At 42.4% G+C, this 144,179-nt stretch overlaps 3 protein-coding genes across 6 annotated transcripts; 2 read left to right on the top strand and 1 right to left on the bottom strand.

The window, feature by feature from the left end:
• Positions 1-18,687: 18,687 nt before the first annotated feature.
• Positions 18,688-23,153, top strand: LOC133968929 (proenkephalin-A-like). Its single transcript, XM_062405186.1, has 3 exons — positions 18,688-18,961; positions 19,340-19,486; positions 22,269-23,153. The coding sequence occupies exons 2-3, from the start codon at positions 19,343-19,345 to the stop codon at positions 22,866-22,868; spliced, it is 744 nt and encodes a 247-aa protein (XP_062261170.1). The 5' UTR covers positions 18,688-18,961; positions 19,340-19,342; the 3' UTR covers positions 22,869-23,153.
• A 58,467-nt stretch (positions 23,154-81,620) lies between these two features.
• Positions 81,621-83,977, bottom strand: LOC133968652 (uncharacterized). Of its 3 annotated transcripts, none has more exons than XM_062404815.1 (6): positions 83,498-83,972; positions 83,348-83,393; positions 83,175-83,266; positions 82,754-82,864; positions 82,179-82,452; positions 81,621-81,976 (listed from the first exon to the last, which is right to left on the bottom strand). In XM_062404815.1, exons 1-6 carry the CDS (start codon positions 83,788-83,790, stop codon positions 81,776-81,778), a joined length of 1,017 nt encoding a protein of 338 aa, XP_062260799.1. In that variant the 5' UTR covers positions 83,791-83,972; the 3' UTR covers positions 81,621-81,775. The 3 variants fall into 3 exon arrangements, with proteins under 3 accessions (XP_062260799.1, XP_062260798.1, XP_062260800.1); XM_062404814.1 differs by having other exon boundaries at positions 83,489-83,971; XM_062404816.1 differs by lacking the exon at positions 82,754-82,864 and having other exon boundaries at positions 83,489-83,977.
• A 1,908-nt stretch (positions 83,978-85,885) lies between these two features.
• LOC133967929 (epidermal retinol dehydrogenase 2-like) lies at positions 85,886-137,341 on the top strand. 2 transcript variants are annotated; one of them, XM_062403636.1, is made up of 7 exons: positions 85,886-86,027; positions 88,303-88,630; positions 90,989-91,120; positions 91,882-91,981; positions 98,367-98,511; positions 110,768-110,893; positions 135,606-137,341. In XM_062403636.1, the coding sequence occupies exons 1-7, from the start codon at positions 85,900-85,902 to the stop codon at positions 135,700-135,702; spliced, it is 1,056 nt and encodes a 351-aa protein (XP_062259620.1). In that variant the 5' UTR covers positions 85,886-85,899; the 3' UTR covers positions 135,703-137,341. The 2 variants fall into 2 exon arrangements, with proteins under 2 accessions (XP_062259620.1, XP_062259621.1); XM_062403637.1 differs by lacking the exon at positions 85,886-86,027 and adding an exon at positions 86,071-86,222.
• The last annotated feature ends 6,838 nt before the right edge of the window (positions 137,342-144,179 follow it).

The following is a 144,179-nucleotide window of genomic DNA, read 5'->3' as shown; positions in this document are numbered from 1 at the left end:
ATATTGGGAGCAAGGGCAATGTCGTCTAGCGCAGCTGTATCATTTGATAATGGATCTCTAAGGTGTTTGGGGCCAAGTATTATAACCTCTGTTTTATCTAAGTATAATAAATGGTTTTGTATTTATATATTGTTTTTCTAGTCTTGTTTACCACTCAAAGCGCTTAACAGTACAGTTTTATATTAACCCATACATTCATACAGTGCATCTATTCGCAGCACTTTGTTATTCTATGGGGGCCATTCAGGGTTTCCATTAGCATAATTTCCTCAAAAAGAAAGCTCCTGCTGATTCACTGTGTATTCTTCACCTGCATCAAAGGGCTCAATCTTGGTGCTGGTAGGTGTTAATGATATCTTCTGTTGCTGTGATGCCTTATTGGATGCATGATTTACACCTTTCCGGGATTTAATTTGAGATGCTAGTACCGCTAAGATTATATATCAGTGGTTTAAAGTGGAAAAAACTGCTACAATGTGTATTTCAATGTCCTCTCTTCGGCCTCTCTCTGGAGCTGCAGACAGAACAGGCTGTTTTCGCCTGCCTCGTGAGCCCCTCCTCTGATTGGCTGACTGAACTTTAAGTGCCACGCGACCAGGCCTTTCACCAGTCTCATTCTGGAGCATTTGACGATCTCTCTGGTAAACACAGCTGAAAGACACATTGTTATGTTTGCAGCTATAGAAGACAAGCCACATATTTACAGTCGGTCACAACAGGAAGTTTCTGAATGGTAAGTTACACCGTCTTCATGTTTGTTCAAGTTCTAGCAGAAAATGACGGATGGTATGCCCCGAGTAACAGTACGGAGTTCCACAAAGGAGCTTCAGTACCAAGCACACCGACACGGCAGAGAGAAATTATTAATTGTAACCACTGGTCTCAAACAGTAACGTTCTTAGGAGGAATGTGCACAGACACATTCTCTTATTTGCATCCCTCCACGCTTCAATGTTTCTTCAGTGTTGTTTGTTGTGGTTAGACTGGTAGCTAACAAGCTGCTAGCTCAGCAACATGTCTGCTTGGTGTCGCGTTCGGTGTAGAGGGGGGGCGTTGGGGAGCAGGGTTGGTGTGTTCGGAGGCTGGACTGGTACCGGCTGGGTGGGGAGAGAGGAGTGCAATCCCAGTATGGCTTTCATACTTTGAGAGAATCTACGGACCCCCTTCAAGTAATTACAGATAGAAAAAGCCCAGAAAATGTATTTTACATAATATGGGCCCTTTAATTTAGGTAAGATAAGATAAGGTTATGATCAGATAAGATAAGATACAACTTTATTGATCCCACATTGATCTTGGCACCTGCTAAAGCAGCAGACAAGTCAGAATGAGGTAGACAAGAGATGTTAAAAATGAAATATATAACATTTTCTAACCTCTTCCTAGTGAAAATTGAGAAAATTTTAGATATTTTTGACCTGTAACTGTGCTTCATAGTTGTTGTGGAAAGAAAATAATCTAGTTTTATTTCACTACGAATGCAACAGTCCGACAAGGAAGAGCTGAAATCCTACAATTTTATCCTGTTGAATCTATTGAAATTGCCTGCATGAGTTACACAAACATACACATGTGACCAAAAGCGCCTGCCCTTATTATCGGCCAATATCTGTAAAATTGTGTTTTTGTGCGGGAAAGAGTTAAATTTTTCAGACTTGTGTCCCTGATCTTGCGTGCGGGTGTGTACCATCAACTGAGAGGGCCTAAATCTCTCTATGCACCATATAGTGTTAAGTGTTAGTGTTAGTTAAGATTAGTAAAAACAAACATGATCAACCATCAGGATCCACAATATGGCAACAGCTACAATCCTGGATCTAAAATCGATAAAGCACAAGGAGCCTGGGGAGGAAGTCAAGTCAGCATAGATGAGAAATGTACGTGATGAAATCAGAGGAGAGGAAATAGAAGCTCCATGTGACATGTTTCCCACAACAATCTAGGCATGTAGCAGCATAACTAAGAGCATGTCCAAGACATATCTGAACCAGCTCTAACTATAAGGTTTATTAAAGAGGAAGGTTTTACGCCTATCATTTAACATTGAGAGGTTGTGTGCCTCTCAAACTCCCAAACTGGCAGATGATACCTCAGGAGAAAACGGCAGGCTATGGTTCCTACTCTTCTTTAGCAGGCTTAGGGATGACAAGTAGGCCTGAGTTATGGGAGCCCAGAGCTGTAGTGAGGTGAGATGTGAGGGCTCTTTAAGGTATGATGGTGCCATATTATTCAGGGCTTTGAAAGTCAGAATCAGAATTCTATATCATTTTCTAAAATGACAGTAAATCAGTGTAGTGATGCTAATAAAGGATACATGTTATCGCTTTCATTTGAAATTTCTCCTCTGTTTGATTTAATTTAATTATGCGGCGGCAAACGCAGTCGATGGGATTTTGCTGTGTGATTTATTTAAAGAAAGCACATAAAAGTGATTGGAGAACTCAGCCTCCTGCCCCAAAATCTGTGATGTAATTTGGGATATATTAACTTAGAAATATTCCTAGATAAGAGAGCCGCTCCGTCCAAAGTCGGAGGCCATCTCTTCTCATAAGACTAGGTTTCCTCAAGAAAGTTTTACAATTGTCTACACCATTTGCTGGTCACCACCGTGAAAGCTTACTGGTAAATGGCCAGGGTAGGTTGGGGTCCAGAGAAAATGCACAGAGCCAATGCACACTATTTCATGTTAACATTAGTGACATCCAACACAATATTTATACTTATATTTATGTGTGCATAAGCCGGCTGCTTTAGTTTGAATTCAATGTCGCCCACTCTGGTCTCTTGCATGCAATAAACTTTGGTTACTGGTGTCACTAACTAGCCTGACGTTGTTATGCTCACAATTCTAGTCAGAATGTGAGTCTGATACCGCTCCATTGGGCTGTGATTATGGGGCATGTTTAAACCGAACCAGAAAAAAAAATGCCTCTTGTCTCAATTGGATAGACCTATAACCAATCAAAGCAACGTAGTATGTGACGTATGTTAAGCAACGCATTATGAGTTATTTACTAATGCGCTGTCGATGTCTTCTAAAACAGACTCAATGCATCTACACATCTCAGCTCTCCAGCGGCAGGCATGTTTGTTGAAAACGAATTCAACCCAATCGCACTTTGATGACGTGGTTGATTACGTTACTGTTGATCATCTGTCCATCATCGTATAAAGCCCGCCCTGACAATCTGATTGGTCCGAACAGTTTCTGTTTCTCCCCAACGGAGCGACCCCAGACCAAACTTCCCGACCTCAAATTTTGTGGGCGGGGCTAAGTTTGTATGGCATCCAGGCTAGTATCTAACCTCACTTTTCTTTAAACTGAGTTGTCAGTGATCAGAGTTTGCTTCTCAAAGGTGTCATTAAATAAAAAACAAAAGGAAAAAAGTGAACAGGTGCTTCCTTAATCATGGGCTTTGACTCAGCACTATGGCCCCTCCACGCAGTCACGCAGTCGCCCTGGGTTCCTGACTGCTGGATAGAAGTCAAGGAACTGCTAGCGGGGGTTTAAGCTAAGTGACTCCCTAGTGGCTAACAGGGCCTGGCTAACCACTGCTAAAAATATCATTATTGTAGAAACTGTTTGCTGGTCAGTAATGAAAAAGGCAAATCCCAACAGCTGGAAACATGTAGCTAAACTGGATGATTTTAAAATAAGAGGGTAAAGTTAACACTCTTTGGCAGAATTTGTGTTCCAACAAGCAGACACATTTTGACTGTTTTTGGCTCACTTCCTGGTAATATAAATAGAGTTTGTGTCTCCTTCTTCCCACTGTGCTTCTTCCCCTAACACCGATCTACCTGGTCCCCGAAGACTGCCTCCTTGGTGGGTGGTTTAGATCCTGAAGGCCAAACAGAAATGAGAAAGTCTGGTTTGCAGATGCTTTCGGTGATTGGCATCACCAACTCTGCCCATGCTCATTGCTGCAGTTGGACACAATTCTATCAGTCCCTTGAATTCATTAAACATTTGGACCAATAGCTGTTCAGTTAGGTTGAAATATGATGCTCATACATTGGACATTGATCACTTGCCGGCGCCATAACCTCTCTAAATAGGTTTTGTTACTGGTGCGCAATTAATGGTGGGATAGGTTGGGCCAGGAGAGATTCACCTGTTGGAGCCTTTATTTTCGGAAATGCAACTACAAATTTGTCAGCTGCATTTTAAGGGGCCTCCATAATCGAACAGCCTTGTCATGCCGCTGTGACACAATCCGCCTTTAAATGCACCCTCCTAAGGATGCAGCCCCTGGATTAAGACAGTGTGTTGCTGGCTTGTTATGATCTTTGGTTCCTGCTCTGACTCCTCCATGCACCTATTTTACATTCAGCATTCATCAAATGAAATAGATGCAGTTTATAAGCTTCACTGCCATTACCATTAATATTGCCTTACCTTGTGGTATTGTTGCTTCAAATGACCTCTTGCCAGTCCCTGTATATTTTTGGATTCCTGTATTTTCACTTGTGCCCTAACCCTGCTTTGTCTTTGCTTTTCTGTAAAACACTTGTTCCGCCCCAGATTGCATACAAATGCTGGTCACTTCAGGAAATGATCTGGCCTTCTTGTGGCCGGAATAAAAAATGGATGGAACCCCACTTGTAAAATACAAAAAGTAGCCTAATTATTTCACATCAAATTGAGACCATTTCTTCAGAATGAAGTGCTCAAGGCAAGGTATAATCTCTGGATTTGAACCTAAATTATCCCATGTGGTTAAAGTAGAATATGGTCCAAGTAGCACAAACAAATGTGGGCCCCCTGGTGCTGGTGGGGACTGATTTTACTTGCAAAAGAATTTGCTTCATGATTGGTTCTTGTCAGCCACGACTCTACTATCAGTGGTAAATGCAAAGATTTGCTAAAACTGTCAGTAACCTTGTCATCAGTCCAGGAAAATAACTCCCTGCTCTTATTTTCCCAATTGTTGTTTCTCCCAAATAGTAGCTCAGCAAATAACCATCATTTTCTTTGCTACATATGTACAAACATGATCAGGTTATCTGAATGGCCACATGTTATTCATTTTCTAGATGTGCCAATGCTGTAAAACTCAGTTTTAAAATGAAACCCTGGTAGGATGGATGTAGCCTCTTCCCATGAACTGTGGATTTGCCCTGTACTCTTGTTCCCCATATTGATTTGGTAGTTTCGGTTTCGGTGGGTTTCATTGCTGCTTCTTTCATCTCTGTCAAACTTTTTTCTTTTATATTAATACTTAAAACATTAATACACTTCCCCATTTATGTACGACAGTCTTTTCTCATGAATTTGTAAATATCGTTATTTTGTTGATGTGCTCTGCTACACGTAACATTCATGGCAGTTCTGTCCAATCTGGGATAGGGATCCCTCACTTAGTCAGTTTTTCCCCCTATTAATATGGTTTCTTTTGATAGTTCTCCTTAGTCTTGTTGAGGGTTAATTACAATGGATGTTCCATCTTGTTAAGCCCTTTGAGGCAAATTGTGATTTGTGAATATAAACTGTGCAAATAAAATTGTTTTGATTATCTATTAGTCATTTACACTTCAGATAGTGCAAACACATTGATCATATCATAAATAAACAATGTCGTGCTCTATACTGGTGGTGGTTGCCAGTTGTGTCCTGGACATTGAGTTCCTTGCTTAGTGAATCCTGGAAATATGTTTAACAGGTCTGTAATGGACCAATGTTTGCCTTTATTATTTTATGTACTTGCAGTATCAGTTTTAAATTCTGCTAACAATCCTGACTTTAACTCAGTGTTTTTATACTTTATCTCTGCTTATTTTATTCCTATCCATTATGCTGTATATTTTTTTGAAGCTTTTAAACTTGTGTTATAGAATATGGGGGTTTAAGTCTATGTGGGAGTGAATGTCGTATGTGCATGCTGAGGTACAGAACAGCTCCTGACCTACATTATGGTCCAGTCTGTCAAACCAAATTGACAAGCCAATCAAATGAAAGATCGAATAAAAGCACTGGTGGATTTTTCAATAGGGCTTACAGATTCACAGCTTTCAGCATTAATCACACAATCATACAAACACAATGGACAACATAGTTGACTTATATTTTCAGCCAGTGGGGCCCTATGACTGTTGTTTGGACAAAATGTCTCCTTTTCTAATACAACTACTTTTTATGGTTATTTTCGAGACAATGTTCTCTCTCCGTATCAGATGGAAGCTTCCAAGGTTATTAAATTGTGTGGACTGCCCAGCATGCCAACCTTTATCACAGTCTCACAGACACCTGGCCCAAGGTGGAGAATAAGAAAATTGGTGAAAAGACAGCATTAAGGATCCAGTAAACTCAAAGGAAGAAATACTGCAGAATACATATCTATATATATATCTAGATATCTATATCTATACCTGCAGTGTTTTATTTTTTTTGAATATTTTATTTTTCCAAATATTTTCACAATGCAAGAGAACATGCAGAGCACACAGAACATACTACATTAAACATAACAGAAAATGACATAAAAAAACAAAAAAAACACATAAATAAAATAAAACTAATTAAATAAATAAAGCAAATAATTCTCCCCCCAAAGATAATTTTTTTATAACAATGATGTTTCCATGTTATGGAGTTGTGATTCATTTTATAAAACGATTGCTATGTTCTGTTTTTTAATCAAGGAGGATCCAAGTGAAGCTACAGGAGTTTCATTAATGTCAATAACTTGGACTGAACACTTTGTTTTGCTTGATGAAAAGCAGGAAGGGCAGCCTGGAGAGAAAGAGAAGCCGGGTTGAGTCCACTACCATCATCCACGTACCACGAGGAAGATGAGGGAGAGAAATGATCCTACCATTAAAGAGGTACTTTTAAGTTACATACCAGAAACACCATTTTATATAATGTGCCAAATATACATTTTTATAAAATCCCCAAAGTACGCTTGCTGACATACAAGTTAATATCACACTAAAAGAATTTTGATCAATCATGCTTCCCTGCTGTGATTGTTAAACAAGCAGTTTTGGTATATATAAGGGAAATGCTAATATTTCTGCATGAAACATATTCAGTCCCTTAAGCAAAATAACAATGATGGCAGGCCGCAACCTCGATGCCTTCGTCTACTTTGCTTACAGACTAGTTTGCGAGTCTCGTGCTGCCGCCCACTGACCAATACATCATCGCTCTTTTCTGAAACTAATGAAGGCAAATTCACACATGTAGACAGAAATAATCAGTATAAATTAAAAAGTGTAAAGATTGCTAACATTATTTTTGATGGGGGTCATCATTATACATAACTGAGGAAAACTTTGCAAATGTATTCCTTAAATTGACTTGCCTTCCTGTGGAAAAAGTTGTTTTCCCAGACGGCAGAAGAAGCGCCATCTTCACAGGTGACTGACCTACGTCTCCTTTTATAATACCTCCGGTGCGTCCCCAGGGTTAGAGGATGATGGTGTGACGTTAATGTATTGTTTTTCATTGCATGTGTCACGTCATGATAAATCAGTCTCCTATGTCTGGTAGGAGACTGGTTATCTTGGCTCAATGTCTGGCCGGTAACCAGCCGTCCTGACAGCTCCGTGAATAAGGAGGAGGAGATGTTTCTTTACTTCGAATGCGGCCACTTCATTTCTCGGATATATAGCAGGAGCAACACTCGCAACCCCTCTAGGTGGTCCGTCACTTCTCCTTATAAACACACTTTTAGCGTATTTTCCCACAATACCCTGGTCCACTACGTCACACACTACAACGTTCCTTAAAGGGGCAGGCCATACCTGCAACACAACAGCTCTTGGTCTCATATACAGATGGCAAGAGAAAGTAGAGACGCAACTCAGCAACTACATCCGAGATCCGATGCACCTTATTATTATCTGAGGAATTTTTACACAGTGTCTGAAAAACATTCTGACAGTAAAGGCAAGGGGTAGTGATGGATAAGGTTTTCTTTAACAAGTCTTTCATTCTCAGTTTCCAGCTTACAACTATGAAATGAACTGAACTATGAACTAGTTCAGAATTTAAATGGTGAAATATGAACGTGAACTATTCATGTTTACTTGTATGAACTGAACTTTGAACTAGTTCATGAGAGGGGTGAACTTGCAGAACACTGTAAATGAGAACCCTGATCAGGTCTTGATAACTAGTGATGATTGTTTATAAGTTCAAGTGAGAGCGGAGTGGAGGAGGACAAAGAAACTCCAGCTCACCAACTGCAGTTTCTGTCTGATCATAACACAGCTGATCACATTGCAGCAGTGACCAGAGAAACTCTGTATTTCACTGTTCTTCTGCAGCAGGGTTGTCCAAACTACGGCCCGCGGGCCATCTGTGTCTTTTTTTTGAAACTATCAATTTAGAAGCACTTAAATGGCATTATATTACAGCACTTTGTAGTTTTGAAATTGTACTTTCTTGATTCTTGTCGTTCTGGGTTTGTACTCTTGAATGCACAAATTGTAAGTCGCTTTGGATAAAAGCGTCAGCTAAATGAAATGTAATGTGATGGACTATGGCCCACTGTATTGCAGCTGTCCCTCACAAAGCCCCCCTCCCCCCCTCTCAACAGTCCTCTCCAGGGCAGGGGGGCATGGTGGTGTGGCGGCGTGAGTGGCCCAGACCTTCGTATTTAAAAATGTATTAAATTATAATCGCTTTGCTACAGCGATGATAAAGCTTAACAAAAAAGAATACATGAATGTGACTGGGGTGGAATGTTTCTAAGTGTCTTCTTAATTTGTTGGGTCCCTTACTGTCAGCTGCCAGAGTTTTCAGACCTAAAATACACACTGGTCTCTCATCATGTCCTCCTTCATTCACTGTGAACCAAAGAGCAAGACAGGCTTCATCATACTTTCTTTTCATCTCGTTTTTTGAACACTGTGTCTTGTTTGTCCGTGACTGGCTGCTTCAAGGGAACGAGCTAGGATCTCATGTGTGTGTCTCTGCGCGAGTGAGTTTTGGCGGAGCCCAGGGGCCTGTGTGTGTGTGCTGTCTGGAGACACACACACACATTTCTGCTCCTGGTATTTCATGCTGGCCTGATACGATGATGATTGACAAATCAACATTTTTTTTTTTTTTTTAATTTAGAGCATGCCTTGCATCCGGCGGGCGAGCTGGACCCCCTGGCGGGCCGTATTTTGACACCCCTGGTCTAGTGTCTTCCTTCCTAGTTATCCAGCATTATATTCATGTATTCTTGCCTGCATGTTCCTTACCTGATAACGACCCCCTTTGGATTTTGGATTCTCTTTTTGCCTGCCCCATTGGATTAATTTGGTGTTCGGACTGATATCAAGGATTTGACCCTCCTGTCTGTGTTTTTGGCTTGGGTTCAGCTCTGTCTCTAGTCGTCACACTTTCGGGGCAGTGCTGTTCAAGTCTGGGTTTTAAATTAACAATGTCTCTGAAATATTCATAAATAGTTATTCTTAGCTTATGATAAACAACAGATATGTGAATGGTCAATACAGAAGTTCATCTGTAGCTTTCATTATTGTTATGATACTGCATCATGTGTGCATCAAGCCAACATTAAATAATGTTTAACGGGTTAATTACAAGGTGGCTTCACATGTGTAATAAGGGTAAACTGTGACCACAACAATTGCACTACAGGGTAACGCAAACTCAATGCTAGAGTTTACATTAACTGCATCAGATTTGGCTCAAGTCCCGCTATGAGAAACAAAAAAATGGGCTTGAGTCTTGCTATTTCACTACTCTTGGTTTAGTCTCTCTAAACTGTAAAAGACAACACAAACACACTGTTAAATTGATTGCTTATATGTCTCCTGCCAATAGTTCAGTACATAACCCAAACTACTACATTTGTACTTCAAGGCAATGTTAAAAATTATGGGGCAAGTAATTGGCAAAAGGAAAGGAAATGAGGCCTCTGGAACTCTATGTGCATGGTTACTGAATTAAATAATGAATAGTGCGAGTGGTGTATATTGCTCAGCTACAGTAGCAAACGTGAGGCGAGTGTGATTATATTGCAAGTGATATTCAGCACCTTCTATAAAATTCTAAATTTGTTCAGTCTGTGTTCTCCAATTTCCAATAAGCAAGTGCATAGGCAAACATTGAAATGCACACACACACACACGCACACACAAACACAAGCACACACACACACACACACACGCACACACACACACACACACACACACACAAAGAGCTAATGACTACCATTGTAAGTTAATCTTTATTGAGGCCCTTGTTCCTGACAAATAAGTGTTGGGAACAAACAATGAGACGCTGCGTTGATGTTAGCAAAACTTATTTTCTTAATTAAAAGCTTGTCTTTGTTATAACTGCAAAACAGCTATCTATGTGTGTGAGATAAACTGTGATGTAGGAGCTGTATAAGAGGAAGCAACACTATTTGAGTGTGTAAATACTGCAGTGTATTAAGTGAAAAGATATTCTATGTCAAGATTTGTAAATGAATAGGGAGAAATGAACACAATACACAGAGATTAGTTTGATGGGAATGTAATCAGTGTGGAATACCATGTGTCTGTGTTAAAGTGACAATGTTACATGAAGATTTGTGACTGGCGGGTAGAAAATTGGATATAGTGGTGGCCAAAATTCTAAGAACACTAGAGTTTTCAGTTGTTGTGGTTGAATTGGCCATTAAAATACCCATTAAACGAATGAAATATCTACAAAGTCATCAATTATGCTCTATAAACCATAGAATAGAGCCATCATAAGGAGATTTAGGTAATTTTCCTTACAAAAAACAAGCTAGGCCTATTTCACTGTCAATGTTTAGACCGCCATGATGCCACCAATTCACACCAGAATCAAAAGGTGAGAGGTAGAAAAAGAAACTTTCTGACAGACAAGTGAGGCATCTCAAAATTCTTCTTAAGTCTTAAGGATCGAAGAAAGACCTCACGAGCACTGGTTGATGAGATCAACACCACAATGACTGATGGTGCAAAAGTGGAAATTGGGAGAAGAAGGACTTGTTGGCAGAATAGCAGAAAAAAACATTTCTTAGAGAGAAAAATCGAGTGAAACGCCTGAAATTTGCAAAAGAACACAAGAAATGGACAAAGGAAGATTGGTATAAAGTGTTCTGGACTGATGAGTCCAATTTGAAATTTTTGCGACAAGCGATGAGTGTATGTTAGACGGAGGGTGGTGGAAAGATATAAAAATGAGTGTCTCTTGCCAACAGTTAAATACAGAGGGGGTAGTATTATGGAGTGGGTTGCCATTTCAGCCTCAGGAACAGGTGACTTAGTGAAAATTGATGGCTCAATGGATAAGAAAGTATACCACAACATTCTGGTTTGGCACGGAGTACCATCTGGGAGTCATCTTATTGGACCTGGATTTATTTTCAAAGAGGACAATGACCATAAACATTCTTCTAACTATTGCCGTAGCTACCTGCGACAGAAGGAATCTGCTGGAACATTGAAAATGATTGACTGGCCCCCTCAAAGTCCGGACCTGAACCCCATGAAGCAAATTTGGGGTGAGTGGGAAATAAACTGGACAGATCTATTGTACATTCAAAGGAAAGCCTTACATTAAATGTGCATGGGATAAAATTAGTGTTGAAGTTCTCAGGAAATATATTGACAATATGCCAAAGAGATGTGCTGCTTTAATTGCTGCAAAAGGTGAACATACCTTATATTAAAGTTAAAAGTGGATAAAAACAGTAGAACTCACTTCATCTGTTATTTGTTTGTGCTCAGAGCAACCATCTGCATGTTTCATGAACATAATGAAATTAAATCATGTTTTGGAGGCAACAAAAATTTCAATTTTGTCAGATCCTAAAGGTGTTGTAATAATTTTGGCCACCACTGGCCATATATGTGTCCATATAATGTTAATATATTATAACAGAAAAAACATACCAAAATTGTAACAATATATGCTTTAGATACAATATGAATAGCAGAATCTAAATGTAATTTCCATAACAAATCAGATGTTAAAACAGCACAGTAAGTCTCTTTTTGTAGATGTACAATGACACAAAAGAATCAAATAACTGCATTTTCCTTCCATGATATACTTAAAATTTACAATTAAATGTTTTATACAAAGGTAGATAATACTTTTTTGGCTTAGCTTGATTATGGAGTTGTGAACTGTTAATCTGAGTTTGTATATTTAACTGTGAAAGCAAATGTATGGAATTGAAATACAATAATGTCAAATATAGTCAACAACAGCAATTAAAAAGAGTGGTGCACTCGGTGAAAAAGCTTTGGTAAAAGTTGCTTATCCAATAAACCTTTGCTGAGGAGCTATATTTTGTACAGAAATGTTAGAAATGTACTTGCCAATAAGATAATGCCATATGATAATTATGGATGAATTAGGCTATACTACAATGATAAGAAACACCAATTCAATAAATTAGGATAAACTACAAATTTTGTGTAAAACCACAGATTTTTCCCAGAATTCCAAGAGATTTAAAAACACTTTTGAATACATCCCAAAACATATTGCTGTAACTTGTTTAATTTGTCTTCATTATCTATAGCAGCTGTCCAGTTTACTTATTTCCTGCAATTAACAGGGACAGCTTGTTTGTTTGAAACCAAATTGAGAGATTGATAATTTTAAGATGTAATTATTTAGTAAAAACATAATTGATCATTATTTCCTTAAAATGTTTGCCTCTGTGTAGTTTAAGTTGAGCAGTACACAGATGTTTCGCTCTGTCTCTTTTTCTAGAGACAGAGCTCTAGAAAATGTTCACCCGCAGATTTTTGAATCATAATTGGTGTTATAAACCATTACTGCATGATGCACTTAAATATGCATTTCAATAAACAAGGGTCATTAGATCTCTTTTTGAGGCCGAAAAGGTTTTTTTCATCAGCAAAAAGCAATGTAATTGCAATGTTAGGTACTGCAACAAGGTTATTTATATAAATAGGAAAGAGTTGAGGTCCTAATATGGATCCTTTATTGTACTCCACAATACATTATATTTCTTCATAATTCCTGAACATGAATGAAAACATTGACTTCTATAAATAACATAGAAACGGAGCATTTTATAATATTACCATAAAATATATACATTTTAGAACGCAGTGAAGCTTGATTGACAGTGTTTATGAAGTTCTAAAAATGTACCTATTGCTAATTCATTATTATCTAAAGCTGTTTATATCCATCTGATATATTCGTTTTGTATATCATAGGAATTGAATGATTTTTGCGGAATCTATGCTAATGATTACAGAGAATATTGTATGTGTTCAAATGTTTCAGTATTCATGCTTGCACCATTTCCCCAAGATTCTTTAGAACACAGGGCATGGAAGACTCTGTTTGCCATATCCACAGCCATATCTGCTGTGGCGCTGCAACATGAGGTTTCTGGTATGTGTACTCTATATCCTTGAATAAGGTACACAACTAAATGCCAAGACACTTTGGTATGAAGGTGTATATCTTCTGATCCTGCAATAACAATCAAAACCCTGTTAAAACTAACCAATGGATTCAGTAAACATGAGTGATTTTACTCCTAAACAGTAAGCGTTAACTCAGTTGAGTTACAGCTGTAACTCCAACTATTTAGAAAAGGGGTGTTGCTCACGTGGTACTCTCGAAGGCAATGTGGCTGCTCTAGGCCGATAACATTGGTGCGTTAATGAGAAGCAAGACAACTGGGCTGCGCATGTGCCACTCAGGTAACAAGTGTTTCCAGGATGTGAGAGTGGAATTGGTGGTAGAGCCTTCAGCTACCACACTCCTGTCCTGTGTAATCATCTTTAAACATTCCATTTTGATTAAGCCAATTGTGTAATATTCGTTATAGAACCCAATAGCACAACTCGCAGACAGGTACGTTTTCATAAAGAAGTGGTCTTTATTACCAGGCAGGGTTTGGTACACAGGGAGTCAGAATCATCAGTCAAAGGTATCCCAAACGTGAGGCAAAAACCAGGTCAAACATTCCAGGCAAACATGGTTGAGAAAACATGATATGAGACAACCTGTTGAGATTGCTGCAACGCTGCGTGCAATAGGAGACAAACTGGAACTGGACAAGGGGAAGACACAGACCTTATATACCGACAGACATCAGCTAAACTAAACACTCGTGAAACACATTAGGCAGGGGAAGCCAATCACTGTTATTATTGTCCAGTCTGTCAGAGCTTAACTATGACGGTTACACAACTGTTCCTTGTGTGTCTCTCTTATTGAGTTTCTTGAGTCGAAAATATAAATTTGTTATTCATGAAACATTTAGATTGTTTTAGTCCCGATCCGTCCCTTCAACACAAAAAGTGTTGCTGTTGAAGTTTTGTTAGTTATTAAACATTTAGTGACAGGATACTGTGGCAAATTATTCTATCTCTCTCACAAACACACTTTCATGTGCTTACTGTCACAATTCATCATTTGGTGTCTCCAGTGAACCTAGCATCCCTACTTTCCTATCTCTGCTCTCTCTCTCTCTCTCTCTCTCTCTCACTCTCTCTCTCTCTGTTTATACCCCCCCCCCCCCCACATCCTGCCATTCACCATCTACCCACCAGAATTTATCATACAATCCTCCCTATCTTAATCACCTGCTCATCTATTTATGATTCGCAATCACCTGGTCATCCCTGTCTACAGCTGCTCAATAATAGAATGTCTGCTTATGTTCCCATGTGTGTCCCAAGGCCACCTCTGTGTAACCTGTCTACCTACTTTCAAAAATCTTAAACAATAGATAGATAGATAGATAGATTACTTTATTCATCCCCGAAGGGAAATTAAGTCGTCATAGCAGCCGGTACATTTGAATACAATAAAATACACTACAATAGATTAAATATAAAATATTACAGTAGAAAGAATAAAAACAGAAACACAAGATAAATAGGTAGATAAGGTGCAGTGGCAGATGATGGTAATAGTACTGGTGATATGATGGTAATGTTATTGTTAGACAGTATATAAAAATAGTACAGTATATATAGTATATAATATATATTTATATATGATAGTAATTATACCAATATAATAGCAGTATATAATAATAATAGCAGCAACAGTATATATAATAATAATAATAGTAAAATAGTAAAATATAATAATAATAACATGTACACATGTATAAATATGTGTATATAGACTTATATATACAAAGAATATACAAAGAGTATGATATAGTGTGCAAAGGCAATATTATTGTATAAAATGATGAATTGAGACAGGTATATTTAGTGCAGTTCTGTGATGGTGGCTCTGACAGAGGTAGATGAGTTGTACAGTCTTATTGCGGTTGGGAGGAATGATTTCCTGTATCAAGCCAAACCTTGTCTAAGCCAAACTTTGTCTAAGCTGTATGTTGTATTTACAGACACATGCAGTGTTGCTCTTGCAGTAGTTACTCCCCCCCCACCACCACTAGGAGTCGAAGGGAGACAGTGACATAAATTGGTGACGAGGATGAGATCTTCAGGACCGAGTCCACCACCTTTCCTTCCTCAGGTTGGTGATTTTTTTTGGGGGGGAAAGAGGAGTACAACTAGCCAAAGCACCACCATCTGACACGCAAAGGGTATGATGGTCTATAAGCAGTATTTATGAGCAACATTTTGCGGGTTTTCCCCTCACTGCACCTAAAGTGTATGCAAAAGGTGACTTACCTGTCCTTTGATGCCTATCAGCAGCAGCGGCTTTTGCAAATCAAGCCGTCAAAGTTCTAACCCTTTTCTACATAGTGAAAGCTGGATCACCTCTACTGGGCCGGGACCTGAAAAAAGCAAGATCAGTGTTATCAATCGGAAAAGCAAGCTAATCGGGGGAGGAGAATGCAAACACACCTGCTCCAAACAAAAAAACATCCATGGTGCTCAACATTGATTCCGCTCAAGCTCACCAACTTGGATGTCTTAAACGGTTCATTCATAAAGAGCAAGTTAACACCACAGTGAAAGCAGTACGCCAAAAGTTGAGACATCTACCTTTAAGTATAATCAGGGAGGTGTCAGCTGAGCTCAAATGCTTACTCCAAGCAGGCATCATAGAACCTGGCACGAACATGCAAGGGTGGCATCAGGCTTTGTGTTGACCTTCGTGAACATAATATAAGTGTGATCAAGGACTGTATCCTCTCCCTCATATGGAGGACTTTTTTGCAGAACTGTCAGGAACTACACACTTCAGCCAGATTGATTTAAGTTTACAACCAACTACCTCTTCCCACTAAGAGTCGCACTGCTTTTATGACTCAAGACGGATTCTTTTGTTTAACATGAGTTCCTTTCGGCCTGGCATTAGCACCATCTGCTTTCAATAAAATGATGCAGACAATCCTGAAAGATTTACCTTTACATTACATTACATTTGCCTGATGCTTTTGTCCAAAGCAACTTACAATTAGTACACTCAACATTCATGAGGGGCCATTTAGGGGTTCAGTATCTTGCCAAGGACACTTCGGCATGCAGATGGGAGAGAGTGGGGTTTGACCCGGCATCCTTCTTGTTGAAGAACCATCACTCTAACCACTAGGCCACACCGCCCCCACCAGTTCTGTACCTTGAGTACAGAACTACTTGGATGACATCATCGTGTATGGAGACTCTAAGGAAATGCAGGATAAACACCTGCAAGTCGTCCTTAAATGCCTTAAAGACACTGGTCTCCAGATCAACTCTGATAAAAGCTAATTTGACCAAACAAACATTATATTCCTGGGTCCTTCCAAATCGCCAATATTCATCACCACAGATGCCTCAGATTACAGGTTGGGTGCTGTCCGGACGCAGTTGCACTCAGACGATGTAGAACACATTTTTGGCTTAACTTCCCGCACCCTATCAGCTGCTGAGAGGAAGGACTCCACAGTATGAAAGAGGGGTTTTCGCCTGTGTTTGGTTTGAAGTTTGACCTGTCTCCTTGTGAACCGATTTCTCTGGTGTGGACATGGCTCATGAGTTTCTGAAGCAAAAATTAAAGTAACTAAAAGAATACAAATATCAGGATAAAATAGCAGTGCCACTACCAATGTTGATGTAATATAAACAAAAATGCGATATCTGAAAATGAATTGCTAAGCTATGTCCTTCCTGTACGCTGTACAGCTCCTTAATGTCTGAAGACAGCTTTTGACTAGGACAACATTAGAAACCTTCTTGCTTAACAGAATACTGAAAAACGGGTGTATGCATTTGTTACCTGTAGAGTTGATTATTGTAATGTTTGCAGGATGTCCAAGTAAGTCTGTGAAAAGGGGTTTCAGGAGGCAGAGGGCCAGTGCCGGTTCTCCCACCAAGTTCACCACGTGCCAGAGGGGGCACCACCAGGCACGTGCAAAGACATTTTGGGGGGCAGGTGCTCAAACAAAAAAAAGGGCACCCATCGCCGAAATTATTTATGAAATTTGAAATAATAATAATAAATAAATAAAAAACACAGTAGGATATTTTCAATTTATATTTTTATATTTGTTAACGCTGCCTAGCGCCGTGCAGCGATCGTTTCGGCGTCGAGTGTATTTTTTCTGCTTGACGCGAGCGTATCGCGACAGGAAACACGGTGAAAAATTATTTTAAACGATATTGACGACATATTTTATATGATATAAATGGTCAAATATGCATCCCATAATTTGTATTCACCTTCTGTTGTCCAGGAGTTTTACCAATTTTTACGACCACGTTGTTAAATGTCCCCCCCTGCCCATCCACTACAGCCACACAAGCAGTCAAAAAGATAAAAAGGGGGGGGGCTACGTATTCTCCACATAGGTTTGAGTGGAGAATACGTAATTTACCCTCGACACCCGACATTTAACGGAGCAAACAGCTGAGAAGTTCTTCAACATGGATTACATTAAATTCATAATTGAAGTGGAGAAGTACAGTGAGTTGTATGATCCTCGCAACATGTTGTATAAAGACAACACCAAAAAGGACACATGTTGGGACGCTGTTGCAGTTAATTTTGGAGCAACAAGTAAGTATATGCTTGAAAAAAAATATTAAATGCCGTTTTTACTGCAGGCTGATAACAGGGGCACTTTTCTCATCCAGGCCAAAAGGGCCAGTGCTAGAGCACTCCTAGGGGTATATTTGTGCACGTGCCTGGGCACCACCATTATGATCATCATCATAATAATCATTCATAATGATGAATTGGTGCTCCTTTGAGAGGCCTCAGAGACCCTTTGAATGAGGAGGCAGGCAATATGCCCAGGCCACAATGGTTGCAGAAAGACTGCACCTCGGTTCTTATGTGTTATAAAAGTTATAAAACACATGAATGATTTCCCCATCTCTGATCATACAGATAATCATGATAACAAACAGATTATGATGGACTATTGTCAGGAAACCAGTGACTGGAGCATATTAGATTTTAATTAAATGAACATTCCATGGATCGCAGTGGCACAGTGCATCAAACTCTGCAAGCTGAGTCATCTGGACCTAGAACATCATGTAGGCTGTCTGTTATACATGTTTGTTAAGGAACACAGACACACGCAGTTCTGCAGTGAGACATTATTCCCATGGAGAAGCTGCATGTTACACTGCCATTTATCATCTACATCAAAGCTTCCCAAGAAGCAGTACAACAGAGCTCTCGGTGACAGACTATACGCGTGTGGGTGCGTGTGTGCGTGCGTGGGTGTGGGCGTGTTTGTGCGTAAAGATAGAGGGGAGGTTGTCACGTCACCTAATCACCCTCCCCCATTTACCCGGTGACGCAAGCCACACAAAATACTTAAACGAGCCCATTGCCACACCAAGCACTTAGAAGTCAGCCCACAAGTAGTTTTTTCCTCTAACCTGTGAAACCCTGCACGAAGCAGTCCCGTGGAACCGCATACAGTAAGTCAGAGACAAGAGAAAAAACTGAACCGTGTCCGCTCTGCCTAGCGCCTGCCATAAACTGAGAAGCGCGCACATATATTGGCCGCACGAGCCAGAACCAGTCACCTACCCTGCCAGGACTCCCGAGGGCGCAGAGGTAAGATAAAACAACCTTTTCATTCTCAAACTGCAACCCCTAATACTACAGTTATTAGCTAACTACTGCTTTCACTTGCATTGTTCACACACAGCAGAACCGGCTTCGTTCATGCTTCAAAATGTATTTACTCACATCTTATATCTTAATTGTCATCATCATTAGCTGCACTAGGAGGCTGGTAGTCGTATTTTATGGAGGTTTAGTAGTTATAGTTATAGCGACAATATTAGTAGACTTGCTAAGCTGACATATCTAGTTATGACCTGTATATTATCTATCAGTCAGTTTCATGTTTAGTTTTGAAATGTTAAGTCTGAATTCTAAAATGTCTGAAGTCTGGCTAACTTTGAACTTGCTGTCTCTCTCTGCTCTCAGTCCATGGCTGCCTCCGCACACAGCAGCTGCATGTGGATGTTAGTCGTGGGAGCGTGCGTCTCACTGGTAGTCGAGGCGGACTGTGGGAAGGAGTGTGCACTGTGTGTGTACCAGCTGCTCGGACAGCAGTCTGCTTTCTCTTCCATGGTAATCTCACTTTATTTGGTTGTAACTACAACGTCCATGTGTGGTAGGGACCCTACAGACTTGACAAACTAATAATTAATTTGAAATCCTGTTGCCCGAGATATCCAATTTTCGCAGCTATGGTAAAGCTGTGCCATTCAGATAAATCCGAGTTAATGTATTATATGTGTCATTTTATCAGCTACAATATATCTAGCTAAGGATACGATATAGGAGCGGCTGTGGCTGAGGGGTAGAGTGGTCGGCAGTTCGATCCCTAGCATCTTAGGCAAGATGCTGAACCCGAATGGTTGCGAATAGATGCACTGTGCTGCGAATAGATGCACTGTATGAATGTGTGGGTGAATGGGTGAATGTAAAACTGTACTGTAAAGCGCTTTGAGTGGTCATCAAGACTAGAAAAGCGCTATATAAATACAAAACCAATTACCATATAATAATGAAAAAAATCCTTTATAAGTCCCACAATGTGGCATTTTGTAATGTGTTACATTCTAGTGGTTTATTTTCCTTTTCTTTCCTGCCATTTTCCATGCCTCTGTTACTATCTGCTTGTCATTATATTCATGTCACTTCTCTCCCAATCTTTTTCTCTTAATTTCCATTCTTTTCTATCTCCTATTCCTGTATTCTTTACCTCCTCTCGTTTCCTCACATCACCATGCCCTCAGTCTTTACATGACAGTCAATGTGTAAATATTCTATTGATTAAAAATCAGACATAATATTTACGTTTCAGTGAATTATAAAAATTTAAATAATTCAGATATTGAAATGTCAGATGTGTTTAGTGTGCATCAAAAATATTTCAATTTAGCTGATTTTAAATAGCTTATTGGTTGTATGCCCTCCTTTTAAAATCTGGGATATCTGTATCTATGCTTTATTCAAATTCATCAAATGATAAAAAATATTTGTTATGCTTTCCTTGTTGGAAGAATTATACTAAATTAACAAATGCTCAACTACAATTATTGTAAATATAATTAAAAAAAAATTATTGAAATTTTATTAATGGAAATTCTATTATTAATCCACTCAATCAATGCACTTTATTCACACAATAAATTACTTATATAAAAGGGAATTTTCTCAATAAAATAATTTCTTGAGGTTTGGTATATATGAAAAACTGTCCATGTTTGGTCTTTCTCCTTATTACGCAATCATTATTGTTTCATACCTCCATTATGGCCACCAGAGATAGCAGCTGGCCATCACCCTCCAATCCCCTGAGGTGCCAATATGTCCTCTATTCAATTTTCCTGTTCATTAATTCTGTCTTCATAAGCAAGTGGCGCTGAAAGCTCAGCAAGATTCCTTTCTCTGTGCCATCAAACAGGAATTTCTGATGGTTGAATTAAGTGAAATCCAATGACACATGAGGTTAGGAGCAGGTGAACCCAGCAGTAAGCAGCCCCCAAGGCCCAGCAGACACGTTTAGTCTGATTATTCCCGTGCCACTGGGCTTATACGGATGCGCATGGTTAAAGGATGACTGGGATAATTGGGTTGTGGGGTGGGGGACATGCAGCTTTTATAGGCGAAGCTGGTATTAGATATGTCAGCGGGCGAGGAGCAGGCTGGCACAAATGGTTTTAAAGGAGAAATTGTGTGTTTTCTAAGTTGTTCAGGGAATAATTTTGGTATTTTCTAAACAAATTGGGCTTTTGTGTTCTCTCAAACCATCTGCGAATAGCTGACTGTAATCTCTCTCTTGTTCACTGTTTTCTGTCTTTAGAAAGACTTTAGTCTTTGTGTGTTGTTCTCTATCTGAACACAATCGTGGCTGCAATTCAAACAAATTCTCACTGTCTTAAATTTCAGGAGTTCATCAGACCCTTTAATATCGCTGAAATTAAAAATCTTTAATGCTATCGGCAATATGATTTGCAGTCAGAAAGGGCTCTCCACCACAATATATTTTTATATGTCTAGAGCCAAGAGTTGTTTCATTTTTCCATGATTTATTTGACAGATCTAAATCTTAATGTATTGCAGCCTAGTGGTTCTTAATTAGAGTCTTAATCAATTAATCAAATTGTATTTGTATTGCACATATTTACAAATCACAATTTGTCTCATAAGGCTTTAACAAAGTCTGACATCATGTGCCATTACACCTCTTTGCCTAGTTAATGCATACTTTTTAAACTTAACTCCCTCAGTTCTAATACATGATGTGGTCACTGATGTTGGTAGCTTTTGTACCATACAAATACTATGGTATTCATTAATCATATCATCAAAAATTGTTGTGTCCATTACATTTGACATGAAATTCATCATTCAGGGCTGCCAATTTCAGCAACATACATGAACACTGAGCTGATTACTTAAATTACCACTTTATTCACAAACTATTGTCAGACAGTGTAGCTCCCCTTACTAGTGATTGAAAAGGTTGTTCTAACTACAGACATGACATAAAGCTATATTTATAAGAATACAATAAATATGCTGCAAAGTGGGGATTGTTGAGTTATTAACCTGTGCTTGTTTAACTTAACATTACATCCTAATTGTGCTAGAAGAGATGTGTTTTCTCAGGTTCAATTTCTTAAACTAAAAGCAAATCATTGTAAGTGATTATGAGGTTTAGAAGTCTATACATTTTAGGAGTTTCAAAACGAAAATTAAAGGATTCTATCCCTGATAAAGCCACTGATTCAGGGATAATGTAAGCTTGAAAGTGCATGTGTAAAATCAGCATCATGCGATTGGTTTACAGTGTATTGATAAGACTGTATGTAAAAGTCATAATTCAGTCAAATTTTTTCAGACATGCTCTCTTGAGTGCAATGGTGGGTTGGACAGCCAGAAGCTCCGCTTGTGCCGGGACCTCCTATTGGAGGAGGAAAACCACATTCCTCTGGATGCCGACCCACATCAACAGCGGGAGCAGGAATCAGCCGGTGCCATGATTGATGACACTGAGGATACAACATCTCCAGAACACCAGCTAGCCAAGAAGTATGGGGGCTTCATGAAACGCTATGGAGGTTTCATGTCTCGCCGGTCCTCTTCGCCAGAGGGGGAACTCGAGGATGCTGGTAACAAGGATGAGGAAGAAAAAATTCGCCTAGAGATCCTTAAATTCCTTAATGCAGCAGTCGAGCACGGGAGTGAGGGGGATGGTCAGGGCGTTGAGGCAAATAAGAGGTATGGAGGCTTCATGCGCCGGGCTGCAGGAGGGGTAGTGCAGAGTGACCTGCTGGAGGCAGTGATAGGCCGTGGGCTAAAGAAGCGCTATGGAGGTTTCATGAGACGTGTGGGCAGGCCAGAGTGGTTGGTGGACAGCAGCAAGAGTGGGGGGGTGTTGAAACGGGCCTGGGAGAACGGCAGTGAGCAACAGAAGAGGTATGGGGGTTTCATGGACTAGGATATCACAGTTGTGGCACTTCAGTCCCTCAATCCCTCCAAGCACTCTTCGTCAACCAATCAACTTGTTGTCTGGACTTGTTGGTGTCTGAATCAACTCCCCACTCTCTCTGCCTACTACATTGCTTAATCTGGCTTTGTATAACAAGTTGCTGCCTGTTTCATTGGATCAGTTGGTCCTGTATTGATAAAAAAGATAAACAAATATTGTTCAGTACACAACATTTTTTTGGTCTGTTTTTGGTTTCATCAATGATATTATTTATTAAAGACTCTGTTGATCGAGGTTTGTTGATTGAGTCTATGTTTTTAAATTTAAAATGTTTGTGTGTGTCTGCAAGTCTCCCACTCTTTAAAACCAAAGGCTCTTCAAACATTAACATATGCAGATATTTGCTGTAAGTACGTATGAATCCATCACCACAGCTTACTGATCTGCCAACATTTTCCTAATAACATTGACCTAAGCCTGCAGTAGTGATGTCTATGCAAACAAAGGTTTAGTTTCCCTCAAAGTAAAAAAAGAAGAGTTCAACCAATAACCGCATCGTATTTGTATAAAGTCAATACAAGTTCATCCAACTGTAGATCTTTATTTTTGACTTGCCATTTTTCACCATAATTCTATCGCTATCATTCCTCCTCTTCACTCTGGCAGGCTGTTTCTTCAATAAAGGACAGTTAATCATTATTATAAGGGCCATAACACTGATAGTGCAGAGTTCATATTGAAATTGGTCCAGTTTTCTTAGCATTATTTATGGCCAAATGAATGGATTTTTGAGGACGTACACATGCTTGAAAACTCAGCATGTTTGCAGAAAATTCAAAAGTGGTGAAAATTCATGTATTCTTGAGTAATAAGGGCAACGACAGTGCAAAGGCCCTATTGAAATTGGTCCAGTTTTCTTAGCATTATTTATGGCCAAATGAATGAATTTTTGAGGACGTACACATGCTTGAAAACTCAGCAAGTTTGCAGAAAATTTAAAAGTGGTGAAAATTCATGTATTCTTGAGTAATAAGGGCACCGACAGTGCAAAGGCACGTCTGCACAGAAATTATGACTTAAAATCACAGCGCCCCCAGCTGGCAACAGGAAATGTCTTGTTTTTTCCCTTTGATGCATTGCTCCTCGTCCATTGACCTCAACCTTGTCAAACTTTGTCAGAAGGGCCTCAAAATATTAATGATGAAGTCATATGGTAATAGTGATTTTTCGTGGAACACCAGTTTAGTGGCGTGGCGTCAATTTTCATCAAGTTGCCATGACACACGGAATTTAAGTAACTTCAGTTTACTGTGTTCAATCTCCCTAGAACTACATTTGTGTAACAACAGCGCCCCAAAGACATTCATATGGTTTGAAGAAATGGGCATGAATAGCTGAATTAGGCCCTTAAAAAAGATCAGCCCCGGCACCATGATTGACCAATATGAAAAAAAATCGGTAGGGACATTTGTTTTTTCATTACAAACACTAATCTCTTTTTAATCATATGCTTGACCAAACAGCAAGTTAGCCATTTTGAATGAAGATGCCATTTTTTACCATTAAAACATTTTTTTCACATGATCATAGTCCCGCCCTGAACAATGAACAGTAGAATGTGTCAATATTGACTCATTGTCACAGCGCCACCTTCTGGCAACAGGAAGTGACATGTTTTATACTTTGTGGCCCTTCTGGTTGCTTTACAATATACAGATCAAATGACCTCAGACAAACTATAAGAACATGGTCAGAATTGTGACATTCCCTCAAACCGTGTAATCTATGAGGTGCGGCAAAGGTTGATCTTTTGCCGTAGGAGAAGAAATTCTCATAAATCCACTGTACATCAGACCATACATTCTGTGACATAATCAGAGCCCAGGCCATATCAGCTCCATATGTCAATATTGAGACAGGGTCAAAGTGCCACCTACTGATTTTCCATGAAACAGGAAGTTATTTTTAACACAACTGTGCATTGTCCAATTGGCACCAACATTTAAACCTATGATCCGAGTCCCGACCTAAACGGATCAATTAATCTGTATGTAGTGATAGTGAAAGTGCAACCTACTGATTTCTTTCATGAAAAGGAAGTTATTTTTTACTCCTCTGGCCATTGTCCAATCGGCCCTAATATTCTGTCACATGATCAGAGTCCCTGCCTGGGCAGATCTATTTGTCTGTATGTCGTGATAGTGATAGCGCCACTTACTAGCAACAGGAAGTAAGCCTTGTTTACAACTTTAATCTATTTACATTATATTTTGACCTTGTGGTCTGCACTTGATGGCCTGGGAACCCTAACTGTAACCTGTAATGCACGAGTGAACGTGGTCTAGCGCCACATTCACACAGCCATTTGGCCCTGTTCCTGACCTTCCTAGTTAATTAATAGTTATTGGAGCTCCTTTAAAAAACGTAAATAAACTGAAGGATGTGGAAGTTGAGCTTGCTTGTTCACAAGTCATTCAGTATAGTGAATGAATAAATCCATGAAGTCAGTGATCGAAATAGTGAAGCCCTCCAACACCAGCCATACTGACGAGAAAGTCAAAACATAAAGGATGTTAAGTAAAACATGAGACTTGACAGGTATGGATCAATTTCCACGTATTGGCAAGTGTTGTGACTGAAATAATGGGGGATGTGTTGTTCATTGACATTAAAAAGGAATATGGCAGTGATGGATATAAATAATTCATAATATAATAAATACTACACACTTTCTAGATGCCATAAAGGGATCAGACATAAATTGGAAACTTTGTATGGACTTCCAGTTGTTGCCTAGTTAACAAGACATTAGTGTTATTGTTACGGCAGCAGCTGATGTCTTGTGCCACAGATTTTAATTAGACTTCATGCATCAAGGAGACCAGAAGGTGGAACAATATAACAACGCTGAAAGAGCAACATGAGCAGTTATTACCCCAAAGTCTGAAGATGTCTCCCACAGCATTCCCATATATCTCTCTCTACTTGCGTCACCCATTCTAACAGCAAATCCATGAAAGTCTAGAACTGCTGTAACTCTGTGTCATAGAGGTGTTAGGTTAAGCCAGTGGTTCACAAAGTGGGGGACTCAATGTCACAGACAAAAAAAATAAAATTATAAAAAAAAAAAAAAAGACTGACCATCTGTCACTGGTTAGTGAAAGCTCCCTCAGTGGTGATATGCTAGGGGCTGGACTGACACAAACAAATCAAATATTGTTTCGTTCCTGATCCACCAATCAAAAGAGGAGTGTTATCATTTGAACGTGAGTTGCTCGTACGCTTCCGAGTATAAAAGTAACTGCAGGCATGGTCAGGGGCCCCAACTACCCCTAACCAGCTTTGAGGGGGCCCAGCTTACAAAAGTTTGAATCAGAATCAGAAGTATTTTATTGCCAAGTAGGTTTACACCTACAAGGAATTTGCTCTGGTTGTTGGTGCATACAATGAACATGAGCATAGAAACATAAAAAATGCAAAAAATACAACATACATAGGAAAAGCAATAAAAAACATAAAACCAGTATATATTTGCTCACTGTTTACCTCTTATTTACTCACTTTTTCCTCCGGACCTGGAAACTTTTTTCATCACCTGCAGACTGTTCTACTCTCCCCGTGAATTCACCTCTTTCATCCTGGCTGGAGTTTACATCCTCCCGCAAGCTGACGTGCACGAGGCTCAACGACAACTCGCGGACCAGATACTGGGAGTGGAGAGGAGAGAGAACACGTATTCCCCTGTTATTGTCCTTGGGGACTTTAATAAGGGGAACTTATCTAACAAACTCCCAAATTGCGCAAGCCGCAAGAGGCCACGCGAGTAGCGTGTTGCGTGTCTTGCGTGCGTGCGTAAAACCCGACTATAAATCGGCCTTAAGGCACTGTGCGGATCAGCTGTCTCCAGTGTTCAAGGACAACTTCAACACCTCACTGGCTGAATGTGTTGTACCCGCCTGCCTCAAAACATCCACCATCATCCCCGCTCCCAAGAAGCAGAGGATTACAGGCCTTAATGACAACAGACCAGTCACCCTGACCTCTGTAGTAATGAAGACCTTCGAGCGCCTCATGCTGACCCACCTCAAGACCATTACCAACCACCTCCTCGACCCAATGCAGTTTGCATACAGAGCCAACAGGTCTGTAGACGATGCAGTCAACATGGGACTCCGCTTCATCCTCCAGCACCTCGACTCCCCCGGCACCTACGCCAGGATCCTGTTTTTTGACTTTAGCTCCGCATTCAACACCATCTCCCCAGCTCTTCTTCAGGACAAGCTGACACAGCTGAGTGTGCCTGAGCCCACCTGCAGGTGGATCACTAACTTCCTAACTGACAGGAAGAAACATGTGAGGCTTGGCAAGCTTGTCTCTGAGACCCGGACCATCAGCACTGGAGCCCCACAAGGTTGCGTGCACTCCCCTCTACTCTTCTCCCTCTACACCAACAACTGCATCTCCAGCCATCCCTCTGTCAACTCCTGAAGTTTGCTGATGATACCAACCTAATTGGATTAATCTCCAATGGGGACGAGGCCGCCTACAGAGAGGAAGTTAACGGCCTGGCTTCCTGGTGCAGCCAGAACCACCTGGAGCTGAACACTTTGAAAACTGTAGAAATGGTAGCAGACTTCAGGAAGAGCCCAGCCCAAACAGCCCCCCTCACCATGTGCGACTCCCCAGTTAAAACAGTGGAGTCATTCAGATTCCTGGGGACGATCATCGCACAGGTCCGGAGGTGGACGGAGAACATCAACTCCACTATCAAGAAGGCCCAGCAGAGGATGTTCTTGCTGCAGCAACTGAAGAAATTCCTCATGCCGCGGAAAGTGATGGTTGAGTTTTATACAGCCATCATTGAGTCCATCCTCACCACATCTATCACCGTCTGGTTCGCTGCCTCCACTACCAAGGACAACGGCAGACTGCAGCGGCTCATTCGGTCAGCTGAGAAGGTCATCGGCTGTGACCTGCCGGCTCTCCTAGACCTGTTCCACTCCAGGACCAGTAGGCGAGTACGCAAGATCATTGCTGATCCTTCCCATCCCGGTCACCACCTATTCCAGAGACTTCCATCTGGAAAAAGGTTCCGGGCCATCAGGACTAAAACCTTGCGCCATCTGAATGCTGCACTAAGATCTAACAGAACAGGTGAAAGACACAAATCCATTATCTGAAGCTATTAGATGGTCAAAGTGACTTTTGCCAAGACTGTCTCCGTGCTGTGATTGACTCTGAACCCACACTAAAAGTCTTCATATATATTATTTTCCTTGAAAACTCGGACAGCTGATTGGCTCCAACTTTTTCAAGGATTTAAGACAGTAAGGGGAGGTTGGATATCGGTATCTAGTTGGCTAAAACCTCCGGGTCCCGGGTGGATTTTTTGAGAAGGGGTTTGATTACAGCTATTTTTAAGGAAATTGGTACATGTTCTGATGATAATGTTAGATCGATTGTGTTCAGTAACGTATTATCAATTTGGGGCAGAATTTCGTCAAGAAATTTGGTAAGAATGGGATCTAAGATACAAGTTGGTGGTTTAGAATATGCAACTATTTTGGTCAGCTGATCAAGGGTGATCAGAGAGAAGCTGTCTAAATAATTGGTATGAATCACAGCCGTTTCTGAGATTGCTGTTGTTGATAGGGTATTAGTGACAATTGAGGGCAGGAGATGGTTGATTTTATTTCTAATAGTTAGAATTTTATCATTAAAGATGCAAAGATATTGCTATTTAGAGATCGAGCAATACTTGGTTCGGTGGAGGTGTGACTCTCTGTCAGCCTGGCTACAGTGCTGAAGAGAAAAGGTTGTTTTTATTTTCTCCTATTTATTTGGAGTAATAGGCAGCTCTTGCTTTGACTTTTTATATGCTTTAACATTTCTCTTCCAGGCTATGAGATTTTCAACACTGTTCGTGGAGTGCCACTTCCTTTCTAGTTTTCTTGACACTTGTTTTAATTCATGTGTCCTGGAATTATACCAAAGAGCTAATTTACTAATGTTTTACATTTTTCTTTTTTAGAGGAGCTACTGAGTCCAATGTTAATTGAGTCTACAGAGCTATCGACGAGATGGTCAACCTCAGGGGAGTTAAGGTTGTAAAATAATTTGTTGGTTATATCGAAGGACAATACGGGTTTAAATTTAATTGGAATTATTTCTTTAATTTTAGCTACAGCACTATCAGGTACACATCTAGAAAAGTTTTGTATTAGTGGCATATATTCTGATAATGAAAAATCGAAGGTTATTAAATTATGGTCTGATAGAATCTGATTAAGTGGAAGTACTATTACATGTTCAATTTTGACACTGTATGATAACACAAGGTCAAGTGTGTGGTTACAACAATGAGTAGGTTGGTGTACACACTGACTGAAACCCAATTGAGTCTAGCACTGAAATAAATGCTACCCTAAGGCTATCATTATTATAGTCAACATAGAATTAAAGTCACCAACAATAATAATTGTATCCGTCTTTAGGAAAACTCAGGGAATTCTGTAAAAAATTCAGAATAAGCCCAGGAGCACGGTAAACTACAGCAAGTATGATTGGCTGTTGGTATTTCTTGGATGGGTGTGGAATACGAAAAGAAGGCTATCAAATGAGTTGTAGCTTAGTTTAGGTTTAGGATTAATTGATAGACTCTGTGAATTTACATGACTGGGGGAAGTATTAATTTGCTGACATTTTCATCGAGATGCAGCCAGGTCTCAGTGAGGGACATTTATTTTTTATAGCGTTTTCTTACTCTAGTTAAGGGTTGAGGGCATAGGATCTTGCACAAAGTTACGCAGATATGAGAAAAATTGCGATTTGTTCAAATGGGCTATAAAAATAAAATTTGATTGATTAATTGATTGATTAAACAATGTTTTAACAATTGCAAGACCACCTATCATAAACATGAATATCCTGGTCATTCCCTCCAGGCTTTCATTGTGCACAATTTTTTCACCTGTTATTTTTTTAACTAAGCGTATTGATTCTATGTGTAAAATAAATATTTTGATAAATAGAGTTCCTTTATTGATCCTAATTTGGGAAATGATGCATCAGGACAGCCTTTCAAGGGCATTTTCACAAAAAGGAAAGAACACAAGTCTAAATTAAATACAATAGACAACACAGAAAAGTGTGCAAAATTGCAGTATGTTTGAAACATGATTAAAATATTTAAATATGACTATAAGCCCCTAATACCCCTTCACCTCAAAAGACATTATAGTGATGTGGATGACAGATAAGGACAATAAATGACCCAAAAAACTAATTAAACAACAATAGATAATTGATACATTTGAGTTATTTTGACAACAGAAGTTGACTTAACTTTGAAGTTCAAATGAAAAATGTAACTCTTAACACATGTGCATGTGCAGTATTATTCAACCCCCAGCTTCAGTACTTTGTGGCGCATCCTCTAGCTTTAATAACTTCTAACAGATGTTTTCGGTAAATGCGGACAATATTCTTACACCTCTCAATCAGAATCTTCGCCCATTTTTAACGTGAAAAAGCCTCTAGCTCAGTGATGTTTGATGGCTTCCGTGCTGCAACTACCTTCTTTAAATCCCATCAAAGATTTTCAATCAGATTTAAATCAGAAGGCCACTCCAGGACATTCCAGGATATTTTTCTCAATCAAGCTTTGCTTGACTTGGAGGTGGGCTTTCGATCATTGTCTTTCTGGAAAGTCCAATGATCACCTAGGTTTAATTTGTCAACAGAAGGCATCATATTCCTACTTAAAATGGCCTGGTATTTATGAGAATCCATGATGCCAGGTACACACAAGATTGCCAGTTCCTGCCACAGAAAAACAGCCCAACATCATCAATGACCCACCATGAGGCTTGACCGTGGGGATGGTATTCTAAAGGTCATACGCCTGGACTTTCGCATGCCAGACATACCGCAGGTCCATATGTCCAAATAGTTCTAGTTTGGTTTCATCAGTCCATAGAACTGTAGCCCAAAAGTCAGTCGTCTTATCCAAATTCCTCCTGGCATATTCTAGTCAACTTGTAATGTTCCTTGTGGTCAAGAGCTAAGTATGTCTTGGAGTCCGGCCATGAAGTCCTTGTTTATTCAGTGCAGGTCTTATAGTTGCCACCGAAGCACTTGCACCAGCCTTCATCAGGTCATCCTGTAGGTGTCTTGCAGTCACACAGGGGTTTCTCTTAGTTGTTCTGACTAAGTTGGCCCTTGATGAAATGTTGGGCCTTCTTCCATGGCCAGGCGATTTGAAGCTGCTCCATAAGTTTTAAACTTCCTTATAATGCTCCAAATGGTGTCTCTTGGAATATACATTTTTTGGGAAATCTTCTTATACCCATGACCGTTCAGGTTTGAAGAAATATTCTCCTCTCTCAGCCTTGTGGAAGTTCCTTTGTCTTTCCCATGGTTGCATCTCATCTTGAATGACTTCAAGGTTGGGGTTTATATATGCATCACAGCTGAAGCAAATGAAGGATCATGATAGAGTTTCCAAAGGCTCAATTATGTTTCAACTCCACTTTAGGCCATAAAAACTGTCAGACAGCTTTAAAACAATATTATATATTTTATGTATCACTCAACTCATAAAGAAGTCATCCAAAGCAGAATCTTGCTCTTTGAAAAAACTGTAATTGATAAATCCTTAAAATCTTTGGGGGGTTGAATATTTCTGATTGCAACTGTATTTGGGCATTTTTGTGGGCGTGCATAAAGGGGTTGTTACAGGGTGGTTAAGTAATGACTGGCTGCCGGGATGGACAGCGATATAAATCAGATTCAATAGGCGTCAGGGAGAGCACAGCCTAAACAACAACAACAAACAAACTATAATACCAAATAACTTACCTATTTCCAAAAGTGTTGGAAAAAAAGGCTTACCTGCCTCCCTAACATAAATAGGAGAAAAGATATGCAAAAACAAATAGGGCTTCTCACCCCTACTGCTACCAGAACTGCTCTTTTCAGAATTGTTTTTCTTGGATTCAAAACAGGAGATAATCAGACAACACAGTGATAACAGAAAAGCACCTATCCGACAGATTACAGTGTAGTAGATACTGTCGTGTTGGGAGCCAGGAGAAATTTGGCGAAGGCAAACCAGAATCGGCAGGAGACTTTTTAAAGTCAGCTCCATCAGCCTCCACTCCGATCACCTGAACTCACTGACACAGAACAGGGTGAACAGCACCACTCATAGGCAGGAAGAGAGAACAACATCATAAATCACACACAATCACACATTATGACCAAGCGTCATAACAGGTGTACAGGTCCTTTTAAAAGGATCTATATTTTTGTCAGTATCATCGTATACCACGTTGCAATATGTGAACAGGCTTCTATTCAAATAGATCTACAGGTCTGAAAAATGCTTTTATTTACTTCCTCTGAATGATATTCTCTACTCCAGATCATGTACCTGGGTGCTGGGAACCAATTAAAGCATCCACTGCACTTGATGTATTCTTGGAGGGAGTGCAAAACTATAGCTTTCCATTAAGGTAAGACCAACAAATAAATGGGGCTCACCGTGGTACTCATTCCTCCATGATTTGTGCCAAAGCCGTCACGTAGAGATGTGTCATTATGTTGTGCTGTCAGGGTACACAAAATTGCAGTTCGAAAATTGCAATTGAGTTCTGGTTTAATGGATGACCAGGGGTCAGAAGCATGGCAGACAATCAGAGACAGCAAACAAATCCGACAGGGAGCAGGCAAAAAGGGGAATCAAGGGTCCAGAGGGCAGGTCAGAGCAGGGGTCAGGCAGAGCAGTGGAAAAAGGACAAACAAGAGATACGCTGGAAAGCTAGGAAAGACACACCAGAGAGGAAATAGACCAGTAAATATACTGGTTGGCTGATGACTAATGGAAAGCAGGTGAGTCTGGTGGTGGGGTAGGTAATGGCATCACTGGGAGGAGGTGATGCAGAGCAGTGGCTGAATTCTGAAACAACATGAGAATTAGTAAATGAAAAACAAGATAACAGAAAATGCCATGAGCTGACTGAAGTTGTGACATTTGCACAACTAAGATATAAGTAACTATAACTCATTCTTTACTGACATTAATCAAATTACTACACTAATTCGTCAGTCCAGTCACACATGAGCACAGATCCTGATGTTGCTACCATCAGGATTGGCAAACTTAAAGGATTTTGAAAGGAAACTCAAAAGTATTTCGTCTTGTGTACAGACTCTTATAACTATCACGGCTTGACTCCGGGATCATTTTCCCAAAGGACACAGAGTAGGTAATCCCCGTTATTGATTCGAACAGAATAGGCCTCTTTGCACTACTTCAAAAAACGTCTTTTCTATAGTATGAAACTCAGGTGGGCACCTCTCTGTCGAGTGCAGCCTGAAGCTGACCCGGACAAAAACCCTTCTTTTTGGGGGCTGTGGGGCTCAACTAGCACACCACACACTTTTTTTGCGGTGTTCCTCAATGACTGCCATAATTTCCATACACAGAAGTACAAACAGCATTTATTTTTGTGCTCAAGTAGTATTTTGTTATTGTGTTGTTGTGGCCTGTAGGATGCTCTGTAGGATGAAGATGTTTATGCATCTACACAGCATTTACCTTGCGATCTGCTCCTCTCCATTGTCCTGGCTCCTTGCAGTTGTCTCAGCCATACACAGTTCATCGTCTACTTGCTCCCTAGGTAATATCATAGGTCAACATGGTCTTCACTTCCACCGCTATGGCAAGATGTCCAGCTCTACATTTCCATTAAATCCAACACCTCTGCTACTCATTCCACTCTGACCAACTGCTTCAATGACATTAAGTCATGGATGGATATAAACTTCCTCAACGTAAACTCTGACAATTCAAATATCATCATCATCGTCCCAAATCCCTCACTAAAACCAGTCATAACTTCTGCCTCACAATAGAGAACTCCACTCTTTCTCTCTCTCCAGACATCCTCAATCTCTGACTCATGTTTAACAGCAATCTCTCCTTTAAACATGTTTACCAATTCACCAGAACTGCCTTTTTGCACTTAAAAATCATAGCCCGTCTCCGCCCATCACTTTCCTCCTCTGCTGCTGTAACTTTGATCCACGCTTCATCACCTCCAGAATCAACTATTGCAACAGTATTCTCTACGGCACATCATCCAAAGTACTAAACAAAACTACAGTACATCAAAAATTCTGCTAGTTGCCTGCTCACTCGCTACCGCTCCTGTGATCGCATCACCCCTGTTCTCCAGACTCTACACTGGCTCCTCATCCCACAACGCATCCAATATAAAGTTCTTCTCCTCACTCATAAAGCCCTCCATAACCAGGCCCCTCCTACTTCACCGACCTGCTCCACAACCATACTCTATCCCGTCAGCTCCACTCCTCTGATGCTAACCTTTTGTCCCATCCACTCAGATCTCGATGAACTAGTTATTTAACTTGAAAATCTTTAATGATATAAATTTGATAATTGTTGAGGGCGAAATTACATCACAACGGTCAATGGTAACCAGAATCATTAACCCATTGAGTGGTTGATTCAAAAACACACCAAAATAGTAGTAGAAAATGTAAATCACAGGCTTATCCAACTTGTGTGAATTTATTCACAGCAACTCATGTGAATCAGTAGTGTGTATCGTCAGGAGGACCCTGGTACCTAATAACAGCCAGGATACTGTTGGCTATGCCATGGAGGTCTGTCTGACCCTCTAAGGATATGACTTCCCAGACTATCACTCATCCACAGCCAAACCGGTAATGCTGGATCAATCAATAAAATTGTATTTGTATAGCCCATATTCACAAACCATAATTTGTCTCATAGGGCTTTAACATGGTGTGATGTCCTCTGCCCTTAACCCTCAACAAGAGTAAGGAAAAACTACTAAAAACCTGTTTAACACGTGTAGTATATTCTGCTACTTTTAACCTTAGTATGAAACAGAATCACATGTTTAAGCATGCCACCGCCATCTTTAGACTCTCAGTAGTTCTTCTATGCATTTCTTGTTAGTTCTCTCCCCTAGGGTATGATCTTTGACCCCTTAATGGATGAGTGTAGAAAATGGGTTTTCTTCTATTAAGCACGAGGCATGTTGTTATGAATCATCCTTACATTTACATGTTATGCGTTTAAACACATGTAGTCATGCACCTCTCAACCATGGGATGTGGGATGTTGCCATGGGCGTAGGCAACTCCTATATATATTGTATGTTTGACGCCTGCAAAGCGGGCTTCACTATTGGCCTGTGAATGTCTCCGGATTTCTAGAGTCCGTCCTGACCTGTGAAGACTTCTGTGTAATAAACTTTAACTATACAAGCAAGTTCTGGGTCTGCGGAGAATTCTTCCTTCAGCATCAACTTCACCATCATCGACCTCTCGGCTGCCCAAGATATACGATACACGGTAAAAAGAACGCGGGAACCCTCAGAGACAGCAACATGTCAGGGATCCATCTACCAGGACTGACAGAAGTGCAATAGATGTCAAGTGTACTATATATCAAGCAGTCCTGCTATAATCATAGGCTATGGTCAGCTGCCAGCAAGATAATGGATGGTTACAGGGAGCATAACGTTCACCACGGTGTCTCCAGACTCACATCTGCCCAGTTTGAACCTGCTCTCCTCTTGGAAGAGAACGGAGCGCCCATGGCGGATCTGCCAATCCTGGTGTTCTCGAGTAATAAATGAGCTGCACAGTGCTGGACTGAGAGCCCGGGTCCCCCTAGAGAACGTTGGACCCTCATGCGCACCCTCATGGAGTCTGTTTCTGACCGTTGGTCAGATACATGCACACCAGTAGCCTGCTTTGGACAATCCTTCACCTATTCCTCCTGCGTACAGTATCCAGTTTCAGCTGTGTCCTCCATTTTGTCTGGGGTCCCTATGACTGTAGTCATGGACCCCTTTGCAACACAATTTTTTTTAAACTTAACTTTAAGCTACACTACACTCCAACGAACAGTTCTCTTGCTTTTACTCCAAATACTTCCTTATTCCAAAAGAAATGTTTACCACGTCCATCGAGGGAGAGACAGACACAGCTTTAGTTATGCATTCATGTGATGCATCCTTGGAACAAGAACCTCCTGGTCGCTCGCCAGTCAGATTTGAAACTTGGTGTTTTGTGATGCACAGTTCAGGAGGACTCAAAATGCAGAAGCCAGATTTAAATAACAAAAAGTGTCCTATAGAAACTCTTAATTGACTCTTAATTGGTAGGAAACACGAGGAACAAGGTGACAGGATGACAAGACAAACTGACTAACAGAGACTTAAATACTCAAAGGAGGCAGGGATGATTAAGCTCAGGTGACAGAATACAGCTACAGCCTTCTTTTATGGTCATGTGCCAGAGCCAGAAGTTTGCCGTATTTTCTTGGCTGCCAGTTCATTAATGTTTATAGTTAGGCTCTGTGCTGTGGAAACCTTCAATGGAGTGAAGGTGTCTATCAGTGAGATGACTCCTGTGTGTGTGTGTGTGTGTGTGTGTGTGTGACTTCATCACAGAGAAAAGCTGCTAATACAGGTATGCAGTGTTGTGCAAGTTCAAGATTCAAGATTTGTATTATCAAATGCACATCAATAACATTAAGCAGTCGATGGCGGTGAAATGCTTGAGTCACAGGCTCTATTCTAGCAATGCTTAATTAATTACAACCTATAAAATAAAATATAAATAGTATAAAATAGAATATCAAAATTTAAAATAGAAAAAAAAGTCTATATATATATAAATATATATATATACAGCTGAAGAGAAAGTAAAACAACAATAATGCAATTATGTGCAAATATGCAAATATGTCACGGTGCTGGTTTTGTGGAATTATTGCAGTTCAGAGGAGTTTAAAAGTCTTAAGGCCTGGGGGATGAAACTGTCTCTGAGCCTGGTGGTGTGGGCCCGGAATGCCGCGGTACCGTCGGCCAGACGGCAGCAGGCAGCAGGCAAGCATTTTTATGGCTGGGGTGAAAGGGGTCTTTAATATCCGGCTGCTCTTCTTCCTGCACCGCTGGGTGTAGAGGTCCTCTATAGATTGTAGCACCATCCTGGTGATGTGCTGGGCGGATTTCACCACGCTCTGTAGAGCCTTACAGCTCAGGGCGGTGCAGCTGCCATACCAGGCGGTGATGCAGCCAGTGAGGATGCTCTCTATTGGGCACCTGTAGAAATTGCAGAGAATCCTGGAGTCCATATGGAACTTCTGCAGCCTGCGGAGGGAAGAAGAGCCGCTGTCTGGCCGTCTTCCTGATGGAGTCTATGTGATGGGCCCAGGTAAGGTCATCAGTGATGTGGACCCCGAGGAACTTGAAGCTCCTGCCTCGCTCCACCGTGGTCCCGTTGATGGAGAGGGGGGCGTGTTCCACTCCTTGTCTCTTCCTGTAGTCCACAATCAGCTCCTTCGTTTTGCTGACGTTGAGATGGAGGTTGTTGTCCTGGCACCAAGATGTCAGGGCTCTGACCTCCTCTCTGTAGGCCTTCTCATCGTCGCCGGTGATTAGGACTATGACAGTGGTGTCATCAATAAACTTTATTTTTCATGAAGTTTAAATGGAGTCTCATAAACTCTCAAGCGAATCAAACAAACACTAAGTTACTTTTTGTGCTGATCCGGTCCTGATAAGTAGTGATGAGTGTTTATTTTACCAATACGTTTATTGAGTTTCTTTTTCACCAAGACAAACAAAAGATATCGACATAACCTGGAAAGCAATTGTAACAAAAACCAAACACCAGCAAAACCACAGACAATAAAAATGTGCAAAAAACAATTATAAAATGAACTAAGGGCTACATTGTAGCACTAACACCCCCAAGCACAGGCGATTTCCAGCCTGTTGCGGTCGGTGAAAACAGAGCGATCGATGACCAGGCACATGCTTGCTGTTGTATGCAATTTGCGCTCTGCGGCAAGGATAAACACTTCACTTCCTGTAGCCAGCAGGTGGCGCTGAATAGTCACCATGTACATTCTGCTCCCGATTCATACAAATACACTTACTTCACATATACTTATCTTATGTAATATTCCCCACTTCTTCACCCTGAAAACTGTTGCATTATTTGAATTTATTTGACTATATTATATATATATTCATATTACTTAATTTAATATTCACTTGACTGTGTTACATGTTATGTTATATGTTATGTTACATAGTATGTTATTTTTTTTTCATTTTGTAAAGTTGCCTACTGCGTAGATGTTTGCCTGCCATGTCATAAGAATTTCACTGCTTCGATGACGCCTACCATTGGTGCATGTGACAATAAACTTTGATTTGATTTGATTTAATTTTAAGTCAGGATTTCTGTGTAGATGTCATCCGGTCGCGAGTCTTGTCTTACATGTCTAGTTTGGACTCGGTTGGACCAAATATGTCTGAGATACAGAAGCTCGTGTTTTGATGGCTTGTTATCAAACTTTGACGCTAGGCGACGGTCACACTGTGTGATGAAATCAAATATAAACAGTCTTTTTTAGGTGATTTTCTCAGAAGTTGAAGTTGGTCTGATGAAAGGCCTAAGACAAGTTCAGAGTAAAATTGTATAAAATGGCTAAAATGGCCACCAAATCCAAAATGGTGGACTTCCTGTTTGTTCTAGCAAATCTTTCCAAAAGACGTATTTCTTTGTAATGTAAAGACACATTTCCCAATTGATTTTTGTAGATGTCGGCCAATCGTAGTGCCGGGGCGCTAGTCAGCTATTTTGCCCCGCCAATTCCTTAAAACCATCTAATGTCTGCAGGGGGGGGGGGGGGCTGTTGCTACACACAAGTAGTTTGAGGGAGATGGACCCATGAACACGGAAGCTACAGCAATTTCGTATGCTATGGCGAGCTGATGAACTTTGATGCCATGTCATTAAAAAAAAGTGAGTAATTGTATGCCTACATTATCAATGTCTTGAGACCCATTTGATACAGTTCGACATGGTTAGTCAAAGTGAATGAGGAGTAAGTAAGTAAGTAAAATTTATTTATAGAGCACATTTAAATACAGCATAACTTACCAAAGTGCTGTACAATGACAATAAAAGGCAAATAATACAATATAACAATTCAAATTAACCATAAGTACTAAAAACCAATACAAAGTGCAATAACATTCAATAACAGGAGGCGAACAGTTAGGGGGAAAGGAAGGCCAGGGAGTAAAAGTGGGTTTTTAGCTTAGATCTGAAGGAAGAAATGGAGGGGGCGGATCTAATGTTCTGAGGGAGCTGGCCCCACAGACATGGAGCGGCGACAGCAAAGGCCCTGTCACCTTTCTGCTTGAGCCATGAGCGTGGCATGTGCAGAAAACCCTTGCTAGAGGATCTGAGGGACCTTTGGACTGACTGGGGCTGTACAAGGTCAGTGATGTAGGCTGGGGCCAGCCCATTGAGTGCCTTAAAAACAAATAATAAAACTTTGAACTGTATCCTAAAAGGAATGGGGAGCCAGTGCAAGGAGGCCAGAATGGGGGTGATGTGCTCACGCCTCTTGGTGCCAGTTAAAAGACGTGCAGCTGCATTTTTAACCAGCTGTAGACGTCTGAGTGAGGATTGGGGGAGGCCGAGGTAGAGGGAATTGCAATAGTCCAGCCGTGATGTAATAAAGGCATGAATTACTATCTCCAGGTCTTTATGAGATAGGAAGGTTTTGAGGCGTGAAATCACTCTAAGTTGGTAGAAACTCGTTTTGACCACATTACTAATCTGTTTGTCAAAACAGAGTTCAGAGTCGAGGATGACACCCAGGTTTCTGGCGTAGGGTGTGACAAATGGAGTGAGGTAACCTAAATTATTTAGAGTAGTGCATCTTGCCTTGGGGGGGCTAAAAATGATGACTTCTGTCTTGTCACCATTTAACTGGAGGAAGTTGTTGGCCATCCAGTTTCTGATATCTTCAAGACAGACCAGGAGAGATTGGATGGAGTCCCTAGATTTTAGTGGCAGGTACAGCTGTGAATCATCTGCATAGAGGTGAAAAGAGATGTTATGCTTTCTTATAATGTCACCCAGTGGGAGCATATACAGGCTGAATAGCATGGGACCCAGTATGGACCCCTGAGGGACCCCATAAGAGACAGGGGCAGATGATGAAGAGAACTGGCCTATAGAGACAGAGAAAGTCCTGTGTTTAAGGTAAGAGCTGTACCAAAGTAATGCAGTCTCCCTGATACCGACCTGCTGGTCCAGGCGGTTGAGGAGGATGTTGTGATCTACAGTGTCGAAAGCAGCACTAAGGTCAAGTAATATCAAGATGGCATTATCACCAGAATCCAGAGTGAGGAGCAGATCATTAGTTACTTTGAGCAGGGCAGTTTCTGTGCAGTGAAGGGATCTAAAACCTGTAAAAGTAAAAGTAATACTTCAAAGTGTAAGACGCTCCAAAAGCATTTCCTGTTGCCACCAGGGGGCGCTGTGATTTTAAGTCACGATTTCTGTATAGATCTCTTCAAGTCGCTCTTGTCTTACATGTCTAGTTTGGACTCGAATGGACTGTAAAGCCCTCAAAAAGCCAATTCATTTAAGCAGAGAAAACTATAAATAATGATAATCATTTCAATAGGGTCTCCCACCGGTTCGGTGCTCAGGCCCTACTAAATAAAGACATCACAAATCATATAGACATTATATAAACAATAGTCCTTTCACCGTGGTCTGATCCCTTCTAAAAAAGGATATATTTGGGACATGTTACCAATGGCGCATTGTAACAAGTCAATGTAGACATCTAAATTCCCCTAAACCACCAGTATTCCTCCACATCATTTTGCTCATCAAAGTCCAAGAATGGTCCCCAAACCTCTTTGAAGTAACATGTTGTGGCCGTCAACCATGCCACGGGGCTCTCACCACAGCAGCCAGAGACAAACCATTCAGGTTTATAACATGCTTTTATTCCCATTTAAAGGGGACATATTATGAAAAAACTACGTGGCACCCCCCCTCTCTTCATCTCATGGGCCCACCACCTGTGGGAAGACCCGTTGGGGTCGGGTGCGCAGCCACATGGGTGGCAGCGAAGGTAGGGGGTCTCGACGGAACAGACCCGGGCGGCAGAAGCTGGCTCTGGGGACGTGGAACGTCACCTCGCTGTGGGGAAAGGAACCGGAGCTTGTGAGGGAGGTGGAGCGCTATCAGTTAGATCTGGTGGGGCTTACCTCCACGCACAGTCTCAGCTCTGGTACCGTACTCCTGGATAAGGGTTGGACTTTATTCTTCTCCGGAGTTGCCAAGGGCGTGAGGCGTCGGGCGGGTGTGGGGATACTCATAAATCCCCGGCTGAGCGCCGCGGTGTTGGAGTTTACCCCGGTAGACGAGAGGGTCGCCTCCCTGCGCCTAAGGGTTGTAGGGGGGAAAACTCTGACTGTTGTTTGTGCGTATGCACCAAACAGCAGTTCAGAGTACTCGGCCTTCTTGGAGACCCTGAATGGAGTCCTGTATGGGGCTCCAGTAGGGGACTCCGTAGTTCTGCTGGGTGACTTCAACGCCCACGTGGGCAACGATGGAGACACCTGGAGAGGCGTGGTGGGGAGGAACGGCCTCCCTGATCTGAACCCGAGCGGTCGTTTGTTATTGGACTTCTGTGCTAGCCATGGATTGTCCATAACAAACACCATGTTCGAACATAAGGGTGCTCATAAGTGTACCTGGTACCAGAGTACCCTAGGCCGAAGATCAATGATCGATTTTGTGATCGTGTCATCTGATCTGAGGCCGCATGTTTTGGACACTCGGGTAAAGAGAGGGGCGGAACTGTCAACCGACCACCATCTGGTTGTGAGTTGGATCAGGGAGTGGGGGAAATTTCCGGATAGACCTGGTAAGCCCAAACGAGTAGTGCGGGTGAACTGGGAACGTCTGGAGGAGGCCCCCGTCCTAGGTATCTTCAACTCACACCTCCGGCGGAGTTTTTCTGGCATTCCTGTGGAGGTTGGGGGCATTGAGCCGGAGTGGGCGGTGTTCAAAGCCTCCATTGCTGAAGCTGCGGCGGCTAGCTGTGGCCTCAGGGTCTTAGGCTCCTCAAGGGGCGGTAACCCTCGGACACCGTGGTGGACACCGGTGGTCAGGGAAGCCGTCCGATTGAAGAAGGAGGCCTTCCGGGATATGATATCCTGGAGGACTCCTGACTCGGTTGCAGGGTACCGACAGGCCCGAAGGGCTGCAGCTGCTGCCGTGTCGGAGGCTAAGCAGCGGGTGTGGGAGAAGTTCGGAGAGGTCATGGAGAAGGACTTTCGGTCGGCACCAAAGTGTTTCTGGAAGACTATCCGGCACCTCAGGAGGGGGAAACGGGGAACCATCCAAGCTGTGTACAGTAAGGATGGGACTCTGTTGACCTCAACTGAGGAGGTTGTCGGACGTTGGAAGGAACACTTTGAGGAACTCCTGAATCCGAATAACACGCCCTCTATGTTGGAGGCAGAGCTCGAGGTTGATGGTGTTTCATCGTCAATTTCCCTGGTGGAGGTCACTGAGGTGGTCAAACATCTCCGCAGTGGCAAGGCCCCAGGGATTGATGAGATCCGGCCAGAAATGCTAAAGGCTCTGGGTGTTGAGGGGCTGTCATGGTTGACACGCCTATTCAACATCGCGTGGGAGTCGGGTACAGTGCCAAAGGAGTGGCAAACTGGGGTGGTGGTTCCCCTGTTCAAAAAGGGGGACCAGAGAGTGTGTGCCAATTACCGGGGCATCACACTTCTCAGCCTCCCTGGTAAAGTCTACTCCAAGGTGCTGGAAAGGAGGGTTCGGCCGATCGTCGAACCTCAGATTGAAGAGGAACAATGCGGTTTTCGCCCCGGACGTGGAACTACAGACCAGCTCTTCACTCTCGCAAGGATCCTGGAGGGGGCCTGGGAGTATGCCCATCCGGTCTACATGTGTTTTGTGGATCTGGAGAAGGCGTATGACCGGGTCCCCCGGGAGAAACTGTGGGAGGTGCTGCGGGAGTATGGGGTAAGGGGGTCTATCCTCAGGGCCATCCAATCCCTGTACTCCCAAAGCGAGAGCTGTGTTCGCGTCCTCGGCAGCCAGTCAGTTTCGTTCTCAGTGGATGCTGGTCTCCGCCAGGGCTGCGCCTTGTCACCAATCCTGTTTGTGATATACATGGACAGGATATCGAGGCGTAGTCGGGGTGGGGAGGGGTTGCAGTTCGGTGGTCTGGGGATCTCGTCACTGCTTTTTGCAGATGACGTGGTCCTCATTGGATCATCGGCCTGTGACCTTCAGCACTCACTGGATCGGCTGGTGGCCGAGTGTGAAGCGGCTGGGATGAGGATCAGCACCTCTAAATCTGAGGCCATGACTCTTAGCAGGAAACCGATGGATTGCTTACTCCGGGTAGGAAATAAGTCCTTAGCCCAAGTGAAGGAGTTCAAGTACCTTGGGGTCTTGTTCGCGAGTGAGGGTACTATGGAGCGTGAGATTGGCCGGAGAATCGGAGCAGCGGGGGCGGTATTGCGTTCGCTTTACCGCACCGTTGTAACGAAAAGAGAGCTGAGCCGCAAGGCAAAGCTCTCGATCTACCGGTCGATCTTCGTTCCTATCCTCACCTATGGTCATGAGGGCTGGGTGATGACCGAAAGGACGAGATCACGGGTACAAGCGGCCGAGATGAGTTTTCTCAGAAGGGTGGCTGGCGTCTCCCTTAGGGATAGGGTGAGAAGCTCAGCCATCCGTGAGGAACTCGGATTAGAGCCGCTGCTCCTTCACTTAGAAAGGAGTCAGCTGAGGTGGTTCGGGCATCTGGTAAGGATGCCCACTGGGCGCCTTCCTTGGGAGGTGTTTCAGGCACGTCCAGTGGGGAGGAGACCTCGGGGAAGACCCAGGACTAGGTGGAGAGATTATATCTCAACACTGGCCTGGGAACGGCTCGGGATCCCCCCGTCAGAGTTGGTCAATGTGGCCCGGGAAAGGGAAGTCTGGGGCCCCCTGCTTGAGCTGCTCCCCCCGCGACCCGACCCCGGATAAGCGGATGAAAATGAGATGAGATGAGATGAGATGAGATATTATGAAAATTTCACTTTTGTAGTGCTTCTACACGTTAATTTTGTTATCTGGCATGTCTACCATCCCAAAAACTCAGGAAAAAAGCAACTCCCGCAATTTGTTGTGGTTCCTCTATGTCAGAAATGATATGCTAGAGTGCGTCAAATGGGATAACGACCGAAAAGTACGTAATTTTCCACGGGAGTCTCGCTACATGGCCTTGGACCACCCCCCACCATCATCTCACAGGCTTGGTCCTCCTAGCGTTAGCTCGCTGCTGCTACCCGTCAGACATCTAAGGGGCCGCATAAACATGCCGATCTTCAAGGCAGTGACCCACGGGACACCTCTAAACATTGACTTAACAGTGTGGAAGGATGCTGCGCCAGCTCCAGCTCCCACTTCTCCCACTGTGGCCCTGTGCCAGCTCCAGCTCCCACTTCTCCCACTGCAGTGCTGCGCTTGGGAGCTGGGGTGCTGGGGCTCTTACAGCCAGGCTTCGGCCCACCTGACTCTGGTTCAAAACTAAATGGTTGCAAGATTGTATCTTCGTCTCCAGTAGCCATATTTCTACAGAGATTATGGATAGCTAAATATCCGGGCTCTTGTATCTCGTGAAGGAGGGAGGAGGGGTGAGGCTGAGAGGGGGGGGGGGGGGTGAGAGGGGGATGGGGCACTAAAAAAAGGTAAATCTGAGGAGGGCTGTTTTAGACAGGGTAAAAAGGGAGCTGTTATAAATGATCCTTGTGGTATTTTGACCAAAATATGTTACAGACATTTCATTAAGAACCAAAGGAACCATATCAACTGTGGTAAAATGGGCATACAATGGGTCCTTCAACACATGTCAACAAACATAAATGGAACTTAACTTAAAGGGGTCCAGAAGTTTCTGCTGGACATCTAAGCTTTGAAACTCAGTGTTTCAGTGCTCTGTGCATCTCTGTGACTGTCTCAGTGTTCTGTTATTCTCTTAGAATTCTCAATCGCTACCTTTTAAACGTGAGGAGCAATCAGCTAACAGCTCTCACCTGTGCTGATTGATTCTCTGTGATGCAGGTGAAGGTGCTCTCCCAGCCTACTCCCCACCACCACCTTCCCACCCACAGAGGTTCTCTGGTGATCAAGCAGGTGGGCTAAGCCGCACGGGCGCCCAGGCAACAGGAACAGGGGCTGCAGGAGTTGGCCTCTCTGCCGCCGAGGGACCAGGTAAAGGGGCTGCAAGGGCTTCAGGCGTTGGCCTCTCCGCCGACGAGGGACCAGGAACAGGGGCTGCAGCCATCGCTTCACCACTGGCGAGGGACCAGGATGTTGTTACTGTTGATGTGAATAAAGATCTTACTGTATCTATGCTTACCCTTAGCGGTCAGTTTTGAATATGACTAAATGGTTAGCTTTGGCCCCAGGAATACATTAAACTGTGGTTGCCAGTGTCACTAACTTCACATTTTGATCATGCTGACAGTCCTGCATTGAAATAGTCTCAAAGATGTACATGTTCATATTTTGCAAGAATAAAAAGTTCAAACAAGTGAACAGTAAAAAAAAGGATGTCTTCCACTTTTCCTGATAGACTTTGTCATCTGGCGTGTGTTGATAAGAGTGTATCTTATAAATCAGTCAGCCAACTCTCAATTCATTACATTTGGAGGTTGAGCTGGAGATTAATTACCATCATTAAAAATGTATATTAATTCCTATCTTGCCATCACCTCTTGGTCAGACAGATGATAATCAGCCACCAACCCCAACATGCCTTTATATTAACTTTTCAATCAAAAATATAATGTTAAAGTTGATTCAAAGTGATTTAATAAAAAGTACCCAGTCAAGAAGTAATTAATCTTGCGATTCAGTCTTTTTTCAGACTCATGCTCAGAGCATCATGAATGAAGTGAGTTCAGTCTATTCTCTGACATATCAGGGCTTACGGTTATCAGCTATCAAAAACATTTCAACCCTGACTCTGCTTTCAGGGTAAAATGTATTCTCAACAAAAAAAAGTAAAACTGTTAACTGCAATCTTGAGATCCTTAGTAATATTCACACCACCTCTAACTCTAACAGCGTGAAGAGGTATGTTCGTAGTTCAGACCCAAAGAAGTGTTTGTAGTTTAAGACAAACAGTCTTGGCATAAAATAATGTATCGATATCTAGTGTTGGATCTAATGTTTGTAATTCTGACTATGCGGAATAATTGCAGATTTTTTTGTTAGGCTCAGAAATAATTATCTTAATCTCATAGTTGTGGTTGAAAAAAAGCAATTGTGTATCTTGACCTGCATTCCAGATAATACAAAGTAGGGATAAGATATGGGCCTATGGTTATTGATTACGTATGTGTCTGGAGGGGGACAGCACTTTTTAAGGCATGCAGGAACAAACCTGACAGAAGAGATGTGTTGACAATTTCTCATATAGAATATGTTTTTGAAGATGTTGCTGTTCATGGACTATTAAGGCAGAAGGTTGTCCAATTCGACCAAGACTTTTTTTCTGTTGTGAGAATTTACAGCCCAGATGTTTTGGGTGTAGTATCAATGATGTTTTTAATTTTAGAATTCAAATGATCCACAAGCTCATTGACTGAGATACAAGAGGGCAGGCGTGGAAGAGAAATCCATAATATATATTAAAATTATGTTTTCATAATTTGCATTGTTTTGTGAGTGAGATAGTGTTCTCCAACCAAATACAGGAATAAACAGAGAGAGCAACAACAGTCACCACAGCTTTAGAAATGTTTTGACCCTTGGCGATGATTAAGTCCCTAATGCAGTGTCAACACAGAGTTTTGTGGTGTATGATCTAACACAGGGGTTATCAAACTTTTGCAAGCCCCCCAAAGCTGGTTAGGGGTAGTTGGGGCCCCCCCGCGCCGCCCGCCACCACCACCGTCCGTTCAAATGGCTGTGTATAGTGCTGTCTTGAGCATTTTCAGGAATTGTCACAATGATCTGACTTTTTTGCATTGGAAAACACTAGTAAAGTGTCCTAATGAAAACATGACATTACTGTTGTTACTTTCGCAAACGTTTTGTTCAATATGGACAAATCTTTTATATGACTCGAGAGTATTGTGTCATCTCAGTGAGCGATTCGTTAATTTTCATGCAGTACCTTCCCTCGCCACATGGCAGGCAGCTGCATAAGCTAGCCAGGCCACTCAGGCTGTGTGACGAGCAATAAGCACAACAGTTCATTCATACATATCGGTCTCTCATTCATTTGTCATGTGACAGGCAGCTCAGGCTGAACAGTACTTATTTTATTTTTTTTACACATCTTTTTATTAGTTTTTTCGATCACATACAGCAATAGATCACACATACAGTGTATAAAAACATTCTTAGAGGTAGAAAATAGCAATAGGATGTCCTACACGATGTATGATAATAACAATGAGCTTAAACTGAGCCAGAATGGCTTGTATGAACCACAATTAACCCTCAACCCTTCCCACCCACTGACAAGAAAAAAGTAAAATAATTGCATAATTAAACCATTACATACTTTACATTACATAAAAAGAAAGAGAAATAAATAAAATAAAAACAAGGAAAAAAAGAAGAAGAAATTAGCTGTTGAGATAATAGATAGTAATAAATAGTACAGAGTTGGGGGGGGGGGCATCTAGTCACTTTCTGGGTGAATAGTAGTTCTGTTTAAGTAATCTAAGAAAGGCTGCCAGGTTTTGTTAAAAGCGTTATCAGAAACCGACAGAGAGAATCTAACCTTCTCAAGTTTGATGTGAATGAGGACCTCCCTAAGCCAGCTATTGTGTCAAGGTGGAGTAACTTGTTTCCATTTAAACAAAATTAGGCGTCTAGCCAATAGAGTAGTAAAGGCCGGTACCTGGCGTTTCGATGCAGGGAGACAAAGTGTCATAAGTGGAAGCAGGCCAAACAGGGCCGTGTAAGGCTCAGGGTTAAGATCCTCTTCAAGCACTGTTGCAAGTGTATCAAAAATTTGGCACCAAAAGCTGGTGAGGTTCGAACAGGACCAAAACATATGTGTGTGATTAGCAGGCGACTGCTTACGTCTATTACAACTGTCACTGGTGCCTGGGTAAATCTTTGCCAATCGGACGTTTGTGTAGTGCACTCTGAAAGAACTTTACATTGTAATAAGCTGTGCCTGGACCATATAGAGGAAGTGTGAACTAGCTTAAGGATTTGGTGCCACTGGTCGTCTGAAACCGGAACTCCTATCTCCTGCTCCCAGGCCTGCTTCAGACGAGCTGTTTGGTCAGGGTTGAGGGAGTCAATGGAATTGTAAATCACAGAGATGGAGCGCTTTTGAGCAGGATCGAGGGCGAGCAAAGAGTCAATCAGAGACCCGGGCGAGTGTGGATAGGCAGTTTGGACAAAGGGCCTGACTTGAAGGAACCGAAAAAAGTGAGAGTGAGGTAATTCAAACCTGGCTGCGAGCTCTGTAAAATCAGTAAATGTATTCTTTGTAAAGGTCTTTGACATATAATAAACCTTTGTTTCGCCAGATAGTAAAGGTAGGATCAGATGAAGAGGGAGGGAATAGATGGTTTTTAACAACCAGGGCCAGAGTTGAGGGTTCGTTCAAGCCATAATGTTTACGAAATTGATTACAAATTTTCAGCGCGTTAGTAACAACAGGATTCTGTGAGACGTTATGGATCTTGAGGGGGAGCCGCGCGGTAAGGAGGGACGGTAAGGTATACTTTGAGGACCGTAGTTCTGTCTAGTGATGGGAAGTTCGGATCTTTTTACCGTATCGGTTCTTTGAATCTCGTTCATTAAGATGAACGAATCTCTTTTTGAGTCATTCGTTCGTTTCAACGGGAGGGGCAAACGATCCAAAGACTCGTACCCGGCAGATGAACGAATCGTTCAACTCCCGACTGTGTTTTCGGATCAATGATTCGGTCATCTGCCCACAGAGTCTTCGGGCGACGTGTCGGCCACACAGAGCGAGCTCATCTCGCCGGTGACCGCGGTGCGGGAGGCGGACGGGGAAATCGCTCCCCGGAAAAGCAAGCCAAGCTCCGGGGCGGCGGGGCTCCAGAGCCCCCCGGTCACCTACATGCACATCTGTGAGACGGAGGTGTTCAGCTGTTCCTGCTGCGGCCTGGCGCCTCCATACTGCTGCACGTCCACCCGGACATGAACGGGAATCTACGGAGCTCCTGATCCCCACGCTGCCAGCACAGCCAGCTTGCCCGCCGCATCCGCGGACACAGAGCTTAAACTGCTGCTGATACACTGACTATAACAACGCCGCATTCCTACACTTATAAAATGCAATTCAATGTGGAAGTAATCCAAGTATTCAGAATACGTTACTCAGATTAGTTAATGTAACGGAATACGTTACAGATACAATTTTTGGGCATGTATTCTGCATTCTGTAACAGAATATGTTTTGAAAGTATCCTTCCCAACACTGGAAAGTTTAGACTTGAGAGTAGTAAGACACCTATATTTAAAAAAAAAAATTCTCAAGATGGTAAATTTGCACACAGGTTTTAAAAAGTGCATGCCTTGTGTTTATACTTACAATGACTTTGATTAAATTACTTAAATGCCCACACTGATTTGTTATTCTTGTTTCTGTAATGAGCAGTTAAATAAAAATGTGGGAAAGAATATTGTACAGTATCTAATATTGTGTTGGTCATATTTAAATCATTCATTACGTTTTTTTTGGGGGAATGAGAGGATAAAATAAAAGAATCGCATATTAAATCTTAATCGCAATATTTGGGGGGAGGGGGGGGGGGGGGGAAATCGCAATTAGATTATTTCCCCAAATCGTTCAGCCCTAATCACATGTCATAATGACTGGTTTTGTTATTTTCACTTTACTTTTACACTTACAGTTTAGTGCAGTGTTATGATTTCCCGTGATAATTAAATGCCAGTGTGACAATAAATGACAATTTAAAACCATACAAACTGTCATGTTTTACTGTATATAATAGAGGAGGTTTTCTTACAAAATATATGATCTGCCACACAAAAGCAGTCAATCATGGCTGCTATTAACACGCGAAAGGGAATGAGGTAACTGTTTCCTCTTCTGAGCCTACTGAGGTCACGTGAAAAGGATCCAAAGACTCGTACCCGGCAGATGAACGAATCGTTCACCTCCCGACCGTGTCTTCAGATCAGTGTTTCGCTCTTCTGCCAACAGAGTCTTCGGATCAGTGATTCGTTCATCTGCCGGATACGAGTCTTTGGATCCTTTTTCACGTGACCTGCATCCACCTATGCAACAGTCCCGATGCTCGGCCACGAGAAAATGAACAAATCTCTCTTTGAGAGGACTCGTTACTCCCGAGTCCTTGTAAGGATTTGTTTATTCGTTAACTCAGCCAGTTAGGGAGAGAGGGAGGGAGGACCAATGAGTAAGATCTAGCTTGCACTTGTCAATGAGAGGGCGACATTTTTTATTAAAAAGGTCCTTGAAAGATGCAGTCACAAATATGCCAAAATCTTGAAACCCCTCTGAAACAACTCTAAATGGGAAAGAGGATGGCGACATCTTCTTAGACAGTTAATATATAGGAAGAAGTTCACTTTTATTAAAATTTAACTTTTAACCAGAGTATCTGCCAAATTGGGTTAAAATGTCTGAGATAGACTTCCGGTCGGAACACCGTCAAGATGGTCGCATAGCGAGAGAGCTCCCGACTGAGCCAGAGCAATTAGAGAAATACCCCCATACAAACCAAATAAATAATTCCGCAAAAAGTGTAGAGAAAGGGGAGAAAAAGTTATATCACCACTTTGAGCAGTAAACATCGTCTGAAGACGGAGGTGAGAAAGACGGGCACAGCAACAATTAGCAGCTAACAGGGGTAAGGTAACCAGCAACGTGGTGCAGTGGAGAAATGGCCAACACGAAGCTGATTCTGCTAGAACTGAGAGAGTTTCGCCAAGAAAACAAAGAACAATTAGGGACAATATAAGAATAAATAGTTAAGGCGAATGCCAGATTGGACGAGGCGGAAGGGCGAATTGGGAAAGCAGAAGAGAGGATCCAAAACACCAAAGAAATCATCCCGGCTATGCTACAGCTGCACACCAAGCTAGAGGACAAGTTGCTGAAATAGGAAAGCCGCGCCAGACGCGAGAACATAATCGGTCTCTGGGACCGCAGCCGCCGGCGGACGCGCCGCCACACTCCATCGTAATCAAGTGTCTAAGCTTTAAAACGAAAGACACATTACTCCGCAAGGCATGGCAGAAGAAGGGATTTACCTGGCAAGAAAACCACATAAACCTGGACCACGACTACCCACCTCTTATACTCAAGAAACAAAGAGAATACGCAGAGATACGCAAAGTGCTGAAGGAAAATAAAGTCCAGTTCCAGACCCTCTTCCCTGCCAGGCTGCGCGTGAGACACGAGGACGGGACCAGAACCTACGATACCATGGAGGAAGCATCAGAGGACCTGCTGAGAAGAGGCTACACCATGACAACCACCACACCTCCGGCGACGCTCATGGAGCAGGTGCAGCGGCTGACCTGGAAGAGAGTGGACCGACGGGCAAGGAAGGCCACAGCCGAGCGGGAGCCGGGATACAAGGAGAAGCTCCGAGCCTTCAGGAAATCATCGACGTCCACCTCCGGGACCTAAAGGACTTAACCCACGGCCTGAGGACGACGGAATAAACTGTGAAATCGGACATGTATTATGTCTGTAATTAGTGGTGGAGATCTACTGTCTAATAGACTGGTTCGTTCGGGGCCAATTTTTTCACCTTTCTTTTTGTCTTCTCCTTTTTCTGACATGCGACTGTTGCAGGTAGGGGCCTCTCCCTCCGAACTGAGGGAGACTTTTCCCTTCGAGCCTCCTCGGGTGGCTCAACAGGGTCAGGTTAACAGACCCCTACATAGGGAGTCACAAGGGCAAATTGTGTACAGTTTGATGTTTATTAATGTGTTAGTTATTCATTCCCTGCCGGTTTACGCAGGGAGGGGGAAGCGCACCAGGTTTTTGTTTGGGATGGAGGAGGAAATCACATAGATGCAAAACAAGTCTTTGAAAATAGCAACATTTAATATAAATGGAGTTCTCAATCCAGTTAAGAGGGGGGAAATCTTTTATCAATTAAAGAAAGATAAAATTCAAATAGCTTTCCTACAGGAGACACACCTCAGCGACTCCGAACATACTAAACTGAATAAATCAGGATTTAAACATGTTTACTTCATTTCACATGAATCGGGGAGGTGGAGAGGAGTGGCGACTCTGATATCCAATAAGGTAAACTATGAACACATATCAGAACACAGGATAAGGAAGGAAGATTTGTTATGGTTATAGGAAGAGTGGAGGGTGTTGTGATAAGTCTCCTTAACGTGTATGTTCCGCTGGGCAGTGACTGGTCCTTCTATAAACAGATGGTTGATTTAATGACGACAAAAAGCCAAGGGATTTTAATAGGTGGTGGAGATTTTAACATCCGATTAAACCCGAAAATTGACTCTTCAAACAGGAAATCCGACACAAAAAACATTACCAGAAGATTACATTTTTGGATGCGTGAAGTGGAGATTGTTGACATGTGGAGAGAGATAAACCTGACGAGCCGAGACTACTCACATTACTCGCACGCTCACAATGTATACTTTATTTTTTTATGCTTAAAGGAGATTTTTTTTTTATTTTTAGGGTGGATAACTGTGAAATAGGACCCAGTACTATTTCAGATCACGGTCCCATCTATATGTCAATCTATCTGAATAATAAGAAGAAATCTACTCTCTGGAGACTGAACTCAAGTATTCTGAACAACCCAATTATTAAAGATTAACTGAAAAGTGAAATTGAATTATATTTAGAAAATAATGATAATGAGGAAGTGACCCCACCCATTCTTTGGGATGCATTAAAAGCAGTGTTGAGGGGCAAAATAATAGCTATCTCCTCATATGAGAAGAAAATTAGGGAGCAAAAACTAAAAAAAATTAAAAAAAGAGGACTTGAAAAGTATACAGAAAGAGCATGCAAAGTCTCTCAAAGATGACAACAAATGTAAGATTATAAAATAAAAAAAAGAAATAGATGAAATAAATACTCAGGAAAATAAAAAAAAAGCTCCTTTTTACAAAGCAGCAATACTATGAGTCAGGTGGGAAATCACTGAAACTTTTATCCTATAGGTTAAGAAAACAACAAGCAGACAGAACAATATATAAAACAAGAAACTCTGTAACGAATGTAATAGAAACTAGCCAGGAGAAAATACAACAATGCTTCTGAGAATACTATAAAAAATTATATTCCCAACCACAGACAAGCAACGACAACCAAATCGATACCTTCTTGTCCCAGGTAAACCTTCCAAAGGTCACTGATGAACAAAATGGAAAATTAACATCTAAAATAACAAAAGAAGAAATTAATTTGGCAATCAGGAGGATGAAAGGGGGGAAGTCTCCAGGGACAGATGGTTTTCCCACAGAATGGTACAAAACAATGCAAGAACAACTAATTCCAAAACTATTAAAAACATTCAACTGGGTTTAGAAAACAAAAACATCCCCCCCTCATGGAGGGAGGCAGTGATTTCGACCATACCTAAAGAGGGGAAGACAAATTGGAATGTGGGAATTACCGTCCTGTAAGTCTTTTAAACAACGACTATAAACTATTCACCTCCATATTGTTGTGCAATAGTAGCAGTAGAATTGACGTTGGCTAATTATTAATAATCATGAAATATGATTATTAAAATAACAATTATTTATTAAAAATAATCAAAATTGATAAAGCTATTAATTAAGAACAGTAACACATTTAATTAGAAATGATACGGTTATCCATTAATATTAGTTAAAATAATTAATGAAAACAATAAAATTGTCAATTAAGAATAATACAAATCTGTAGTCATTGCTTATTGTCGCGGGGCACCACCCTGGTTACAGGGACCAACGACTGATATCTATAAAATATCAGTCTCATAATGATAAATGTCAAATCAATAATCTCAATATTTAATATTAATAATTATTTAATTAACAGTGAAGGCTTCTAAGTTCGAGCACAGGCAATCATAATCCAGCTTCAATCACATACATATGCACAAATAATCACAGACTACAGATACTTTAATTACAAAAGCATTTATTAAAAAGGGGAAATAAAGTTATAATGTTATTCAATGATTCATCATTTTAACAAGCTCCGATATTTCAAAGATAAACACAGCAGCAGCACTTATCACAATTCAGAAAATACATGTAAAACCGGCGGTCTACCTATGTATGTCTGTCTCGGTGTGTGTGTGTGTCTGTGTCAAAGTGTCTCTCTGTGTGCGTGTCTATGTGTGTGCATGTGAAATAAAGTTAGTGTTATTTAATGATTCATCATTTTAACAAACTCCCATATTTCAAAGATAACAACAGCAGCCGCTTATCACAATTTAGAAAACACATGTATTCATCTATGTGTATCTGTGTGTGTGTATCTGTCTGTGTCTATCAACGTGTCTCTGTGTCTGTGTGGGTGTGTGTGTGTGTGTGTGAGAGAGCGAGAGAGAGAAAAAGAAGAGGGCGCGCGATGACGAAATCACGTGGTGACGTCACATCTAAGATGGCGGCCGATCATGATTCGTGGAATCAAGGCCTAAAAACTCTCAAAATGGCGGATTGACTACAAAACAAGATGGCGGAGCTGTTATGAATTTAGAGCCACAATGGGAGGAGAGTGAGAGAGGAGGCGTGGCAATAATGGACTCAAAATGGTGGTTTAACTTGCGTTATTCAAAATGGAGTCTATGTTAATGACACCATGTGGCTGGAGCTCACAATGGTGGTCGTCACGTGAATTACAAAAAGGGATTTTCAGACAAAGAGAATTCTTTGTCTCTGCTTTGGCATTCGGCCGCATGGCTTCCAGATGTGTCCAGCCTCTCTTAATATAGATTTAACTATGTTACATGAACTGTATTCTAAATACAGATCGGATGTGTGAATAGGTCGGTTTAGAAGGAGAGAGAGAGAGAGAGAGAATACAAGGAGAGAGCAAAGCTCTTAAAAGCACCGTCAGAGACAAGTAACATTTACTTTACCACTCAGCACCCAAGTGGCGTTGTGTGCTGAGGTTTGACCGGTAAAGTATCTTTAAAGTTGTTCAAACGGTCACAATGAGCTGGAGACGCTGCTCACGGCGCATAAAAACTATGGCACAAGGCCATAACCTGAAACCGGAAGTGGCGAATCGCCGCTAAAACACTGGAGACTCTGCGGTCTCATACAAAACAAATACATTCAAGTATTAAAACAATACGCTATGTATTATATTAACATCTGCCCAGACAATAAAGCCTCTTACTGTGACCTTCACGGTGTTGCATGCGCGTGTCGCGCGGATATTCCAGAAATCCAGTGAATAATCGTGGCCGCTCAAGCTTGGCGGCGCTGGCTCCTCTGTCGCAGCGGCGTCGGCTGGGCCGAATAGGAACGGATTCTGCTTGCTCCTCAACGGGATGAACGTCGTGCTTCTTCTTCAGGGGACGGCTGTGGAAGCCGTTTGTAGATCGTTGGGAAAAGAAAGTAAAGTCCGTGGGGAAAGTGAAACAGTCTGAGATTGTTCCGCGTGCAATTTCCTGTTTGGTCTTTTCAAGTTAAAACAGCAAAAGTCCTTTTGAAAATAAAACGTCGACTGAGATAAAGGACAATGAAAGGAATGAAAGAAAATAACTCTGGTTGCCCCCTTTAGCAACTAAATCAGCTGGGAGGCCCCGAAGGGGCCTGGTGATGTCTTCAGAGCAGGGTAAAATGGCTGATAAACTAAAAGTTAAGGTTGCCCCCTTTAGCAACTAAATCATCTGGAAAGACCCGGAGGGGTCTGTTGACGTCTTCAGAGCAGGGTAAAAATGGCTGCGATTATTGATGTCTCAGTGGTTTTGTTCTACCTGAGAGGTCCTGCTTCCTCCGGAAGTGGTCACAGGGTTCAGTTGGCTCTCAGCCAATGAGAATTTCAGGATTCCGACCTTAGTGGGCGGGGCTTGGAACTCAGCGGGGGTCCTGAAGGCTCTTCAGGATATTTTCCAACCACCAGGGGGAGATTCTCAGGCCTGCTGGAGAATGTTTTCCCTCCAAAAGTTTTAATCCTTTGTCCTCACCGTTGGCTCCAGGCTGTTTGAGGAAGGTGTGAATTAAGACTGAAAACTGGCCAAACTGGTTTCAGCTTGGCCTAGCAGGGCCCAAGTATTTACAACCCACTGGGGAGTCTACCCCAACAATATTATCTAAACGAATAGAATTGATACTACCTATACTAATACATGAGGACAAGACTGCTTTGTCAGAACAAGACAGACCCAAGATAACATCAAGAAAACACTGCACTTTATGAGACAAGTCACACAACAAAGACTGGAGACATTGATATTAAGTTTGGATGCAGAGAAAGCATTTGACTCAGTGAGGTGGTCTTTTTTATATAAAGTACTTTCAAAATTTGGCTTTCATACAACTATAATTGACACGTTTGCAGCACTATATGGCAGACCAACTGCTAGAGTCAAAATCAATGGAGACTTGTCCAACTCGTTCATTCTGGAAAGAGGAACGAGACAGGGGTGTTGTGCGTCGCCGCTCCTCTTCGCCTTCCTTGTAGAGCCCATAAGTCAACTAATTAGGCAGAGGACTGATATAAAGGGTAACGATGGCAACAAGGGAGCAAAAACTGGCCCTATTTGCAGACGATTTATTGATAAGTATAACACAACCAACTCAGACACTCCCAAAATTGATGAAATTGCTAGAGGAATTTGGTTCAATTTCAGGTTATAAAATTTATATTAATAAAACTCAAGTATTCACATTTCATTATGACCCTCCAGTTTCAATTAAGGCCATGTACAACTGGAATTTGGAGGCGGAGTCCATTCAATATTTGGGTGTCTCATTACCTAGGGACTTCACAAGGTTATATAACATCAACTAGGACCCGATAAATTCAAAGATAAAAACTGATATACAAAGATGGAACGTTATTCCCTTTTTGAGTTTAAGCTCCCGGATAGAATCAATCAGGATGAATATTCTCCCACGGATGCTGTATCTTTTTCAATGTCTACCAGTTAGAATACCATCTAAGCAATTCTTAGAATTAATAGCAAGGTATCTGTGGCAAGGGAAAAAGGCCAGAATTAGATTCAAAACGCTGCAATTAAGAAAAGAAAAGGGTGGGATGGGCCTTCCCTGCCTTCAGGAATACTACTATACAGCCCAATTAAGGCCGCTAGTCTGCCTGTGTTCACCATCATACACTGCAGCATGGAAGGAAATGGAAGGAACATTGGTAAAGGGTATCCCAATAACAGCTCTACTAAATGATAACAAACTCCAAGGAGAACAGGAGATCCCAGAAGACTCTATAACAGGCAGCTTCCTGAAGTCCCGGCAAGAAATAGCCAAAATTTCTCATCTCATCTCATCTCATTTTCATCCGCTTATCCGGGGTCGGGTCGCGGGGGGAGCAGCTCAAGCAGGGGGCCCCAGACTTCCCTTTCCCGGGCCACATTGACCAACTCTGACGGGGGGATCCCGAGGCGTTCCCAGGCCAGTGTTGAGATATAATCTCTCCACCTAGTCCTGGGTCTTCCCCGAGGTCTCCTCCCCACTGGACGTGCCTGAAACACCTCCCAAGGGAGGCGCCCAGTGGGCATCCTTACCAGATGCCCGAACCACCTCAGCTGACTCCTTTCTAAGTAAATGAGCAGCGGCTCTAATCCGAGTTCCTCACGGATGGCTGAGCTTCTCACCCTATCCCTAAGGGAGACGCCAGCCACCCTTCTGAGAAAACTCATCTTGGCCGCTTGTACCCGTGATCTCGTCCTTTCGGTCATCACCCAGCCCTCATGACCATTGGTGAGGATAGGAACGAAGATCGACCGGTAGATCGAGAGCTTTGCCTTGCGGCTCAGCTCTCTTTTCGTTACAACGGTGCGGTAAAGCGAACGCAATACCGCCCCCGCTGCTCCGATTCTCCGGCCAATCTCACGCTCCATAGTACCCTCACTCGCGAACAAGACCCCAAGGTACTTGAACTCCTTCACTTGGGCTAAGGACTCATTTCCTACCCGGAGTAAGCAATCCATCGGTTTCCTGCTAAGAGTCATGGCCTCAGATTTAGCGGTGCTGATCCTCATCCCAGCCGCTTCACACTCGGCCGCCAGCCGATCCAGTGAGTGCTGAAGGTCACAAGCCGATGATCCAATGAGGACCACGTCATCTGCAAAAAGCAGTGACGAGATCCTCAGACCACCGAACTGCAACCCCTCCCCACCACGACTACGCCTCGATATCCTGTCCATGTATATCACAAACAGGATTGGTGACAAGGCGCAGCCCTGGCGGAGACCAGCATCCACTGAGAACGAAACTGACTGGCTGCCGAGGACGCGAACACAGCTCTCGCTTTGGGAGTACAGGGATTGGATGGCCCTGAGGATAGACCCCCTTACCCCATACTCCCGCAGCACCTCCCACAGTTTCTCCCGGGGGACCCGGTCATACGCCTTCTCCAGATCCACAAAACACATGTAGACCGGATGGGCATACTCCCAGGATCCTTGCGGGAGTGAAGAGCTGGTCCGTAGTTCCACGTCCGGGGCGAAAACCGCATTGTTCCTCTTCAATCTGAGGTTCGACGATCGGCCAAACCCTCCTTTCCAGCACCTTGGAGTAGACTTTACCAGGGAGGCTGAGAAGTGTGATGCCCCGGTAATTGGCACACACTCTCTGGTCCCCCTTTTTGAACAGGGGAACCACCACCCCGGTTTGCCACTCCTTTGGCACTGTACCCGACTCCCACGCGATGTTGAATAGGCGTGTCAACCATGACAGCCCCTCAACACCCAGAGCCTTTAGCATTTCTGGCCGGATCTCATCAATCCCTGGGGCCTTGCCACTGCGGAGATGTTTGACCACCTCAGTGACCTCCACCAGGGAAATTGACAATGAAACACCATCAACCTCGAGCTCTGCCTCCAACATAGAGGGCGTGTTATTCGGATTCAGGAGTTCCTCAAAGTGTTCCTTCCAACGTCCGACAACCTCCTCAGTTGAGGTCAACAGAGTCCCATCCTTACTGTACACAGCTTGGATGGTTCCCCGTTTCCCCCTCCTGAGGTGCCGGATAGTCTTCCAGAAACACTTTGGTGCCGACCGAAAGTCCTTCTCCATGGCCTCTCCGAACTTCTCCCACACCCGCTGCTTAGCCTCCGACACGGCAGCAGCTGCAGCCCTTCGGGCCTGTCGGTACCCTGCAACCGAGTCAGGAGTCCTCCAGGATATCATAACCCGGAAGGCCTCCTTCTTCAATCGGACGGCTTCCCTGACCACCGGTGTCCACCACGGTGTCCGAGGGTTACCGCCCCTTGAGGAGCCTAAGACCCTGAGGCCACAGCTAGCCGCCGCAGCTTCAGCAATGGAGGCTTTGAACACCGCCCACGCCGGCTCAATGCCCCCAACCTCCACAGGAATGCCAGAAAAACTCCGCCGGAGGTGTGAGTTGAAGATACCTAGGACGGGGGCCTCCTCCAGGCGTTCCCAGTTCACCCGCACTACTCGTTTGGGCTTACCGGGTCTATCCGGAAATTTCTCCCACTCCCTGATCCAACTCACAACCAGATGGTGGTCGGTTGACAGTTCCGCCCCTCTCTTTACCCGAGTGTCCAAAACATGCGGCCTCAGATCAGATGACACGATCACAAAATCGATTATTGATCTTCGGCCTAGGGTACTCTGGTACCAGGTTCACTTATGAGCACCCCTATGTTCAAACATGGTGTTTGTTATGGATAATCCATGGCTAACACAGAAGTCCAATAACAAACGACCGCTCGGGTTCAGATCAGGGAGGCCGTTCCTCCCCACCACGTCTCTCCAGGTGTCTCCATCGTTGCCCACGTGGGCGTTGAAGTCACCAAGCAGAAGTACGGAGTCATCTACTGGAGCCCCATACAGGACTCCATTCAGGGTCTCCAAGAAGGCCGAGTACTCTGAACTGCTGTTTGGTGCATACGCACAAACAACAGTCAGAGTTTTCCCCCCTACAACCCTTAGGTGCAGGGAGGCGACCCTCTCATCTACCAGGGTAAACTCCAACACCACGGCGCTCAGCCGGGGATTTATGAGTATCCCCACACCCGCCCGGCGCCTCACGCCCTTGGCAACTCCGGAGAAGAATAAAGTCCAACCCTTATCCAGGAGTACGGTACCAGAGCTGAGACTGTGCGTGGAGGTAAGCCCCACCAGATCTAACTGATAGCGCTCCACCTCCCTCACAAGCTCCGGTTCCTTTCCCCACAGCGAGGTGACGTTCCACGTCCCCAGAGCCAGCTTCTGCCGCCCGGGTCTGGTCCGTCGAGAACCCTGGCCAAATTTGCAGATTAAAAAACACATCTAAAATTATGAGGTGGTGTGCCTATGACTCAGACTTTACACCAAATAAAATCGATGGCAGATGTAAGATATGGATAACAAAAGGTTTTACTTCATATTATTCATTTGTCCACAAGGGGGTATTTCAGAGTTTTGAAACCCTACAGAAGGATCACGGTCTGGGGAAAGATGATTTTTTTAGGTACCTGCAAATGAGACATTACTTTAACAAAAATATTGAAGAGGCGTTAGGAAAAGATGAGCCAGGGTGTGGTGTCCTGTCATTTTAGTTTGTTAATTTCAGTCTGTGTGTTTTCTATTTCCTGTTTTATTTTGTAGCCTTGCTCTCACTGTCTTGTTTCAGCTTCTCGGTGTCTCACTTCCTGTCTTTGATTGTGCTCTCCAATCCTCATGTGTTTCACCTGGTGTAATTGCCCCGGCCTTCCTGCTCTGTATTTAAGCCTCTGTTTCCCTTTGTCTGGTGTCGGGTTGTACTCGTTGTTTTCTCCACACGTCGAGAGAGATGGTTTGTTTGTTCCTGCGGTTTCGACCAGCTCCTTCTGCTTCCTCATTCCTTGTTCTCAGTGTGCCTTGGCGCCAGTGTTACTTTTGTTAGTGTTCTTGTTTTGTTTTTGTCTTGTTAAAAACGTTTTTGTATATTAAATCACCTTTTTGTTATAACCTTTGCATCCTGGGTCCATCTCCTCCCTCAAACCGTAACAGAACAACCCGACCAAACCATGGACCCAGCAGAGGTTAATTTATTTTTTGAAAAAGTTTATTATTTTGAGTTTCTGGTGTACGAGCTGGAGGAAGGATCCCCAGACCCTGCGGAGACCCTGAGGGAGATCTTGGTGGTGGAGGCCTGGCTGAAGGATCGGCCGTGGGTGAGCCACACCGTGCCATACCTCCCGGAGGTGCAGGAGAGATTGAGGAAGCTGCGCAGCCATGCTGTCCCATCCGCTAACCCGTTTTATGGAACTCGCCTGGCTTTTGGTGGACCCCGCAGCCTGCAGCAGAGGTCTGCGGTTGGTGGCAGAGGTCGGATCAGTGCCCCTGCATCTTTAAAGCCAGCTCGCAGGCACCACCCTCCAGCCCCAGCCGTAGTCCTTTACGCTGGAAGCGACAGGGTTTTTTGGGGACCCCGCAACCTCAAGGGGTTTCCTCTGGCGGGTTGCGGACGTGAGAGAGGGGGGACCCACAGCAGAAGCCAATCCCTCAAGCAGCATGCCCACAGGGACCAGCCACCTCCAGTCCCGACTGGGTCGCAGTCCCCTGCTCCGCGCCGAAGGCTCGCAGCTGATGTCACTCGTTCTCCGACTTCAGTGGTCCTCACAGCGGCGTCTGCTCCAGCACCTGCTCCGGTCCCAGCTCCATGCCGGAGGCTCCCAGCTGATGTCTCTCGTTCTTCGACGTCACTGGTCCTCACAGCGGCGTCTGCTCCAGCATCGGCTCCAGTCCCTGCTCCCGTGCCTGCTCCGCGCCGGAGGTTCTCGGCTGACGTCCTCTGTTTTTCGGCGTCGGAGATCCTCGCGGTGCCAGCTCCGCACCCAGCTCCAGTGCCTGCTCCGCGCCGGAGGCTCTCGGCTGACGTCCTCTGTGTTTCGGCGTCGGAGATCCTCGCGGTGCCAGCTCTGCACCCAGCTCCGGTCCCTGCTCCAGTGCCTGCTCCGCGCCGGAGGTTCTCGGCTGACGTCCTCTGTTTTTCGGCGTCGGAGATCCTCGCGGTGCCAGCTCCGCACCCAGCTCCAGTGCCTGCTCCGCGCCGGAGGCTCTCGGCTGACGTCCTCTGTGTTTCGGCGTCGGAGATCCTCGCGGTGCCAGCTCTGCACCCAGCTCCGGTCCCAGCTCCTGTGCCTGCTCCACGCCGGAGGCTCTCGGCTGACGTCCTCTGTGTTTCGGCGTCGGAGATCCTCGCGGTGCCAGCTCCGCACCCAGCTCCAGTGCCTGCTCCGCGCCGGAGGCTCTCGGCTGACGTCCTCTGTGTTTCGGCGTCGGAGATCCTCGCGGTGCCAGCTCTGCACCCAGCTCCGGTCCCTGCTCCCGTGCCTGCTCCGCGCCGGAGGCTCTCGGCTGACGTCCTCTGTGTTTCGGCGTCGGAGATCCTCGCGGTGCCAGCTCCGCACCCAGCAACAGTCCCTGCTCCGGTGCCAGCTCCGCACCCAGCTCCAGTCCCTGCTCCGCGGCGAAGGTTCCCGTCTGATGTCTCTCTTTCTCCGATGTCAGGGGTCCTCACAGCGGCGTCTACTCCAGCCCCTGCTACGCTCCGGAGGCTCTCCTCTGACGTCTCTTCTCTTCTGACGTCAGAGGTTCTCACAGCGTCGGCGTTCCCGGTCCCTGCTCCGCGCCGGCGGTCCCAACCTGACGTCCCCTGTGTTTCGGCGTCAGAGGTCTCCGCTGAACCTGCTCCGGTCCCTGCCCAGCGCCGGAGGCTTCCGGCTGGCGTCTCTCCTCTTCAGGCGTTGGAGGTCCTCGCTGCTCCTGTCCCTGTCCCGCGCCGGAGGGTCCCGGCAGACGCCACTCTGGTTCCGGTGTCTGAGGTCCTCACGGTGCCAGCTCCAGTTCCTGCCCCACGCCCGGGGCTGAGGTCGGAGCTCTTGCCCTCTGCCCCTGACTGGTCTTCGGGCCACCTGCTCGAGGAGCTCCCGTGTTGGGCTCCTGACCGCCCTTCCGAGCCTCAGAACTCTGTCATTGAGCGGCCACGGCGCTGCCCTCCCGAGCTTCAGAACTCTGTCCCTGAGCGGCCACGGCGCCGCCCTCCCGAGCTTCATAACTCTCTCCTTGAGCGGCCACGGCGCTGCCCTCCCGAGCTTCAGAACTCTGTCCCTGAGCGGCCACGGCGCCGCCCTCCCGAGCTTCATAACTCTCTCCCTGAGCGGCCACGGCGCTGCCCCCCCGAGCTTCAGAACTCTGTCCCTGAGCGGCCACGGCGCCGCCCTCCCGAGCTTCATAACTCTCTCCCTGAGCGGCCACGGTGCTGCCCTCCCGTGCCTACGAACTCGGCCGTTGATCGGCCACGGCGCCGTCCTCCCGAGCTTCTGTGCTCAGCCACGGAGCCGTTGGCCTGAGACCCTGGGCACCTCCCGGATTCCCTCCTCCGGTTCCCCCCTCCTCCCACCCGTCTCGGTTATGGACCGTCTGGAATCCGGTCCTTGAGGGGGGGGTACTGTGGTGTCCTGTCATTTTAGTTTGTTAATTTCAGTCTGTGTGTTTTCTATTTCCTGTTTTATTTTGTAGCCTTGCTCTCACTGTCTTGTTTCAGCTTCTCGGTGTCTCACTTCCTGTCTTTGATTGTGCTCTCCAATCCTCATGTGTTTCACCTGGTGTAATTGCCCCGGCCTTCCTGCTCTGTATTTAAGCCTCTGTTTCCCTTTGTCTGGTGTCGGGTTGTACTCGTTGTTTTCTCCACACATCGAGAGAGATGGTTTGTTTGTTCCTGCGGTTTCGACCAGCTCCTTCTGCTTCCTCATTCCTTGTTCTCAGTGTGCCTTGGCGCCAGTGTTACTTTTGTTAGTGTTCTTGTTTTGTTTTTGTCTTGTTAAAAACGTTTTTGTATATTAAATCACCTTTTTGTTATAACCTTTGCATCCTGGGTCCATCTCCTCCCTCAAACCGTAACACAGGGTTCATGGAGGTATTTTTAGCATTGACTAAATCTACAACATGCAATAAAATTATCTCCAAATTATACAACGCTATACAATTATCCAAACAAGAGAATACACACTACATAAAGAGGAAAATATGTAAACTACAGTGGCTCTCGACCGGGTCAAATACATGGCGGGAGTTCTGCTGGAAAAATATAACAAGATTTTTTTATCACACCCATACAAAAACGACACCAAGGCAGCGGAGACACATGTTGGAGGCTCTGTGGATCTAATGAAGCAAACCACTTCCATATTTTCTGGGACTGCCAAGCAATGAGGTCTTACTGGGAAGAGATCCATAAAAATATTAACAATGTATTTAATGTGAACATCCCATTAAAATGTGAAACTTTGTTCTTGGGCAATATATTGTTTGAAATGTGGAACATAAAAGACAAACAACTGCTCGCTATACTGTTGGCAGCTAGTAAGAAATGTGTCACAAGGAAATGGTTAAAATTGGACCCTCCCACAATTGATGAATGGATTGAAATTGTGTATGAGATTTATGTTATGGAAAAGATCTCTTTTTCCCTCAAGGTCGAGAAAGACATTTTCTATAAGACCTGGACCAAATGGACTGAGTATGTAAAACCAGTTAGATCTGACTTTATTTAAATATACTTGTGTTTTGTGTGATCCTCTTTTTTTGATGTGATTGTGTTTTATTTTCCTTTGTTATTGTTCCTACATGGAGTAATTTAGGTCCATAAACCAAAACCCCAGAAAGGCAGTATGAACAAAATCACCCAAACTTACAACATCCATCCTTTCTTATGTCCTTGACAGACTAAAGCTGTATTTAATGTATATTATGGAAATGTGCCTTTTTAAATAAAAAGAGAATTAAAAAAAAAAAAAAAATGTCTGAGATAACGGGGATGGATGTGGCTGGGTTAGACATATATAATAACAAATCGTCGGCATAAAGGGACAGCTTGTGATGACATCATTTCTGGTGATGCCCTCAACTCGCCCCTCCCCCCGAAGCTAGATGGCCAATGGCTCGATAGCTATGGCAAATAGGAGGGAGGAGAGGGGGCATCCCTGTCTGGTGCCCCGACAGAGGGCAAAAGGGGGCGACCTCAAACTGTTTGTAAGGATATGGGCAGTTGGAGAGTCATAAAGCAGTCTAATCCATTTAATGAAGTCGGAGCCGAAACCAAATTTAGACAGGACGCAGTAGAGATACTTCCACTCAACCCTGTCAAACGCCTTCTCAGCGTCTAAAGAAATTACCACCTCAGGTGTGACAGGATTGGGGGAGCCGATAATGTTGAGAGGTCTCCTGGTGTTGGACGAAGAGTTCCTTCCGGCCATGAACCCAGTCTAGTCTGTAGAAATAAGGGTAGGTAGGGCTTGCTGCAGACGAGTGGCTAGAACCTTGGCAAGAATCTTTTGGTCCACATTTAAAAGTGAGATGGGCCTATAGTTACTACATTCAAGGGGGTCCTTGTCTTTTTTTAATAAAAGAGCGATGTTGGCTTCTGATAGGGTTGGAGGCAATCTCCCACTAGTAAAGGATTCGTTGTCGTTAATCAAATGTGGGATTATTAGGATTGAATATGTTTTGGAGAATTCTACTACAAACCCATCTGGGCCTGGGGATTTGCCGTTCTGTAGCTGCCCAATCACCTCCTGTACCTCCGCCGCTGCGATCGTAGCACCTAGTTTATCAGCCAGATTGCCAAAAAACAAAAACAAACAAACAAGAAAAAACAAAAAAACAAAAAACAAAACAACCATTCACAACTATACTCACTTATCTCCATAACTTCTCCACTCCCGCTGGATTAAATTTAACCCAGATAATACAGAGGGTCCAACATTAACTGAAAAAGTTCCAGTGCATGTTATAAGGTATAAAACCAATTTACTCACACGTGAACATGAGCGTTTTAGTAAAACGGTCATTCAGAGAAGGAGAGAGAGAGAGAGAGAAAACACAACAACAACAAAAAAAGACTAGAGAGGCTGCATCTTCATATAACCAAAGAGAAAAAGAAACCACACATTTATCCGGACTCACACTGTGATATAACAGACAACTTTGTATTAAATGTTTAACTGATATTACCACTACTGGAAAATGAAAAGTGTAATCAGTGACTAACGGTTGTGACATGGCTAATCAAAACAAACCGAGGTAGACTCCATACTCAGCATCAGGTGGAGATTTACAAATGGTGAAAAAGTCCCAGTGTTCAGAAAGCATCCTAAGACACTAGAAAGAGTTCACAGTCACTGTGTGTTGAGTGTTATCGTGTCGAGACACTCTTACCGGCTGGGCGAGTCATCCCGAGGCCCGTGTCGGCAATGATGTTAGTGTTAGCCGCTAGTGATTAGCCCGTTCAACGATTGCGGAGCCGAGCCGGCGATGCAGCCTCAGGAGGCCTCCTCGGCCGAGGAGAAACGTTTCTTGTGCCATCTTTCTTGGTGATTTGAAGCTTTGCAGGGTAAAGCAGAGCCGGCCGGAGGCCCAGGTTGTACAACTTGGCCATGACTTTGCGGTAGACCGCCCGCTGCTCTAAAACATCGGGGCAGTAATCCTCGTAGATGTGGACCGGCGAGTCGCAGTACTTCAGGTCGTTCCTCCATTTGTGGGCCTCCCGGACTATTAGCTCCTTGGTCTGGTGCCGGTGAAGACACACAATCACAGGTCTGGGCCGGTCTCCCTGTCGCAGCTTAGCAGTTAGTGAGCGGTGGGCCCGGTCCAGCTCGGGTGGGGCTTGCAGCACCTGGTCTCCGAGTATCTCCATCAGGACGTCCGAGAAGAAGGACGTAGGTCGGGTACCTTCAATGGACTCAGGCAGGCCGACGATCCTGATGTTGTTGCGTAGGTTTCGTCCCTCCAGATCGATGTTTTTGTTTTTGAGTTTAGCGCAAGCCTCTAACAAGGTGGAGCATGATGCTTCAAGAGCTTGGATGCGTTCTTCAGTTAAATTGGCGTTGGACTCCAGACTCTCAATTCGTTCACCAAAGTCAGCCACTGTGGCCTGCACCGTGTCAAGTTTAGCCTTGAGAGAGGCAAACGCCGACCTGAGCTCAGCGGACAGCGCCGCCGATATGGACTGGCGGTGCTCCTCCAGCAAGCTAGTCAGAGCAGGCATGCTAAATCTGGTTAGCCATGGCGAACGAGTAGTCTTTCGCGGCCTCTCTCTCTTTAGCCAGCCTGGTTCCGGAGGCCATGAAGTGTGGATGATTTTATTCCCTCTTTACTAGGGATTCGGGTCGGGTTTGGGTTATGAAAAGTTGAGTTTTTATAAGTCAGTGCGGGAGAGTGCGATATGTGCGTCTACTCCATTCCCCTCTCCACCGGAAGTCCAGTACATTTGTTCGTTCGTTCATTCGTCATTCGGATCGTTCATTTGTCCCGTACCCTGAGCTGCCTTTCACTACTTTGTGAAAACTCAATGCACTGTTAATGTTGTGAAGCAAAGAAAAAAAATATGAATGCGGTGTACTTATTTTTTGTGAGAATTTCTTGTACATGATTCTGTGGTTTTGAGTTTCCCCATCCAAAGATAAATACTTTCCCTATGTCCAGCCCAGACAAGTTCAGGGCAAGTCAGGCTGGTCAATTCAGGGAGTGAGCCAGGCCAATGCAGGCAGCCCAAAGACAGGATCACCTGAGAGGGAAACAGCTGTAGAGAGTGAGGAGTGTGTCAGCCCAAAGACAGGTTCACCTGAGAGGGAAACAGCTGTAGAGAATGAGGAGTGTGTCAGCCCAAAGACAGGATCACCTGAGAGGGAAACAGCTGTAGAGAGTGAGTGTGCCAGTCAAATAACTTTTTTTTTCACAACCTGATCAGAAAAATCTCCAGTCATTTTTAAACCATCACCCTCAGCAAAAAAGTAGTAATCCAGTGGTGCAGAAAGTATTCTGTTCTATTCAGAGACGGCACCAGTAGAAAGTGGCTGACGTACTGTCCAGAGCGTCACATGCTGTATTGTTTCATCTGCATGGCATTCGGTAAGAGAACAAATAACAGTCTGTCTATCAGTGGAATGTCCGATTGGAGGCATATACACCAGCGCACAGACGTGCACGAGAGAAGCAGTGCACACAGAAACTGTGCTGAAGCTTACCTCATGAAATCCGCCAGTGCTGATATCAGCGGTGTGTTTGGTGGCAGTCAGATGTCGGCACACAGAGAGCAGGTCAGAAAGAGGCGGCAGGTTTTTGAGCGCATCATTGATGTCATCAAGGTTCTTGGGAAGAGGGGGCTTGCATACAGGAGGTCAGAAAATGAGGCAGCATATACCCTGGAAGACCACACAGTTGATCATGGTAAATTTTTGGAACTCATACTTCTACTGGGGAAGTATGATTTCTGTTTTAAAAGAGCACCTGGACAGCTGCATTGAGAACAGCAAGAAGTTGCATTTGTCTGGTGGCACAAGAGGCAGAGGCTCTATTGTAACTTTACTCTCCAAAACCACCGTCAACTCAGTGATGGATGCAATTCACCATCTGATTCAAGAAAACATCTCCTGTGATATCAAGAAAGCAGGAATGTTTTCAGTTCAACTGGACACCACACAGGACATAACCTTTCAGGATCAATGCTCTATAATTGTGAGGTATGTTAGTGATGTTGTTCATGAGATGCTTGTTGCAGTGCTGAAGTGCAGTTCATCCACTGGACAGGCCTTTGTCGACAGGCTGTCAGAAGTTCTGGACAAAATGGGCCTCAGCAAGACCATGTGCATTGGAAATGCGACTGATGGGGCATCAAACTTGCAAGGCCAATACAAAGGATTCTCCTCACTGCTGTCTGCACAATCTCCAAACCAGGTGCATGTATGGTGCTATGACATGTACTAAATCTGGTGCTTGCAAACAGAACCCAGATTGTTATTGAGAGTGGGTCCCTGTTTGCGCTCCTCAATGGCATTGCAGTATTCATCAAAGAGTCATATCAAAGAATGAATGTGTGGGAAGAGTCAGGCAAAAAAAAAATGAGGCACTGAAGAAGGTGTTTGGCTCTTTGGAAAGCCGGAAGATGGGCTGTATGTTGATGTGCTGTTGACATTATCAGCTATACAGAAACAGGCAACAGTGAAACCATGTGTCCGTGTCATGGCCAGAGGATATGCAGAGTCATTGCTCAAGTATGATCTTGATCTTGGCTCAAATCTTCCTCCGCATATTTCAACATACCTCTCCATTGTCTAAATACCTTCAGACAGTAGGATTGGACATCCTCTCTGCTCACAGAATGGTGGCATCGACACAGGATACGCTGAAAAGCTTGGGAAGAGATTTTAAATCTGTAAAAAAAGCAGCAGACACATTTGTCAACTCGACAAACACAGAAATCCAAGAGAGAGATGACACAGACATTGAAGTGGAGGCCACACTGCCACAAAAGAGGGAAAGGAGGAAGAAAGTGTTGCCTGGAGAGATGGCTCAGGATGGGACCCTGGATGATGCAGAAAAATCCTATGAGGTGAATGTGCATAACCGGATCATGGACACAGCAATTGAAGCCATTCATAGGCGCTTTTTAACTGCTACCAGATACTTCACCATTTCAACATGCTAACAGATGCATACCCTGTCCTAGCCCTTGCTTATAAATACCTGTTTACATTATCCCTCATGCAGGTGGCTTGTGAGCGCACGTTTTCAATCCTGAAGTTTATTAAAAACAGACTCAGGAGCACCCTCTCACCTGACAAATTGGAGGCATTTATGTTGATGGCCACAGAGAAAGACATTCTCATGGCCTTGGACTCTGACTCGGTGATAGACAGACTTGCAGAGAAGAGTGAGCTGCTTAAAAAGCTGCTCCACTGATAAGGTGATAAATATTTAATATTATTGTTATTATCACACATTGTCATTGTTAATCATTTATAATCATTATGGATGTAGTAATTCATTATTTGTCATTTTAATAATTCTTTTCAGAAGTTTTATTGTGCTTATGTGTTGATCCTTAATGGTGTGATCATGTACACTAAATGATCAATTATTCTCCATTACAGGTTGTTGTGATATATTTGAGTCGTTCTCCCTCTGTTTTATATGTGGACATTTGGGACCACTGTTAGAATTTGGTAAGTTTATCATGTATTTTTTAATGTATAAATTCATACCTCATTATTATAAAAATTTTCGAAAGGTTTTAAAAGAAACACACTTCCAAAAAGTTCTCAACTCTAGGTGCAGGACAGAGGAAAACATTTTCTTTATTTTTTCAGACATTGTAATGTATCCATGTCCTTCTCAGGTTGACCACTTGACATGTGAGAGCCTGAGGAGTTGTTCCCCCTCTGTCCATGTGAGAGGACTTGCTCTCTGTCTGCCTCCACCCTCTGCCTTCACTGTACCAAAATTTGTCTGTTGAGTCTCCTCTAGTCTGGTGAGTTTATCATTTTTTATGTTTTATGAAATCTTACTTAATTTGTGATGATTAGAGACATTATAATTTATAATGTATCCATGTTCTTCTCAGGTTGACCACTTGACATGTGAGAGCCTGAGGAGTTGTTTTCCAGACGCAGGTAGAGCTGGCAGGGGCGTCACCCGGGGCCTGCCCTTTTGGGCTGGGCTTCAGCTGCAGATCTAAAGGCTGCTTCCAGGGGCATGGGGCCCTCAGCCTTTGTTTTTCTTTGCTTCTGCACCTTACAACATACATCACACCTTATTTTCACACATCCAAACACTGTTAACACCACTGACGCGTAACATATTTTACACAGCCCACTACGTAGTTAGAGCTATCTTGATTTGGAGTTAAATACATTTAGTTTTGGCTTGAATGGTTTGTGTGTGGCCTCCCTTCTTGTTGCCATCTTTGAGCTAGGTGGTAACAGTAGTATGCATGAGAGAAGAGGCCGCGAGATTTGTGGACCTCTATGTGGTGTCCGCTGATAATTTAGAAGGCTGGTCTGGACAGACAATGCCAGGGCTGAATTTTTGTCCCAGTCCACCCCTGGTGATGGTGAAACCAAACTGCAAATAGCTCTCGACATATTTGAGCAGCTTTGGCTTCTTCGCAACTGGCGCAGCGGTTGCCTGACTTTAACGAATCAGAAACTTGTCCATAGTTGTGTTTGTTTGCTGATACAGTGTGTGTGATGTTAATAAAGTTTTAATTGCAACAATGTGGTCAAACTCTGCAGGGTGTCGTCTTAGTGAGGGTGATATACTCGGAAGCCTATGTGCAACACGCGTTCAAATGATAACACTCCTCTTTTGATTGGTGGATCAGGAACGAAACAACATTTGATTTGTTTGTGTCATTCCAGCCCCTAGCATTTCGCCACTGAGGGAGCTTTCACTTACCAGTGACAGTTCGTCCGTCGTTTAACGGTTAGATCAGAACCACTGATCTAACAGTTAAAAAAATGCTGTGGCAAGTGCATCTGGAAAGTTACGCGAACCAAGGTCTGCTATTACATCTAAATATGCTGCCGAGACTCCTTCAGAGAGGTACAAGAAGAGTAAACAAAAGGTACTGAGCATAATTGCTACATGGTTTATTTTAGAACGAGTTATGATAATTAATCTCTTCAGTGTATGCCATGAGGATTTTTCCGTCATCATCGATACCATCTGATACAAGAGGCCTTTCCAAATAGAACCAGTTCCAGTCATTGCATGGTTGTTTGCTTTGTTATTAATGTTGAACATATCGCTGTCCAAAATCGAGCTAGACATTCAGATGGACACAAATATCTGGAATTAGTAGATGGCCTCATGTAGTAAACATACCTGTTTGGAATGGTCCATTTGCTTGTCTTTTGTAAGTCCTCATGAGCATGAATTTGCTTTATTATTATTCACGTGTTTGGCTCATATATAAATTTGAATGAATTAGTTAACTGGTGTTATTTTTTCATACATACTGCATATTGGCTATTTCAGAGGTCTGATCAGCAATCGACACAATCTCAAGTTCAAAACTCAATTCAAATCTCTGTGACTTAGCTTGATATTAAGTATTGCTGCAATAAAACAAATGTGCTTTACTTTGAAAATAAATTGATACACAAAAGCTGATTCTATGAATGTTGTTGCTATAAGGGAAATTAGCTCCAATAATGTCTGATAGTGTATGGAGGTAGATTTGTGTCTTTATTATGCAATCAAAAAGAATAGGTTTGAGAGCAAAACTTTCCACACTGCAATCAAAAAATAGATTTGAGAGCGAGTTAAATAAATGTGATTAAAAATATATTAATGGGAATCCAAAAGTTTTGTTTGCAAATCCAAAAGTTTTGTTTGCGAATCCAAAAGTTTTGTTTGCGAATCCAAAAGTTTTGTTTGCGAATCCCAAAATTTTGCTTGCGAATCCAAAAGTTTTGCTTGCGAATCCAAAAGCTTTGCTTGCTGTTGAGCTGAATCTCGTGGGCGGGACCTACGCCGAAAGCTGAAGACACGTCTCTATTGGCCAGTCTCGATCGGAGTGACAGCTTGGCAACACCCACAGTTAGTAACGAGAGAGGGAGTTTTGAAGTCCATGATGAGAACGAGCGGGACTCGGGAGCCGAGAGGATAGAAAATCAATGCGCAGGTATGTCTTCCGTCATAGTAATAGCAAGAATGTTATGTTTCAACTGGTGCATGTAGACGGTTTTTGTTTAACGATATGTGGATGTTGTAATGGGTTAAAAAATACATTATTTTATCAGCCTGTAGCTGCTAGCTTAGCTCAATTAGCTAGTCATAGGTACGTTACGTGCCCAGGCTGCCTATTAGCCTGCATGACGTTGTGCATGTAGCTACTAGTTAACAGGACTATTTGTGTTCAACGATCTAACGTTAGCTTATGTTATATTTGTGATGTGCTGTATTATTTGATCAGCCTGTAGCCAGCTTAGTTAGCGTTAGTCACTTTCTCATCTTAGGTGTCGCGCTAGCTGAGCTGTCTGGGTTTCCATCCACATGTTTTTGTGTGCGTTTTCAATGTTAATAATAGCGGCAGACGAAAACATCAGATCTGTGGGGAGCGATGAGGAGACCGTAACCTTCCTCAAATGAATACATGAAACAAACATCAATGTCATATTTCCATCGTGTTTTCTACATTGTTTTTCAACATTTGAGGTTTGATTGGCGCTGCGCCACCTACTGCTTATCTCGATGAACCAACGTTTGGGCCACCAACCGAAATTAACCTTTGGGAATATGGCTTTATGGTTACTTAGCTTTATAAGTATGGGAATGTGTAGTGACACGGTATTATTGGTGTTACTGGTGGTTAAAAATGGCTTAAACACATAGCTAATAATACTTTCTCTGTTTCCCAGAATGGAAAACCAACCGGGCAGATCACAGGCCCAGGTAGGGTATTGGCTCATTTCTTCAAATTTATATTTGTTCATGGTGTTGTCATTGTGGGAAATAAGGGATCAAATATTACTTGTTTTCCAGTATTGTCCTGTAGTATTGTACAGCTTGTGCATTACTGGAATCAATTGTTAATAACATTTATGCTATGCTCTGTATGATCACATTACAATGTTATGCACCTTAACTCCCATTCCAGTATGACCAGTCTTCAGCAACTGAAGCTGCTCAGCATTTCATGTCCTTGCTCACCAGAGCAATTCCTGAAGATCAAAGACAGGGTCCGAGTACGAGTATGGAGAGACCTACTGTTGCGTCTGAGATGGCCAGGTAGTAAAGAAAAAGGGCCAGTTCAGGTGTTACACAATGTTGCTAAACATTTCCATATGCCATTGTGATTCAAGGCACTTGCAAATATGTTTTATTTTCTTCCAAAAATAACCATACACAGAGTTTCTACTTATTCCTATGATTTGCTAATTGAATTAAAGTAAATTAATTAATTAAATTTAATGACCTAATCATCCCTGTTAGCACTAGTGCTATCATATATAGTATGTCACAAAGTGGTATTGTAGTGCTATTGCTTCAGCAATTCAGTGCAATTTTTGTTCAGATTCAGTTCTTAATCTGATTTCCTTTCTGATTTATTTTTAAAGAGCTGAATTGTTTGTCTTTGAAAAATTACCTGGGCTGTTTGCATAGTTGACACATCTATTAGGCCTAGTGACTGATTTTAATTGATTTGTAACATTAAGATTGTTCTAAAAATCATATAGATCCTTCCCTGGATATTTCAAACGCAATGGAAAAAACCGAAGTCACCCCTTCAGAAGACCAGCAAAAGTTGTGACGACGTGGAAGCCACTTGATGTATCATTTTTCTTACTTGATTCAAAAACTGACACATCACCATCCATATCTGCCGAGCTGGAGCTCATGCAAGCAGGGCTGGGAAAGAGTGCGTTGTCTATCACATCTGACTTAACGCATTCAGAGGTGGGATGTCTGATGAACTTAAGTGCACATATTTTGTTCCCAAAGTGTATCAACAGTATTGATTGTGTGACAATAGAGCTATACTGTCTAAATTCAAGCTGTTGACTTTTTTCTTTCCTTTTTTTTATTAGTTATCCAGTTCACTAAGGACAACATATCCGAAGATGAATGATCTTCAAGACAGATGGCTTCTTTTCAAAGCAGCAGGTGCACTTTATTTTCCCAACAGCAAGTTATTCATCCAATAGAGAAAAAATAAATGCACTATGCTTTAGGGTTATGCACCATTTTAATTGTTGTGTTACTTGCTTTAAAAGGCGGAAATGGAAGGAGAAAACTGTCTGCAATCGCATTAGAGGCAGAGGGATACACTGGTTCTGTCATCAAAAGAGCCTCAGGTGGAGGAAAACAGATGTTATATATAGTGGCCCTCCAAGATGAGCTAGATTTAACACCACTACCAGCAGATGCACCGGAATTTGCTCGTATGCCAACAGCAACATGCAAACAATGCAAGACAGTGATGCCATTGCAGGTGTTGGCTCTGCACATTGACCACTGCAACAAGACATCAAGCTCGGAAACTGAGGTAAATTTTTTTCCTATGTCACTTAGGCATGTGAGATCAAAGCTGTAAAAGTCCAGCTTCCAGTTCTAACTTCAGGGTTATCTGTTGTGAACTCCACTCCCAACCTCAGCATATCAGTAAAATGGCTTAAATGTACATGTTTTACTTCTCTGCTCAGGAGGGAGATGTGGTGTTCCTGGAAGAAGCAACTCCTAACCCAGTCCTAGGACCTTGTACAGACGCACCATGGTCCAATGAGCAACATTGCTTTCAGCAGGTACAGCAACTGAGTCAAAAAACAATAAGTATGGCATGGAGGGCAACAGCCAAAAAATGAGTCATAAACATAACGGATACATATCAAGTTCTTTACAAAGTTGTCAGTCTTTGTTGCACTTAAAAATGATCCCGCGATATCTATGCCTTAAAGCTGCGTAGTTGAACTTTTTTTCGTTAAAATACACTTACATTTTGTGTAAGAAGAATGTAAATGAGTTAGGACTTAGTGAGCGGGAAGGGAGTGGGCGGGGAAAGCTTTGTTTTGAATCCACTGCTTATTTTTGAAAATTTGCGCCTCCTTCCGACGCTGACGTAATCTTCCACACTGCAGGTTTAACAATTCTGTTCTCATTTTCAATGTGCCTGCATATAGGCAGGTGAGGTCCAATGTCCAGTATGCACAAGAACATTTCCAGGGTCAGACATAGAACTACATGCAAGCTTCTGCGGTGAAAGGTGATTGTGTGTCAACTTGCATTACGTATCTTTGTTAGGGTTGCTCGAATTCCTAGGCAGTTCCAAGATGGCTCTGTGTTCATTATGGTTATAATGGATTTTTACATAAACATAAAATTATATTTATCTCAGAGGTCAGATGTGAGGTAATAGACAATAATCTAGAACTGTATGTTTAAAGGACAAGTATAAATGTATTCCTTTTGTTTTTATATTAGTATGGGAAAGGATCTTTGCCAGCTTGACACAGACAAGACATGCTCCGATCTGGATCATATATCATGGTAACCAATCTGGTCATGTACCATTTCATTAATTTGTTAAAATACAGTGCATTGTGTAGTTCATTTGAATAATTTGAAAATTTGAAACTTTCCACAGTGAGGAAGATGTTCTTTATTGGGTAAAGGCACAGATAGACTGTAGCAAGACCTTCGAAATCTGTGTGGCCAGAGACAATATGGTTGAAAGAGGTCTTAAACTCTGGAAGCGTCGAAAGAATGGCGGTCCAGTGAACCCTTTGAAAGTCTCCTTCCTGGGAGAACCAGGGGTTGACACTGGAGCACTAAAAAAGGAGTTCCTGTCCAGTGAGTAGCATGCATTCATCATTCATTTAGTAGATATGTAGAGTATGTTGTAGAATAGCTGAAATTAAATTGTTTACCGTTGCTATACCATTGTCAAACAACTGGAACAAAAGCTCTGCTTTTAGGTGTATTTTTGCTGCATCCATCCATTTCCCAAAAATAGAAAAATAACTGCCTGTGTGCTTCTGCAGGACACAATATCAAAGTGGCCAGAGCTTGAGAAAAATTAGGCTAAATTCTTGTCTTTTAGATGTTTGCCCCCAGCTAGTCTAATGCTGTTTTATCATTTGTTTTTGGCTGTAGCAATGGTTGCTGGGATCGAGAAGCGACTATTTGAAGGCGAAAGTGAGAAGGGCAAAGTACCAAAGTATTCCCTCAACGATTTGGACAATGAACTGTTCAAGTATGTTATTCTTATTTCTAGCACTTATAATTACTGATTATTATTATCTGATGGACACTTTGGCAAGAATATTTACATGAGTGAAAATATGTATTGATACTTGGGGTCCTTTACAGTTTGCATAGAGGGGAAGTCAGTGCCTCAATCTGTTTTTCTTTCAAACTTTCATGTACATGGCAAATTGTTAGAAAAACATTCAGGAAAGGGCTTGAAGTGTACCAGCTATTTTAAATATTCTGTCATATTTTAAAGGTTTAATCTCCTTCAGTGTATGTGTGACAATAGATGATAGAGGTAATGCATTAAATGAAGTAAGCACCCGAGATAAGTCTTCTAGCTGGGGTGTTATGTCGAGATCAGTACTTATAATTGCCAATTTCTTTGTTGTCTTTCATCCAGAGTTGCGGGTGAAATACTTTGTGTGAGCATTGCCCAAGGAGGACCAGCACCACGGTTTATGCAGGAGTGGTGTTACCACTACCTCGTCACTGGGAACCTTAAAACCGATGGTGTGCATGACATGGAGTTGTCACCACTTATCAAAACGTTACGTTGGGTAAATCGCATCAAGCCATCTTAATGAGGCCAATATTTTTCCATAATGTTTGCTCTCTTTTGATGTTTATGGTACATAGAATAAGTGCAAAGTAAACTGATCCAAGTTTAAAACTTGGCCAACGATGTTGCAGCTGTGTTAGGCAGTATCTCAATATATCCTCAGGTTTACTAAATTCCAATTCATCAATAAGTTAGTTTCTTGCAATAGCTTATTTCCTGTTGGCATCAAGCGACTTACAGACTTGCCTCGCTAAAAAATGTATCTGATGTAGCTGTAAACCAATAATGGTAAATGTGTGAGAGATGTGTGAATATGTATGACAGTGTAGATGTATAAAATAACAGTTGTGAATACATAACAAATGAAAGCTTAATTATTGTTGCTTCTAAATCATTATTTTAGATTGAAGATGCATCTGACCTGTCCCTCTACATTGAAGAAATCCTGGATTGTGGCTACACTGGTCAAATCAACATTGACCATAAGGAAAGCATATTAAGGTTTGTTTTGCATTTTGATGTCCTAACTAGTAAGGAGTAATATTACATTATTGATGAATTATGTACAGGTCAATAGTATTTTAAGCCATGCAGTAATGTTCATTCATTAAGCAGGAAATTTGAAGCCAATCAAGTTATTGTGCTGCAAAATCTTTGACGGCTTTGAAAGGGTTTTATCATTATATTATACAAACATAAGTGTTATGGCTAATTTTACAGTTGACATCAGAATTTTAAATGGCTGTCATAAAATGTATTATTTTTCTTTTGTAAGGGCTATTGTACTGCATGTGACCACAAAACGCACACCAATGCTGCAACAGATGCGTGAAGGCCTTGAAGTGTACAACCTGATCAAGGTCATGCAGATAAAGCCGAATGAGTGTCGCAATCTCTTTGTCGTAGGGGCTGATGACAAGGTATGTTGTAATTCAGCTCTGGGTATTTTCTTGAATTTTTGCCATTTAATTGCATAACCTTTCCTCAAGTGCTAAATGGTATTTCCATATCATCAATACCCAGTGGCGATTTTAGGGGTTTAAAACGGGTACAAAAAAGTTTTATTTTAAATTTTTGACATTTATTTGAAAACAGTAATATTTACGTCCCAACAGAACAAATGCACCCTCGGTAAAATCGCTACTGTCAGTACCTGTGTATGAGTGATGTTGGATCAGTCTGGATCTGTTGGGTTGTAATTCCCTTTTGTTCTTAGGTGGACTCGCATTATGTTTTATCACACCTGGCCCCAGAAATGAGCCCAGATGGTTCGACTAAACACGTGAAGGAGTCCAAAATCTTGGAATACTTCCAAGATTTCCTACTTGAAATTGAGGGTATTGAAACCTTCCATAAAAGTTCTGATCCCCTAAGAAAGTTTGATATAGCTTAGGAGATCCTACACTGATATGTACGTCATAGATGTATGAAATGGGGATTTTATGCCCGACAGTTATATGATATCCAGATTTGAAAAAGTAATCTTGGCTACTAAGTACAATGGTAAAGGGAATTTTGCGACGTTTTCAAGTGAGTTTTTCAGGCATTCCTGTGGAGGTTGGGGGCATTGAGCCGGAGTGGGCGGTGTTCAAAGCCTCCATTGCTGAAGCTGTGGCGGCTAGCTGTGGCCTCAGGGTCTTAGGCTCCTCAAGGGGCGGTAACCCTCGGACACCGTGGTGGACACCGGTGGTCAGGGAAGCCGTCCGATTGAAGAAGGAGGCCTTCCGGGATATGATATCCTGGAGGACTCCTGACTCGGTTGCAGGGTACCGACAGGCCCGAAGGGCTGCAGCTGCTGCCGTGTCAGAGGCTAAGCAGCGGGTGTGGGAGAAGTTCGGAGAGGCCATGGAGAAGGACTTTCGGTCGGCACCAAAGTGTTTCTGGAAGACTATCCGGCACCTCAGGAGGGGGAAACGGGGAACCATCCAAGCTGTGTACGGTAAGGATGGGACTCTGTTGACCTCAACTGAGGAGGTTGTCGGACGTTGGAAGGAACACTTTGAGGAACTCCTGAATCCGAATAACACGCCCTCTATGTTGGAGGCAGAGCTCGAGGTTGATGGTGTTTCATCGTCAATTTCCCTGGTGGAGGTCACTGAGGTGGTCAAACATCTCCGCAGTGGCAAGGCCCCAGGGATTGATGAGATCCGGCCAGAAATGCTAAAGGCTCTGGGTGTTGAGGGGCTGTCATGGTTGACACGCCTATTCAACATCGCGTGGGAGTCGGGTACAGTGCCAAAGGAGTGGCAAACCGGGGTGGTGGTTCCCCTGTTCAAAAAGGGGGACCAGAGAGTGTGTGCCAATTACCGGGGCATCACACTTCTCAGCCTCCCTGGTAAAGTCTACTCCAAGGTGCTGGAAAGGAGGGTTCGGCCGATCGTCGAACCTCAGATTGAAGAGGAACAATGCGGTTTTCGCCCCGGACGTGGAACTACGGACCAGCTCTTCACTCTCACAAGGATCCTGGAGGGGGCCTGGGAGTATGCCCATCCGGTCTACATGTGTTTTGTGGATCTGGAGAAGGCGTATGACCGGGTCCCCCGGGAGAAACTGTGGGAGGTGCTGCGGGAGTATGGGGTAAGGGGGTCTATCCTCAGGGCCATCCAATCCCTGTACTCCCAAAGCGAGAGCTGTGTTCGCGTCCTCGGCAGCCAGTCAGTTTCGTTCTCAGTGGATGCTGGTCTCCGCCAGGGCTGCTCCTTGTCACCAATCCTGTTTGTGATATACATGGACAGGATATCGAGGCGTAGTCGTGGTGGGGAGGGGTTGCAGTTCGGTGGTCTGAGGATCTCGTCACTGCTTTTTGCAGATGACGTGGTCCTCATTGGATCATCGGCTTGTGACCTTCAGCACTCACTGGATCGGCTGGCGGCCGAGTGTGAAGCGGCTGGGATGAGGATCAGCACCGCTAAATCTGAGGCCATGACTCTTAGCAGGAAACCGATGGATTGCTTACTCCGGGTAGGAAATGAGTCCTTAGCCCAAGTGAAGGAGTTCAAGTACCTTGGGGTCTTGTTCGCGAGTGAGGGTACTATGGAGCGTGAGATTGGCCGGAGAATCGGAGCAGCGGGGGCGGTATTGCGTTCGCTTTACCACACCGTTGTAACGAAAAGAGAGCTGAGCCGCAAGGCAAAGCTCTCGATCTACAGGTCGATCTTCGTTCCTATCCTCACCTATGGTCATGAGGGCTGGGTGATGACCGAAAGGACGAGATCACGGGTACAAGCGGCCAAGATGAGTTTTCTCAGAAGGGTGGCTGGCGTCTCCCTTAGGGATAGGGTGAGAAGCTCAGCCATCCGTGAGGAACTCGGATTAGAGCCGCTGCTCATTTACTTAGAAAGGAGTCAGCTGAGGTGGTTCGGGCATCTGGTAAGGATGCCCACTGGGCGCCTCCCTTGGGAGGTGTTTCAGGCACGTCCAGTGGGGAGGAGACCTCGGGGAAGACCCAGGACTAGGTGGAGAGATTATATCTCAACACTGGCCTGGGAACGCCTCGGGATCCCCCCGTCAGAGTTGGTCAATGTGGCCCGGGAAAGGGAAGTCTGGGGCCCCCTGCTTGAGCTGCTCCCCCCGCGACCCGACCCCGGATAAGCGGATGAAAATGAGAGATGAGTATCTCGACAGTAGCGCAACACATTTTCATGATCTGGATATCAAACAGTCAGCAACAAAGAACTGGTTCCATATATATGACGTGCTCATCAGTGTTGGATTTTGTTGGTGATTTGTGTAGTGAGAGTTTTATGTTATTGCTCTGCACTTACCTTGTTGGTATATTTAAAAGCTTTGAAAGTTTGTCACTTCAGAAGAAGATATTGATTCTAACATCCCCTTTTCTTTCAAAGACACACAACCAGAAAATGAGGTTGAAGGAGAGACACCCTCTGTGCCCATGGTGATGCAATGGATGACTGGGCAGGCACACAGGCATTTGCTTGTCTCAGAGAGACAGAAATTCAAAATAGCCATAGTATTTGACCATAACTGTCTAGAGCACATGCCAGGCCACTCTGTATGTTATCCTGTTGTTAGTGCTTGCACCAACACTGTTACACTTCCAACAGCTCATCTGGGGGATTACGAGTCCTTTAAAACCAACTTGCAAACTGCCATTAAATATGGTGCAAGCTTTGACAGACTGTAGCTAGTAAACGCTACTCTGCTCTAGTCTTCTCTGTTCTACTTAGTTTGTTCATCTAGTCTTTTCCTAGCCATGTCTAATAATTCTCTTGTCAGTTCAGTTCCTGCCACTCCCCCCTTGCCATGACATCACCTCGTGTTTGTGTTAAATCCTGTTCTAAGTAAGCGTGTGTAACAGACTCCAAACCTAATGTTTTAGCGTTTTAAATAATGTCAATGTTAAGTCCAATTGTCATTGCGAAGAGTGTATATTAATGTGGTTCAAAACAATATGGCACACATATTGACAATTTTCTGTTCTAAATGAATAAAAAAAAATATATATATTTGCACTAAACTATTTGAGTTGTATGAATACATATGTGAATTGCTAAATCCCTTAATTTGGCCTTAGAATGCTGTTTTTAATTACAGGCAAGTCAAATTAATATAAACTAAAACACTTTTACTCAAATTGGGCTTTATTTGTGTATAATTCACATAAATGCTGGTTGAGAAAGTAAAAAACTTGCTTCTTGATAATAAGTTAGAACTGCCTTTGTTAGAATCTGAGGTAATTATGGCAGGTTGAAAAGATGCATGTGTGCATGTCAGAATGTTAGAGTCCGAAAGCTGTTCCAAGAGCCTGCAAGTAGATGTCCCGACCAAAGGATGAGGACTCGGTAGTGGGGTTCACTAGGTGCTGTAGTGCAGCAAGTCTTTCAGCTGACAGGGGACATTGGATGTCTGGTACAATAACTCCATGCTCAGTGTTGTCACTTTGCTGTTCCTGAGAGGGTTGCTCCTCAGCTTGCTGGATCTGGAATGACCAATAAAAGCCATCCATACATCAGACATCAGATTACTGGAAAGTAGAATTATCTTCTACACCCATATATCAGATCACAGATCACAAACAGTCTTCATGCCGTGTTTATATTAAGATGCTGTGTTTTGATTTAAGTTTTGCTTCCCGCATCGGACCCTTTTTGCAGGTTAGTCTCGTATGACCTTATACATACCTCTACCAGGTCTGGCTCTGGCACAGGTGCTTGCAGCATCCCGATCATCCATAGCTGATTCGGTGTCAGATTTCCCTCTGTGCTTAAGGGGTGACAATTCCAGCTCTCCGTAAAATGCTGCAAATCTGATCGTAGTCGTGGTATGAAGACATAGCCCACACAGAAGAGGTGGACAGCAATGGACAGGTCAATGAAGCCCTCTTCCTCCAAACTGTGGAGCACGTCGTAGTACTGACACGTTACACTCCAAACATCTCTCCATAGGCGTTCCACTCTAAAAACGAGCGAGGGGATACAGATGAGACAAGACCGTGTAAGGCTTTCACTACACCGAATTAAAACCTGAAAATGTCCACTATTAAAAAGCAGCAACACCCGAAAACTTATTACAATCAACTTCAAAGCATTTCCCATCTCTATTTTTAGATAAATTTAGAACTGCAAAATGACTTTATGGCATAGAAGATTTTGAAAACTGATGGGATTTAATATTAACATTCATACTTTTTACCCGAGGGGTTGGTTATATGCATTCTAATATTTTCTGAAACAGTTGAGCTCTGGTATTCAATTACCTCTGGTTATGGACGCTTTTTCCAGCAATAAAGCTGCCACGGGCTGTTCCTCGCACAGTAAACATGCATCTAGCGATGTCTACATTTTCAACCCCTTGATCGGCTCGTACTCTGAAAGAGAAAGACAAGGTACAAAATAATATATTTTACTGTGTTAGAAACAAGCATAATTTCCACTCATTTTTTTATTACAACAGTCTCTTCTATGCCACTGGAATAACTAAATGAGTGTAGGTAAGCCCCAAAATGTCATTGAATTGAAGCAGAGAAGTGATCAAACATTCATTACCAGTCACCCCAGCTGTTGGGAACATGGATTGGTATTTTGTTTGTTTTTAAATGACTTATTTCACTTCATTTCTAAAATTGTGTGTGTTGACATTTTATTGTCATCTTCTGAACACTAATTTAATGCGATTGCCTTGATGGCCATCCATTTTTCCGAACTCCATCCATGAAGAATCCAAAAGCCGTCTCTGCTCTGTTATTCCCAGCTGTGTCCAGGTAAAAGATCTGTAACGAAGTGGGACACTTGTTTAGTAGTTCACAAGATAAATAGTGAATGAGGGATTGAAAAAAACAAAAAAACATTACCTTCCTTGAAAAGCCATCAATTGCTCCAAAAATCACAATGTTGTACCTAACAAAAAGGTAATAGTTATACAGCACTGATAATACAATTGGGTGACATAAAATCACCAATGATTAGAAATTGTTCAGTAGGAGAAATAACACCTTATTAACTTGTGGTTTGTGTCGATGTGGACAAGAGACAAGGGAGCGGGAACAGAGTATGTCCGTCTTGCAATGCAAGAGAGCTGGACCATCCTGGCAATTATTCCTGCACCATCCACACGCTGCAATGACATCTTTACTCTTCTCCACGAAATCTGATGCCCCATTGCTTGTAGAGATCCTTTCACTATTCTGTAGCCAGCATGGGGCATTCTTGCCTTTATAGACCTAACCTTCTGATCTAGCACATCATCTGATATGTCAGAATAGCATTTTCTGACAGAGAGGTTATGCTCTTGCATCCGTCTATACAGAGTTGACCTTGAAATGCCATGGAGGTCAGTCAAAGAAGTCAGTGGTAACCCAGTACTGAGTAGATTCAGGAGGGTTTGACTTTCTATGTTTAGCCGGGGTCACCCACACTCCCAGTCCATTCAACCACAGCTACATCATCCAATAGTGGAGGGACAATACTCTGTGAGAGATAAGTGCTGACAACTTGGACAGCTGTTGTAGACTGTCTACAACACACTCAGGAAGGTCAATATAGGCTGCCCCACCTTGAACAAACTGCAACTCCAGAGAGCAAACAAAGTGCAGGTATTCAAAGTCAATGGGTTGCCTGTTGATGACAGAAGTAAGTCTATCCCTGACTTTCTGCAGGAGCTGCCATCGCATGGGTTCCTGCAACAAGGTAAAACAAACCTACGATAACATGAAAGTAAGATAACAAAAAGATAGTGGTTTCACACATACAATTTTAACCATGCACTTATTAGTATAAAACTTGATTTTACTGCAAGAAATTTCATCTATCATTTTTATAATCATAACATGCTTATATTAAGGTGCATAACATTGTAATGTGATCATACAGAGCATAGTATAAATGTTATTAACAATTGATTCCGGTAATGCACAAGCTGTACAATACTACAGGACAATACTGGAAAACAAGTAATATTTGATCTCTTATTTCCCACAATGACAACACCATGAACAAATATAAATTTGAAGAAATGAGCCAATACCCTACCTGGGCCTGTGATCTGCCCGGTTGGTTTTCCATTCTGGGAAACAGAGAAAGTATTATTAGCTATGTGTTTAAGCCATTTTCACCACCAGTAACACCAATAATACCGTGTCACTACACATTCCCATACTTATAAAGCTAAGTAACCATAAAGCCATATTCCCAAAGGCTAATTTCGGTTGGTGGCCCAAACGTTGGTTCATCGAGATAAGCAGTAGGTGGCGCAGCGCCAATCAAACCTCAAATGTTGAAAAACAATGTAGAAAACACGATGGAAATATGACATTGATGTTTGTTTCATGTATTCATTTGAGGAAGGTTACGGTCTCCTCATCGCTCCACACAGATCTGATGTTTTTTTCGTCTGCCGCTATTATTAACATTGAAAACGCACACAAAAACATGTGGATGGAAACCCAGACAGCTCAGCTAGCGCGACACCTAAGATGAGAAAGTGACTAACGCTAACTAAGCTGGCTACAGGCTGATCAAATAATACAGCACATCACAAATATAACATAAGCTAACGTTAGATCGTTGAACACAAATAGTCCTGTTAACTAGTAGCTACATGCACAACGTCATGCAGGCTAATAGGCAGCCTGGGCACGTAACGTACCTATGACTAGCTAATTGAGCGAAGCTAGCAGCTACAGGCTGATAAAATAATGTATTTTTTAACCCATTACAACATCCACATATCGTTAAACAAAAGCAATCTACATGCACCAGTTGAAACATAACATTCTTGCTATTACTATGACGGAAGACATACCTGCGCATTGATTTTCGATCCTCTCGGCTCCCGAGTCCCGCTCGTTCTCATCATGGACTTCAAAACTCCCTCTCTCGTTACTAACTGTGGGTGTTGCCAAGCTGTCACACCGATCGAGACTGGCCAATAGAGACGTGTCTTACATCTTTCGGCGTAGGTCCCGCCCACGAGATTCAGCTCAACAGCAAGCAAAGCTTTTGGATTCGCAAGCAAAACTTTTGGATTCGCAAGCAAAACTTTTGGATTCGCAAGCAAAATTTTGGGATTCGCAAACAAAACTTTTGGATTCGCAAACAAAACTTTTGGATTCGCAAACAAAACTTTTGGATTTGCAAACAAAACTTTTGGATTCCCATTAATACATTTTTAATCACATTTATTTAACTTGCAATAAAACATTTTTTGATTGCAGTGTTGATAGTTTTGCTCTCAAATCTATTTTTTGATTGCAGTGTGGAAAGTTTTGCTCTCAAACCTATTCTTTTTGATTGCATAATAAAGACACAAATCTACCTCCATATCCATCCTCCAAGTCCCATAATGCCTGGCTTGACAGAGAGAACTCGCGGATGTGGGAATGGCCGAAATCGTGTCACGTGACACATGTGGCGTCTCCAAAACGCTCTGCCTCTGTTTAGCTTAACATCCTGTTGTTTTGTGTCCCGCAGGCTACATTTAGTGCTGAGTCTCCAACAGGAACGCACTCGCTGTTGCTCTGTTACAACACCACGGTACGTTCTCACACACACACACACACACACACACACGCACACACGTGCGCGCTTACACGCAGTGTTGGCTGTGATAATACATGACTGTGTAAAACACAACGTACTAACAACGATAGTACTCTGAGCGGTTAGATTCGATGACCTGGGAGCAGAGGACAGGCACTCGCAAACTACTAAAATTCAACATCTATCTCGGTAAGATTGAAGCTTTTTTCCACTAACCTGTATATATTACAGCCAAGTCGAAACGAGTGAAGATTCAATATTTAAAGTTTAAAAGTCATGGGGCACACCCACATTTTGGTTTTAAGATGCTTTACAGTTGGTACGTTGAAATACCCTTTGTAAATAAGAACATCCTTTCACGATTACAATGTCATAAATGTTACAATGAAGATGGATAAAAGTAAAAGGTAGCTGAGATAATACCAATATTAAAGATATTAAATCAAGTTATCTGATCAAAATATTTAAGAATGAAGCATCTTTCTCTTAATCTTAACAAAGAATATTCCATTTATTATTCATGTTGTCACTGTCATGTAGGTATATATCACCATTCCCATCTTTAAGAACATATTGTAAATATAACATGATAACATCTGTGGAGCTTCTGTTATTACTCTGTTTAAGATTCCTGATTTCATAGTTATATGCCTTTCATAGACAAATGGTCACCCAAAAGATATAATACATCAGAAAAAAAGAAGAAATTGAAATCTAAACTGTAAAATATTTATAAAAACACAACAAAAATATGACCTATAAGAACACCATGGGAATGTCTAGGAATTGCTAGCATTAAAAAATGTGGTAGATAAGTAAAAGAAGTTAAGCATCTTCCTCTTTGTCCAGGTTTTTACAGCTGCTTAGTGGCCTTATTTTAAATTCTACACTACAGGAGGTTGGCAGATTCAAGATATGTGCTGTCTTGGACCCTTTGTCAACTGATCTGTATGCTTCTTAGTCTTTTGTGAGAAGGACAGAAATCCAAATGGTAGTTAGCTGGGTGAAAGAGAAGAACGATTTACAGGTTGTCACTCTCTATATTACATGTAGGTGTTTGTATCCTATTGGATAATTATTCCTAATGTAAGCATTCCTAGGTGTGCCCTCACATCTTGCCACTGGTGAAATACGCAAATGAGTTAAAGATGGTGAGAGTTGAAGTTGGTTTCTCTCTTTCATGCTCATCTGAGTAAGATATGAAAGTCCCTGACTTTAGACATGTACATGGTTGGCCCTTTATCTATAACCTGACCTTGGGTACTGTTTGGAGGGAGAAGGGAATATCTGTGGAATTTAGACAGCCACTATTGTCCTGTACAGATATAATGCTCCATACAATATACATAATATATTATAGCACATACAGTAACTTGTTAGGATGTTACAAAATTCCTTAAAAGCCCCTGCAAAGGTCTACTTCTAGTTATATGTATAATTTATTCTGTGTACAAACAGAGAATGTCTACATATTAGTGTCCAGGCTTTCTCCAAAGTTTGTTTTTCACATATGAACAACACAGGAGATTCTATGGTCAGACTCATTCATGACAACAAAGAAATCTCCAGAGAACTCAAGGGTGAGGTGTGGCAGGAAGTAACCTTTACATTCTGCTGCAAAGATCACATGTTCTTGTTTACAGCACATCATCACAATCTTCAGCCCTTATCACCAAAGTTTCCTGAATCTCATCCTTATGTGCAAAGTTGACATTTTTATCTGTGTCTTCTATGTGTACGCCACCTATTTTTTTTTTTATAACGTGATATTTTTTTACTTCATCAACGTGCCTACTCATTTGCAGTGAATACACTGGCGGATCTCCTGCTGTTCTCTCACATGGCCTCACTCAGACATTATCCAGAGTTTTTAGAAGGGGGCTGGCAGGAGAAACAACAGATGTGTCAGCACCAACTGGGTGGGACATTTGCGTGCTCACATACATCCCCGAATAATTTTGTAGATTATCTGGAGTTCAGTGAATTTCTGAAAGTACATTCAGTGTTGAGCCTCTTTTACACATAGATCCTGCATGTCAAACCTTTGCTTGTTTATACTGAACTGAACAATGCTGACTTAATGTGCAATACCCTATTGCTGTTTTGGACAGATCCCCACCCCATTTCTGCCTTAACCTCGTTTGATAAATTGGATATAAAATATCCTTGAACGTAACCGCTGGAAAGTCAGCTTTTTTAGAGAAATGTTAAAACCTGCGCTTCAGATCACATATTTATCTCCTCTTTCTTTTTCCCCCCTCCTCCCCAGATCTATTATGAATATATTCCTGGAAACAATCCAGGTCCTCCTGCTGTCATTGTGGTACAATGTGGAATCCTTCATCCATCTCTTTGTGCCCCGGAAGAGAAAGAACATAGCTGGTGAGGTGGTGCTTCTTACGGGGGCAGGTAGCGGGATTGGTCGCCTCATGGCTCAGGAGTTTGCGGCTCTTGGCACTGTGCTGGTTTTGTGGGACATTAACCATGATGGGATGAAGGAAACTGCAAGACTGGCTAAGGAGAGTGGAGCCAGCAGAGTACACTACTACCTGTGTGACTGTAGTGACAGGAACGAAGTTTACAGAGTGGCTGACCAGGTAAGCTTACTTAAAGAACTACCAAACTATTAACCACTGCACTTTTCACCATCCTTGGATGACTTTACTCAGCTAGCTGCATCCGCTCATAACTTTTAGCTGCTGTGGCCAGCTGGCCTAATCAAGCTGGTCATCGAACGCTCTCTCTTCATTGACCACAACAGACTTGAAATCGCCTGTGCTCGGGACCGTTAGTGCTACAACTTAGCCCTAGTCTTCAACTGTTTTACTCTTCTCAATGGTCATATGTTGATTTGTTTTAGGCCACCACCCTTTCTTTTCATATTGGTGAAATCTTAAACCATAGCAGAATTGCATTTAGTACATAGATTGACTGAGCCCCTCCTGACTCCTCTCTCTCTCTCTATCTCCAGCTTTTGCTGACACAGACACACACTCACACATAGACAACTGACACATCTGTCTACTTTGAGAATGCAATTGACGTGAGGTATGTAATTATTTCCATATAGAGCATGGAAGTGAGATGTAATCACAAATGGATACAGAGGATGCAGCCGGGACACATTTTAATGCCTGGTAGGAACAGACAACCCTAGATCTGTCCATTTGTAATCTGATCTCTCAGGATGTTTGTTAATAGGTCTAAACAGGGTCTGTGTCGTTTAGTGGCCAGATAATGTATTTAATGCTAAAATCTTTGGGTTGAATGACATCAATATTGTTGATTACATTAATACAATTTGCTGTAAATTAGACTTTATTTCTAAAAGTGTTTTATCTCTAATCGTGCTCTGTATTAGTATAGAAGCGATCTACACAACAGAACTGGTAGCTCTCTACCACTGTCTGAGAGCGGGGGAGGTGCGTAGAAGCAGCTATTTATGGCTTGCACTGCTATCTCTCTTTCTCTCTCTCACTCTGTGATTGTTTATTTGCCAGAAGTTGATATCAAAGTTTATTTAAAATTATGAAACACAAACAGACTGAGAAACTGATGTTCGTCTGATTAGGGCACCCTGCATTCTGAATTGTTTTGGTTGGGCTGTCATAATGTGTGGGGCAGGGTAAGGGTTAACACTTTAAAACTGCAGCTATACGACTATATAAAGTCATAAAACATAGATTCTCAACTGGAGGGCCCAAAAACTTTTGAAAAAAACACTGGAAACAAGTCCACCACCCAAAAGTGGGTCAGGAATGCAAAAACAAGACCGCCATTAAACAAAAACTTTTCGTAAAGGGCGGAGCTTAACAGGTCATTGCCCACAACTCATAATTTGTTCCAATCATTTTCAAACTAGGGTGATATGTGTGTATCACCTTGGTAGGAATGCTTGGGGAGCTACTACTTACTAAAAGTTGAAGTTCGGAATTGACAAGTGGGCTCAGACTATCAAACATTTGCAATATTTCAGACCACCAAACATTTTTTCTCCGATGAGAGAGCAGCTAGCAAACAGATAGAGCAGCAACTAGCTGCTGAGAGCTAGCTGGATTTGACGGTACTCGATCTGTCAGTCTGGTTGTTGTCACGTCCTCAGTCCTGGAACCCCTCACCCAGACCCAGGTCTGTCCGGGTTCCCTTCCCCGTGGACTGAGGGTCCGTGTGCGGACATGAAGCTGAGAAGCGGAGGCTAGCTAGGGGCTTCTTCCTCCAGCTGTTGGCATCCTCACTGTGCTACGTTCCAGGCAAGTCGGATATTCCGACCTCCTGCCACATTATGAAATCCAATTTTTTCGGCGATGAAAAATAATGTCATCGACGAAATTCTTAGTGATAAATAATCAATCGTCGATTAATTTTGCCCATCCCTAGTATACAGCACATTGTTGGATTATTACGTTTTCTAAACTACCATTGAAAGACAATTTCAAGCTTGTCCTACACATATTTCAGAGAGAAACAGTAGCTCGCAGATGTGATGATGACATGAATCTATTCTGTTCGCTCGACAGGCAGAGAAATTACCAATATGTGTCCAAAACATTGATTGTCATCACAGATTGTACTCCAAAGCACATTACCATGCACACATTGTCATGCTGTTTGTCTGCTAAGATCACTGCTGCCTTGACTGTGGTTATTGCTTGAAACAGTGGTGTGTGGCAATCCCACGTTCTGCTTCTCTATCAGCTGTTACTGATTAATCTAAAAGCATGTCAAACACAGAATGTTTAATAATCAGCCTGAAAGACACAGTAAAAGTGGAACTGTTTGATCTTAAAACAGATGCCAATTCCTGCAGTGTCAGTAACCATCCACAGACTTTATAAAATACAAAGCTGTGACCAGATTGTCTAAGTTTATAGCTTAGATTTTACTCTGCTCTAACAGTTTACTGAGCTAATTCAATTCATCATAACTAACCGAAGCTTTAACTGTGCTCCACGCAGGTAAAGCGAGAAGTGGGTGATGTCAGCATTCTGGTGAATAACGCTGGCATCGTGACAGGAAAGAAGTTCATGGATGCTCCAGATTCCCTGATTGAGAAGACAGTGGAGGTCAACACAATGGCTCACTTCTGGGTCAGTATAACAGTAGGGAGAACTGTTAGCTTGAACATCCCTTTCCCTATTGTCTGCTTAACTTTTTGTATTGAGTTTTTTTTTCAAGAGTTGTGGCATCAAAAGTTTTTTCATGGAGACATTACTCTATTGTTGCTTAAATGTAACATTTTCTCTTCATTGAACATTTCTATCTATTTTTTGGTGAAAGTATTTTGCATGGAGGCTCAAGTGCAGCACTGAAATAAGATGTTGACATCATTATGAAGCCAATCAAATTCATACTACTTTTGTAACCGATATGATTAGACACACAATCTTACCTTTTATATTAACAATCATTCATCACCATATGTTTAAATTATATTATGATGATGTCATGAAATGGAATTATCACCATATAAAAAAGTTTGTTTGTCATTTAATCTTTCTTTAACATCGCCAGATAAAATGTTTTTCAACATTTATTTATTTCTCAGAGATTACCTAATGGATCTAAATTTTTAGGGGATTGATATTTATGAGTGTGTAAACACGGGTGAAGTTCTTAAAAAATATGGATCTATTAAATACAAATTTGGCTTTATATGGGGAGTGGGTCTTGGTGGAGTTATACACTCTCTGATTGCCCAGGTATAGTTAATCGAACCAACCTATTTATGTTCTTTAAGTACATTTAAATGATGCATTTAGAAGGTCAGTTATCCTGAGTTGATGCATAGAATCAAATTCCTGCCTATATTCTGTTTGGTGGTTTATCTGTTGTCTGTTTCTCTGCTCAGACATACAAGGCCTTCCTTCCTGCTATGATTGCCAACAATCACGGACATCTTGTCAGCATTGCCAGTTCTGCTGGGCTCATAGGCATCAACGGATTGGCAGGTGTGTGTTTTTTCTGTTTTCATTCATATGCTTCAATTTTGAGGAGAGTGCCATGAGTTAATCCCCCTCAGTGCAACTGTTTTACATTATTAAAGCCATGATTAGAACCAATAGCGCGTATGTTATTTTAGCAATACTCAGCACCAGAAGAAAATGAGAGGCTGCAGCTGAGGGTTTACCGTACTGCTTTGCTAATGCAAATTATTTATGTGACGTATGATTAGTCCACAAGAGTGGGATGGACGGGCAACTTGTAATATCAGACCTTTCGCCACTGGCAGTTGCTGGCATGCAGGCATACAAATCTGAAAAAGAACTAAAGGAATACACATATCTCTGAATGAAAAATATGTGTCTGGGTATAGAATCTTCCGCCGCATTGTTCAGGTGTGAAACGAAACCTCTGGAGAAAGTGTCGACCCAATTCCCTTGAGTTCCTCTGGTGGTCATGCAAAAGCAGATTGAGCACAATCTAGCACTAGAGGTATTTGTGTATGTGAATAGATGTTTCATTTGCAGTTGTTATGCCTCGTACCTGACTCTTCAAATAAGAAATCGTATTGCACTTGGATTTTTTTTTTTGAATACAAAATAAATAGAAAGTTGATTTATTACTTTCCATAATTATTAGGAAAAAAAATCTGAAATGTCTGAAAAACATTTAGATCCTTTGCTTTTGTCAGGTGCGCCCTGGTACTTTAATTCGCTTTGAAATGTGTCTAAAACATGACTTGAGTCCTTATGTGGTAACTATACTAAACTAATTGGACTTTTAGAAAGATGTAGTGTGTGTATAGGCGGCTGTGGCTGAGGGGTAGAGCGGTCGTCTTCTAACCTGTAGGTCAGCAGTTCGATCCCCAGTCTTCCCCATCTGCATGCTGAAGAGTCCTTGGGCAAGATGCTGAACCCCGAATTGCCCCTCATAGAACAACAAAGTGCTGAAAATAGATGCTCTGGATGAATGTGTGTGTGAATGGGTGAATGTGAAACTTTACTGTAAAGCGCTTGAGTGGTCATCAAGACTAGAAAAGCGCTATATAAATACAAAACCATTTACCATAACCATTTAGGATTAACTACATCTGATACATTTTCACTCCAGTGTTTATTGTAACCCATTGGGCTTTGGCTGTAGAAAAAACACTTCACTTCACATATGTAGAACTTTTTCTGACTCAATGTTGGAAATGATTTAACCTCTGAGCACCACAGAGTAACCAAAGTAAAGGGCAGAAGCCTCAATGAAATATTCACAGTGACCTCATACATACATACCTCATGTGTTTTTCGTGATTCAATCAGAAGCTGACATCCTTACAGGCATGAACTTATTAAGATTGGATCGATCCGATCACGGCAGACCACATTCGGGGGTGGTCTGGGCCACCTGTCATAACAGTTTGAATGCAAATCCGTCCTGGACCACCCATGAATGACTTCCTACTAGGGCTGCTCGATTATGGAAAAAATCATAATCACGATTATTTTGGACAATATTGAAATCACGATTAATCAAACAATTATTATGTGCCCTTATTCTGAACTCTATGCTTTATTCTTTAAATGACTGTAGCCGGAAGTGTAACTCACATCCGGTTCAGGTAAACACCGATGACGGCTTTGTCTCTTATTCCTCCGTGAAACCAGGATGTTGGTGCCCGGTTATTCAAACCCTTAATGATGGCAACCCTAACACTCTCCAAAAAAACACTTTATAACTGAGAACTTTTCCTCTCATTATTAAATCTGCCCCCCTCACAAGTGGACAGACAGAGAAAGAAAGATAGGGGTGGGGGATGGCTCTGAGGACAATCATCACTTACCCCCGATTCCTACATTGGGTTACATACAACAGAACGCAGAGAATCGCAGCCTGTCCGGCGCGGAGAACTGCGGGTCCGGTGTGAACAGCCAGGCGGGTGCGTGCTTGAGAATGGGCAGCGAGGCCGCTACATAGTGTGATGCTGTTCCTTGTAGGACTCTCGAATCTGAAGTGTTCCCATACAAGAGAACTTTTTCTATCCTTTTTGTCGATGAAACGGGGCTGCCCTCGCGCTGCCAACCTTCCACTCGCGCGTTTTTTTAAATACCGCCGGACACCACACATACAGTGCCTTGCATAAGTATTCATCCCCCTTGGACTTTTTCACATTATGTACTGTTACTAACTGGAATTCAAATAGACTTAATAAACTTTTTCCCGTTTGATCAACAAAACATGCATAGTACTTTGGAGGTGCAAAATAAATTTTATTGTGACACAAACAATAATGAGAACAAAAAAGTTGACATCTGTTGGGTGCATAAGTATTCACCCCCCTGTGTCAATACTTGGTAGAACCCCTTTCGCTGCAATTACAGCTGCAAGTCTTTTGGGGTATGTCTCTACCAGCTTTGCACATCTAGAGATGGAAAGGTTTGTCCATTCTTCTTGGCAAAAAAGATGAAGCTCAGCCAGATTGGATGGAGACCGTCTCCGCCCCAGTCTCAAGTCTTTTGCAGACTGCATCAGATTTTCTTCAAGGATTTCCCTGTATTTGGCTCCATCCATCTTTCCCTCTATTCTGACCAGTTTCCCTGTACCTGCTGAAGAGAAGCATCCCCACAGCATGATGCTACCACCACCATGTTTCACTTTTGGGATGGTGTGCTCAGGGTGATGGGCAGTGTTGGGTTTTCGCCCCACATAGCGTTTTGCATTGAGGCCAAAAAGTTCAATTTTGGTCTCATCTAACCAGAGCACCTTCTTCCACATGTTTGCTGTGTCTCCCACATGGCTTCTGGCAAACTCCAAACGGGATTTTTTATGGATCCCTTTCAACAATGGCTTTCTTCTTGCCACTCTTCCATAAAGGCCAGATTTGTGGAGTAGACGACTAATAGTTGTCCTGTGGACAGATTCTCCCACCTCAGCTGTGGATCTCTGCAACTCCTCCAGAGTAACCATGGGCCTCCTGGTTGCTTCGCTGATAAATTTTCTCCTTGTCCGACTCTTCAGTTTGGGTGGACGGCCTCCTCTTGGTAGGTTTGCGGTTGTGCCATATTCTTTCCATTTTCTTATGATGGATTTTATGGTACTCAGAGAGATGTTCAAAGCTCTGGATATATTTTATAACCTAACCCTGCTTCATATTTCTCCATAACTTTATCCCTGACCTGTTTGGTGAGCTCCTTGGTCTTCATGATGCTGTTTGTTCAGTAATGATCTCCAACAAACTCTGAGTCCGTCACAGAACAGGTGTATTTATACTGAGATTAAATTGCAGACAGGTGGACCCTATTTACTAATTATGTGACTTGCAAATGTGACTTGTGAATGCAATTGGTCGCACCAGATCTTTGTTAGGGGTTTCACAGTAAAGGGGGTGAATACATATGCACTCAACACTTTTCAGATTTTTATTTGTAAAAAAAATATAAAAATTGTGAAATCCATGTAATATTTCCCCCCACTTCCAAATGATGCACTATTTTGTGTTGGTCCATTACATAAACTCACGATGAAATACATTTTAATCTGTGGTTATACCATGACAAAATGTAGAAAAGTCCAAAAGGGTTGAATACTTATGCAAGGCACTGTACAACTCGCCTCCTTCACTTTACGGCTGCTTCGATTTATTGAGCAGCCCTACCGCCGACCCATCTGAGTTCCTTTGAGCCGCTGCAGTTTTATTTTGAATTGAATATATGTGAAGTGAGATTCGATCACAGGTTTTCAGTAGAGACACATTCAGGATGACTTTTAATACCAGGTGTGAACACACATACTTTACACTGGCCACTAGTGATAGGATCTCTCAGGACCGATGTTACTGGGCCAGTGTCAGTAAGGGATTCAGACACTGTTGATCAGTATACATAACAGAACTGTTATCTGTCTAAATTAGTGGGATAAAGCTTTTCTCTAAAGACCTGCTCTTACGGTTTGAAACTGCTTTTGAACTTTAGCCTTTTCATCATACTGGGTGTGAAGGGAAGTCATCCAAATCCTGCCCTTCCCACTGCACTGATACCTACACATTCTATATTTAATCCTTTCAGATACCTTGATACCATGAGAGCTATGGGACACAATTGGTTGTCAGATTTGACATGATTTTTTCAATCTTCTCCTTTCAAAAATATTTTATTTTGGTATCGCATTGCTTTATGCTTTATAAAATTGTCAGTCTACAGCTTCCAATTATTTTTATTACCAAGCAATTAGGGGAGTAGGGCTGTGATAGAAGAGATGACCAAAAACCATATGGTTCCTCTGGCTAGGCTCCAGTGGAGCTGCAAGAACTTTCCAGAAGGACAATTATGACTAGCACTTTACTGTTCTGGGTGTGATGGCAGAGTTGGTGGAATTGCCTCCTCAATGAAAGACACATTAAAGCAGCTAAAGAACTCAGATTGTGAGAAACACGGTTCTCTAGTCTCATGAAAACAAGGTTGAACCCTTTAGCCTGAAGCTGGAGGAAACAACGCACTACCCATTACCTGACCAATACCATCCCAGCATTGAGGCCAGTTGGTGGCTTATAAAGCCGTGGGGCTGCTTTTAGTGTCGGCGAAAGGTATACTCTGGGTTTAGGAGAAGCTGAACTGAGCAAAGTACAGAGAGATTCTTAAAGGAAAACTTATCAAGAGCAGTCAGGACCTCAGACTGGGCCAAAGGTTAAATACTTATCCAGAGAAATAAGGACCTCAGACTTGGTTCACATCTTAACAGGATAAAGACTCAAAGCAAGGTGCCAAGATAATGCAGGAGTGGCTCAGGAACAATGCTGTAAATGTCCTTCAGTATGCCCATCAACGGTGCCCTAGATTGTTTTTCTTTCATGCAGACTTTCCTGTTAGGTTACTCAACCTGTTAATAGTTGCGTAAGGTCATAGACACCTTTGCAGGAACTCCATATGTTAACCAGGATCTAAATAAAATTCCAGGGAAATCTATTTACTCTGAAAAAAAATCTTCATTCTTTTTGGGTGTGGCACTGAAGATGCCTGATTGGTACACTTGGTTAAAGGTCCAGTGTTTAAGATTAAGGTAAAAGGGATCTATTGGCAGAAATCGAATATAAAATAATCCTAGTGATGTTTTTACTAGTGTGTACTAAATTGTACGAATTGTTGTTTTCTATATTTACATCGGTAGCAGGTCCTCTCTAAGGAGGCCGCCATATTTTTTTACAGTTGTTCAAAGTGGACCAACTAAACACCTTTCACATTTTTGGACAACTAGAGGTTTCTACAGGTTCTTTTTCATGTTTGGGAGGGGAAGGTGAGGGGTATTCAGCTGCAACATGCAACTTCAACTAGATTCTACCCACTGAGCCTTTAATAGTGCCTGCCTCTTTTCCAGTCTTAAATCAATAATTCTTACATATTAAAGTAAAACCCTTTTTTTTAATTAATGGTTAACACAAAAGGGATTTAAATTTGAAACAGTCACAAGTTTGAATGAACCATATAACTAAAATTGGTTAAATGGGTGAAGATCAAAATAAATAATAGTCTGTTGGCTTGTTAAGCTGAGGTAAATAAAGACCCTGGCCCCACTTCAATACCTCCCCAGCCCCCACGTCCTTCCTTCACCTCACCCCCAGCTCAATGCCTATCTTTAATAATTGATTCACATATTCCACATAACAGCTAATATGCAAAAAAGAGTATTACATGTGAACACTTATGACCTCATACACATGCACAATAGGGCACATGTGAAAAGCCATTTCTGTTTAGAAACAACAGTTCTAACTTTGATTGTTGGCTAGCTAATTGTTAAGTTAAACCTTCTGTGATGAGTTTTTCTTCTATACTGAGAACAGGCTTCAAGTCTTTTAAATTGTAATTGACTAGCCCAAGCTAGATTGTAATACTTTTTGCATAAAAGTTGATTGTACAGCAGATCGTCACCAAACCTTTTCAAAACACATCGAATTTTGCTTCTATCCCAATTTAAATTTTATTTCCAATTCTTTCTAACTTGGTTGAACATTGTCTTGAGAAAAACTTGCAAGCATTAGGCATCATGCATATGGGATGGTTTTAAATGGGTAGCTCAAGAGATCATTACTTAGTTCCCCTTGCACCAATATTTGTCACAAAGATTACAGTATCTTATCAGCTGTAAGCTTGTACAGGTCAGATGCTACAACAGCTGTGGCTGTTTTACAGAATCATAACTGTAAGTTATCATTACTGCTATGTGGTGGTGAAAAAATGGGGTAGGTATTCATATTGAATTGAGGTACATGTGAGTGTCTCATCAATGTATTCTAGTCTCAAAACAAAAATATCAAATAAGCAAAGCAATTAATAATTTCCTGTTTTTGATAAGAGCATAACTGACCTTGTCACTTGCTTCCTTCTTTCCCTGTCACCCCTCTGCCTGCAGACTATTGTGCCAGTAAGTTTGCAGCAGTAGGTTTTGCAGAGTCCGTGGGTCTGGAGCTACTGGCGACTGGGAAGGATGGCATCAAGACCACCATTGTTTGTCCATACTTCATCAACACTGGGATGTTTGATGGATGTCAAACCAAGTAGGTATTTCTGTGTGACTTTTTTGTCTTTAATTTAAGGCTGTCAAAATTAACATAGGATGATTAATTTGCGGAATGACCGGCTACATGTACTCATACCCGCCCCCACTCACTCGCTCAGAACGACACACGCACTGAGATCAGAGCTTTTTCTCTTTAAGCAACTGGTCAGTGACTTTGTAGTAGAACAGTGAAGTACAGAGTTTCTCTGGTCACAGCTGCTCAGTGATCAGAGCTGAAGCTGCAGTTGGTTTGTACCGAGCTGGAGTTTCTCCACTCTGCTCTCACTTGAACTAATAAACACTAATAACTAGATAATAGGACCTGATCAGTACATGAAGTAACTTAGTTATTTTTTATTTGCTCCAGAGTTTATGAGGCTGCATTTAAACATCATGAAAATGACTCGTCAACATTTTGTGCCAAGTACAACACGAAACCTGGCGCTCACAGTCAGGACTTAGTATTAAAGTGAGCGGAGCGATAAGCGAATATGATCCTACACAATGAAATCATAACGGGGAAGCTTTGGCTGAGGGGTAGAGCGGCCGTCCTCCAACCTGTAGGTCAGCAGTTCGATCCCCAGTATTCCCCATTTTGTTGCCGAAGTGTCCTGGGGTAAGATGCTTAATTGCCCCTCATAGAACACAAGAAGTGCTGCTAATAGATGCGCTGTATGAATTTGTGTGTGTAAAGCTACTTTAAAGTGCTCTCTCATCAAGACTAGTAAAGCGCTATATAAATACAAAAACATTTACCATAACCAAACACTTGACCCTTAATCATCCCAATAAAAAATCAACTATGAATGTTCATTTTCATCTCGTTTTTTCATCCAGTTCACACTGAAGTGTACCTAACCCTATCCAAAGATTAATAAATTAAATTGCAATATCTAAATGTCCTAACTAACAGGAGAAAATGTGGTGAAAATAAACTAGCAGTTCACTCTTACTATCTGACAAATAATACATCTAAAGCTTGCTGGTTCACCTAACCAAGGAGATTATGTTGCAGTTTGAGAGAATAGGAGGACGTGAGTACCCTTGCAGCTCCACTGTGCGACCTTTAGTCTTCTTATATGGAATGGTTGTCAAATCAGCTGCGAGGCCCCTTTTGTAGTCCACCAATCACAGCCTCATTCTGGCGTAGACATGTTTGCATTCATTGCACTCAACATGCAGGCCAATGAGACAAAAAACCCACAAACACGTTGTGTGTGAGCCTTATTCCAAAATGGATTCAATTCACTTTTTTCTCAAAATTATACACACAATACTTCATGATGACACAGTTAAAACAGATTGTTTTAAAATGTTTGCAAATTTCGTTAAAACGAAAATATTACATGTACATATGTATTCACAGCTGTTGTGCAATAGTAGGAGTAGAATGACGTTGGCTAATTATTAATAATCATGAAATATGATTATTAAAATAACAATTATTTCTTAAAAATAATAAAAAATGATAAAGCTATTAATTAAGAATAGTAACACATTTAATTAGAAATGATACGGTTATCCATTAATAATAGTTAAAATAATTAATGAAAACAAATACAATTATCAATTAAGAATAATACAAATCTGTAATCATTGCTTATTGTCGCGGGGCACCACCCTGGTTACAGGGACCAACAATTCAATCTATAAAAATATCAGTCTCAATGATATAAGTTATATTAATAATCTCAATATTTAGTATTAATGATTATATAATAAACAATGAAGGGTTTTAAGTTCGAGCACAGGCAATCATAATCCAGCTGCAATCACATACATATGCACAAATAATCACAGACTACAGATACTTTAATTACAAAAGCATTTATTAAAAAGGGGAAATAAAGTTATGTTATTCAATGATTCATCATTTTAACAAGCTCCGATATTTCAAAGATAAACACAGCAGCAGCACTTATCACAACTCAGAAAATACATGTAAAACCGGCGGTCTACCTATGTATGTCTGTCTCGGTATGTGTGTGTGTCTGTGTCAAAGTGTCTCTCTGCGTGTGTGTGTGTCTATGTGTGTGCATGTGAAATGCAGTTAGTGTTATTTAATGATTCATCATTTTAACAAACTCCCATATTTCAAAGATAACAACAGCAGCTGCTTATCACAATTTAGAAAATACATGTATTCATCTATGTGTATCTGTGTGTGTGTCCCTGTCTGTGTCTATCAATGTGTCTCTGTGTCTGTGTGGGTGTGTGTGAGAGAGCAAGAGAGAGAAAAGAAGAAGGGGGCGTGGCGATGACGCAGTCACGTCACAACCAAGATGGCGGCCAATCATGATTCGTGGAATCAAGGCCTAAAAACTCTCAAAATGGCGGGTTGACTACAAAACAAGATGGCGGAGCCGCTCTGAATTTAGAGCCAGAATGGGAGGAGAGTGAGAGAGGAGGTGTGGCAATAATAGACTCAAAATGGTGGTTTAACTTGCGTTCTTCAAAATGGACTCTATGTTCATGACACCATGTGGCCGGAGCTCACACTGGTGGTCGTCACATGAATTACACAAAGGGATTTTCAGACAAAGGGAATTCTTTGTCTCTACTTTGGCGTTCGGCCGCATGGCTTCCAGATGTGTCCAGCCTCTCTGAATATATATTTAACTATGTTACCTGACCTGTATTCTAAATACAGATCGGATGTGTGTATAAACAGGTTTAGGAGAAAAGAGAGAGAGAGAGAGGGAGAGATAGAGAGAGATCAGGAAACATCGTCAGAGACAACTACTAGCAAAGCAGGCAGTCCAGTTACGTGAGATTTATCTTTTAACAGATGTAAATCTCCGCACAATATCTCTGACGGTAACACGCAAAAAGGAAGCGCCGGCTCTGTACCGCGAGCTTATCAAAAACACAGTAAACAAAGGGACCGGATGTGACGTCTCGGCCCGCCGTGTAGCACGGCTAAAAATAGATCAGCGATCTACCAACAAACATACAATCAAACAAATGACACGCTAAGTATTTAAACTAGTCTCTGCCCAGACAATAAAGCCTCTTACTGTGACCAGCGGTGTTGCTTGCGCGTGGGGCGCGGATTTTCCGGAAGTCCAGTGAATCTGTCGTTAAACCTCAGGATGCGTGCGAACGGGCGGATTCCTGGAAAACAAATCAGTGTCCTGGCCTCTTAAGCGGTGCTCCGGTGTGTCTCGTGGTTGCAACGGAGGTCAGCGCTGGGCCGAATAGAGCGAATTCTCTTGCTCTTGGAACGGAATTCGGCTTCGTCTCTTCTGCAGGGATGAGCAGCGGTAATGCCGCTGTGGATTTGGAAAGAAAGTCTCTGAGCTCGGCCAGCGAGCAAGTTCCTGTACACGGCCTTTTCAAGTTAAAACAAAAATAGTCTCTATCAAAGTAAGATCAAACTTAAGATAAAAGAAAATGAAAGAAATGAAAGAAAATAACTCTGGTTGCCCCCTTTAGCAACTAAATCATCTGGAAAGACCCGGAGGGGTCTGTTGACGTCTTCAGGTTCTTGCTTCCTCCGGAAGTGGTCACAGGGTTCAGTTGGCTTTCAGCCAATGAGAATGTCAGGATTCCGACCTTAGTGGGTGGGGCTTGGAACTCAGCGGGGGTCCTGAAGGCTCTTCAGGACATTTTCCAACCACCAGGGGGAGATTCTCAGGCCTGCTGGAGAATGTTTTCCCTCCAAAAGTTTTAATCCTTTGTCCTCACCATTGGCTCCAGCCTGTCTGAGGAAGGTGTGAATTAAGACTGTAAACTGGCCAAACTGGTTTCAGCTTGGCCTAGCAGGGCCCAAGTATTTACAACCCACTGGTTACTCTACCCCAACACAGCCTTTGCTCAATACTTTGTTGAAGCACTTTTGGCAGCAATTACAGCCTCAAGTATTTTTGAGTATGATGCTAGAAGCCTGGCACAGCCATTTCAAGATCTCCCCAGAGATGTTCAATCGGGTTCAAGTCTTGGCTCTGGCTGGGCCACTCAATGATAGAGTTGTCCCGAAGCCACTCCTTTGTTATCTTGGCTGTTTGCTTAGGATTGTTGTCCTGTTGGAAGATGAACCTTCAACCCAGTCTGAGGTCCAGAGCGCTCTGGAGCAGGTTTTCATCAAGGATGTCTCTGTATATTGGTGCATTCATCTTTCCCTCGACCCTTAATAGTCTCCAAGTTCTTGCTGCTGAAAAAATGATGCTTCCACCACCATCCATCACTGTAGTGATGGCATTGGCCAGGTGATGAGTGGTGCCTGGTTTCTGCCAGTCATGACGCTTGGCATTCAGGCCAAAGAGTTTAATCTTTCTTTCATCAGTCCAGTGCATTTTTGTTTCTCATGGTCTGAGAGTCCTTCAGGTGCCTTTTGGCAAACACCAGGTGGGCTGTCATGTGCCTTTTACTGGGGTGTGTCTTCCGTCTTGCCAATCTACCATACAGGCCTGATTGGTGGAGTGTTGCAGAGATGGTTGTCCTTCTGGAATGTTCTCTTCTCTTCAAAGTGCAATGCTGGAGCTCTGTCAGAGTGACCATCAGATTCTTGGTCACCTCCCTGAATAAGGCCCTTCTCCCCTGATCACTCACTTTGGCCAGGCAGCCAGCTCTAGGAAGAGTCCTGGTGGTTCCAAACTTCTTTCATTGACGGATGATCAGAATCAGAATTATTTTATTGGCCAAGTATTTTTTCACATATAGGAACCCCGAATCTTTGGAATAGGTGGTGACCGGGATAGGAAGGATCAACAATGATCTTGCCTGCTCTCTCTGACAGGCAATGTCAACTGTGGGACCTAATAGAGACAGCTGTGTGCCTTTCCAAATCATGTCCAACCAGTTGAATTTACCACAGGTGGACTCCAATCAAGTTGTAGAAATATCTCAAGGATGTTCAGTGGATACAGTATGCACCTGAGCTACATTTTCAGTGTCATGGCAAAGGCTGTGAATACTTATGTACAAAATACTTATTACGTATATGTATTTTTAATAATATGTATAAAACGTCTGTAAGATAGGGAATCGCCGTACAGCTGGCGTCCTGTCGTTTATTCCACTACCATCATCAAGACGCAGTTGTACGGCTTCGACCGGAAGCGAGAGATTTGGTTTGTTTATTATATCTGTCTGCTCCATGAGATCTACAGGCATTTACGCGAGGCGAGTCGCTACGCATTTTTGCACTACCCTTTCTTTGTTTTTGCACTTCAGTTAATGTGTAGAAGACAATGTTGTTCACAGGATTAAATGTGACATTCGAAGTGAGTTGAGCAGTCTTATTTTTCTCATTTTTTGTAATGCCTTTGAATTATATGGGGGACATGAATCGCAATATATCACAGAATCAAATCGCAATACTTGCTGTATCGCAATATATTAAGAATCGCAATAATATTGAATCGTGGCCCAAATATTGCAATACTATCAAATCGACACATTTTTGCCAATTCCCATCCCGAGTATTTATTTGTTAATGTGTGTGTTTATTTTTATATATATATATATATAAATAAGAACTCAGTGTTTCCCCTAGGTTTACAGCTTTGGAGGGCGGGGGGGGGGGGGGTAGTAGTCACGGACTCAAAAACTTAAAGGAATCATGATGTTAATGTGTTTCTTTTAATGATTTTGAACTGTACATTGAATTTCTGAACTGTACATTTAACTAAACTACAATTATCACGAAGCCCTGTCAAGAAAACACAGAAACGCTGGAGCAGATTGGTTCAAATCGATGTAAAGCGTCATGGAGCATGCGCATGAAGTGAAAGAAGACGAAAGTCGAGATCCTACTAGCTGAACGACTTCTCTACCACTTGAAATCACTTTTACCACAGCAATCAAACAGGACTAGTTAGAATTGAGCACTTCGCCATAACCCTTGTTTGTGTTAAGTTACCGTTTTGAAACTTCCATCTATATTACAAATCTTTTCACGTAAGATTTGCCGGTTTTGAACAATGGTCAGATGAGAATAGATTAAGCAGTGATAGATTAAAGTGTTGCTTGGTAATGTCATCCCTTTCCTAACCAGATTCTTAAAAACATCGATATGGTTTATGTGGTTGCTATTATGAATAGACGCAGCGGGGTTAATAAGGGTTCAGGCTGAGGTTGCGAGGGGAGCATTGTTGCCAACTTAGCAACTTTGTCGCTAAATCTGGCGACTTTTAATATCCTCATGGCGAAAGCTACTAGCGACAAATCCAGCGACTTTTTCTCGTGTTATGGAGACTAGCTCTGCCAGAGTGTCTCTTTTGAATCATTTTGCTGGTCCCAAGCCGGGATAAAGGAGGAGGGCTGGACGTAGAGCTAGCAGTTCCACCCTACATAACAGCCTTTTGATTCAATTTGATATTCTAACATTTAATAATACAGGAAAAAATGTATTTATATATGTGGGTCTAGATACAGCATTAAAGTCATGAAGTTATTTTGAGAAGTGATGGCATATTTCAATGACAAGATAAAAAAAAAAGAATCAACAGAAGAACACGGAAGCGTATTGCATTCATTTTTTTTTTTTTATTCATTTGGAATTTATCTCGGAATTTCAGAGATAATTATCACAGAAAAACAGAATTATTTTTTAGTTTAGTGAATGTATTTGTAGTTCTAAACATATTTAAGGTGATTTTTTTCTCACTTTTTGTATTGCCTACAGCGACCATTACATTATGCCAATTAGGCGATGGCGTCACTCAGCGACTTTTAGGAGAGCCAATAGCTACTTTCCTTACTGAGGAGTTGGCAACAATGGAGGGGAGGCGAGGTGCGTTCACGGTTAAATACAACAAGTGGAGAAAGCAGAATCGCGGGCTGAACGGCGCTGAGAAATGCGCTGCCTGTTTTAACAGCCAGGCGCCTGCACGCTTGAGAATTTCGCAATGCTGCGCTTTGCCGTCTTACCGAGATCAGTCTTGTACAGCCAGGGGGAGTTTTTCCCCTCTAAAAAATTAAATAAATAATTAAGTTGATCTTCCAAGGGGGGCGGGAGGTGCCGTTGGCGGGGCGGGGCGCCCCCCTAGTAGAACGGTAGGGGAAACACTGAGAACTGCAGCCAGGACGTCTCCAGTTTTACTCATCCGTACTGATCACATTTCAGATGCCATTAACTAAAATGTTGATTCTTATTTGATCACAAAATCATAAATGGTCTCTGCGGCTTTTTTTCAAAGTTAGTATTCTCTGTCCTTGTGTAATCACAGCCGTTGTTGATAGTTTCCTATAGATTTCCTTGTCCTGGGTTTATGGAGGTGAACGTATCCGTATCTATTCATACAGAAATACATAAAACAGTGCTATCGCTGGGCCAGTGTGCAGAGACTCATCATCACAGAGGAGGAGATAAATATTACAGAAGATAAAAACCTACTCTATTGATACATTTGTCTTGTGTTACACACACTTTGTATTATATAGCTGTTGTGATGGAAATTCATCTTGAGATTTGAAATAATGAAATTCTCAGACTGAAGTTGCCAGTGAGTCTTTATAATATAAAGGTTTATCAAAAATATTTTCTTTTTGTGTGGCATGGAGGTGTATTTTAGTTTTCTCTCATTCCAGGCTTTAGTTTCCATGGCACAATAGGTTAAGGAAGCAAAATACAAGGTCATCAGTATTAAAGTTATTTAACATAATCTCCAGCAATTAGCTCATTATTTAGTTCACACTTTATGCAGTCCCTTTATATTGCATTATAGCAGAGAGCAGAACTGCAGTAGTGAGGTGTTGTAAAAGATTTATGTCTACAGTTTGAAAAAACTATTCAACAAAAGCATAATAGTGCCAGAGGTGTCTGTGGTGATGGTAGACTTGTAGACATTGGAATGACACTTTCCTTCCTCTTTTTACTTACCCATAAAACAAATACACAAACATACCATTGCAAAACCATTGTGGTGCACTCTCAGATGCCCTGGGGTTATTTTTTTTAAGTGTTAGGAGACTGTGTCCATCTTTATTTATGTCTTCCTGCTTTCATCCATGCATCAGCCCCCTGAAGCCACCAGGACACATGCTTTACGCCAGTGCCAAACACCTGGCCTGTCACTTCCTACTTCTCACATTTGAACCCAAGAGTTTCCTAAAATAACCACAAAACGTTATACAAACTCTGCTCTGACCTGCTTAAAATATGTAACAAACATCATTGACTTATCTGTCCCATTTTAAGGCAGATAAATGTTCAGATAGTTGCTTGTGTGCACATTACATTACATTACATTACATGTCATTTAGCTGACGCTTTTATCCAAAGCGACTTACATTTTTAGAACACTCATCATTTTATGAGGGGCCATCTAGGGGTTCAGTATCTTGCCAAGGACACTTAGGCATGCAGATGGGATAGAGTGAGATTCGAACCGGCAACCTTCTTGTTGCAGAGCACCCGCTCTATCCCCTAGGCCACGCTCTCACCCTTTTAATGTTACCAAACACCAGTGGAACTGATAGTCAGCACTCAAGACATTCTGTATATTTCCTGTATTGGGAGACTTGCTGACGTTTTTTAGAAACTGGGGGTCTGTAATTCGAGGTAATTTGTGCACACCCTGAGCTTTTTCATCACTTTTTGTCCCCTTGCTCACCTTTATGTATCTCAAACATTTAGACTCCATTGTTTCACATCACTGGACAGTTTACATCTACACTCAAAATATATATTAACGTGTTCTCTGGTCTTTGTTATCACATAAATTGGCTCTTAGCAAAGGTCTTCATGCATGAGTTGCGAAAATGCATGAAACATCAATAACCTTATATCGGCATAACCATAATAGAGGACTTTCTCTCATAATGTTCAAGTAACTTACACATCCCATAGTTAACAGTTACATCAATTTATATTTCAGGAAAAAAATGTACAGGAAATTTTTGGTTCAAATATCGGGATCCCACAATTGACCTTAATTATTATGGCTAATAAGATACCGCGTTGGCCGGTGGACTAGTGGCAGAAACTTAGACTATGGGCAGAAAAGGTCTCTGGTTCGTCTCTGGTTCGACTCCACGGAGAGACAACAAAAAGACGAACCTGGATTGATCTGTCCAAAAATCCAAGAGTCTCCCTACCCTGTCTAGTGCCCCTGAGCAAGGCACCTTACGTCCCCAGCATCTGCTCCACGTGCGCCATACATGGCTGCTCACTGCTCTGTGTGTCCTTCACCAGATGGGTTTAAAGCAGAGGTTAAATTTCCCTACCTGCATGAGTGTGCCTGTGCATGTCTGTGTCATGTGTTTGGGACAAATAATGTATCTTAATCTCAATCTTAATCTTGAGGGTGGGTAGGGCTGTTATTTGAATTATGGGATGTCACCACTGCTAACGAAATGTCTGAAAAATAATAGCAAAATGCATTTATTTTCCATGTCCAACAGCTCCAACACAAGGCACATAGAGGACTTGATTTATGGTGTAAAACAGTACTTTTTCACAGCTGCTTGTCAGGTGTTAGAATTTGGGATTAATTGCTTCTGAAATTGATTAATTCTCTGTAAATGTCTGCTAATCGCTGCAAAACTAATGACATTTCCTTCTGTGTGTTTTAATTGGTAAATGTGAGCATGCTAACATTATAGTTACATAAGAATGTGGTAAACATGATACCTGCTAAACACCTTCATGTTGGCATTGTTGTGGTGATCATGCTAGGATGGTGAAAGCATTTAACACAGTACAGAGCTACTAACACAGTAGCAAGTCTGTAGAGTGTTGTTCATCTATGCAGCCATTACACACACTTGAGAGCAGTATTCACATGATAAATGATTCTGGTAAATTAAACAACTTGACACTGGTGAGCTTGTTTAAAAGGTCTACTTAAAAATTGCCTATATCTATCCCTAAAACAAAATCAGCAGTATCCCAAATGGGAAATCACCCGTTTTGAGTTTCCCTCTGCTCCCTGGCTGTGGCCAGCTTCACCACTCCTCCTTCAGGACAAGTACCAGAACTTTTACTTTTTTTTTCATGCGAATGCTATGATTTACCAGCAGACTTTCAATATAAGAGATATGGAGAAGTCGGTAAGGTTGAAATAGTACTGTTACTAGTAATGGATTTGTTCCCTCTTTATTGTGTGTCTTATATTTGAGGCGTAATCATAATAATGGTAACTTTGTTTGCAAAATGGCTACTTGCACTCCCTGTTTGCAATGTTCCTATAGATGTACAGACACTCATCACTGGAATACTTAGAAACTGAAGACAGGCTTGATTCCCAAGGAGATTCATTTTTTCTCAGATTTTTGTGCCCAAAGCATGTTGAGGGAAGGTTCTTGTAGAAAATGGAAACCTCTTTAGGCTGTTTTTAGACATGCACTGAACAACTCACATACTACCACCTGGCCTCATACTATAAAGTCCGTAAAAATTCAGGATAATTTCGATGTTTGAGTGCAGCAGGGGATTCTCTGCTGGATTTAACGCAAAGAAAAGTGGGGTTTATGACACTTCTAAAACGCAACACAAAAATTAAGATAATAAAAAGAAAATAAATATCTCCTCATGAAAAGGCAGTGACACACACGTAGAAGACACAGATTAAGACAGGTGTCTATGTCGTAAAGAAAATGTTGTGATCTCCCCAGAGGAGTCAATACGTTACTTCCTGACTGAATAATGCAGAGGATTTAATGCTGTTGTGAACTCATTGTTGCATTTGTGAAAGGCAAACTGCGGGTTAACTTGGCAACCAACTCTCTGTGTTTTAGCTGCAGATAATTTCTGAAAATGTCTTAAGTTTAAGTGTATGTTTGACAGTTTGCACTCTTATGCTGTGTTCAAACCAAATGCCATGAGAATAGTTACAAAGTTATCAAAAGACTAAAAGGATGAAGTACGGCATTACACTTCTCAGCCCTGAGCTTGTTAAAAGTGGGCTGTTTGTGGGCCTATTCCTCTTTCAGGAGGGGAGAGGGTAGGGACACTTTGTACTTATTCCCATATGCTTTAACAATTTTGGAGCATGGAGGAATCTGTATTATAATCCAGATAAGGGTGCATTTCATTTTCTGTTAGACATCATATCCCCTACTTTCATGTGTCAGCTTTGTTTATGTTTGCCAGATGAGTCAACATGGGAATTTTATGCAGTTCCAAGCCCCCATTTTTACAAAGATGGAGGATTTTAGACATGGGATGCAGATTATCAGAGCACAAACGGAGCAAATGTTAGTGGCATTTTAGCTCGCAGCCCCTGAGAGACGTCCTGTATCCAACCAAAGCATTGGAGAAATTCTGAAGTCATGAAGCTGCTTTATTCAGTGTTTTAGCTTGATTTTATTAGCAGGTCTGTTTGTTTTTTGAGAGTGGCAGACCTGTCAGGATGATTCAGCTACTGAAACATGAACATTGTCGCAATCTTGACTGGGAAAAGCTGACTGTAATGACAACAACTCCCATGATCCCACGCTACTAGGCTGTGTCACTAATCTCTGTTTCATGTTAATGTTCTTAAATGAGACACCCCAGATTAATTGGGTAAAATTAAGGGCTGCTCGATAATGGAAAAAATCATAATCACAATTATTTTTGGACAATTTCGAAATCACAATTATTCAAATGATTATGTGCCCCTATCTGAAGTCTATGCTTTAATATTTAAATGACTGAAGCGTGCGCAATAGGGTCAATCACTTCCGGTTCAGGTAAATACCGATGATGGCTGCGTGTCTTATTCCTCCGTGAAACCAGGATATTGGTGCCCGGTTATAGAATAACAAAGTGCTGCGAATAGATGCACTGTATAAATGTGTGTGTGAATGGGTAAATGTAAAACTGTACTGTAAAGAGCTTTGAACGCTATATAAATACAAAACCATTTATTCAAACCCTTAATGATGGCAACCCTAACACTCTCTGACCGGCTGACCGGTGCGGAGAAATGCGGTCTGACCGGTCTGAGCGTGCTTGAGAATAGCGGGTATGCGGTTGCTACATGATGTGCTGCTGCTCGTTTCAACTCGATTATAGTAGTGTGGAGATCGTTTGACCCCATAATCGAAATCACTATTAAATTTGTATTGATCGAGCAGCCCTAGTAAAACTATTGCTTGGCTTGGCAAAAAAACTAATGTTGTTGCACAGTCTTTTAAATTCATAAAACATTCAAGTGACAAAATCTAGATCATTGCATGTATAAAATTTTGTCAGGAATACCATTGAAATAGATTTACAAAGAGACATTTCTTGCAAGACAAATGGGGAACTTCTTCCATTTTTTAAGTTCTTGCTACTGTTAGCAGTTGTGATTTTTCTCAATGCTTTTTCTTGTCCCCATCAGGTGGCCAACCCTGCTACCCATCTTGAATCCAGACTATGTGGTGCAGAAGATCATCCATGCTGTGCTCACAGACCAAGCGTACCTGCTGCTGCCCAAGACTATGTACCTCATCGCTGCTCTCAAGAAGTTAGTGTCCATCTTTTCTGTTCTTCTCCACCAGAGGTGTAAAAAGTACTGAATTGTACTCAAGTAAAAGTACCTTTACTTTGATGAAATTTTACTTAAGTAAAAGTACCCATCTAAAAATCTACTCAAGTAAAAGTAAAAAGTAGCTCATTTAAAATGTACTTTAAGTAAAAGTTACTTAGTTACTTCCAATAACTTGATGGGGGCCGCTCCTATACAGTGCAAAAAAGGAAAAGGGATCATAAATCCAATTAATTAAAGGATAATCTTTACAAATATAAGTGCAATCACATTAAACATGTCAAACATTAAAAATTTAACATGTCAACACAACATTTAATAACTGCCCCTCTGCACCATTGTAAATGAGGGTCTTATTCCTCAATGTGTTTTCCGAGGCTTAAATAAATAATCAATCAACTTTTGGGAGGACATGTCAAGACATGAACCACATGACAGTTAAAATAAAAAGTTTAAATGCCGCTGTCCCACTGTATATTTAAACTTTTGGTTAAACTTTGGTCCACCTTTAGAGCACTAGTCTACAAACTTCTTGTTGAGTTTGAGCAGCAGCTGAATTTCAAGGTGAGTAGAGCTCATCCAGGCTTGCTGTGCAGTGAACAGCAGCAGAGCTGAAGAGTTGCTTGCAGGCGGCCGAGGCAGGTAGGCCAGTGTTGAGTTTCAGGCAGTGTTGTGCATGAACGAGTTCAAAAGAACGCTAGCGGTTCCATTAAGCCTCGTTGGACGACCATTTAGCTACGTGTGGATCAAATCAAATCAAATCAAAGGTTATGTTCACATGCACCAATGACAGCGTCATCGGAGCAGTCAAATTCTTATGACATGGCAGGCAAACTTCTACGCAGCAGGCGACTAGCGGACCTACTGGAGGCAATATTATCGGGGTGGTCGTGAGTACCCATTATTGGGCGAAAAATAATCCAGTTAACAGGCCTGCAACGGGGGGGTTGAACTGATCGTTTTATTTGTTGTTTTCCAGTCCCGGCTTTTGTATTTTCTTTTATACCAGTATGATGTACCTGTTTGTAACAGGTGATTGTTATTCCATGTGAACACAAAGTTTTTCTTATACTAGGGAGATTTTTGTGACAGTTATTATTCTGTGTGGTTTATTATTAGTTACCTAATGATAAGTCAGTTTTAAATGTGAGATGCTGTTTGTTATTCAGGGCCTAAATATAGTTTAAAAAGCCTAAATCTAACTAAATCTTATTTCTGGTAGCGAATCATCACTATAGCAACTACATGCCTGCCTTGGTTAAATAAATTCTATGTAAATAATTGACAGTGTGTTATGGACTCCATTTACTTCCATTCATAGGTATTATTCAGGTGGTATAAAGTGAACTCAGGTAAAAGCAGAGTCTTAGCAGGGAATTGACTATAGGGCTACAGACAAATAATGAATTTGAACGGTGAACAAGTTCATATTATCTGAGGTCTAGCTAAAACGTTACAGAATGTTTTCCTTCTCCTGAGAGACGCTGTCTTGAGATCCTTGTTGTGTTTATCTCAAAAGAAATGCAGTCTTACAGGGCAAAATACCGTCTGAAAGTTGTAATTCCGTTTTCTTGGAAAATTGTTTGAAAATTGTGGGGGACAGGGTGGGGGGGGGGGGGGGGGGGGTAGAGCCCCAAATGTGTTAGGGCCGGCCCTGTGTAGCGCAGCGATTCTCAAACTGTGTGGTGCGCACATAACAGGTGGTGCGCGCGACCGGAGGGGAAAATGCGAGGCGGAGCTAATATTAACGACGGCGCAGTAAAAAAATCGCTCTTTCGCCATAGCCAGGCGTCGGAACTCGCAGCTCTGCAGCCGTGGGTTGCTCTTCAGCCCCTCTTCAGTGACTCCCAGTGCAGGGTTGTGAATGTCGCGCATATTTTTCACGAACAGTAAACTTTACGATCAGTTTCATATGTTGAAAGTGCACGTGAGGGAACCTCATCCACTCTATGCCGCATCTACCACTGCAGTGAGAATTGCCTTGTGCCTTGAACTATGTTTTTTTTTTACTCAGTAACGGATGTAATTCAAATGTAGCGAGGTACAATACTTCAGTCAAAATCTACATAAGTAATAGTAAAATTACCCATTTAAAAAACTACTCAAAAAATTACAAAGTACACAAAAAAACTACTCAATTACAGTAGTGTGAGTAAATGTAATTTGTTACTTTACACCTCTGTTCTCCACACACTGAGTCGCTCACTGTATAGTTACCAAGTCCACACTGCAGTCATTACCCTGATGATGAATTTGACTGACTGACTACCAACTTTAGTTATAGGTTAAATAATAATAATAATTGAATAAACAGACAAACAGCGCCTTGCCGTGAGAGGGGGGGCAGCTTAACAAAGTCTGCGGCTCCAGGGTTTGAGCGGTCGTCCTCTAACCAGAAGGTCGGCAGTTCGATTCCAGTCTTCCCCATTCCGCATGCCGAAGTATCCTAGGGGAAGATACAGGACCCCAAATGGCCCCTTCCCTTAGAAAAAGTGCTGCACAAAGATGCACCGTATGAATGTGTGTGAATGGGCGAATGTAAACTGTGACAGTGAGAGCATATTATACAACTGTTTGACCCACTAATGTTTAAGAATAATTCTGAAGTAGAAGTCTGTCTGTCCGTCTTGTATTCAGGTCATTATAAACTTATGAAACCTAATTATTAATATTATATTGTATTACTGTTTATTAATACCCAATGATGGTCGAGACTTAACTGATGTTTTGGTGGTTTATTTGAGCTGTCCTTACATAACACCGTACAACATCGTACAAAGCCATTAAACACCTTAAACACCTTAAAACATGATACTTTTCCATAGCGAAGTTACCGTCATAACAGGAAGTCTGCATCTCTTTCTGGAACTGTTTCAAAATAAAAGCATGTAACATTTCACAATAAAATAACAAAGACACAAAACAATATTTTGTTTTGTGTCATCAGCTGTCACCTCGGTCGTGGTCCATCACCATTATCTGATGCCAACACGATAAAGGATCCGCCATTATTATTATGATCATCACGCACGATATAGAATCCGCCATACTGGATCCACCATTGTGACCTCTGATACGCGATCCATAAATCATAATCCATGATGATGTGGCCACAACTGCGGCCCCGGATCTGCGTGCGATAATGCAAAGGGTCCGGGGAAGGGGAACAAGGTTCAGAAACATGTATTGATGAGATATTAATTACTTTGATGTGATAAGGATGGAGAAAAAGAAGGAGAAGCTGGAAAGAGATGCTCTGTGTGCCACAGTGCCTTTTAATCAATGATACAATGATACAGGTTGAACTTGAGACTACACTGAGGCTCAAGGTAAATCTGACTTGCTACTGGTTTGTATGGCAGTACTATGAAAGCCATGTGGCCCACTCAGTAGATATTTGGACCATGAAGAGCACTTTGGACTGATGATCCCCAAGACTCTTTGGTTCTGTGGTGTTTGTCAACAGTGTCTGTGCCCTTCTGACTTCTGGATCTCCTAGGGACAGATCCAGCGCCATATCCTTTGGTGTTGGTAGTTCTGGTTCCCATAGGAACATGTGGCCAGTGAACCAGTGAGATGGGATCAGCTCATTCACAGTGCTTACTTGGGATGCAATGTCTGCTGGATTCTCCTCTGAGATTAAGATTAAGATACGTTTTTTATACCAAACACATGCACAGACATGCACAACACACGCATGCAATGGTAGGTAAATTTATCCTCTGTATTTAACCCATCTGGTGCAGGACACACAGAGAAGTGAGCAGCCATGTGCAGCGCCCGGGAGCAGATGTTGAGGGAGTAAGGCGCCTTGCTCAGGGGCACTAGACAGGGTAGGGAGAATTCTCTTGGATTTTTGGACAGATCAATCCAGGTCTTTTGTTGTTTCTCCGTGGAGTCGAACCAGAGACGAACCAGAGAACTTTTCCAAGTTTCTGCCACTAGTACAACCGCCTCTCCGGGGATACAAGCCCATTGTTGGGGCTTGTTCTGCTGCGAATCTTCTGGACTCGGCCGGCGACAAAGATGTGAAAGCGACGTGAGTCATTCTTTATGTCCCCCAAAACTACCTTTGAATCTGTCCAGAAGTACTCCTTGCAATAAGCCTAACACACCTCTTCTTATAGCATATTGCTGACTGTGACTGAAACCACTGCTGCAGTTAACTCAAGTCTTGGTATGGAGGTCAACTTTGTTGGAGAGACAGAAGCTTTTGCTATAACTAGAGAACAGTGAATCGCTCCTTTCTGTTTCTTGGCCCTCAGATAAGTGCACTGACCATATCCATGGGTGCTCGCATCTGAGAAGTGGTGTAACTCTGTTTCAATAACATCTTCAAAATCAGCAGGTAGATAACATCAAGCTATACTATAGACAAAACACCTGTTTGTGTTGCTGGTTGTTATTTCATGGTGTTGCTTAATCTGAAGCTATCCTCCCCTATGCTCCAGAGAATCCCTAACGCTTGCTCTTGTGACATGTCAATGAACGTCAGGTCTTTGGTCTCTGTACCTGTCGCACATTCTGATGAAGGGAAGCTTTATAAGACAACATGGCTGTTTGACATAAATTTGTGAAGGCGGAGACCACCTTTGGAGCATAACTCCCTTGCCTCTTCTGCCAACTGGATTGCTTTCTTAATAGTGTCTGTGCTTTTGACCCCATCATCCACATAAAAATCCTTTGTGATAAACAGGGATCCTTCTGGATGTGAGTGACTGTTTTCTTTGGCCAGGTATTTGTCCCATAATTTGCACAGCCAGGAGTTGAAACTGCCCCAAACAGATGTACTTCCATTCGTTATTCTTGGGGTTTTGTGTTCACATCTCCATCTCTCCAACACAGGAAATGCAGGTAGTTGCGGTCATTCTCCCGAACATGAAACTGGTGAAACATTTTCTCTATGTCACACATTAGAGCGATGGGGGGCTGTCTAGGGCTGCAACTAACGACTATTCTAATAGTCGATTATTCATCGATCATTGAAACGATTAATCGACTAATCGGATTATAAATGAAACAAATTCTCAATTGCTCTTATTTAGCCAACAGCTTTAAAAATAACGTTGCTGCATATTAGGGTACTGTTGACACAAAAGCAGAGAAAAATCTAGTTTTTGTCCATTTAAAACCAAGGACAGGCAGTGTGATAATAACAAATTCAAATTCAAGTTTCCGTTTTTCCTGTTAACCAAGAACAGGCCAAGTGCTGATACTAAAAATAAATTAAAAATCAAGTATCCATTTTTCCTGTTAACAAAAAGACAGGGAAAGTATCAGCAATAAAAACATCAACAAGCAAAACTTCAGTCTTCTTTGATAGCATAGCTGTGATTAAAAAATATGTTTGTCGGTAGGATAACATTATGCTTTTAAACTAGTTAAAAAAAAGTTTAAACCGTATATTATGTAATGGAATCTAGAATCCTGCGTAGGTATATATGTATATATAGCAAGCTAGCTAACAGGCTATCTTACCGAGGCGAGTCCGCATCTTTTACGTTACGATGTCAAACCTCCTCTTCACATGTGTGTCCGCCGAGCGGACCAGCGTGCATCGGGTCGGCTGTATACATATTGCAGGTAGTTTTTTTTCAGGGCCATGTTGAGGGTGAAATTCTCCCTGCGAGGATGTTGCAATGGACGCTGCCATTGGTCCATGTTGTGTCGCTATTACACATGCGTGACTTTCAGAGATAGGAAGGAAGCGATATGTCTCACTCCTCAGCTATTTCCATCAGCACCTCTGGTAAAACAACGTTTAGTTCAGCTTAACGGCACGAAAAACACACGCTGTGACGTAATCAACGACTCGTCATCGAATTTCGTCGACGACGACGTTGACTAATCGTTGCACCCCTAGTGCTGTCTGCACCTATGATGATGCCAGTTAGATTATTGATCAAATCTGGTCCCAGAAGAAGATGCCGGTAAGTGACAAACAAGACACAGTGTTCAAAAACTAAACTGGGGTACGCGGTAGTGTGCACGGAGCCCCTGGGGGCTGGAATCCCACCTCAGCCTGCATGCGCCGGTCCTCACCTTTCACTCGCATCAGACTCCTAGTCCTGTGTTCCAAGACGGGTGCGTTATGTTGGTGACATGTTGGTATCCGCCGCCGCCACGCCCCCCCACGCTGATCAATGCGACGTCGTACAGGGCAGAGGGGCGTGGGAGCGGCAATGGAAAAAAAGAAGCTATGATTTTACTGGTCTGGCCCACTTGAGATCAAAGTGGGCAGTATGTGGCCCCATAACTAAAATGAGTTTGACACTCCTGTTCTAGTTGATGTGTGAGGAACTGGATTTTCACTAAACCCAGTGTCAGAACAATTAATCTACCTGTTTTCTGGATCTTAATGAATTAAAATGTGCTTTCTTGTCCCTCCGTCATCCTCCTGAGTATTCTGCAGTGGAAGATCACCTCCCTCCTCACCTCTTACCTAGGATTGTCAGTGGAAGCAGACAGTCGAATTCACCTCAGTCTGCATTACAAAAAGCACATTCAGAAATCAAAACAAAATGTCTCAACAGCGCCTCCTGGAACGCAGCCCCTAGGTTTCCACATAACGGATTTTAACCAAATCGGGGCATAGGTGTATCGTGACCAGTCATGAAAAAAAGTCTCAAGGAGCATTATGAAAAAAGCAACAGGAAGTCCGCCATTTTGAATTTAGTGGCCATTTTAGCCAAATTCCACATTTTTACTTTGATGTACTTGTCGTAGAGCTTTCATCTGATCAACTTCAAATTCAGATGAGTGTCATCACAACAAGATTGAGAAAAAAAATGATTAAGGGATTTATTTTTTCGTTACACCGTGTGGCCGTGGCTTGGCGTCAAAGTTCTATTAAACGCCATCAAAACACGAGCATCTGTATCGCGGACATACATGGTCCAATCGAGTCCAAACTAGGCATGTAAGACAAGAGTCCCGGCCTGATGACATCTACACAGAAATCATGACTTGAAATCACAGCGCCCCCTGGTGGCAACAGGAAATGTATTTTTTTTTGCATGTCTTACACTTGGATGTATTTCTCCTCATCCATTCACCTCAACTATGTCAAACTTTATCAAATGGGTCTCAAGACATTGATAATGAAGGCATAAGATAACTGTAACTTTTCGTCAAACGCCATATTAATGGCGTGGCATCAAAGTTCATCAACTCGCCGTAAAACACGAAATTGCTGTAACTTCAGTGTTAATGGTTCTATCTCTCTCAAACTACATGTGTTTAGCAAAATCCCCACCCTGAATATATTCAAATGGTTTTAAGTAATGGGCGTGGCAAAACAACTGACTAGCGCCCCCTAACAGGCAGCCCCGGCACTACGATTGGCCGACATGTACAAAAATCGATTTGGGCATGTGTCTTTTCATAACAAACAAATTAGTCTCTTGGATAGATATGCTAGACCAAACAGGAAGCCCTCCATTTTGAATTTAGTGGCCATTTTAGCCATATTCCACATTTTTTCTTTGATGTACTTGTCGTAGAGCTTTCATCTGATTAATTCAAATTCAGATGAGTGTCACAGCCCGGCTCAAGACTGCGGCAAGGAGGGAGACGACACGGGAAAACTGTGGCTCTTTTAGAACATTTATTAATGGAACCAACTACAAACAACAGCCAACTCTTCAGAAACAAAACAGAGAAAAAGGTACTGGCGTCCGGGAGAGCCAACCTCGTCCAGTAGGTAGCGGAAGAGAGAGCGAGCACGACCAATCTGGCCAGCTTTTTAAGGGGCAGAGCACACCTGGCCGAGATGTGCTCTGATTGTTGCTGACACCCACTCCACCTGTAACTCAGAAAAAGGGAGAACAGGGACACCTAGTGTCCATGTGAGGGTGGAAGGGGTCGTCACATGAGTCATCAAAACAAGATTAAGAAAAAAGTGATTAAGGGTTTTTTTTTCGTGTGACCGTGGCGTGGCGTCAAAGTTTGATTAAACGCCATCAAAACACGAGCATCTGTATCTCGAACATACATGGTCCAATCGAGTCCAAACTAGACATGTAAGACAAGAGTCCCGGCCTGATGACATCTACACAGAAATCATGATTTGAAATCACAGCGCCCCCTGGTGGCTACAGGAAGTGACATGTTTTATATTTTGATGAACTGCTCCTGGCTGCTTTACAATATACAGCCTAAATGACCTCAGTCAAGTCATTGGATCAAGGTCAGAATTGTGACATTTCCTCAAACCATGTAAACATTGATGTTTGGCGAAAGATCATCCTTCGCCAGACGAGGCGATGTTTTTATAAGTCCACTGTGCATTGTCCTATTACTACCACACTTCTGTCACATGATAATAGTACAAGCCTGAACAGCTCTATGTGTCAATATTTCCTCAGTGTAATAGTGCCACCTACTGAATCGCCAGGAAACAGGAAGTACTTTGTTAATCCACTCAGCATTATCCAACCGGCTCCAAACTACTGACCTATAATCACAATACTGATCTGAACAGCTCCACATATAAGTATTAGTCAGGGTCATAGCACCACCTACTAATCAGTGTGAAAATTACGTTGTGGTAAAATTGTCCAATTGACACAAAATTGCTCACGCTAAATCAGAGCGGCTACTTGAACCGATCTATATGTCTGTGTGTAATAATAGTGATGGCGCCACCTACTGGCAAACCTACTGCCGCAGAGCGCAAAATGGATCCAACGCGGAGACATGCGCTTGGTCATCGATCGCTCTCTCCACCGACATGCTTCAGCGTACGGTTGCTCGGGCCCGCCAGTGCTACAACGTAGCCCTAGTTTATTAATTCATCCACAGCAGTTTATATAGCTGAAAGCACGTCATTTGTAAGAACTGGATGTGAGAGCTCCTAAAATCTCCTCGCAGACATTGAGCCTGTGGCTTAAAATCCCCTGCAGCAGGCCGTGGCACATTCCCCTCTGAGCTACATTTAGTCCTGAACAGATAATCATGTCTCCCAAACAAAGATGGAAGCAAATGTGTTACTTGCTTACCATAGCACGACTATAGCAGGCAAATTATAGCACCGTCCATAGTTGATAATTAGAGAAATTAAACTTAATTAGTGTGCCTTGTGAATCAGTTTGCTCTGCAAATGCAAACATAGAAAAGTGTTTTATAAAGATTATGTATTTGTCATTCAATGGAATATTGTAAGATTTATGATAAAAAAAAAAATTGTCATCTCATCAGCACAGTAGTAAGCCTGAAGTGGTTTCCCGGTAAAAAAAAGACCATTGTATGAAAATCTGTATCGTATCATGTACAGTTGTTTATTACTGCTATTGAAAAATACAGAAGAGAGAGTCTTACATGCAAGACGCCTACATTTTTGTTTTTCCTAGACAGTCTGTCAATCTCTGCACTTGGCATCGAGCCACCACACAGAGTCACTCACGGTCAAGAATTGACAGAAGTGAGATGGATCATTTCCTCCCTGACAATACAAAACTTGTGACAGTATTTGTCATATTATTAGTTTTTTACAAACCAAACCATCAGAAATTTCACTTTTGCAATTATGCAAACACAGTTCTGTGTACTGTTATGTTCATTCCTTGTTATGTTGAACTTGAATACATTTACTTTGCAAGTAATTCTGCGAATTATTTCTTCTTTCATAGTAATTTTCCTTCATACTTTTTTTACCAGTATGGCTGTGAATAGGTCTTAAATTCTATTCAAAGTGGTCTTAAAAAGTCTTAAATTGAACTTGTTAAAGCCTGTAGGAACCCTGATAAGTGTTGCCGGGAGTAGAGTGGGCGAGAAGACACCTGTGGGATCTCATAGCAGGAGAGAGCCCAATCTGTTCCACACTGTGTTTGGAATCCACAGGATACGGGTAACAAGCAGGTGAGTGATGTGACTACAGACCTGAATGAAGTATTCCCTCCCCGCAAAGGGCAGGGAAGAGAGCCATAGTATCTGAGCACAGCCTCTTTCAGGATGCTAAATTATGCGGGCCGCTGAGTCTGTTTTTTCATTTATCAGTATGTTACACAAGCACTGACATCCATTGGTGGGAGAGGGACAAAAAGTAAATGTCAAATGGTCTGTATTTATAAAGTGCTTTTCTTTTCTTGATGACGATTGTAGTGTAGACAGGGGCCATTTTCAGTGTCTTATTCAGAGTCTTTCTCACAAACATGGCTCATGACCTTAGCCCGAGACAACTGGTGGGTTGTCTTGTCTCAAAACAACCCCTCACCGGTGATGTTCTTTACTAAGCACTTTGCACAAACCTATAACACAAACAAGCCTTTGGTTGCTCTGTCTGATTTTTCCTTACCAAAGCTTCCCTCAGTCAGTGAACATTAATCAGATCATGTGTGGATGCCATTCCTAATATTGTGTTTTAGCTCAAGCACTTCCACCAAGTGTTTATTTGGTGAGCATTGATACTTTTGTTTCAGACTTTAGCCATAATAAAGAGAAATTGTGTTCAATATAAAAAAAGATTTGAGGTCATCATGTCAGAAAACTCTTGTTTTTGTTACTGTTTTCACTCTTTGCTCAACATGGTGAATAAGCCTGGATGACACTGCCTGCTAACATTGACTCACATGCTCAAGCATCACCACGAATTGATAATTCCCACATTATGTTTCGAAGCGTTCATTGCTACAGGTCATTGCTACAGTTATGACACATAAGTGTGTGTGTAGGCAGTTTTGAATGTGGAAGCGTGACCTGAAGCCATCTCAACTGGGCTTTTTCGATGACTTGATCATGTGCAGTGACTCACTGAGTGGTGTCAGGGCAGTGCGGAACATTTTCAATTTTCACTTCACTTCTAAAAGCATTTCCCTTTAGTCTATTTCTCTTCCCGGAATGCCCTCCATTTGTTTACCTCATTATATATTTATATACATTTAGTAAGTGCCTGCTGACTCTGCTGTTGTAATCGAGTTCAGGTCTAAGTTCATTTATTTATACAGCCTTTTATCACAAGCAGGGGCTTTAAAGAGGGAAATAAACAATGGAATGAGACAAGAAGAGGAAATCAAAATCAGCCTACCCAGATCAAATGAATCACAAACAACACAGGACAAAAAATGAAAATCGCTATATGAGGGAACAAATGTGAGGAAGCGTGAATAGTAAAGAGGGATCCCTGAGGCTGTGCACAGAGAAGGAGGTGGGAAGAACAGTCAAAGTATATAGAAATATAAATCTCATTGATTATGATCACTGATGTAGAACGTTGTCTGGTTCTGGTGGCTGTAAGACAGGAGCATCCATAATTAATGTAAATGGGAAAAGAGAACTCTCTTGGTCAGTCTCTGTTGTCTCTGCGTGACTCTTCCCCCCTCCCCTCTGTCTCTTCTTCTCTCTTTACCATTTTACTTTGCTTACTTTAACCAGTAGAGGAAAGTTGCTGCCTCATTAACCAGCTTGCGGAGAAACGTTCTTACTCTGTGCACAACATAAGTGCTTTGGCAAAAACACCACCTCCCTTGCTGCCAAAATTGCTGAAAAACCTGCTTGTGTAGATAGACAACACTTGATGTATACTGCACAACATCAGGAGAATACGTGCTCTTCTCACTCAGAAGGCGGCGCAGGCTCTGGTCCAGGCTCTGGTCATCTCACGCTTACACTACTTCAACTCCCTCCTTGCCTGCTAGTGCAATCCATCGTCAACTCTAGTGTTATTTAAAATGTCTTTTTTGCTTTTTTGAAGCAAATTATACTTACATTATTCTTGCTTTTCTGGGTTTGTACTCACATGGTTGACTGCACTTATTTGAACTCGCTTTGGATAAAAGCATCTGCTAAATGTTATTTAATGTAATTGAAGGTTCCAATTTTGTTCTTACTCCCTTGTATATGTTTGTGAATCAGAATCATTCTAAATAGCAAGGTGCGTGTCTGCTCTCTTTGAGTTGAAGTCGAAGGTATAACAGAGAAATGTAAAACAAAGAAGAATTTCACAAGAGCAGAAATTGAAAAAAATTGTGTTGGAGGTGTAAGCCTTTTTCTATAGTGTGTCCTCCTGAGTGACGATGTTTTAAAAGATGATCGGCTGCTATAACTGAGGCGGAGAATGTCTCCTGAGGAGAAAACTTATCGAAGAAGAGATAAAAAAAGGAAACATATATTAATATTATATGCCTGTTTTGTTTGACAGCTTCCCTGTCAAACAAATACTGATTGAAAAAATACTCTGTTATCAGGTCAGGAGATTAGATGTAGTCTCTACCCTCCCCCCTCCACGTCTCGTTCACAGTGCTCAGCACTAGACTGTTAGGTTATTGTTTTAAAGACCCAATGTTGCTTTATACCATTATCACACCCTTATCATACCATTCCTTCATCAACACACGATGTGAATCTTAGCGTTAATGTTTTGTGCGTCTTTAATTACTCCTTTTTAACAACTGTTATTAAGCAACTGTCACCTAGTGGATGGAATAGCATTGGATAACAACATAGACCTGTGGACATTTCTCCATTCTTAGATGTGCTATGACTTTGATGCGGACTCCACTGAATAATAAGAACCGTTGCTGCTTCAGGACAGACGCACTTTAAAGGTCTGGTTGTCCTGTGTCAGACTCTCTGTCTTTCCTCCACTCCCCCTCTGACCTGCAATCACTTTACACTTTAACAGTAAACATCATCACTGATCACAAGTTATTAGGACACGTACAGGACTGATGTTAGTTTCGACTGTTCTAGAGTTTATGAGACAAATGTTTAAACCTGTTACAGAGTTAAAGTGACCGAAACGATCTGGAGTCATGATTAGACATTGATTAATAACTAAATACATGCAGGGCTCCAGACTGTGACCAAATAGTCACATTTTGTGACAATTTTCAGAGACATCACGAGTACGTTTTTGGTTGTGTGTGTGGTTTATTTTATTTATGGTTTATTTATTGAGGATATTGTAATTTTTCTTTAATTTTAATTCAAATGTGAGACTGAATATTCTTAAGAAATGAAAGAGCATTGCTGTTTGAAAGGCTTTACTTGTAGGTTTATGATGATGATGAAGTGCATTGAACTTCTGGGGTGTCATACTAGTGGACTACTTGGATTTACGCATATTCTTTAATAGATTACTATTGTATCTGCTGTCTTGGGTTAATTAGATTGATAGTTTGAACTGTTTGGTCTTACCTTGAATTGATCAGAAGGTGTGATGTGTCAAATACTGGAGTATTTTGTTAATCCATTACAGTGAGCTGCAAAGTTGTGAAGCCACCTGAGCTAGTGATGTGAGCCAGAATGCAATTATCTGTAGTGGAAATTTCTAGATCCTAGGGACTCTGCCAAGTTTTATGGCCCAAAAAAAAAAAATGTACCTTATTAGTTGCAGAAACTGCTGTTCCAGATGTCACAGATAAAAAACAATCATCTGAGACTGACAGCAGAAGGCCCAGTTAAATCACTTTACATGCATTCAACCCCAATCCCATTTGCCAGGGACAGGACACCAACTCAAATGAAATTATCGATTGCGCCGATCCTAATGACTCCCCTCAATCAGAGGAGATCTCTCATTTTTGAAAACTGTTCTGAGATTGTCTGTTGATTTGTCATTTAACATCTTAGGCACTGAGCCATGTGCAGTCAGTTTTAAAATGATTGCAGCTTTCACTTCTCTCAGTTTTACCCCAACCCAGGTTCGAGGCTAGTGTTAATTCAATCAGGAGAAACTTGGTTTTTACTTAAACAAGTTTATTTTTTACAGTGCACAGAGAATGCGAATATTTATAGTCTTTAGCATTTTAGACCCCTGTGTGATGTCATCAGGATAAGAAGGGGGTGTAGCAGAACGTCTTACAGGAATACTCCCCAGGGGTCTAGACACTGGTGGTGGTTCATTGGTCAATCGTTTGTTTAGATGGTCCATATATGAGCATTGTCTTATTGGACTTCCTAAGTGTGACACCTCTGTCCTTAACCCTCACAAGAGTAAGGAAAAACTACAAAACCCTTCTTGAGTGAAAACGTAGAAACCTCAGGAAGAGCCGCATGCGAGGGATCCCTCTTCCAGGATGGACAGAAGTGCAATGGATGCCACGAGTAACAGTCTGTTGTCAGGCAGTCAGCTGCCACCTTAGTCCGTGATCGGTTGTCATCGGGATCCGGAAGAGGTGATGAATGCTCTTCTCAGGACTGGAGGAGATTGGGGTGGAGGAGGGGTTGTGCGAGTCACTGCATTGACACTGCTGAGGAAGAAAAGAGAAGGGATTTTTTAAATCTTGACAGCTGCTGTGTGACTGGCTGAAGGAAACAGCGTGGCCTGATTAGATGATTGGGAACACCTACGATCAGCTGACGCATACAGGTTAAGCCCTCCCATGGGCATTCCCGATATTTAGGACCGCCCGCAATCAGCTGATCTGAATGGGGTTTTAAGTCTTCCTTACTGAATTTACGCTGAGCTCCATTTCAATCAGGAGAGACTTGGTTTTTACTTTAACAAGTTTATTTTTTACAGTGCACAGAGAATGCAAATATTTATAGTCTTTGGCATTTTAGACCCCTGTATGATGTCATCAGGATTAGAAAGGGGTGTAGAAGAACATCTTACAGGAATACCCCCAAAAAGAAGGAAGACGAAGAATGTAGATCAGGGGAAGTGAGATACTGGTGAGTCTTACCTTGTGTTGTAGAATCCTAGAGGATAATACATACTTTGGAAAACGACGATAGTTATACATTTATCTAGAAAAATATGAAGATGACTCGTTGGAGTGCATCTACGCCCCCGATTGGACAAGATATGAGGTAAGTGAAGAGGTATTCACAAGTTTAAACAGAGATCTAAAATGTAAAGCATAATTGAAGCAAAAATTTATAACGGTAATTACATGTCGTTAAAACGACCACTACAAACATTTTTAGGTTGCTTGATGAAAATTAGGTCCGCTGGACTGAAGGTAAAATGTCGTGGTGAGTGCAGGTTCTAGATGTAGAACTTAATAAAAAGGTAATTTGAACGACTGAAATAAGCCGAGACCAAAATTAGATACATTTTTGAGAAGAGTTTGAAAGCGGCACGGCACACAGCAACACCTATGTGAGATGCTGTTTACAGAATAAGTAATGTGCCTTGTGTGAACTATGGCCTGAAAAGACCTGCCTCTAACTGGAAGCCATAATTTTAGTGGGGCCGAATGCGTCTGCCGAGAATGGTTTTGCTTAAAGATATGCATGTACTTGTTGGATTTGAATGATCTTGGTGTTGATCTCTATGTTTTCTTGCATGTTGAATCTAATTTTTTTACTTTCACTAGCATTAAAATACTGTAAATGGTAGAAAATGACCACTTTATATAAAATAACAACATAACACATCAAATTATACTCCTAATACTTTATTTACACATTAAATATACACATTTTGCATTATTGTACTTTGGATACATTTGAAACATGTTATTCAACAAAATCGAAAATATTAACAAAAACCCTTAATACTGTAAAAATCGTCCTTCCATAGCAAACTATTACAGTGGCCCACTCACTGGCACCAACATTCACTGCTGTATATGTATCAATGCAGCTGACATAGACAGCTGCAGAGTGCAGTGCAGGTGAGCCCTGAACGAAAGCATTTGCATCTCCGGTTGCAGCCTTTCTTGCAGGAACACTGGGTCAGTTCCGGTCAGCTGGCTGCAATAGGTGGAAACGTTGTCCAACAGATCTGCCATATGTTTCCGTTCCGATTCCATCCCCAGTCAGCAGGACTGACAACTTCTGGATTGGTTACTGTTGCTTGACCCCATATGATACCAGCCTTGTAAGCAGCGCATTTTGCGTGTTCCATGAGGGCTGCACTGGTTGGTGGGATAGCATCATAGGACCTCTGCTTACGGGCAAAGAGATTCAGCCTTGCCTCGTCAACACCGGTGGCTGGACTTGATCTGTCATACATGACGACAACAAAGTTCTCCAGCTTCTGCAGGTCATCTTCAGAAATGTCTGTTGGACAGTTGCTGAGTTTTGTAAAGGTTTCAGAAACCTCATCACAGACTTCCCAAGTCAGCCATGCAGATTTCTTTCCCTTCCCATGGAAAGACGAGACCACGTCACAGCCCGTGAATGCATGGAAATACAGGATCCCACTGGCTTTCTCAGGTCCTATTGCAGAAACTACCTCATGGACTGGTATCCATCGAGCATTGGCACCCTGCCCAAAGGCAATCCACATTTTTTGAAGACCAAGCTCTCCAGGGATGGCAGCTTAGATGACAAGTGACTTGCTATCCTCTGCAGTTGCATCTCTTCCATGTACAAATATACGAGTATCAGCTTTTTCATGACAGCATGGGGCCACAGCATCGAGGGATTTGTTTGTGTTGCTGATGACATCTTCTCCTTTTGTCACAATGACCATACTTGTTGTTCCAGCCTGACATTTTATCTGCGAGAAAGTTGAAGAGCTCAGGTTTGTTGTTTTCATCCCTCAGAAAGCTTCTCCAGTTTGTTGGGGTCCTGTTGGTACCAGTCACTCTTCTTCTGATCCCCTGACCTCTTTTTTACCTGGTTTCAGATTTCAAACTAGACTTCTTGTACACATCAAAGATGACATCGACTCGCTTGAATTTGGTGGAAAAGGATTCCACTTTTGGAAGGATGTGTTCTTTTGCATAGTCATCGAAAGTCTTTGGGCTGCGTGGAGGCAGGGAATTGATGAGCGCTGATCCATCAATGATGATGGTGTCTCCCTCTGGTTCGCTGTCAGGCAATGTTACCAGTGCCTGAATAATTTCAGTTAGCTATGACTTCTGGCACATACGAAGCCTGCCATTGTCACTGAGAGATGCAGGTGCTGACTGGTTCTCATACTTGAAGAATTCTTGCAAGTCACACTGTCTGTTTTGGCAGGAGATGAAGAGCCGGGAGAACAAGTGACAGTCATCTTTAAGCACTTTCTCCTTGGAGCTGCTGGCTACCTGCTCATGCTTGAAGAAAGAACCCTTGTTATTCTTGATTGGCTGATAGAATGTGCATTCTTCTTCATTCTCCAAGGCCTCCATAAATGACTGGAACTTCTCCTTGCCTCTCTCGTGATGACTACCAACCAGTTCAGCTTGATCTGGATCTGCAATGTTCTTTGTGTCCAACACCAGCAAATCAGCAGACTCTTCTTGGAAAGGGTTGCCCATCTCTTTTATCACTCTGAACAGTGCCTCCACCCTGTCAAGGAAAGATGTCTGGGCACTTAATGTGCTGATGGTTGCGTCTTTCACACCAGAAATAGCCTCATATGCACCGACTAGATGGCTCACTTCAGGTCCAGCCAACATCCATCTCCGAAGTGCCCCTGGGTCCTCTGTTAGTCCAATGGCTCCTCAATCACCCTTGATGGCTGCGTTTTTCTGTTCATGGGCTTGGTCAATGGCCATGGCAGATAAGTCACTTCTGGACTTGTGGACAACAAAGTTTCCTTTGTGAAACTCTCTGACTACATCTTGATGCTGTTTCTCAAGAGACATCATGTCTCTCAAATGAACTGGCAGCCACCAAGCATGATTTACATTGTTATTTGCGAAGAAGTAGGGGATCAGTTCTGAGAGTGCTTCAAGGTACAGGTCGAAGTTTCCTTCCCTGAAGGAGCGTATCAACAGGAGCACGACCAGCTCCATGTCCAAAACCAGATCCCAGAACTGGAATTGTGGACTCTGAGGTCTCCGCTGAACACACATCAAGCCTCTGTGGGTCCATCGGTACCGCATTCGCTGCATAAAATTGAGGAATATTCTTCCCTAGGAGGGTGTATCCATCCTAGGGAAGAATGGTAAATTTGCAAGTGGAGATGTTAGGGATTCGCTCTTCTCTGTTTGACAGAGGCAACACTTGGTCCAGTTGGTCTGCCATGATGCAGTCTCACATTTGGTGTTCTGATGACCAGGGCAGAGGGTTTATCCTTTAATAGTTAACAGGTTCGTAGGGTAGGTTAAGCAACATTTGGGACACTAAGTATGAGATGCACTCCTCCTTAGCTGACATTAAGATTAAAATGCATTTATTAGTCCCAAACACATGCACAGACATGCAAAGGCACACTCATGCAGGTAGGGAAATTTTATCTCTGCTTTTGACCCATCTGGTGCAGGACACATAGGGCAGTGAGCGACCATGTACGGCGCTCGGGGAGCAGATGTTGGGGGAGTAAGGTGCCTTGCTCAGGGGAACTAGACAGGGTAGGGAGAATCCTCTTTGATTTTTGGATAGATCAATCCAGGTTCGTCTTTTGTTGTCTCTCCATGGAGTCGAACCAGAGACGAACCAGAGACCTTCTCTGCCCATAGTCCAAGTTTCTGCCACTAGACCCCCGCCTCTCTGAACCCCATGCTGAGTTTCAGAGCAGTAATTGTCACCTGTGTGCCATGGTAGTGCCAACAATCACCCCCTTAGGAAGATGGCTTCATGTATCATCATAAAAAATAGCAAAACGCTCATCAGGCAAGCGAAAATGCAGAAAAAGAATGATCTCAAAAGCCAAAAAGTGCAAAGTTATTCACTTGTGTTTTTTGAAAGTAGAAAAATTTGTATCAGCATGCAGAAAAACATAGAAATCGACACCAAGATCATTGAAATCCATCAAGTACATCCATTTTTATGAGTGAAACAATTTTCGACAGACGCATTTGGCGTCCATCTGAAAAATGGCCGCCATCTTGGATTTTTTGATGGCACGTCAGACAGATTTGTTAAGTTGACCCTTGAATACTTCCAACATATCACTTTCATTTAAATTTGCGACATTCAGATTGCTTGATGGCCTTATGGTGTGTGCATTCCAAACCTGTGCAGTGTCCTCCAACTCATCCTTTTAAAAATAATTTATAAATTAATTTATGAGGAACTATCCATATATATATATATATCAACTTAAATAGAGCACCTAATTATAATATTCACAAATTACCACCTCCCTCCCTCCCTTCCTTTATCTCCATGTCTCTCTCCTCCCTCTGTTGTTTCTGTCATCCTTCTCTCACGTACATATACACTAAAACATTAGAATTCATTGACTCACAGGGATGAGTCCCATGCAACAAAACTGAAGGAGGCTTTTGTCCAGAAATGCTCCGTAGAAGAACCTGTCGTCTCTGGGGTTTTCAAATAAGGTCAACCAGAACTCTGCGCATTGTCTCCGAAGAAAACCCCACCAATATTAAATTCTTTGTTTGGCAGTGGTGGCTCCCTCAAAGCAACTATCAGGGCGGCTGTGGCTGAGGGGTAGAGTGGTCGTCCTCCAACCTGAAGGTCGGCGGTTCGACCCCCAGTCTGAACAATCTGCATGCCGAAGTGTCCTTGGGCAAGATGCTGAACCCTGAATGGCCCCCAATAGAATAACAAAGTGCTGGGATAGATGCACTGTATGAATGTATGAGTGATTGGGTGAATGTGAAACTGTAGTGTAAAGCGCTTTGAGTGGTCATCAAGACTAGAAAATAAATACAAATCCATTTACCATTCCTTTCTGTCTTTGTTAGTGGGGACAAAGAAACGCTGAAAGCCTTGAACATAGCCATTTTCGGTTCCAAGATCCCCTCTCACAACTCTAGGGCAGCCCCCTAAACGCTGCCCTTCTTCTATGTAATACCCTCTAATTAACTTTGGGTCACTACTCGTTGTGTATGGGTTAAGCCAGACTATTTTCTTGAAAAACCATCAATACCTTCATTGAGACAAATGCCATATGGCTTTAGTTTGTCGAACAAGTCCAGTTGCCAGATGAGGTTCAGTCCTCTGGAAAAATCTCCTTTGGCCGAGATGTCCTGCTTGACTGCTTGCCACTGCTCCGGGGTCCAGCTCCTTTAATATCAGTCTCACAACCTCTTTTCTCACACACGGACCATGTTCTCTACACTTCGTATACATCTACTCATGAAGCTGCCAAGAGTAAACTGTTCGTTCGTAATTAATTCGATCACCACCACCAATTCAGAATAGTCTTTGAGACGATTTTGTCCCCTTGCGCAGTACTCTCTTCAGATGCCTCTCGCTTATCTCAAAACCTCATGCTTACTGGACAGAACTGATCTAATATCATCAGTAAGACCAATTTCAAAAATATATTTGATTAATCCCTCCCACAGGTTTGAACGCTACATTGTTGGGTTTTCAATTTGCTGACCTGACCCGGAAGTCCATGACCTAAATATAACACATTTGCGAGATCTCTCAAAAGTGTTTGCGATGTCTCGCAAAAGAAGACTATATTTTATTTTCAACAACCGATTTGAGTAGGTAAGATTAAATTGTAAGCCTTAAGGTTTTATTTTTGTTTCTTTTGTTGCTGGCAGACCCTTTAAAAAGGCTGTATTAACTCATTGCTGCTGGTTCTTGGGAGCTGAGAAGGGGGGAGACTCATTCATCATGTTGCGAATGGGTTTTCTCCTGGGCTGGGTCGTTACACAACTCAATTCAAAAATGGGCCGAGTCTGTCGGACAAATAGCAGATCTTGCAGTCTGCATCGCCTCAACCCAAAGTAGAATTTTTGGGAAGGTGCACGTCAGGGTACGGCATAGCGCAATGCATAGGGTACAGCATTGCCTCGTCGCAAAACTATGAATTTCCCAGTCCGTCACTCAATGTCCAAGGACAGACATAGAAGACAGCAGGATGAAGGCAGCATGTAACTTTGCATTGTTAAGCATTAGATTATATGTGACCCAAACAGCAGATATAAAACAATGATATGGTTATCTTTCTCCCTGTCCTCATTCTGGTGGGAGTCCATCTGCAGATGTTGAATTAAACTTACAGAAAGACCAGAGTTGGTTGTGGTCTTTAGCAACACATACCCCAGTTTATAAATGAGTGTACTGTGTCCTGCTACTCCTGCTCACCCCCCCTCTGTTCAGCTTACAGTGTTTATTAGGGTTAGGCGATGTCTACTTGATTGGCATATGACAACTATTAGAGTAAGCTATTGTAATGGATCAGTGGTTCTCAAGGTGGGGGACACTCTTCCGGGGGGGGTGCAATGTCACAGACAAAAAAAAGAAAAGAAAAAAAGACAGACAACCTGCCACTAGTTAGTGAAAGCTCCCTCAGTGGCGAGAATGCTAGGGGCTGGACTGACACATAAAAATCAAATACTGTTTTTTTCCTGATCCACCAATATCTCACCCTCACTGAGACGACACCCTGCAGAGTTTTGTGCGATTGCATTTTTCTCCTTAACACCTACCTTTACATCTTCAATGATCCACGGTGTTGCAAAAAAATAAATCACTAGCACTAGTTGATCGTGATGCTGGTGGCGGACCCTGTGTCGCGTTGGCATTGGGCACGGGCAGTGGACCAGGACCTCGGTGGTGGCTTGTGATGGGTCCTGGTGGGCAGCGGTGGACGGTGACTGAGGACTGGAGTGGCGTCTGGTCTGGATGGTGGATCGTTGTCTGGATCGTTGCTTAGCATGGACTGTGCTTGCAGCGGGACTGCTTGGCATGTCATGTTGGGGTTGTCCTTCGGGATGTCTACCCTCATCAAATGCTGCTAGAGACTTTGATTATTGATGATGTTCTCTTACACGTGGCATATATTGCACTTCTGTCCTTCCTGGGAGAGGGATCCCTCACATGTGGCTCTCTCTCAGAATCAGAATCAGAATCAGAATTCTTTTTATTGCCTTGTATATTTTCACATACAGGAAATTGCCTTGGTGTGGTTGGTGCACTTTACAAACAACAATATAAAAACAACAATATAGAGCAATATAAACATCAATATAAAAAACAACAATATCGAAAAAATAATATATACAGTAAATGTGTTGTGTGCGGTTTTAAGGTGCAAAGATTGGTGGTAGTGCCAATAATGTAGTGTTATAAATTATGTGCGAGGGTGGGGGGGGGGGGGGTCAGCAGAGTCAGTGTGATGGGGGGGGCTTGTTTGTGAGCCCCACTGCCATGGGGAAAAAGCTGTTCAGGTGACGCGAGGTTTTAGTCCTGACGGCCCGGAACCTTTTCCCAGATGGAAGTCTCTGGAACAGGTGGTGACCGGGATGGGAAGGATCAGCGATGATCTTGCCTGCTCTCTTTCTGGTCCTGGAGTGGAACAGGTCTAGGAGAGCCGGCAGGTCACAGCCGATGACCTTCTCAGCTGACCGAATGATCCGCTGCAGTCTGCCCTTGTCCTTGGCAGTGGAGGCAGCGAACCAAACGGTGATGGATGAGGTGAGGATGGACTCAATGATGGCTGTGTAGAACTCAACCATCACTTTCCGCGGCATGCTGAATTTCCTCAGTTGCCGCAGGAAGAACATCCTCTGCTGGGCCTTCTTGGTGATGGAGGTGATGTTCTCCGTCCACCTCAGGTCCTGTGCTATGATCGTCCCCAGGAATCTGAATGACTCCACTGTTTTAACTGGGGAGTCGCACATGGTGAGGGGGGCGGTTTGGGCTGGGCTCCTCCTGAAGTCTGCCACCATCTCTACAGTTTTTGAAGCGTTCAGCTCCAGGTGGTTCTGGCTGCACCAGGAAGCCAGGCTGTTAACTTCCTCTCTGTAGGCGGCCTCGTCCCCATTGGAAATTAATCCAATAAGGGTGGTGTCGTCGGCAAACTTCAGGAGTTTGACAGAGGGATGGCTCTGAGGTTTATACGTATTTTTACCCTGTTAAAAGGGTTTTTAGTCGTTTTTCCTTACTCTTGCTGAGGGTTAAGGACAGAGGATATCACACCCTGTTAAAAGCCCTATGAGATGAATTGTAATTTGTGAGTATGGGCTATACAAATACAATTTGATTGATTGATTGATAGTTGGGGCGGGGGGGCCCCAACTACCCCTAACCAGCTTTGAGGGGGCCCAGTTTGCAAAAGTTTGAGAACCCCTGTAATGGATGATTATCAGTGCAGTTTAGCAAACTCTCATCTGCAGCCTGTCATCTTCATCTGGCGCTGAGCTTCACTGTCCGGTTAAAATGAGCACTTCGTAAAAACAACTGTAACAAATTAACTTTGATATTTCCCATAAAGGAACACAACAGACTATGTAGTGGCTCCAGCCGAAAGCGGACAGTGTGAATCACTGATGTTTTCATCACTTAACACAAATTAAGAAAAGGTGTCAGCTAAATGACATGTAATGTAATGTAATGTAATGTGTATTATCTGTGCAGGACTGAAACTAAAGGTTTGTGATAAGCATGCCTCGGAGAGATGAAACCCTCACTACTTCAGCTCAGTTCCTCGCCCTTTAATAACATTTGCTAAGGGAGCATTCTGGAGATGTTTTCTCTCGTCTCTTTCTCTGGTCTGTTTGTCTGAGGACAGGGCCATTATTCTCTATTAGAACGATTTTCGTCTGTGGAACAGAGCTCACACAAATCGAGATAGTGCCTCGTCTGTCACCTCTGTTCATTTTACAAAAAAGCCAATTGTATTCAGTATTTGAATTACATGTTTTATTTTCTAGCTTTTTCTCTTTTCTCTCTTCGAAGAAAATCATAGTTAGTCAGAGGATTGTTAGTCATCCAAAAGCTTCTAACATGGGCTGATTTACCAAGAGATGCAGAAAGGCATTGTTCCGCCTCTAACAAATTGTTTTACAAAGGCTTTTAACATCAGCACAAATAAGTTGTTCTATTGGGGCTTCAACATTCTTCAAAAGTGCTGAGACATCCAAGTTAATGTCAAACTGTCCAGGATGTACACACCCCTTGCCCAATTCCAGCTATGATTGGTTCTATACCCTCATGGATTGAAAATATGCAGAAGTCCTCTTGATAATGTTGTAATACTTGAGGTTTATGTAACGTTTATGAGTTTTAATAGTGAGTTTGGTGTTAGCGGATTGCTCCAGAAGAACAAAATCCTTTTTCGTTTCTCTCTAAATGTGCAGTGACATCTTTACCTTCTGCAACACTAATCCAGATTACGAGTCGTAGTTACGTGGATACATATACCTTTATATGAATGATTGTACCAGTAGAGATACATGTGCATCCAAGCCTTGGAGTGCTCCAGTTTCAGGTACTTATCAATTTCCATGAAAAAAATCTACAAGACGTTCTACTTCCACAACTGTTACTGCGTTATAAAATGTGATGGAAATTTGACCTGCTGAGACTTAAAAAGAGATTACAGAATAATAGTATTTTAAGTACATTCTGCAGAGGGAATGACAAAAAAACAGTTGCGTGTGCGCGCGTCAGTCGGTCGGCATCGCAGCTCCGTGCCAAACAATGGCAACTTAAAAATGTAACATCTCGCTCGTTGTAACTGCCATCGTTAAATGCAGCAGAGGTAATATGTTTTGGACTCTAGTACTAAACATGTGCCTAGTCACAGTACTACAATCGGCCTATAAACAAGCCTTGATTAGTGGACGCATTTACAAACAGCAGCCGCGGCAGACCCATGACCCCGTCCCACAACCATCACCGGGCGGCCAGGATTTCAGAAATGGGCAATGTTCGAGGTCCATGAAAGACACATCAGGAGATCGTTGGATACCAAGCAACTCCATGGTGTATATATGTGCTGTATGTGAATGTGATGGATACTGTAAAGCACTGAGCACTGTCGATAAGACAAAAATAGCGCTCTATGCAAACAATTAATTCGGTTGAAAGGACATAATTGCCACTTGTTTGTGTCACACCATTTATATAATTTTATTTTTATACCCCATACTCAGAAATCACAATATCCTATAATTCGCATAATAAGTGTGTCTATATTTTTTTTCTCTTGTCTCAACAGCATCCTGCCTGTGAAGCAAGGCATTATGCTGGGCCAGTACCTGGGAGCCTTCAACCTCATGGAAAATTTCAGGGGACGCAGCAAAAAACTTGAGTAAGGTAGCAGAATAGGAAGTGAAGAATGACATGGTGGTATTAAAGCCATCCATTTCAACCCCCCTTTTAATCCTAATCTTCCTAGCGTGTTGTTGAAATTATACAGCCCAGGACAAAACAGTAGAGTGCAACAAATAAATACAAATATTGATGTTCTATTGGTTTCTCTATATCTTAGACTGTCTAATCCATCTTTTAACCCTAAACATATTATTTGTGCTAATTTTAAACTACATTATCGTGAGTGATTTTTAAACATGATTTTATAGAAAATTCAAACAAAATATGCTTACAAAGATTACCAGGACTCTTCCTGATCGATTATGGAAATTGAATGTGTATTCAAGTGTTCTTGACTGCTACTACCTGTTAAAGTACCAATATGGATTGATCACTATACCTTTAATACGACAGCCAATATCTCAATGTTACATTAACAATTTTAGGGGTCCACAATAATGACGTATGTGGGGTTTTAATTTTGCTCAGTGTCATTTCACATCTCACAAGTAAAGTGCCTTGACCAAGCGCAGAACCTCAGGTACAGTGAAGCGAACTGAGGTTCTTAGGTCAGTGGTAGCTTACTTTGTTAGTCCAGACCACTCACAGCTCTTTGCAGTAAGCAGGCTCCTACTTACTAATGATTTCCACCTTTTATTTTTTGCAAACAGCAAATTTCCTGACTGTTCACAGGTTAACTAGAACTGCACTAGATAGTAGCATACTAGCCTGTGAGAGATTGCAAGTAGGTGACTGGGGACCCCTTGTTTTCTTATTGTTTCCATATATCCATGCATTGGTGACATTTTCCACCCAAGCAGAGCACATACTCTGGTTTACGTTTCTATTAACTTGGACTTTGCTTAGTGTGAACACCTCTGATCTTAGCCAAGCTCATGTCATCTGCAAACTGAATTTCCAGAACATTTTGAGGCACAAAGACAAAGTTGTCCCAAACTGTGACAATAGTCAGATAAATTAGCGCTAAATTAGAGGCGGTTAAATGGAAGCAATATGCATCCGTAGTCTCCTAGTGTGCAAAGCAAACTTCAGCTTTATCCATTAACGTTTCATTTCCTACTGTGTTATTCCTGTCATCAAGCTAATTTTAATTTGAAAAGCTACAGAAGGGTCTACTTTATGGTTTACTTGCAACATGAACAGCTGTGCTTTAACATTACAATTATGTCTGCTATTAGTCTTGTGTCTTGATGTAGGCAAAACTGTGTCAGAAGAATCACAGGGAGCATTTACATGCACTAACATTGTTTGTAAAATATTATATTATAAGATAATAATAGATAATAGACATATCTGAATGCATATCTATCAGGGATCATCTAAACTTGACAACGAATTATATCATTTGAGTGTATGTAATTTGCATTTGACATCTCATCTTGAACATGTATTCTGTTAAAGCTAAAAAAAATGTATATATCCATATGGAATAGTGTCCAGCGTACACCAGTTGATTGATCATGTATACCATTAAGGAAATCAGTTATAGGAATGTAGGGAGTGTTGTTAAGTATGTATCAAACAGTACATTTTCAGGGTCAGTTTCATTGTTTGAAAGTGGGCTACCTGCAACACCTACTTAGAAAATCCTGATGATTAAATTTCATTTCAAATGTAAAATCCTTGTGTTTTGAGTCTCTTGTTTAACATTTTGGATGAAGTGAGTTTTCATTGTATTTATATCACATCAATTCATGTTTTAGACCTTTTATGGTACTAGTTAAATTAATGATAAATGATCATCACATTATGAATTGTGTTTATTGGTGTTATGTTTTACTTTGTCCTCGATACGAAAAGAGGTTTGGAGTAATTGATGCTTGTGGTTTTATTTTCACTGCCCATAGTAGGGCTGCAACTAACGACTATTGTTATAGTCGATAAGTCATCGATTATTGAAACGATTAATTGACTTTGAATCAATTATGAATAACACAAATTGTTAATTGCTCTTATTTAGCCAACAGCTTTTAAATTTAGCTTGAAGTTGTTAGAGGCATGTGATGACTGAAAATAAAGACAATCAAGATCGATACTTCATGCAAAAAAAAAGTCTTTTAATAAACTTAGCTGCATATTAGTGTACAAAAGCAAAGAAAAATCTAGTTTTTGTCCATTTTAAACCAAGGACAGTCAAAGTGATAATAGCAAAAAAATATATTAAATTTCAAGCATCCATTTTTCCTGTTAACAAAATGGACAGGGAAAGTAGCAGCAATTAAAACATAAACAAACGAAACTACAGTCTTCTTTGGACTAAATAATTGTCATTTTTTTTAATGGATTCTAGAATCCTGCGCACAGGTATATACGTGTATGTAGCAACCTAGCTAACAGGCTATCTTACCGAGGCGGACCAGTATACAGCGGGTCCGCCGTGCACGTAGTTATTTTCGGGCCATGTTGAGGGTGAAGTTCTCCCGAACTATTGACTTCCTGTTGCGTGATGCTGTTGCAGCGGACGCCGCCATTGGTCCATGTTTTGTCACTACTGCACATGCACGACTTTCAGAGATAGGAAGGAAGCGAGATGGCTCACTCCTCAGCTGTTTCCATCAGCACCTCCGGTAAAACAACGTTTAGTTCAGCTGCACGGCACGAACAACACGCGCTATGACGTAACCAACGACTCATCGACGAGTATATATCCATAAAAGTCAGGCAATCAATGCGCCAGTTAAGAAGAAGCCAAAGCTTTGCAAATATGACGAGAGCTAAACTACCCCACCTACCTCTAACCAGCTTTGGGGGGGCCCAGCTTGCAAAAGTTTGAGAACCCCTGAGTTATATTAAAGGACCCTTTGTATGCCCATTTTACCACAGTTGATATTGTTCCTTGGGGTCTTAATGAAATGTCTGTAACATATTTTGGTCAAAATACCAAAAGGATCATTTAAAACAGCACCCTTTTTACTTAAATCAGCTCTCCTCAGATTTCTTTGCTGTAGCTCAAAAACATGTTTGTTGCCTCTTCCACTAGCAACTCCATTGCAATGTCAGTACATTTCGCTTTGCACTTGCGGTCACTCTGCTCTCCGTAATGCTCAGTGGCAGAAACCAGTAATGCACGCACACACTCATTGAAATACTACTACCTCTACCATGTTTGCACCTCGTATCATTCTTGGTCATCATCAATTTGGACCTAGCATTAAAGTGAAATATGGTTCAAAAGTTAATACAGTTTATACTTTACAAATCGAACATCGATTGTTTTTTTTATATCTTATTTCAGTCCTGTTGTCTTGTTTAAAATCTGTTATTGTGCTATATGCTATTGTTTACAAGTAAGTAAGCCTTGTTTGTTCACTAGGCGATACCTGTGCCAATAAAAAGGTTGTCTAATGTTAAGTGTTGCATGGATTGTTTTTGAGGCAAGGCAACATTATTTGCACAACACATTTCATACAGATGGTAAATTCAAATTATAGTAAAATCACTGTCAAAGCAGAGGGATATGGCATCACATTGTGTGATGTTTACAATGCAGATTATTGACATAAGGTCTGGTATTACTAGAATTTTTTGGATGCTGAACTACACATGCAAGAAGAAATTATATTAGTAGAAAATCTAATGTCATCATTATCCTATTGGTTGTTTTGCAGATAAACCTAGTAACCCCTGTCCCCTTAAAATATAAAGCAATGTTGTGCTCCCTGCTGACTGAGGACATGAACAGACTCAGAGCTTCACCCAGAGTTGGTCTCTTAGTGAGCTGCTACTGCCACCCTGTGGAAGTGTTTTCTTTGACTAGCCTGACGGGTGAATCATGTGTTCTGGTTGCATTAGCTTATTTGGGATGTTGAGGTTTGAACCATACATTTAGTTATAAGAGCGCCACAGCTGTTTTATGTAAAATAAAATAAAATTTACATTAGATGTATATCTACACAGTCTAGAGAGCAGATTTTCGTGGCAAATGTTGTAATAATTATTATAAATAATATAATAATACCCACCAACTCCATGACTCAACAACCTCATCACCTCTACCATGATCATTCAGCTACAGTAAACCAAGCAGCCTCTGACCCAATTTCAACAGCTCCACTAACATAACCGAGTGTATTTACTCTCTTCCACCTGGAGAGAGTAAATGGGGGCATTGCTGCACAGCTGGTGGAGCTCCCTGAGTGAGTTGACTACAAAGACTAAGAAGATTCACTACTTTGTTCAGGTGGTATTAGGCTTCAGGTTGATGTCACTGAGGTGTAAAACAGCTACTCCAGATCTACATGCTGGTATGATCCATCCCACATACACAGAGTAGTGCTGTTATGATTAATGTCGGGTTTTCAAATGTGAATTAATGACTGTGCAGATGTTGTTTCTGCAATAATTGATGTCACTGAAAACAGAGTATCTAAAATACTATGAGCTGTAATGAACAGTCTTTAATTGGGGTTTAATACATCCCAATGCGAGTTCTAGGCAGCAGGTGAAGTCTGACTGAACATTGCCTAATGCAGTTTGTACTCCACTGTTTGACTTGAGGTGTCCAACTAGAGCATGAGCATGTCTGAAAGAAAGAGAGAGAGGAAACAAAGCATAACATGTCTCCATTCTGCTCCTGTGGTGTCATCCAAGTGTCTGCAAGGGCAAACATTCATATACGACTTGAAACAAGGTCATTTACATGGTGTTATAAAGCCTAAATGTCTGCTCAGGAATGCTGAGTGTGACAATTTCAGTGGCACAGTTTCACAATAATCTGAGGTGCAACCAAATGTTTTACCTGATTGCACCAGTGCCCCTTGAATTTATCAAGTTTCCCCTCTCAGTTGCTTTTTTTTATAAAAAGCAACTGAGAGTATGGACATTTGCCTTTGACAAACATTAAGGTGATGATTAATAATGATTATTTGTCAGCATTTAGTGAGGATTTTATGTACACACTCACAGACAGGCATTGCACTCTTAATGTGAGCACATGCGCAATGTGCGTTACTAAAAGGTTGACAACACGCTGTGTGGACTATACCCACATCCCTCGTAGGCAAACAGAGCATAAAACATGGAAGGACAAACCTTAATGTTACACCTGCATCCACTCCTAATCCTGTTTTACCATCGGCTTAAAGAATTTCCATGGCTGCGCTATGAAAAAGCAACCAACTCGATGCATTCACTTCTGTAGCTCGAGGCCGCCCCTCTTTTTGTAATCAATCAATCAATCAATCAAATTTTATTTGTATAGCCCATATTCACAAATTACAATTCATCTCATATGGCTTTAACAGGGTGTGACATCCTCTGTCCTTAACCCTCAGCAAGAGTAAGGAAAAACTACTAAAAACCCTTTTAACAGGGTAAAAATATGTAGAAACCTCAGAGAGAGCTACATGTGAGGGATCCCTCTCCCAGGACGGACAGAAGTGCAATAGATGCCACGTGCAGGAGAACATAATCAATAATCAAAGTCTCTAGCAGCATTGATGAAGCACAGTCCATGCTCAGCAACCATCTAGACCACGATTTACCATCCAGACCAGACGCCACTTCAGTCCTCAGTCACCGTCCACCGCCGCCCACCAGGAGGACCCATCACAAGCCACCACCGCGGTCCTGGTCCACCGCCCGTGCCCAATGCCAACGCAACACAGGGTCCGCCACCAGCACCACGATCAGCCCACATGACTCAGAATCCGCCACACTGGATCCAACACCGCGACCCCCGGTGCGCGATCCACAAACCGTAATCCATGGTGCGGACACAGAGGCCCTGGATCTGCGGGTGATAAAGCAAAGGGATTCCCGGGAAGGGGGATAGGGATGGAGAAGAGGAAGGAGAAGCTGGAAAGAGAAGCTCCGTGTGTCATGTGTCATAAAATAGAACAAGTAACGTTCTGGCGCACTAATTAGCTCTAACTATAAGCTTTATCAAAAAGGAAGGTTTTGAGCCTACTTTTAAACGAACAGATGGTGACTGCCTCCCGAACTGAAAGTGGTAGATTATTCCACAGCCGAGGGGCTTGATGGCTAAATGCTCTGGCTCCTACTCTACTTTTAGAGAATTTAGGGACGACAAGTAGGCTTGAATTCTGGGAGCGGAGTGCTCTAGTGGGTTTATAAGGTATTAACAGCTCTTTAAGGTATAAAGGCGCTATATTATTAAGGGCCTTGAAGGTGAGGAGGAGAATTTTAAATTCTATTCTAGATTTAACTGGAAGCCAGTGTAGCGATGCTAATATTGGAGAAATGTGCTCTCTTCTCTTTCTTCTCGTCAGGACACGTGCTGAGGCATTTTGGACAAGCTGTAGAGTCTTTAACGACTTCCTGCTGGAGCCTGATAATAATGAATTACAATAGTCCAGTCTCGATGTAACAAAGGCGTGGACTAGTTTTTCTGCATCTTTTTGTGAAAGGACATGTCTAATTTTTGAAATATTACGCAAGTGGAAAAAAGCGGTCCTAGAAATTTGTTTTAAGTGACTATTAAAGGATAAATCAGGATCGAAGATCACTCCCAAGTTCCTGACTGTTTTGTAAGGCATATGTAAAACATATTTCTGTTTAAATTGACAGTTTGTGGTTTTCAAAATCGGCTGGTGCAGACAGAGGCTATGGCAGCAAGGCCCGAGCCTGGAGGCAGATTGTCATAGCTCCAGGCAGCTCTTAAGCAACAGAAGAGGCAACAGGAAAAGCAAGTTGAAAGGCAAATTACAAGTTTCAGGTACAATTCTTATTTTTGCTCTGTAATTTTTGTCTTTAATGAAATGAAACATATACTATCATAATCTCAGAATTTGTTTTATATACTGTACACACAGACAGTCACCTTCAAGGATGAAATTTCATATATGGCAGAAGATAAAGCTATTTGCAAGAGGGCCACTAAGCATCAGAACAGCATAGAGGCCACAATAATGTCCACTGCAGGACACCATTAAAGCACTGGGCAGCTCCTTCAGCAACAGACTGATCCAACCTAAGTGTCTGAAGGAGAGGTAGCACAGGTCGTTCCTTCCTGCAGCAGCAAAACACTATAACCAACTAGGCTCCAAGTGTGGCCCAGACCTGATAGGCCAAAAAATGCTCATCCCAAGGATGTTTAAAGACAGGAGTAGCATGAGCCTGTCAGACATGATGATGACAAGACAACCATACTACTAAAAAGTTAAGTTCAAATTCAAGTTTAAATATGTTTTTGTATGTGTCCTTTAGACCATCCTGCACCTGATCCACATAATGCTGGGCGTCCCAGTGTCTTCTTCAGTTTGGGAAAGGGATTCTCTTCACAAAAGAGGTTGCAAGATACATATCTAGGATGCGCTGGGATGCATCATCAGTGAGGTTTTGGATCTTTCAACATCAGACCCCCTCATCCAGGGGATCAAGTCCCGGATTGCATCCCAGCAGCAGTGATCCACGGGCTCACCCTTCTTATCCAAAGAGTGGCTTTCTCTGCAGCTTCACGGATGGTACGTATGGCCCTCCTCTTTGCAGCTCCAGTCACTCCAAGCCCTACCAGAGCTTTGCAGGTGGAGCGCCCAGCAAACCCCCAGCAGCCTACTTCAATCGGCTAGCAGAGAGCCCGCCAGTCTCAGCTTCTGCACTGCTCCACAAGCTCTTGGTATTTTATCCCACGTGATCACCTGTCTCCAGGACCTTTAGTTGTTTTCCAAGATCCACTCTCAGCTGCCAATCTGGGGCTGTGGACAGTCGGCATGGTGTTGTTTGTTGTCAGGAATAGGGCTTTTATCCAGCTTTGACAATGTGATTTCTTCGTGGGGTGATATTTACTTGACTGAATGGATGTGGCGACTGTTTCTGCAACTGCTTTGAGCACCTGGACTTGGCGCCGGCGATAACAACCATCGGCCAAGGATTTGGGGCAGCTGCTGAGGAGATGTTGAAGGGATGCTCTCCCAGCACACCTCCCAGGTGTGAAGGTTTGCCGGACTTGGTAAGGTGTCGATTCGATCAAGTGACCTTCCGCTGCAGTGTGTTTTCCCACCTTGTCCAGGCCCCCTGCTGACTGAGTCCTACCATCTTGCTGACTCGCACCTCCTCTGTGCCTGCATGCACTTCTTCCTGGGGAAGACGTTGTCACTCCTTCCTACTTCTTTTTCCAATCTGGCAGCTTGGAAAGTAGCCCAGACCTGATCGCCCTTTTGCCACTGTCCCGACAAGGGCCTTCTGCCTTAGCCGGGCCTCTGCCACCTTCAACTCTCTGGTAGCACTCAACCTTCTGCCTGTGCGGATCTCAATGCCAGCTGCTGCTACTTTGGGTTCCCTGGAGTCTCTGTACTGCATGGCTTCTCTAGTCTGTGTCACCACAAACTTTTTTGAGAGGCCACTGCAGAGGAGCTGCAGGGTGTTGGTTGATGCTTTAAGAGCACCACTGGTTGAGCTCCTTGGCAATCTAAGCCAACTTCTCATAAAGCTGCTGATCTCCTTCTCCAGGGCTTCCACAGTTGTCATGGGGACATCATACAGCAGCAGGGGCCACAAA

The sequence above is a fragment of the Platichthys flesus genome, chromosome 14 (genome assembly GCF_949316205.1).
Source record: "Platichthys flesus chromosome 14, fPlaFle2.1, whole genome shotgun sequence".
Classification (NCBI taxonomy): domain Eukaryota; kingdom Metazoa; phylum Chordata; class Actinopteri; order Pleuronectiformes; family Pleuronectidae; genus Platichthys; species Platichthys flesus.
The sequence above is the reverse complement of the archived record's forward strand: the minus strand, read 5'-3'. Positions and strand labels throughout refer to the sequence as shown.

Bases quoted from the DNA above. Each gene is read 5' to 3' on its own strand.
- LOC133968929 (XM_062405186.1), top strand. From the start codon at position 19,343: ATGGCTGCCTCCGCACACAGCAGCTGCATGTGGATGTTAGTCGTGGGA. The intron at 19,487-22,268 runs GTAATCTCACTT...AAATTTTTTCAG, and splicing joins AGTCTGCTTTCTCTTCCATG to ACATGCTCTCTTGAGTGCAA.
- LOC133968652 (XM_062404814.1), bottom strand. From the start codon at position 83,790: ATGCAAGAGCATAACCTCTCTGTCAGAAAATGCTATTCTGACATATCA. The intron at 82,453-82,753 runs GTAATTGAATAC...GCTCGTTTTTAG, and splicing joins AAAAGCGTCCATAACCAGAG to AGTGGAACGCCTATGGAGAG. The intron at 81,977-82,178 runs GTATGTATAAGG...TGGTCATTCCAG, and splicing joins CAGAGCCAGACCTGGTAGAG to ATCCAGCAAGCTGAGGAGCA.
- LOC133967929 (XM_062403636.1), top strand. From the start codon at position 85,900: ATGTGGCGTCTCCAAAACGCTCTGCCTCTGTTTAGCTTAACATCCTGT. The intron at 91,982-98,366 runs GTGTGTGTTTTT...CTCTGCCTGCAG, and splicing joins AGGCATCAACGGATTGGCAG to ACTATTGTGCCAGTAAGTTT. The intron at 98,512-110,767 runs GTAGGTATTTCT...TGTCCCCATCAG, and splicing joins TTTGATGGATGTCAAACCAA to GTGGCCAACCCTGCTACCCA.